We start from the raw sequence: 127,500 nt of genomic DNA on the forward strand, positions 1-127,500 counted from the left end.
ACTACCATGTGTCTTTGTGCCTGCAAGTCGCAAGTCACATCTTCGTCTGGTAACGCTGCTCTTTTGTTCCGCAGGCTCTTCGAGAACCAATTTAAGCTGACCACTTTCTATGATAACTCTACTACCATGTGTCTTTGTTTCTGCAAGTCGCAAGTCACTACTTCGTCTGGTAACGCTGCTCTTTTGTTCCGCAGGCTCTTCGAGAACCAATTTAAGCTGACCACTTTCTATGATAACTCTACTACCATGTGTCTTTGTGCCTGCAAGTCGCAAGTCACTACTTCGTCTGGTAACGCTGCTCTTTTGTTCCGCAGGCTCTTCGAGAACCACTCCGAGCTGATCACGCTGTTCACCAAGTTCCGGCAGCTACGGACGCGGGATGAGCAGGCCGAGTCGCTTGAGCTCGCCGAACACGCCACCATCGTCATGAACTCCATCGACGAGGGGATCAAGGCCATGGATAACGTTGACTTCTTCTTCGACCTCCTCCACCAGATCGGCGCCTCCCACCGCAAGATTCCCGGCTTCAAAAAGGAGTATTTCTGGGTAAGAGTGTGGCGGTGGTGGTGGTGGTGGTGGAGGTGGTGGTGGTGGCGGATTTTTTTTCCGTTTCTGCTTCAATTCTTCCCCATACCCCTTTTTCTCCTCCTCCTCCTCCTCCTCCTCCTCCTCCTCCTCCTCCTCTTTTTCCTGATCATCTTCCTTTTCCTCTTTTTATTCGTTTTGCTCTCTTCTTTTTGTTATCCTTGGTCTTGCTCTTCTTGTTGTTCTTCTTCGTCTTCTTCCTCCTCCTCCTCTTCTTCCTGATCATCTTCCTTCTCTTTTTATTCGTTTTGCTCTCTCTTCTTTTTGTTATCCTTGGTCTTCCTCTTCTTGTTGTTCTTCTTCGTCTTCTTCCTCCTCCTCCTCTTTTCCTGATCATCTTCCTTTTCCTCTTTTTTATTCGTTTTGCTCTCTCTTCTTTTTGTTATCCTTGGTCTTGCTCTTCTTGTTGTTCTTCCTCGTCTTTTTCTTTTTCATCTTCCTCCTCCTCCTCCTCCTCCTCCTCCTCCTCCTCTTTCTAGGTCATGTGTGTGAGGGTCAGACAAGAGCATTATAGGAGTGAGAGGAAGTGCTTGAAAGGGTTCAGTGATGAGGGTGATGAGTGATGATATTATTATTGCTATTATTATTATTATTATTATCGGTAGTAGTAGTAGTAGTAGTAGTAGTAATAGTAGCAGCAATTGTAGTAGTAGTAGTAAAGTAACAGTAATAGCTTCTGCTGTTACCACTGCTAACATTTTCCCCTTGCTTCCCCCCCCCCCTGCAGAAGATCGAGCACCCGTTCCTGGAGGCGGTGCGGCTGACGCTGGGGGACCGCTACACGGACAACATGGACAACATCTACCGCATCACCATCAAGTTCCTCATCGAGACGGTGGTGCGCGGCTACGAGAAGGCCGAGAAGGAGCCCAACGACAACGTGAAGAAGGCGATCAACTCCGAGGAAGGGAACAGCAGCTCTAAGGCGGCCAAGGGGTCTTGAGAGCGGCCGGCAGGGGGAGGAGGCCGGCCGGGGGTCACCACTACACTGCCGCCCGACCACAGCCATGGCACACTCGCGTCATGGCGCGGCTCAACCCAACCAGCGTACCCTTGTCGGGCCTGTGAGACAGTGCAGTGCTGAGCCTTCTGCACGGGGCGTCTTGGTGTACTAGTGATCATGTAGCGTAGCTTTGTAACTGTTTGTAACGTCGGCCATGGAGGGTCGGGCGCGCGAGGCCCAGGGCGCCTTGCCGCAGTGCACGCGCTGGGTGTCGGGCGCCCGACGGACGCACGCAGATTATACGTATAATGTTAGGCAATTACTGGAAAACCTTAATTTTAAGTGACATGTCGGAGCTGAATACGAAGTTTATATTTTATTGTTCTTTTTTACAATAGGAAGTCTTGATGCCTGTCAAGGAAGCCTATTTTCGTAGCAGTACCAATGAGGACGGCGGCCTAGCTGCTCCCGCCACTGTATTACGTGAACATCGATGTCAGTGTCGCTAACATGCAAATAGGATGTCTGTGCTGCAGGTCCTGGAAACATCCCACCTAGCTGTGTGTTGTACTTTGTGGCTCCGCGCCGCCCCGCGCGAGGCACGGCGGCCAGGCGCGGGCTGAGGGGCCGCGGCGCCGGGGTGTGCCGCCGCCCCCAGCCCGGGGCCCGGCGCACCCCGGGATGGGCCGCCACAGTGTTGCCTGTTTGTTGATGTCTCCATGCCTGCAGTGACTTGATCTTTCATGTGACGCCTCGGTGTGTGTGTGTGTGTGTGTGTGTGTGTGTGTTTATGCTGCGTGCATATGATTTGCGTGTGTGTGTGTGTGTGTGTGCTTGCGTGCGTGCATGCGTGCGTATGGTGTTATGTAGTGTGTGTGTGTGTGTGTGTGTGTGTGTGTGCGCGCGCGCGCGTCTCCACAGTCTGAGTGCTGAGGGAAACACGACGTCAGTCAGACGCCCAAGACTGGAACGCAAGAGCTGACGTCACCCCTGGCCCGCGGCGGCGCCCTCAAAGCCGCCACATCCCCAGGCGTGCGGGAGAACGAGCTGGAGGGGAGGGGGGAGGGGCGAGGCTGTCATGTGTGCTTTGGCCGTCACGAAGGGGAGGGCGAGAAGGGGGGGGGGGGGGGGTGAGGGTCGAGGGTAAGCAGCTGAGTCGGGCCGGAATGATTATGTTTGTGAGAATAACCGAGTTTTGATTTAAAATATCAGACATTTTTCCGTGGTAACTCTTTCTCGATGTGTTTGTTTTGAGTCTTATAAAATTACCGTTTTGCAGCGCCTCATGTCACCCCGAAATGAGTTTGTCGGAATGCATTTTCTTATTCATTATATCACCATTATTATTATTATTATTATTATTATTATTATTATTATTATTATTATTATTATTATTATTATTATTATTATTATCATTATTATCGCCGTCATATCAGCCGAGCACTCGTTGAAGAGATAAATGGATGCCGAAGTGTCAAGCCGATTGATAACAACTACCTACTGGCTAAAATAAATAATAAAATAAAGACCGCAAATTACAAGAGGATTCAGAGAGAGAGAGAGAGAGAGAGAGAATGAGAATCCAGTGTTCCCTAGGGAGTTATTTTTTAGCCGTGCGAGGGAGCCGTCGTAAAGTGCCGTGTCCGAGAATGCGAAGCCCCCCGCCGACCCCGCACCTCCCAACTGGAGAGAGGGGGGAGGGGAGGGCCGCCGGGGAGGTGAAAAATAAGTCGCAGCTGAGGAACTTCACACCCGTCAGTTAGTTAGTGTCTTAGGGAGATAAGGAATGCCACAATCTGTTCAATATATCAAGCTCGGATCACTACTACTACTATTACTACTACTACAATTTGGAAACCACATATGCGATAACTATTTCACTATATCTAATTTACTATCTATCAGCGTACAAAATATTACTCCTATATCTATACGTATTATTAACAGTATATGCTACTACTACTACTACTACTACTACTACTACTACTACTACTACTCTATTCGGCACTATTCTGGCATTCATCAGTGTTACTCTTGTACATATTAGCTGGTAAGGCAGAGGCGTTTAAGAAATCCCATCCTCAACTAGTCTCTAAGTTTTCGACGCGATGAAGGAGATTTCGGTGTGTCGCGCGCGTGTTAGCGACCGTTTAGTTGTGTTAGCATAGCGGTGAGTGTGCGTGTGTGTGTGTGTGTGTGTGGCGAGAAGGAGCTGAAGGAGGAGGAGGTGATGGTGAAGTGGTGATGGCGGTGGTGGTGGTGGTGCAGACGAGCCCTCCCCCCCACCGCGACAGCACTGCAGAATGAGCCCAACTCTATAAGTATCACCTTGCACACACGGCTGCTAGGAGACGCGTGTGTGCAGTGACGTTCGTGTCTGTAAAGTGTACTAACGTTAATATCTATCTATCTACCGTGTCCTTTTTTGCTAGCGTTATGTAGGTATGTAAAAAGAGAGAGAATTCGTAACCCCTCCCAAAGAATTACATGGAGGTGCCTGACGCTGGATTGCCGGGGCCGAGTTGTGCTGAACGATTTCAATAACGAACCAACGCTAACTCACATCCAAGAGCTCAAGAACGGAAGGGTAACATGTATCAAGCAACGAGGCGCCTGCACTCCACTGTCACGCCCCGACCTAAAGACCGAAGGAGGCGAAGAAGGAGGAGGAGGAGGATTTAATTCATTGGATGGATTATATCGTTGTCACTTGTTTTCTTAATAGGTAGTCTTACGATAATGTAAAGTACGGTTATATATAATCTTGCTGTAGGGTTAAGGAGAGGCGAGTGTGAAATTCCTCGGTGAACTTACGTAGCAAAAAAAAATAATAATAACGGCGTCGCAGATAAAAAGCATTTCCCATAAAAAAAAAATTAAAAGCAACTCCCGCACTGGTTTGATTTTTCTCTCACTGTCAGACCCGTGAATGTTGAAACCACCATTTTTAAGATCCTTACGGTGTGTGTGTGTGTGTGTGTGTGTGTGTGTGTGTGTGTCAGACGTCCACATCGCCTTCCCTGATAATGAGAGAGCGAGTCGCGGCGGCGGGCGATCACCTAAGTGTGTTGTCGGCCCTCACCTCGGACGCACACACAATCAATGCATCCAATATACCTTCTAAAGCTGTGACGGCGGCGTTTTTCCTTTGTTTCTCGTGTGTTACCGACCCCCAGGCTACCTCCCCTGGCCGTTCCCTCTTTTGGTGAATCGTTCTTTTCTTTTATTAGGGCAGCACCTAGCGGAGGTTTTTTTTTGTTTTTGTTTGTTTTTTGGCCCTCGGACTTGGCGGCGTAGGGTGGGCGAGGCGACGCGCCCCTGATTGATGGCCCGCGGAAAATTAAGTAACAGGATTGATATCGACACACCCAGATTCATAAGCGTCCTGAGAGTAGCAAATTAGGTATTACGATCATTATGCGTTGTAACGTCTCTTCAACGCTAAACACTGTATGGAACTATTCTTCTGTGGACGTCTTTACACTAATTCTCACGCGTTAGAAGAAAAAGTAAGGGGACAAAATGGCATGGCGGTGGCGAATGGTGTGTGAGTGTTACTCCTCCCCTCACTCCCTCATTCACCCGCTCGTCCTTATATGTACTGCTCCGGGTTCGCTGTCTCGAGGCTTCACGGTACAACGAGCAGAGTTAGACCCATATCCTTAAACCTTTCGAGAGACACACACCTACCCACAATTCATAAGGCTTTCGTAGAGGCTGTATTAGTAGTATTTCCATGGGTAGTTTTATGAGCCTGATGATTGTTCGCACCCTGAACGTGAAAAACACCCATGGGAACCTGGCTAATCCCCGTTATGGCCTTTGGAAATGATTGTTGTGGGAGCTAGAGGCGTCTGAGAGCACGGCCCGTAGTCTGGCACTGGGAAGGGAACACCACCAGCATCTGTCAGTGTCCCGCGCGTCATCCCGGCGGAGGAAGGAAGGCAAGGCGGTCACTGATACGGTGAGACGCCTGCTGGACCAGACTTTATTGACGATTTTATTAACTGGGTGGTTGTGTTCAGTCATTCCGCTCCCCCAAGACCACTTTTTTCGCCTTCCCATTATAGCTAAAGGACAAAATGCAGGGCAGTGTTACGGTAAGGCGCCTTCAAGACCAGACTTCCATTGATCATTATTTTATTCATTAGCTGTGTCGAGTCACTCCACGCCTTCGATAACACCTTTTCATAGTACAGTTAAAAGGACGAAATTCATGCTTCCTTAAGTATATATTAGTGAAGGTGCCGATGAGACCAAAACAACTTATCTACCAACAGATCCCCATAAATTAACCTAACGCATAGTAACCCATTAAATCGGTTTCCTATTGCTTTACGTTCTGGGGAAGACATACCTGCCTTCCTAACTTCCTAACTTCCTAACGGTGGTGTGTTGAGATGTGGTGTCGTGCTGTGTCGTTCCTTCAAACCGGGTGTCTTGGGGCAAAATGTTCAGTATTTGGTGGCGGCGGAATGTAACCTAAGGACCTCGTTTGTTGACCAGCTGTTTCCTCTCAGACTCAGATAGATTGCGTCGTTATGTTGGAGAATTGTTTCGTCTCTTTCCTTGCCATTCTGCGGAGGTTGTTAGTTCAGTCGGTTGTTAATGAGGTGGAGACGTGATCACTGCGCCGAGCTGTGTGTGTGTGTGTGTGTGTGTGTGTGTGTGTGAAAGAGAGCGAGAGAATGGGCGTGGGTATGAAAAAAAAGTTTGTCAGAGGAGAACATAGTGTGTGTGTGTGTGTGTGTGTGTGTGTGTGTGTGTGTGTGTGTGTGTGTGTGTGTGTGTGTGTGTGTGTGTGTGTGTGTGTGTGTGTGTGTGTGTGTGTGTGTGTGTGTGTGTGTGTGTCTGTGTGTGTGTGTGTGTGTGTGTGTGTGTGTGTGTGTGTGTGTGAATGCGAAAAAAAAAGTTTGTCAGAGGAGAACGTAGTGTGTCTGTGTGTGTGTGTGTGTGTGTGTGTGTGTCGGTGAAGCACTGCCCGTACAGACTCCATACAGTCGGCCCCTCACGCAGCTTTTTCGGGTTGCAACAAAAATGAAGTTCGACGTCTAGTATTGTAAAGAATTAAAAAAAAACACAAAGCAAAGTATGTCTGAACGGTACCAATGGCTATAGACTAGTTGTAAAATGTATATTACGCTAAGCTGATTACATTGTCTTATATTTTAGATCACATGTTTAGTGTACTTAAGAAGCCAACATATTTTTCTGGATATAGTATCTTGTTTTTACCAATAAGTGCTACAGGTGTAAAGCAAATTCATGTAATGCTCATACTCTCGATGCTGTGCTTTGCTTATTTTTCTTATTTTATTCCCCTTTCCGTTATACTTCAGTTTGTCCCATAATGCAGCCTCTTATCGGGTCTGTTCCGTTTTCTAATTTCAAAAGCCAGTTAACAAGCCACACACACACGTTCCCAGTCTGTATTTGTTAGTAACCTGTTTCTGTTTCTTAAGGTTTCAAGTGTTCATATGAGCCATCACGTTCATGCAGTCCTCGCTATGTACATGATGATTATATGCATGACTCGCTTTTAACCCTGTCCGATCCGAGGGGGTACATATCTGGCCTCCCCTCAGCAGTTTTTATACCGTTGTTTTGTTTTTTTAACCTTTCACTAGCTTCTTTTCACTCATTATTCATTATTGTTTTACACTATTAATTATGTATGAGCGTTATCGTTGTTCAGATCAATGAGTACGATGCTTGGTGTTGCGAGCGCGAAAATTTGAACACGTCGGATCGGATTGGGTTAAGGGAGGACCTCCGAACGTGACCCAACCGCGCTAAACTTAAATTCGGATTGGAAGACTTATTTCGTTATTCATAAAATCATAAGTATTTTTTTAGAACCCAACCTGTACGTATGACAAGGACTGCATGTTCGTGAGTCTCTCAAATTTGATAACTTAGTACTTATTCATTTAGGCGTTTGATCTGCCAGAGTGATTTGGAGAGAGACGAGATTGTTCCCAGGTACAAATAGGTCTGCGAGATGTTTAACAGACAAGAGATGCATCCAAGTGTTGAGTCTGGCTTTTGTTAACACATCTTCCCCCACCACAGCAGCTATCCACTGATCGATATAGGAAACTGAGCCGAACTTTGAATGTTAGAATGATCAAGTGACGAAAAACTGACGTGAAACTCAACTCAGATCTTCAGTAACAGCATAGAAGTACCTAATAGCCTGCCATCCTGTGTTCCATTGCATTGCCGTTTACTACTCTGATAAATTAACGAAGCCTTGATGTAAACCCCCAACTCCGTTAAACCTGCTTAGAATTATAACGAATAAATAATGATAAAATAACGAAATATTCAATGATACACTACCCAACCTTTTAGTCACGTACCATTCCATCAGCCAAGCAGGAGGCGGAGGAGGGGAAGTATCAGGTTAAAACACTCAAGATCATCATTTAAACCTTCATTCACGTCGGTTTGTTTGTATAAAGGAATCGAAGCAAAGGGTCTCAGCCGTGCACCGAAGACGAACTCGTGCGCGCAGCCTTCCAATCAGCCAGTCAGTCAGTCAGTCGGTGCGTTGGGCAGGAGAGCAACTAGTCTTATTTTTAGTTAGATGCGCAGTGACGGATGTTGCATATGGCGGGAGTGTCGTCCAGAGGGAGCCAGTGTAGAGAGAGAGGGTCAGAAAGGGTGTTCGATAGTCCGTTCCTGAGAGCCTGTCAAGATTCTCAACGCTAATTCGGCCACGTCGCTCACTTCGGCAACGTTATAACATGGTCTTGATATTTTTCGCAGACTGGAGAAGATAAAAATGCTATCGAATGCCTTTTTTTTATCTCCTCAACTATATATTACCATTTGATAATTACAGCTGAGTTGATGTTTTTTAATTATCTTCTCTCCCTCCCTCTCAGTTTTTGGTCCCGTCTTCCCTCCTTATATCTGTAGCCTTATTTCCCTTGTTTCTCCATTTTGCATTCTTTATGGTCTTCCCTACCCCTTTTCCTCTTGCTACCCTCCTTCCCCCGTTCCCTTCCCTTTCATTTTCCTCCTCCTTCTCCTCTTTTAATGGCGCAGGACCCTCTTTATGCTGTCACGATATGCAGGTAAGGGGTAGAGGAACGAAGCTGCGTGTTGCCCTGTTGAGTAGTCTTGCCGGGACGGACTGGAGCGCCGAATGTTCAGGCCCTCTCCAGCGTTGCCAAATTATCGTACACACCGTATTGCATTTTCGTAGTTTCTGACTGATATCTATAGCAAAAACAAGCAAACAGACATCAATAAATAACAGTTTTAACGACAATTCTAATATTCTTTCGTTATTTGTGTAGATACGAGAGTTTGAGGCTTAGAAATGATAAATACGATGTGGTGAGTACGATAATCTGGCAACGCTGACCCTCTCGTGCTGAATGCCGGCGGATGAGATGAGCGTTTGGGGTTAAATTTACTGAGGCCACATTTGTTTTATCTTCATTGTATATTTAGTTCCGTGGACATCATGGCGGCATGCTGTGTGTGTCGTGGTGCCAGATGTACTTCCTTGCTTTCAATTGTTCTTATGTACTTCACACATTATACTTATGCATAAACTGTCGAAAGGTTTAAAAATAAAAGATAATATTTGTTGCTGTGTTGATTCATGCTCTTCACACGCCCCTCTGCTCCCGCCCTACAGTGTCGCCGGTGTGAGACATTTGCCAGCTCCTCAGACTTCCACATCGATCGCCATTCATGAAGGTTAAGGGCTATTACACTGGGCAGGTTTTCCGTGATCTTCAGTCAAACCACGATTTTCTCTAGCGTGGTTCTCATTTGTTTCTTGTTATTGCTGCTGCTGATGATGATGAGTAATACCGTCGTCCTTCAGTGAAATCTACCGTAGCTTTGGAAGATCGTGGACACATCAGAAAACCACGGAAATATGAGAACCACGCCAGCGGAAATCGTGGTTTGACTGAAGATCACGGAAAATCTGCCCAGTGTAATAGCCCTTTTACGTATATTCTTGTACCTCAGCAACCATCCACACTGAGTCCATCGTATGTTATGCAATTATTGATGAGCAAAATATTACCCGAGCGCCGTAATAAGGAATAGGCACATTGTTGAAGAAAACCCACAATATATTTTCATCCTCGGGACCCCTGCGCCTTCATAGCCTCGGGAGCCAAGCCACCTGTCCATGTTACCTTTTGGATAATACGGCCGTTATGAAAATCGACTAACTAACTATCTTCGAAAGTATACAGACTTGAGAATTAATATTTTTTCGCGAAGTTTTGATTAAATTTGTTAAGAACTGCAGTACCTTCGAAAATATTGAAAGTAAAGGTAATGTTTTTTAGACGGTATTGCCAGACGCTCCCATCCCTCACATCAGCTATTTCCAAAGGCCTAAAAAGAGGTTAATCGAGTTCTAATGAGTGTTCGCTAAGGTTCACGGTACAGAAGAAGGCTGAGACTACCACCAGGGTCATAAAACTACCCCTGGAAATGCCCGAAACTCCCACGAAAGCCAAGTAAATTACGTGTTCTTGGGCGCCGAAGTGATTAAAAATATGGCCCTTTACCCCTGAACATTCGGGAGCCGTGATCAGGGTGTGTCGGTCGCGTCCAGCCCTTCTCTCCCTGGCCTGACGCTTTCCCTTCACTCTTATATCTGTCCTTTGTTGGCTCCCTGTCTGCTGCCTGGATAGCGTGGAGGAGGAATGACGGTGACTCCATTCACTTTAAATGCTCATCAGTGCCATGGCTTCATAAATGCATAAATGCGTAAAAATTAAAAGATTAACCCCCCTCCCCCTCCCCCGGCAGCTGTGCAGGGCCTCATCAGCGCGCGGGCTGTCACACGTCTCCTGCCGCCTCGCCTCCCGGAGTGATTCTCAGCAGCTCACGCACTAAAGACTTGGCGGGTGAATGTAGAGCGACGAAAAAGCATCCTCCTTCACTGGGCTCACAAGTTAATATTTTCTTTCTCAAGGACCGAGGAGCGGCACGGGAGGGTAACTGAGCGGGATGAGAGTTTTCCCTTCACATGTCTTTTGTAAGATTTAATTAAGTGTTCCTTCCAGAGGGAAACTTTTATTACCCTGGCTCAAAGACGGAAGGCAGCGAGAAATGGCCGTGCAAATTACGCAATACTTCAAGAGCAGTTAGACGAAGTAAGTTGGTCCGCGTCTGCTGGGAATGTCGTTCACGAAGGAAGAAGAGGAGGAGGAAAAGGAAAGAAGGCAGGGAAACAGATGAAGAATGAGAAGATTGATTTGCTCTGTTCATCTCTGCAATGGCCCACGACAGCCCTTCCGAGTACCGTATTTTCCCTTCATCCACGGCTATTTTTTCCCCAATACCTTCCCGTCTATTTCACCATGATGCCACATAAGCTCTGTCCGACACCCTCAGCCTCGTACTTAAAACAGGACACACGCTTTAAGCTCATAATTAAAAGCATGTCATTAACTCATTATAACATCACCGTCTTGCATGTTCTTCCCGGTGCAGTGTTAAGCGCCCCGAACTACGAATCTGTGAGCCATGGTTCGAATCCCTGCCCGAACATTCACCCACCTATTCATCCTTCCTTTCGGGCTGGTCGATAAATGGGTACCTGGGAAAACCTGGGTAAGATAAACTGTGGTAACCCGGATGAGAAACTGGCCCTGTGTTGGGTTACCTGGTCCTGCAGCAGACTCAAAGGGCCAGTGCCTCGGAGATGAGCACCGCCTCCACGCGCAGCTATGGCGTATGCTCCAAATTTTACCTCTGCCACACACTTGATAGGGTCGTTCCTGCTTCTGGCGACAGTGGAATGAGTAATCAGGGGAGGCACTGTAACTCCCTCAAGCAGTGATTAACTTTCCCCGCCAGTATTCCGGAAATTATTAACTCAAGAGCGCGCCAGCAGTGTGAGAGGAGAGAAGAGGCACCATTGCCAGATTGTCGTACTCAGAGCATAGTATTTACCGTTTTCTGACGCCTAACTATTGCCAAGAAACATCAGGATCTAACTCTTTTAACGATAACTATAAATGAGTTTTGTTATTGGAGCCCAGAAGACAGTTTTTTGGTAAGAAGTCGGGAAATATAAGCGGGTGAGTACGACAATCTGGCACGGTTGGGCTGAGGTTGAGGTCACAGGAAACGATGGACTGATGGGACCAACGTTAAGAACCTTTATCGTAATGCTGTTAATATGTACCTACCCCTGACATCAGACACTTGGCATAACAGAATATCTCTAAATTATCCCCAGCGACTAAAATACTGAGGAAAGCATGGGAAGCACACTTGGCCTTGCTCTCTCGTGAAGGACATTCAGGAGGCAGTCATCGGTATTACCCTTGTGGAGTCTGGATCGTGGGATGTCTCACTAATAGGAGAAAAGTATTGATTTCAGTAAGATTTATGAGTCGGTATTATAAGACACTTCGCTTCTCACATCAGCTATTTCTAAAGGTCAAAGAGGGGGTCAGTCGGGTTCCCAGGAGTGTTTCTTCAGGTTCACGGTACAGAGGAAGGGTCAAACTACTACCAGGGTCATTAAACTACCCCTGGAAATGCCCATAACACCCATGCGTCTAGTATTTGTTTAACAGCATTTTTCCACCTTCATGGTACAGGAGAATCCCTAAACTACCACCGGGGTCATCAAACTACCCCTGGAAATGCCCATAAACCCTATAAAACCCTTGTCAAATACGGGTACCGGGGCGCTGCAGTTGACCCTCTGAAGTCTGGCTGAGTCTCCCCGTCGAGGACAAGTTTTCTACGCGTCTAGTATTTGTTAAGCAGCATTTTTCCACGTTCACGGTATAGAATAATCTTCAAACTATCACCAGGGTCATCAAACTACCCCTGGAAATGTCCATAAACCCTATAAAACCCTTGTCAAATACGGGTATCGGGGCGCTGAAGTTGACCCTCAGAAGTCTGGCTGAGTCTCCCCGTCGTGGACAAGTTTTCTACGCATCCAGTATTTGTTTAGCAGCATTTTTCCACCTTCACGATATAGAATAATGTTAAAATTACTACCAGGGTCATCAAACTACCCCTGGAAATGCCCCAAAACCCTATAAAACCCTTGTCAAATACGTGAACCGGGGCGCTGAAGTTGTCCCTCTGAAGTCTGGCTGAGTCTCCCCGTCGTGGACAAGTTTTCTACGCATCCAGTATTTGTTAAGCAATGGTAATAATCCTCAAACTACCACCAGGGTCATCAAACTACCCCTGGAAATGCCCCAAAACCCTATAAAACCCTTGTCAAATACGGGTACCGGGGCGCTGCAGTTGACCCTCTGAAGTCTGGCTGAGTCTCCCCGTCGAGGACAATTTTCTACGCATCCAGTATTTGTTCAGCAGCATTTTTCCACCTTCATGGTACAAAAGAATCCTCAAACTACCCCTGGAAATGTCCCAAAACCCTATAAAACCCTTGTCAAATACGTGTACCGGGGCGCTGAATTTGACCCTCTGAAGTCTGGCTGAGTCTCCCCGTCGAGGACAATTTTCTACGCATCCAGTATTTGTTTAGCAGCATTTTTCCACGTTCACGGTATAGAATAATCCTCAAACTATCACCAGGGTCATCAAACTACCCCTGGAAATGTCCATAAACCCTATAAAACCCTTGTCAAATACGGGTATCGGGGCGCTGAAGTTGACCCTCAGAAGTCTGGCTGAGTCTCCCCGTCGAGGACAAGTTTTCTACGCGTCTAGTATTTGTTCAGCAGCATTTTTCCACCTTCATGGTACAAAAGAATCCCCAAACTACCCCTGGAAATGCCCAAAAACCCTATAAAACCCTTGTCAAATACGGGTACCGGGGCGCTGAATTTGACCCTCTGAAGTCTGGCTGAGTCTCCCCGTCGAGGACAATTTTCTACGCATCCAGTATTTGTTAAGCAATGGTAATAATCCTCAAACTACCAACGGGGTCATCAAACTACCCCTGGAAATGCCCCAAAACCCTATAAAACCCTTGTCAAATACGGGTACCGGGGCGCTGCAGTTGACCCTCTGAAGTCTGGCTGAGTCTCCCCGTCGAGGACAAGTTTTCTACGCGTCTAGTATTTGTTTAGCAGCATTTTTCCACCTTCACGATATAGAATAATGTTAAAATTACTACCAGGGTCATCAAACTACCCCTGGAAATGCCCCAAAACCCTATAAAACCCTTGTCAAATGCGTGAACCGGGGCGCTGAATTTGACCCTCTAAAAGTCTGCGTGAGTCTCCCCGTCCCGGACAATTTTTCTACGCGTCTAGTATTTGTTCAATGGTAATAATCCACCTTCATGGTACAAACGGGGTCATCAAACTACCCCTGGAAATGCCCCAAAACCCTATAAAACCCTTGTCAAATACGGGTACCGGGGCGCTGGAGTTGGCCCTCTGAAGTCTGGCTGAGTCTCCCCGTCGAGGACAATTTTCTACGCATCCAGTATTTGTTTAGCAATGGGAGGCAGCAGGTGACTGACTCTCTTCCTCCTGCTTATTAGTGTTACAAGGACAGTGTGTGACAGGAGACATGTTGATCGAGGAGCTTCAGGCCAACCCGGGGGGCGAGGGGGAGGAGGAGGAGGGCATCGAGAACGGTGTTGCTGGTGGTGGTGATGGAGGTGATGGTGTTGATGGTGTCTCCCAGGAGCCTCCCACCTCCATCATAGTGACCAACCTCACCCTGGACGTCTTTGAGGAGCCTATGGAACGTGTGAGTATGAGGGGTTTTGGGGTCTTCCGGGTATCTTTTGGGGGGGGTTCTTTGGGGTTCCTTGGGGTCTGGCACTTTCTTGGAACTCCCGTATCTTCTTTTGGGGTTTCTTTGGGTTTTCTTGGGGTCTGGAACTTTCTTGGAACTCCCGTATCTATTTGGTGGGTTTCTTTGGGGTTTCTTGGGGTCTGGAACTTTCTTGGAACTCCCGTATCTTTGGGGTTTTCTTGGGGTCTGGAACTTTCTTGGAACTCCCGTATCTTCTTTTGGGGTTTCTTTGGGTTTTCTTGGGGTCTGGAACTTTCTTGGAACTCCCGTATCTTTTGGGTGGGTTTCTTTGGGGTTTTCTTGGGGTCTGGAACTTTCTTGGAACTCCCGTATCTATTTGGTGGGTTTCTTTGGGGTTCCTTGGGGTCTGGAACTTTCTTGGAACTCCCGTATCTATTTGGTGGGTTTCTTTGGGGTTTTCTTGGGGTCTGGAACTTTCTTGGAACTCCCGTATCTATTTGGTGGGTTTCTTTGGGGTTTCCTTGGGGTCTGGAACTTTCTTGGAACTCCCGTATCTATTTGGTGGGTTTCTTGGGGTTTTCTTGGGGTCTGGAACTTTCTTGGAACTCCCGTATCTATTTGGTGGGTTTCTTTGGGGTTCCTCGGGGTCTGGAACTTTCTTGGAACTCCCGTATCTTTTGGGTGGGTTTCTTTGGGTTTTCTTGGGGTCTGGAACTTTCTTGGAACTCCCGTATCTTTTGGGTGGGTTTCTTTGGGGTTCCTTGGGGTCTGGAACTTTCTTGGAACTCCCGTATCTTTTGGGGGGGTTTCTTTGGGTTTTCTTGGGGTCTGGAACTTTCTTAGAACTCCCTCCTTTCCGGGTATCTATTTGGTTGGACTAGGGTGACCAGACGTCCCCGTTTTCAGTGACCTGTCCCCGGCTACTGCTGTCCACAGAAATGTCCCCGGTTTTCACTGTGACTGAAAGATCCAAAATTCGAATAAAGGAAAAAATAAAAAAAAAGAAAAGAAAATGTTGACCAAACTCTACGTATAGTTGCGCACCGTACTACACGCATATAACTAAGGAAATAATAAACAGCTTTGCACGGCATAATTTGCGAGACTGCCTCCCAAGAACATACAAATTGTTAATCAATCGAATTTTTATTCAATTCCTTTGCAGTTTAGGATAAATAGGGTGAGAGAAACTTTTGAACGCTGCTTTATGAATGGTAAGGGCAGTGTCCCCGTATTAGTTTTTCAATGACAAAAACACTACATGTTTTGGAGGTTTTTACGCCTCTGAACCGAAAATGTCCCCGGATTTTGTCTCAGAAATCTGGTCACCTTAGGTTGGACCCACTGGGCCGCTGCCCATCAGGAATGACAACTAACAGCGCATTGCAAAGTGTATCATGTGTTTATCATATCAGTTAAATCTAACATGAACTAAGTAATTAAGTCTATACCTAACCACATGTAACCTGTGCTCTGCTGCAAAAATGTGGTGGAGAAGAAATAAATCCTTTGATAAATCCCCTCCAGACCACATTTAAAGAAATAGATATAATTGATTTGCGATGGCAAAGCAATACGACAGCTGAAAGAGCTCACAGACTACTTCATATAGTGTAAATGTGTCCTTCAGGGAGATGGGTGCACTTCTGGAGTGATACCCAATGATTTACTACATTCAGCGACTGCTGTGGAGGTAAAAACCATTCAGAACAAATAAATATTGGAAAAAAACTTATCTACATGGAGAAATTCTTATTGGTTGTATCAAATCCATAGATTGTGGGGCAGACGCTGCACCCCCAGGTGAACACCTCGCTGCTGCCCCGCTGTGTCTGACACAATGGAACCTGACCTCATCAAACTAAACAGAATGAGAAAAAAGTAACCTATCACATTTTGGACTGATTTTTACAAATATGCAGGCCTGTAATTTTGGTAGATTTTGGTGGGGGGGCTAAAGGGCATCATTGGTTCATGAGGGGGGGAGGGGGGGGAGCAAAGCAAGGGAGTGCAGGTGAAATAAGTTTTATGAAAAATTAGCACTTTTGGGGCTGATGTAGGAAACATATGTCATGGCGGTGGCGAATGGTGTGTGAGTGTCACTCCTTCCCTCACTCCTTCATTCTTTATATGTACTGCTTCGGGTTCGCTGTCTCGAGGCTTCACGGTACAACGAGCAGAGTTAGACCCATATCCTCAAACCTTTCGAGACTCACACACCTACCCACAATTCATAAGGCTTTCGTAGAGGCTGTATTAGTAGTATTTCCATGGGTAGTTTTATGAGGCCCAGAAATTATGCCCTGATATGGGAATGAGACGTGAATGAAACTTGTAAATTAAAGAAAAAAAATTCTGGTTATTATTTATTTCTGGTACCTTCTGATTGTATTCAGAATGCTTAGAATAATACAGATCTAGAGGATGGGAGGGTAAAATAGAGGTATTTTGGAGGGGTAAAAACAGTCTTAGGGAAACTGGTCTGAAACTTCACTAATACCAAATGGTCTCATCCACCAAGGCAGTCTGGGTCTTTGGGGGAAATTTGAACAAACTTATGCACTCTGTTTGCTGGAGTTAAGCATTGGTGTCGAGGCAGTTATCAGTAATAATAATGACGCCGGGTACTCGTCATAAGTGTGCAGCGTCTGCCCCTCACACAACAAACGTACTGATTAATTATTACCCTTATGTGTAGTACAGGTAACTCTCGATTTACGCGAGTTTGTTTTACGCGTTTTTTAAATAACGCGGGTCCAAAATCCATTTGTATGATCTTGATCTTTATGTCACAGGTGGCTTACGATTGTATGACTAAGGAGCAGTACAAGCAACATAAAAGAATCTTATTGGAAAAATATATCCATGTGTTCATTATTAATTATTAATATTAGTGAGAATAATGGGGTAAATATGATATCAGAAACTGTACATGAGTCTTGTACGAGGAGTTATTTCACGCCCGGCCGCCATTTGCGAGGAGATATTTCTCGCAACACCAGCCCGGCTGCCATTTGCATTCTTAGGAAACCACACAACCACACCCAAACAACAAACAGCTGCATGCCGTGTGTCACCAGAACCGTGTGAATTGTGTCTTGCCTAGTTGTCTGTCATAACCTACGAGTGATGGTGGGAATAATATGCTTATGATATCAGAAGCTGTGCATCATCAGTATGTTTACGGGGATGTATTTCTCACAACACCAGCCCGGCCGCCATTTTCATTGCTTTACTCAAGGACACTTGTCAATTCAAGCAGTAAAGATTACACCAAAAATATATAAATTTCGGGAAACCGTACATTGTCAATGTTCTTTAACCCGTACATATTTCTGAGCATTTTAAGAACTTTTTTTTTTTAAATTGTTGTTTTAAAGTTTGGGGTGCGTGTCATACGCCGGTGCGCGTTATACGCCGCAAAATACGGTATTTATTTTTCGACAGAAACCTACCTCTTGTTTGATTTACATTGTTTTTGATTTACGCGACCTCTTCCAGGACGCAATACTCGTGTAAATCAAGAGTTACCTGTGCTTGTTAGAGTGTCCCTGGGACTTCTTTATGGCTTGGAGATGTCAGGGAAGTGAAAGGGTGAGGTTCTTGATGGTGTGGACAGAGTTATCAGCCCAGGACTCTTGATTGGCAGCTTCTAGCTCAGGGTGAGAGCTCACATCCTGTCCCTGGAGAGCCCTCTTGGTGGCAGAGGTTCTCGGTGGAGTTGAGGTCTGGGGTGTTACCTGGTCATTCCCTTATGAAGGGTACCTGGCACTCCTCAAGCCAGGTGGTGATGGATTTATAAGTAGTATGAGCAGAGGAACTTTCATGCTGATATATATTTCCCTATGAGCTCAAAGGACTCAGGCAGATGATCACGGGAGCTCCAGAGGCAAACCGTGATTCACATTTTGGTTCTGAGGAAGGACGGAAAGCTTCCTCAACCCTTTATCAGTAAAAACAAACACCATCGTGGTCTTTTACTGTGGGTTTCATGTAGCCTGGCTGGGAGGATCACTGCCAACCAGCACATTCATTTTTTTGGTTACAGGTCACAGTAGAGGTTGTCACATTTGGCCATAGTGCACCCAGCCAGTCCTCGTCATCCCAGGCCAAATATTTATTGTCATAGATGACCGGATAAGCCTTCCACAGACACGAGGGAAACAGTTTGCTGACTGGCTTTCTCCTGGCTCAAGCTTGTTCACCCGCCAAGACACCATTCACTCCTTTAAACACCTCAGAGCTCACTTCCTTCACTACCACGAAACAAGAGCAAGACATCTTTCGAAAAATTATGCTCCTGTACCAAAGGCGGAAGATGTTAAAACTGTAATATCAGATTTAGCTCAAGGTGTCTTACTGTAAGTGGTTGATATTCACATGTGCTCAATCTTCTCTTGTCTCCTGATTCTCAATGCGCAGGACGTCTGTTAGTGCACCTCTCGCATACTGGATATACTCGGGGAAAAGTCTAGCCTCCTCAGAGCTATAATATGGAGGAGTAAATTGATGTCCATAGAAAGCAGCATCGAGTTAAAGGGAAACTAAAGCAATTGTTCAGAAAACTCCACTTTTACACAATTTTCCTAGTTTATTTATTATTTATTTATTTATTTATTTAATTTTTATCTTACTGCATGTGATCCCTCGTCATTATGTGCTTGGTGGCGGCTGTGTTTGGGGATAGGCAGGTTTTGTCATTGGCCTGGGGGGGTGGGGGGGCGGGGGGGGCATTGTGACAGTGTTGTTAATGAGTGTATCTGGTTACCCTGGGAGGTGTTTGCCCACACTCTTGACCCTTTGGCATTTCCTTGTCACTGTTGAGGTTGGTATCCTTAAACGCTGTCGATTCTCACACCAGTTATTTCTAAAGACTAAAAATGAGGTAAAATGCGTTCTCATGAGTGTTTTCTAAAGTTCATGGTACAGAAGCCTTGTCAAACTCCCACCAGGGTAAAAAAAACTACCCCTGGAAAGTCCCACATCCCCCACGAAAGCCATGTTAAGTGTGTGTGCTTGGCCGATGAAATGTTTTAAAATACAACCCACAGACACATTGTTCTCATCATCCCTAAATGAGATGCAAGCCAGAAAATACTGAACTGCATTTGGTGGATCATTCTTGATAACTCCATGTTGTCATAGTGGTTTGAGTAAAGCATCAACTCGATCTTTAGACAACCTTTTGAGATAGAAGACCACCATCATCATCATCATCATCATTTCGTTTAACGTCCGTTTTCACTCTTCCTGAGCGGTTGGACGCTTCATGGTTCTCCTCCATTCTATGAAATCGAGCTATTTTCCGGTTGCACGCCCTTGCTGACCCAACCACCTATTTTAAGTGGTGGCCCCAGCCTTTGCCTGAACGAAAAAGGCAAACCATACAGGGCAGCAGGGGGCTATGAGGTTTACCACCCACTATTTCACCCACAGCAGGGACTGGATGGTCACTGACTCTGATAAACATAAGTTAATCTGCTCTTAGGATGGTCTTGTTTTTAATCCACCTGGAGGTCCAGCACACCCTCCTCACTGGTCCAGACAAAACCAGAGTGGTCACCGGTTTAGTCGCCAACCACCCGACCAAGAGAGGAATAAAAAGAGGAGTACCAGGATGGCTTGTAGACTATTTATTTACGTGTTTTTCAACTTTTGTCTCTTTGTATACAGAAGGTGTTATTTTTTTCTCATGTATTTGACTTAGTACATGTCTTGTTTTGCCCTCAGTCAGTCTCCTGTACTTAAAGAGGTGGTCAAGAACACCTTATCGTGGCTGTGAGTAGAGTCTGGTGTTGTGGTCTTTCTGCGTTGATAAAGTCTCATTCACACACACATCATTTACGTCACTAATGCTGATAAATTTGGAATGCTATTGAGGTTCGAGTCTGTGATTAGAGATGTAAGGAACCTACAGAGATAACCTATCAGTCAGTAACTAAGGCAAATGGTCACTCACGACAGCAGTGGCGAAGCTAAACAAGCAGTCTCGACCACCTGAGTCAAGGTTCGGTGGTATTAAGATTCATGAGTGTGAGCCTCGGCCCTCCCTTGCCTGTCATCCATGATCTGTGTCCTCCCCCGCATCCATATTTATGTGCAGAAAATTAAACCTATGGGAACAGTCTTCTTACTTCATTAACTTTTTTTTCACACCTTACCATTAACTCTCTTTGTCATCCAGCCTTCTCCAAATGACCCATAGGTTGGTGTTCTTAAATGCTGTCGACTCTCACACCAGTAATTTCTAAAGACTAAAAATGAGGCAAAACGTGTTCTCATGAGTGTTTTCTAAAGTTCATGGTACAGAAGCCTTGCCAAACTCACACCAGGGTAAAAAAACTACCCCTGGAAAGGCCCACATCCCCTACGAAAGCCATGTTAAATGTGTGTGCTTGGGCGACTAAATGTTTTAAAATACAACCCATAATGTCTCTGATGAGGGCCATATTCAAGGGGGTGGTTATGGGAATGAATCCCTCCAATTTATTATGTAGACCAAGGTTGTATATTGCATAGATTTGTGACACTTAGATATTTAACACTGCCCACGGTACACTGAACCAACGCCCAGAGTCTGCCTAAAGACCTAACCCTTCCTTTGATGGCTTCATAATGGTGACGCATGGACGAGCACAACTAGGTAAGTACACACACATTCTCCACCCAGACAGCTGCAAAAAAGGGAAAAAACAAGTGCGCAAAACCAGTCACACGCGAAAGGGCTTTTTTCGTGACTATAATTTCTTGAAGCTAAAATATGACATGTTGTTTTCCGCTCTTCTGTGTTTCTCTGCACTTTGTAGAACTTAAGGAACATGAAAACTTAGTAGTATGTGTTAAGTAAGTAAGCATTTATTGATCACAGTTTACAATTCTATATACACAAGATTCCAAGTAATCATAACTTTAGCATAAAAAATTAGGAAATTAATCATTAAACTTTTATGGTCCATATTAAATAAACATCTTTAAAGGCATACACATTGTTGGTACATATCAATTGTGTTGCATTAGGAGTCAAAAGGCCTGGAGGGGCTTGTACATGTGTGCCTGTGTTATTACCAGCGCCAACAGCTGATAACATGGAGTGGGGTTGATGGGGCCGGGCTGTGACGGGAGCAGCTTTATCATCACTTGAGACACGAGTGCTGCCCCGCCTCAAGATCACGGGTCCGACAAAGCTGATTATTGGGACCTTTTAGCGCGTTATAAACAAAAGAATATATGGAGTAGTTATAAATATACACAAAGATGGATATAGGTATAAATGTGTGTGTGTGTGTGTGTGTGGAGAGAGAGAGAGAGAGAGAGAGAGAGAGAGAGAGAGATAGGTAAATATAGATAGATTTATATATAGACCAATGCTTGAGAAGGGCAATAAAAATTTGTTACAAAAAATTACTTTTCTTTGTTACAGGAGAAATTGGAAGCTCTCTTCTTTGACATCGATGAGACAGTGAGTTTTCAATACTTCAAGAGCTTTAGAAGAGTGAGAGTCAACTTCGCCAGCCACGAGCAGGCCGGCAGGGCCCGGGACAAGGTTCACATGACAGAGTTTGGAGGCGAAGTGATCAAGGGATACTTTACACAGGTAAGAAAATTATGATGTTATACATGAGAATGATCACCTGGATACTGAATATTAAAACTAAGTCAGCTATTGATTCAGCACAGTAGGATCTGGTTGTAATCTTTATACAAAAGAAATATTTGATTTAATTTCTTTTTAGCCCATCACCCTCGGGAGCAGTCGAGGGGGAGACCCACACTTGCAACCACCAGCAAGGGAGAAGCAGTTCCTCATCTCTCCCCCAGCCTCTCCTCCAGTGGGTTGGGAGCCCATCGAGGAGGCCGAGCCCCTTGTCAATTACGATCTCATCTCAGCCGTGGCAAACCTCGCTCCAGGTGGGTTCATGGCAGGCTTGGTGAAGAGGTGTGTGTCGCTGTGGGGCGCAGCACTACCATGAAACTGTGATAAGATTCTACTTTGCCTGCATTAGTAAAGCAGTTATTTATATGGGTCATGAATTCAGGTTGGAAATTGAGTGGAAGGTTTTCAAACTATCAAAACTACCACTTCGATTGGAAATGCACTATTGCTTCATTATATTATGTAGTCTGAGTTTTATTTCTTGTTCTATCTGAGTATTGAAACCGCTCCATTCCACTCCATTTCCATTCCATGGCTTCATATTTCAATGTTGTAACTCCATCCAGGAGCAAACCAAGTAGACTCATTAAGCCCAGTGACTTAACACATCCTCCTGCATGTATTTGAAAGCTGAACCCCAACTCTCCATCCATCTCCACAGACTTCATATCTGTTCCACACTGGCTGCATTGCCTCCCATCAGTCCTGTCAGACGCATCACTTTCAAGATCCATGAATGCAAACACTCTCCTCCTTTTAGCTAATATTTACTTGACTGCCATCGTAAGACTTGGTCCCCACATCCTCTCCCTCTTCCTAACTCTCCATTCTCATCATATTTACCCTGTGTAACTTCCTGCACCCTGCCTATTAAAACTCTTCCATACACTACAGTAGCTATAGAAACTTACCATAACCCTTACTCGGCATTAATCTGCTTTTTATTACATTTATTCAAGGAGGTGTTTAGGAACTTAACTTTTACTTGTCCTTCGGTCGGGCTTTGGAAGGGAACACTTGGGCTGTTTTGTTGGTCGGGCTTTGGAAGGGAACACTTGGGCTGTTTTGTTGGTCGGGCTTTGGAAGGGAACACTTGGGCTGTTTTGTTGGTCGGGCTTTGGAAGGGAACACTTGGGCTGTTTTGGGAAGGGAACACTTGGGCTGTTTTGTTGGTCGGGCTTTGGAAGGGAACACTTGGGCTGTTTTGTTGGTCGGGCTTTGGAAGGGAACACTTGGGCTGTTTTGTTGGTCGGGCTTTGGAAGGGAACACTTGGGCTGTTTTGTTGGTCGGGCTTTGGAAGGGAACACTTAGGCTGTTTTGTTAAAGTAAGAGACTGATCTGTTCCAGGCGAGGCCCATGAGCTGCATCCACCCATTGAAGACAAGCCAGGCATCATCGTTCATGTGTGCGAGGAGTGCCAGATTTATGATGCTGAGGGGGGAGCAAGACCCAGGATTATGCAGACTCGCAGACCCACTCAATGAGCCACCTACGCTATCGCACTAATTGACTAGTATAATTATCTTCACGGGGTAGGTGGGCTCTGTACACGTGTTGGGAGGCTGGTGTGAGGGCGCCCTGAAGGTTTTCCGACCTGAGGTGCCGGACTGGCCTCCCCGTGCTGGTGGCTCATGAAGGGCTGGAGTTGGCTTGTCTTTTCGTCTTTGAGCTTCCCACACGAGGGGTAAGTCTTGCAAACTTTACTCAGAGGCCTATTTTCTCACCGAAGTAGTAATAATTAATGTAAAGTGTATCATGTGCTCTTGTTCACGACTGGATAGTAGTTGTATCTAGTTGCAGCGAGTGTCAAGACAATGCTCACTATGACAGCAATTTCCCGTGACCACTAACCCGCTTGTTAAGGCTGCATGAGGTGAGCAGCTGCAGCATTAGTTTTTGGTAATTACTAACCAGCTATATAACATCTGTAGTTCTTTCTTTTTACTTTGAGCCATGTCTGTCTCCTTAATCAAGTTGTATTGCGAACAAAATCCTCCAGTGTCGCCTGTTGCCGCTGCTCCTCATGTTCTTGCTGATGTTTCATCTCCTCTTAAAGTTTATGAATTGATTTTAAGGATGCAACCTCCTTTTTTTCCCTGCCGGGCCTCCTGAGTCTAGTGGGCCAGGAAGTTCTCATACTCGTAACAGATTTCCCTGGGATGGTGGACATGCTGGGTCAAGTCCAGGGGGGTGACCAAGGCATCCTCCTTCCAGCTAGACATGCCTCCAGCTGGGCAGGAAAGTGTTTTCAAATGGACTTTTATAACTTTGCATCCATCAGTGTGTTGGCCTTCAAGGCCTGTCTCACCCACACACTTCTGGCCCAAACCTTGGCAGGAATCAAATGTTACAGATGCATCAAGTTTTCAAAGAGACAATGTTACAACAGCCCGCGAGGGAACGGTGCGTCTTCAGCCGTTGCTGTATAGTGAGCATTATTTTTTACACTTGCTGGGAGGGAATAGTATGGTAGGGAGCTAATAGTCGGCAGATTCTATTCATGCAGTGTGTAGACACAGTTTAGGCTAACTTTCTGACAATACCAGTGCCTCCACTGTCTCCCAGTTAACAGTAACAGTACTGATGACTGCTGTGGAGCTTGCTTAGCTCCTCAAGATGCCCCTATATTATGAATGGCCAATAATTTGCATAGTACAGAGTAATGCTTGTATGTATGTATATATTTGTTAAATATTAATGAATTTACACCCACAGATAAATAAGAGGGGAGTAGCCAGCAGCAGGGTTAGTTATGTGTTCCCTGTTCATTGGTTAAGCAAAGTTAGTGACAATTTTTTCGTCTTGTTGATCTGTCGTTCTGGTGTTTTGTGCAAGATTTCAAAAGTGCAGCAGCTTTCCTACAGTTGCCTGCATTACCTTTGCCAACAACATTTGTTTTCCAGTATTTTTATTTTGGACGTTGTCAGAATATGGTGTATGTTTTTCAATTATCTTGGTAATTTAACAAGAGGACTCAACAGTTCCCTGAGTGGAGTAGAGAGCACCCATTTTTATGCCATGGTGGGTAACAGCTCTGGCAAGTTTCCTTTTCATCATTCTTTTTAAATCTGGCAAACTCAGCTCCCAACGGTATATAAAATGTTCACCTAAGCCAATGTTGTTTCCAATATTATATTATTATTATAAATAGTTATTAAACAAATGTATTTATTGATTTGAAAAAATGGTTACATTACTTGAAAGAAGGCAGTCATTGTTGTGTATTTGATGCAGGGTCAGACTGGCCTATGTGCCCGTGTGCCAGTGCCACATGGATCCCCCAAGGTACATGGGCCCCTGGACTTAACCCATGCTTGTGATATTTTAGCTTATATGGGCCCGGGCCCCCTCCAGCCTCTAGATGGCACGGCCCCATTTAGCACCCCAGTCCGACTCTGATTTGATGCTAAAATTGGACTAATATAATGCAACTGGAACCCTCCAGTAATGCCAATAATATGATCATTAAAATACCTAGCATTGCATTTGTGTGAAAATACCTTACACAAATAGAATATAATACTGTGTTTTATATTGACAGTAGTGTTGTGTTTGCCTGCATCAATTAAGTATACAAGAACAGGAGCCCATTAATGATATTCTAGCAGCAGGCAGCAAAGACCGTGTAGTGGTAAATCATAGACCTGAAACTGTAATTGTCAGGGTGAAATGAAGAGACAGAGTGTGACATTGGGCCAGTCTTACAGTCCAGTCCAGCACATTTGTAAGCCCCCAAACCAAACACAAAACACGACGAAAATTCCTTGTATAGTGTTTTTTTTTCCACATTTGTTATCTTTTTTTATGTCCTTGAACTGACTCCTCTGCTGTAAAAAAACAAAAACAAAACACTATACAAGGAATTTTCGTCATGTTTTGTGTTTGGTTGGGGAGCTTACAAACGTGCTGGACTGGACTGTAAGACTGGCCCATTGTGTTGGTCCTCAGAAAGGCTCTGGGAAGGAGTGTGCAGCAAAGAAAGGAAAAGAACTATAGAGATATATAAAACCGACTTGAAAACTTGAGGTTGAAAAATGGGTTTAGGCCACTAACAGCCTGTCCCTTGCTTTGGACTCCAGCCCTCATTTTGCAAGGCCCCCATGGCCTAAGCAGGCATGGTATTAGGGGGCATATACCAAGAATAATTCATGGGTAATTTGAGAGAACTACTGCACTGATCATGGCATAAACAGGTACAGCTGCTGAACACACTCCTTCTTTCACGGAATTGTTAGTGCCAGGAATTATCGTATAGCCTGTGCAGTGGAGGCGTGTTTAAAATGCTATAGTAGTCTTATTTTCTGTAAAGTACGTACGACTGTGGAAAACTAGTCTTTTAATTTTAGAAACATGCTTGTGAAAGGTGGTCGGTGGCGAAGGATGGGTGTTGGGCTCACGGTGGTGGTGGTGCAGCCAGGGGTACGTTTGTCCCCCTCGCTCGCCACCTGCCGGCCACTCTGCTTGCCATGTGTTACCCTCGTGCATGTCTATTTTTTCCTTGTAGGACTAACGGTTTAGATGGAAGTGTTTTCTCCTACTCTGCCGTAGCATAATCAAGTCATTTCCATTCACTTTTTTTCTGTTGAGTGCTTCACCTGTCTGTTCTTGTACGAAGCATAGATGCCTCTGCTTTGTTCTAATTCCTTATTCGTGTACGTGCAGTGATATGAAAGTTTATACTTAAGATACAATGTAATGGGGCTCCTTTAAATTGATTAGAACAAGCAGGAGTCACTGTGAGACTTAGGCAGTTCAGTCACTTAATATTAGTGTGAGATGTTCCAGCTTGGGGCATCTATTAGTATATGACCCATTTTGTTGGCGTGGTAACCTGTAGATCAAGACAAAGAAGCAATTTTAGGTGGGTTATAATGCTGGACCTGTTGGGCACTTCTTGGAGGTCATGTGCATGGCAAGTTTCTCTTTGAGGGATGGTATAGTTTGCCATTCAGTTATGGGATTATGCAATATGTATTGTATGATAGGCACTAACACTGGTTGCTTTGTTTTATTCTTTTCTCATGGTTTGTATAGCTATGACTTAAACTCCTGGAAACTGTATTTTCTGTTATTTATACAAATCTGAATGCCCATGGAGTGAATGCCCAAGTAAAACACATGCAGCAATACATTATCAAATTTTGTTTCACTGTTGATTCCATGAGATGTTTGGCAAAGCTACATGTTTCCAGTTTCATTTTCAACCACCGACTGGAACTATTTTTCATATTGGTACAACATAACATATTGCTACAACTACAATACAACTGTTGATCTGACCACAGCCAAGAATGTAAATAATGGATGTAAAAATTACCATAGTTTCAAACATGATCCGTTTTTTGGTGATAAACAAAATCGTATCTGATCATTTTGAACTTGAGTTTGTAGACGTGGGATCTGCTTGAAGTCGCTGCTCTTGTCCTCTGTTGTTTACATTGTACAAGTTTTAAGTATTGTACAAGTATTAAGTACACTTGGGATGCCACTTTGTCACTTGTTTTGGGAAGTTTTATTTTCATAGTTTATCCGTGATCAGGTGAAATTTGTCCCTGTAAGGAGAAACTGACCATTAAGCAGCAGCACTGAACGTAAATCTTGAGTTCTTTGATACATTAGTTTTATCTATGCAAGGTAAATCATTTTTTTTTTTAATGCAGTGCAGGAAGTACACTGAAAACTTGCAATTAGTATCCTCTGCCCAGTGCTGGAACTCAATGCTCCATAGTGGTTTTCTTCCTTTTCTCAACATCTCTCTTGGAAGGCTTGAGAGTAGTGGGATTTTGCCTTAGGAGACCTTGGTTTGTTTTCAGTTGTCTCATATTTTCATCCCAGTGGTTTGCTACATACCCTTGGAGAGCCTTTCCACATTATTTTGCGATCCTTTAGGCATGTGCAAAAAAGATGATATTTGATGAGTATTAATTGGACAGTTAAACTTTTAATCTAACTTACCTTGGTGTACTGATGATTTGTAAGACAACTACAGTGCTCATCATAAGGTGTGCCAGGAACCCAGCGTGCATTAATGACTAGAAACATACCCAGCCCCCCCACACTTCTTTTTTAATGCCAGCCATCAAAGACACCACCATCAGCCACTCACGCCACCATGGGTCGTATTATAAGACATTTCGCTGCTCAAGAACACATATTTGACAAAGCTTTCGTAGGAGTTGTGGGCATTTTCAGTAGTTTTATGACCCTGGTGGTAGAGTGAACCTTCTCCTGTACCATGAACCTGAAGAAACACTCACTAGAACCTGACTGACCCTCTCTTGGGCCTTTAGAAATAGTTGATGCGAGAAGCGAAACTGTCTCATAATACCAACCCATGTGCGGCAAGTTACTCCCGTTGAAGAACAAAATGTGAGTGAGGCTGAAGCACACTCTGGGAGGTGTTCTATGCCAAACTTCACTCTGTATACTTATTATCCAAGAGAAGATGGCGCCACTATAAACACTTGCCTGCGCCATGACGGGCTGGGGGCCGAACACCACCCAGGCCCCTCAAGTAAGCCTACCAGCGTTATAGGCGTAAACGTAAATTAAAAATAAATAAATAAGTAAGTAAACAAATAAAATAAATCCTAGGCAACTTAATTCTACTACTGGCAGTGACAGAGTTAGCTATGAGTTGTGTGTTGGTCTCCATGGTTCTAGTGCCAGGAACACATGCCTATCACCTGTACGAAACTAGGTGAAGCCCTTTCAAGACCATTACATGTAACTACTCCCACAGCCAAACCATTTATTAGTCACCCTAAGAAAACTTCCACAGATGTTGATAAGTCCTCAGGAAAGCTGATTTTCCAACTCTTCCTTGTAAGCCCTTGAGGGAAGTGTTCTGGGGGTAACCAGGAAGTGGTTTGAAGGTAGACATATTTGCATGACCACCATCTCTTAAGCATCTCACTCAGCTCTTTACAGAATTATCACAAACACCAGCTTGTGCAGTGAATTCCCTTGTTCAGTACCCAGCATACACTCATGATGAGCACTGTACCTACTTAATATATTTTACAAGCCAGCACGTCACATTTTCTTCTCTGGGAACCAAAACGACGTGATGTAATAATTCTGTAGCATATTGTAATAGTCCATTACTTTCTTTTTTTACAGGCTGATGGAGAATTAGGGTATGATATTAATAGGTGTTCTTAAAAAGAGAAATGTGGAGGGCATTGATAATATGCAAGCAAAGCCCTGTCGTAAAGGATGCTGGTCCAGTTATATCATTCAGGTGCAGGGCAGTGGAATAGAGAACATACTAATGTTATTTTATTGAGGGGCTCAGAGTAGAAAGCCCCTCCTCCCCCCCCAAAAAAATGCATTAATTTATTTTCTGTCAAAGGATAGAGAATTTGCCTCTTTGTTAGTGCAAAGAGCAAGTGAAGACGACAAGTTTAACTGGCTCCCGGCCCTGGTGCCGGGCAGTGTGTTTAGAAATGGAGTTTTCTCACAACTCACTTTTGGCAAGTTTGGCTTTTCTATTCGACGCCTTGTTTGGTCAACTGCCGCTTTGGATAAAAATATTTTTCACAATATCCTCAGTTACTGTTGAACATATTTAGTTACTTGGTATGTATTTTTTTGCAAGTTCTGACATTGCATATAGTATACAGGGTGTCCTGCGAGTAATGGTACAAACTCAAGGATATGTTACTTCACCTCATTCTAAGACAGAAATACTCTATACACATAAGCTGTTTTTTGCTATAAATTGAGGTGGTTTAAGTGTGTGGCGAGTGTGTTGTGGGAACCACTCCGCCGTAGGGATGCAAGGAGACTATAGGACGATGTGGAGCAGGGTGGAGTGAGGAACGCTTATCTGTACACCATACCACTTCAAAGCTTCTGAAAGGCTAATCCTCAAATGACTGAATAATATATGTGAGCTGGTTATGTGAAAATAATGTATACATGTAGTGAGGTGCGGCAACAGCAGGCAGGTCAGCTGATTGTCACTCTCCTGCCCTTGGAGGAATAATACACGTATTCTTCCTCCAAGCTCCTGCCTGCGGTGAGTTGCTTACAGTACTTATAGTATTTAGTATCGATATGATATTTATCTAGTATGGATTCTGCAGTGGAAATGCCAGTGCTGCAGCAGAAGAATACAGATGTAGATATCAAAACAGACACCCAGCAGTAGATATCAAAACAGACACCCAGCAGTAGATATCAAAACAGACACCCAGCAGTAGATATCAAAACAGACACCCAGCAGTAGATATCAAAACAGACACCCAGCAGTCAATACTGCTGTGGCGGGAGCCTCTGACCAGGCGGAGGGGAGGCTGTCTCTGTGGCGCCAGTTAGCCTACAGTGACAAACTGTTTTTCCGACAACATACGCCTTGAATGTTTTGGAGGAGACACTTTTTAAATGAAAAAACTTTTTGGATCTATTTTTGAGGAAAGAAATTCATTGTAGTTCTCAGCAATACTATCATAGTCAACTACATTTAAGATTACCTGGCAACTCACCGCAGGCAGGAGAGTGACGATCAGCTGATCTGCCTCCCACTGCCCCGCCTCCCTGCTGTACATGTATGCATTATTTTCACATAAAAAGCTCATAAAAATAATTCAGTCATTTGAGGATTAGCCTTCCAGAAGGTGTGAAGTGGTATGGTGCTCTTTACCTTGGTATGGTGCACAAATAAACGTTCCTCACTCCAGGTGTGACATCGCCCTGCTATTGTGAAACAAGATCGTTGAGACTGTTTTTGCAATGGCTCCGCGGATTCTTTCCTCCCCGCCGCACTGCCCCACAGTCCCAACACCTATCTCTTCCTCTCATATGTTAGCTATAGATGCCATAGGAGATGGCAGAGTGGCGGGGAGGAAAGGACCTGTGAAGCCAAAGTCTCGCCAATCTGGTTTTACAAGTCTTCCCTGCATTCCTCCAGCGGGGCGGTTCCCATAACACACTTCCCATACATTTAAACAACCTAAATTTATAGTAAAATAAAGCAAAAAACAGCATATGTGTGTAGAGTATTTCTGTCTTAGAATGAGGTGATGTATCATATCCATGAGTTTGTACCATAACTCGCGGGACAATATATATATATATATATATATATATATATATATATATATATATATATATATATATATATATATATATATATATATATATATATATATATATATATATATATATATATTGCAATTTGTATCTGCACATGTTTCTCCTTGCACCTGCCAGTTCTAGGGCTGGACAAGAATAAAGCCTCCCTGACATGTTCCAACCGAGTCTCCTCCTCCTGTGTGTCGCTGTAAGATGGCACCACAATTCTGTGAATGTACAGTCTGGCCTCTTTTACTGGATGATTTATTTATTTGTTTCTACTTGAATGGAGTGTCAATGACATGGTGAACAACTTTTACATAGTTAAATATATCTACTTATAATGGAATGTACTTATTAACTATATGCCTCAAATGTTGAGAACAAAATTTGCTTGTTAAAAATGTTATATTGACCAGGGACCAGATTCATCATCAAACCATTTATGAGACCTCTCACCAGTAAGTCTTGTGGCAACTCCGTCCACTACTAACGCTCTTGATCTTTAGGCGTCTCTGAAGCCGATGAATGAAGTGACGGCCGGGCCACATTTCCTTCATCGCCATCAGAACCACCTCAACACTCGGAGCGTTGGTAGTGGACAGAATTACCACACGACTTAACAATGAGAGGTATCACCTTAGGTTTTGAAACCAAGACATTGTTGAGAAAACTCTACCTCACCTTTTTGTTTGATTGTTTGCATCAATGCCTTTACTGGTCACTAACCTTCAGTGTTGCCATGTCCTCTAACTCACTCAAAGCATCCACCTTCAGTGCTTCTGTAGTTTGTCTTGGGAGTGGATATGTATCTTTAAATGTTAGTTAGTGCCACTTCCTCTCCTTAGTTGCAGGTTGCTCTGGCTGTGAAACCTGCACCTCACTCACTGTGGCACAACTTAATCTTTGACGTCTAAAACCGCCACAAATTATCATCAGACAACACAAACGTCAGCACCAAAACAAAGGCAATTATTGAGCAAGTTGTTGATGTAAGCATTGTGCGAGCAACTGGGCGAGGTGTAAATATGCCTAAACCCAAGGTGGCTCAGTAAAGGACTCAAACAGTTCTCATGAAAGAGCTTTTTCATCTCTTTCTTGAGAGCCACCTGAATCTTGGAAAAGTCTTCTTGGCTTTTTTTTTTTTTTTTTTTTTTTTTTTTTTTTCAGCTCAAGAAGAAAAAAAAAGAAAAAAAAAAAAGAACCCACTACACCCACAGAGGTTAAGGGAGGTTAAAGGAAAAATGTAAAAAAATTTAGGAGGAGAGGGAGGGTGTCCCCCCTCCCTCCTCTTGAGTTCAAGTCGTAGGCAGGAGGAAATACAGATATTATTATTATTAGCTTATTAGAATATGGTTTTGAGTTGAGGCATAATTACATTGGTACCCTCTCTGAAGCACTTCATTCAGTTCCTCACAAAATGCTCACATACACCTGTTCAAAGATTTTCTTCATCTGGTGCCCATCCTTGTGTAGTCTAAAGACTGACAGTTGCCAATAATGACTGGAAAGGACCTCCAAGCCAGGGCAACTTGTGATCAATGAAAGGAGGCGGCATCAGCTAACAAGCTACAAGAGGACTGCCTGATGTGTGGGGCGAGATGGAGAATCTGACAACACTGAAGGTTGATGACTGACGCATTGAAGTAATGTTCTTCATAATCAATGTCTGCTGGTTTTGGTGCCTAGCATCCTTTCATTTAAACAAACTGCCATGGGTTTCAGAGGCCGTGTTATATAACTTTTCAGGAATAACTATTTTACGAGGCGTCAGATAATGATGATATTTTGGTAAAGCTTGTTTCAGACCTTGCCCTATTTTCATCAATATTACTAATTAGTAAGATGTGGATAATTCATGCACTTACAAGAGGCACTGAAATATAAAACCCAGCAAACGAAGTGCTTCCTGTGCATGGGCAAGTGTTTTGTTGAGACGTCTTTGAGTGCATGCGCTGGGAGGCCAATATCTGCCACAAATGCCAGAGCTCTCCGATTGTAGACACTGCAGCGGAGGTGTTGTCTTTCAGTGGGTGGTAGTTAGGCTGATTCAGTGACTGGAGAGCTATATCAAGGTTCTCTCAACTCTTCCGGTAATGAAAACGAGAAAAATAATCTATTAAAAACTAAAACAGATGTGACAGTGCACTGGACTCGGTGCTGCCACCAGTGGATGAATTGTGCGCCTGACATCTCACTGGCCACCAGCAGAGGTGCACAATGTTGTCACAGTAAACGTCTGCCAGCCTCACAACAGGAAGCACTTCATTTGCCAGGTTTTATCTCTCAGTGCCTATCATAAGTGCATGAATTATCCACATCTTGCTGATGAATCCTACTAACGAGAATAGGGCAAGGTCTGAAACATGCTTTGCCAAGTGATCATCCTCATCCAATGCTTTGATAGAAAGTTATTCCTGAAAACTACATGACACAGCCTCTGAAACCCGTGGTAGATACATTTTTTTCTATAATAATCAAGAGCTGGGAAATCAGGGTGTAGTTTTCTGTTCATGTGACCTCTGGTGGAAGACAAAGGATATGCCGGCCGGCCAGCACTGGTAAAGAACTCTGTCCTGCAGACCCTTCTTGCTCTGGCAGTGCTGCCACGCTGACAGGTCACTCGTACAGTCGGCACTCTCAGGCGGAGGCTGCATCTGGATCCCATTGACGCACCGACGACATTTGAATCTGCAAAAAGAAATTATATCCAACAAAGGCTAAAAATTGCTCAACATACGTGTAATGTGTTTAGGTGAGTTCCAGTCCTGCTTTGTTGAAAATGAGTCAGTGTACGAAGACACATTGTTGTATGCATGGCCTGACAACACTTATTGCAGCAATGACAGAGAGGGGCATCCTGACAGACAATAAGGGTGATCAAGGGTGACTCAATCAATCTTTTCCATTTGCTCAGTATTTTGGTTTGTGAAAATATAAGTTTACCAGTTACCTTATAATGCACAACTCAAGGGCTCTAGTAGTTTGGCTTTAATACTAAACTCGTGGAATGAAGCCACTCAGGTAAGTGTAGGTATCGAGCATTAACCTAAATTAAGTGGGCGAGATTTAAATTTACCTTGCAAGACGTAGAGACCCCAAGCCCCCACCACACACACACACACACACACACACACACACACACACACACACTTACTTGTCATGAGTGTCTGAGGTGGTGTCAGTGTTGAGGATAAAAAGCTCACGCAACTCTGACACGGAGAAGTGCCGCTGGACATCCTCTTCGTAGTCCACAACACAGCTGCTCAGTGCCTTCTTATGGGCCTGTCGCTGGAAGATCTTCTCCTCAATGCTGCCAGTCTGTTAATAATAATAAAAATAGTGCACCTGCTTATATTCCTTAGAGGGAGTGCACGGCAGAAACAAACAAAACAAAAAAAAGAGTGTTTCGCCTAAGGACTACCTCTCCTCAATGCTGCCAGCCTATTCATAAAGAAATAAACTATATCAGATTTACCTTGTGTGAGACAGAAAAAACAGAGAAAACAAGTTATTATATGAAAACATCTGCTCCCCATTAAAGCAAAGGCAACGCATGGTAAGTATACCTTGAGGCGGGAGTAGCTGAGGAAAGAGGGGACACGAGACAACCTTCAGGGATGCAACTAGTCTAACATAAGTGAATAGCTAATATATCTCTCTCTCTCTCTCTCTCTCTCTCTCTCTCTCCTTTTCTTTTCTTTTTTTCTGCCCTTCCTTCTTTCCTTCCTTTGTTCCTTCCTTCTCTCTCTCTCTCTCCTCCTTTCCTTTCTTTTTTTTCCCCTTCTTTCTTTCCTTCCCCCCTTTCCTTCCTTTGTTCCTTTCTTCTCTCTCTCTCTCTCCTCCTTTCCTTTCTTTTTTTTCCCCTTCTTTCTTTCCTTCCCCCCTTTCCTTCCTTTGTTCCTTTCTTCTCTCTCTCTCTCTCTCTCCAGGCATAAATTACGTCTGGTCCTGTCACACTACTGTCAAGGGTTGCTCATCACTAGGCGGGTTCAAGCACTACATAACTGCCTTTCAGCACACTTGGAATACTCACGGCAAGTAAGCGATATATGTAACACTTCTTTTTCTGGCCGTCACGCCACACCCTGGCCATGGCCTGCTCGTCGTTGGCAGGGTTCCAGTCTGGGTCAAACATTACCAAGCGGTTGGCGCCAATGAGGTTGAGGCCACAACCTCCAGCCTTGCTGCTCAACATGAAGATGAAATCACCTCCCGAGGGATCATTAAACTGATCCACAATCTGTAAGAGGAATTATTTATGGCCTCTTTGCTGAGTGGATGTGTTAAGATGTTCTTTTACACTATCAAAATTCAGAACTGCATTGGTTCTAAAAGGTTTGCATGGAAAGGTAAGTTGTTTGGACACGTTATGAATAGGGTTTAGAATTTTACATGCGACACTGTTACTTTGAGACAATCCATTATCTTGAATGACTTGTCTCCTCACAGGAACTACCCCTCAGGTGAGATCAAAGGGAAATGGCGGGTGAGCGTCAGCAAGCAATGAATGACTGGCACGCACATGTTGCCACATCTTAAAAACAATTGTGTATCTCCTCTGGCACTTGTATAATATAAGAGAAATGAAGTGCACAAGTTAATGCAATTCCAACGTAAATACAACTGAGGCCTGTCCCTTCCACCCAACAGTTTCCTCTGGTCTCACTATGAGGGAGTGACCTTGGCAGAAGTCTCCAATTTTCCCTGTTCAGACACTCCCTCTCAGCACATTCAATCCCTTGCCTGTCAATTCTTTCCAATGCTCATCAACTTTTGGTCATTTCAATACTGGTCTCCACACAACAGCCTCTCCCTCAGTCCTGCTTCACACATTCTTCACAAAGTCATGCATGTACACCCATGAAGTGCTGCCACCCAACTTAATATGAACAACAATACAAAGTTTGTCACCAGTGCAATAATAACAGAGTTCCACACAACCGTGCCTGGCATAGTGACCTTAAAGTACTGAAAAGATAACAGCATTGTAAAGATTACCTTTGCCCTCTTCTTGATGGACATGGAGCCGTCTAATCTGACATAAGGATACCTTCTCAGGGCTGCCAGTTGTTGGAACAAATCAAGGGTCTGAGTGTAGTTAGAGATAAGCACAACCTTGTCATCTGAGGAGCTACGAATCAACGCCAAGATTGCATCCAGAACAGCAACCTTCCCGGACAACTCCGGACGCAGGTTCCTGAAACAAATATAAACAATGAGATGCAGATACAGAAACTCCAGTCTATTTATCCATAGCTGTGAGGTCCCTTGCTCCATGGGATAGCAAGGAAAAATGTCTTCACTTCTTACCATTGACACAGACCCTCCCAGCATGATCTGTCAACACCATGACAAGCTGCAATGGCCCAGCGTGTCAAAACAAAGTGCCAGATTGTGTATTGGATTTTACAGTCCCTGGAATGGGCTACAGGCAATTCAACAAAACCTAAGTCTACAAGCTACACAGACCTGGGATCATGGCCTGGTGGGAGGAACTTCTCCAGGCCAGCGTACCCAGGCTCCCGGGCCTTCACCTTCTCCCACAGCAGGTCGGGATGATTACATAACTTCTTCATGCTTGTTATGGCCGCCAGTGCAGTGTTTCCTAGGCGGCCATCACCGTCTCCTAAAAAGAGTCAACCATACTCTACTAAAACACTCTTCTGTAAACATATTCTACATCATCCCTTTCCCTAAAAAATAAAAAAATAAAAAAGTTACCACATTAGTTTCTTAGTAGCTCCTAGAGGCTCCCATAACTCTAAATGAAAATGCCTTCATCAAGATGTATGGGAATTCCAAGTTAGAAAACAGCTGGGGAAACTAATTACAGCTGAATAAATGAGGGTCTACAATTCCACCCTTGGGGATTCATCTCTGCAGGCCCCCTTCCCATCCTGACAACCTCATATTCACTAAAGTTGAAATGCAAAGTCTTGGTGGCATTAAATTCAATAGGATTCCACTTACGTTCAAGGACACACCACCTAGTCTGGACCATAGGATCTGTGTGGTCTGAATATCTTTATAAATCCATGTAAATATCCTTCAGAAAATCTATGATGAAATCCTGTAAAGAGGACTGCCTGTGTGGATGTACCTGAGAGCTGTTTCTTGACGGCTGAGGAGGTGATGAAAGCGTGGTACATGTCTCTCTGCACCGCACTGAGGGGGCAGCACACCACATGTTCCACTTTGACCGGGAGGTACTTGGAGAGAATGTCGTTAGTTCGGCGGATGATACACCTGCAGGAGGGAGACTCATGGGTGATGGAGCTTACGGGTACATAGAACACAGCCCATCCTTGGAAATATTAACCCGGTAGCAGCGACGGGCCAAATTTGTGGCTTTACCGTGTAGCAGCGACGGGCCAAATTTGTGCCGTGATATAAACCCCCCAAAGTAGATGATGCATAAACTGATCACAAATGCGTTGATATATATTATGAAATGGTTTGTGTGAGCGATGATTTTTTCTCATTTTTCTCGCTTAGAGGGACCATTAAGAAACACGATCCCCGCTGCTACCAGGTTAAAGTTAACAATGGGGTATAACAGAAAGACGGAACTGGAACTACATAATGATGGTCCAAAATTCAGTCAGTCAGTTTTGAATGGCAGAAATATAACAACACTTCCAGATTGCGGTAGAATCTATATACAGACAATTGTTAAAACACCTCTTATGCAGCGTAACTATATTTATGCTACGGTCCTAAAAAGTTGGAAAGTTTCATTTAGTCGGCGCAACATCTGTGGTCATATGCCGGAGAGAGACAGAAGGGGAAGGAAACAGATCCCAGGAGACGGGACACAACCCCCGATTAATACCTGGTACCCAATCACTGCTGGGTGGACAGAGGCGTAGGGTATCAGAAAAGCCGCCCAAATTTTTCCACTCTGCCCGGGAATCGAACCTGGGCTCTCTCGGTTGTGAGGCTGCGGTCCTAAGGTCGGCAGTGAGTATATAGACGATTCATTTTGGGGGGAGCTACTCTTCAAATACAGGCGCCATCTAAGGGTCGAACATCCAAACATTTTGATATTTTCATTTTTATGTGATACCTGTTCTGTTAATTGATCTTTTTTTAAACAAAACAATTACCAACTTTTTATTCGACAAAACGATATTAACTTGTGCAGTGTCTTTTGCTTTCATTTGATTGACCTGCGACAACTTGATGGTCTGATTAGTTTGTTAAATGAAGGGTTTTCTATATTAGCGAAAACTTATACAGCACTGCTTTCCTCCCACTAACCTCTTGACTGCGGATTTCCTACAAGAAGACATCACCAAGCTACAGGAATGGAACAATATGTTGCTGCTTCAATTCAATGAAGAGAAATGTAAAGTCCTGTACCTTGGGAGGGGATATACAGACTACCAATACTACATAGGAAACACTCCACTATCCACCAGAGGCAGAGAAAGACCTGGGAGTACATGTTATCAGGCTACCAGTGAAAGCCAAATCCATGCCAATCACAGCGGACAGGTTAACCCGGTAGCAGCGACGGGCCAAATTTGTGGCTTTACCGTGTAGCAGCGACGGGCCAAATTTGTGCCATGATATAAACCCCCCAAAAATAGATGATACATAATCTGATCACAAATGCTTTGATATATATTATGAAATGGTTTGTGTGAGGGGTGGTTTTTTTTCTCATTTTTCTCGCTTGGAGGGACCATTAAGAAACATGATCCCCGCTGCTACCTGGTTAAGCTGAATAAACAAGGTGAACCAAAAATTTGTGGCCCCGGGTCATGGCTGCTGCTTTCATACCTGCTCACGATGGAGATGAGTTCCTTCAGCCTTTCCTTCCCCAGCTCATGATCTTTGTCTGAAGCATCAGCGTCCCGGCTTCTTAATATCGCTCTCTCATACTTTCGTCTGAACTCCTGGGCCGTGCCGAGGATGCCAGCGTTGACAAAGTGGAGGAGGGAAAAGTACTCCAGGAGGTCATTCTGAATGGGCGTCCCTGAGAGCAGGACCCGGCGCCTGGCCTTGAGTCCCATCAGAGCCTGGTACGTCTGGTTCTCACAGTTCTTTAGTCTGTGGCCCTGGAGGTGGTTACAAAGACACAAGGTTAGAAGAAAGTGGTACCGTAAAGTTACACCCACTGGTCCAAACAGCAGCTGAACAATCCAGAATTCAGACATAGTAATTTTGGTGTTATTTAATTATTTCCTGAACTCACAAAATCTAATAATTTTGGACATTCAGTAAAGATATTTCCTTCAGTTTATAAGTTCAGTTACAATGTCTCTGTGTCTATTAATCCCTTGACTGTGGATTTCCTACAAGAAGACATCACCAAGCTACAGGAATGGAACAAAAAGTGGCTGCTACAACTCAATGAAGAAAATGTAAAGTCCTGTACCTTGGGAGGGGATATCCAGCATACCAATACCACATGGGAAACACTCCACTATCCACCACAGAGGCAGGGAAAGACCTGGGAGTATATGTTACCAGGCTACCAGTGAAGGGATATCCAGCACACCAATACCACATGGGAAACACTCCACTATCCACCACAGAGGCAGAGAAAGACCTGGGAGTATATGTTACCAGGCTACCAGTGAAGGGATATCCAGCACACCAATACCACATGGGAAACACTCCACTATCCACCACAGAGGCAGAGAAAGACCTGGGAGTGTATGTTACCAGGCTGCCAGTGAAGGCAAAATCCGTGCCAATTGCAGCAGACGGGTTAATACACCCAATACATCTTATATCTTGTTACCCATACCAGTGTTACGCAGATAACTGTCCTCCCTAAGACTCTAGTACAAGCCTCTCCCCACACACGGCACCCACCTCATCACACAGCACCAGCCCCACCTCGCCCTGGTGCAGCGCGTGGGCGTGGAGGCGGAAGGTCTCGTATGAAATAATCAGCACGGGGTTGACGGGACGGCGCCCAAACGTTGACATAAAGCCTTTCAACTTGCCATCAATTTCAGTCTTTGTTCCTGAGTCAATGGCTAAGGCATTCAGCTTGCCTTTGAGCCACTTATTGATTTCATTATACCAGTTCTGTAAAAAAAACATGTCAACTTGATCTCGGTAAAAGCGAAAGAATTCTCAATATGTAATAATATACAAAAGAGTGCTGGTGATGGTGCCGTATCTACACATAACTGCATGATAAATCTTACGAGTCTGGTGAAGCGTTTCAATGGACAGCACTTACCTTCACTAAACTGGAAGGCGCAACAACCACAGCCTTCTCTATGGCCGGCCGGCAGTCTGGCCCCTGCCTCAGCAGCGTCCACATGAGAGTGATGCACTGCAGGGTTTTGCCCAGACCCATTTCGTCTGCCATGATGCAGCCGTAGTTGTCTTCAATCTGCTTGCCAGTAACACAGTCATACATGAACTTCACTCCCTGTAAAGTAATGTCAGTTGTTAAGCTGCAAAATAACCAATACTGATGTTTGCATGAAGATTCTATTCCATGCAAAGTATATGCAAGTTGTAGCCCAGCAGACTTCACAGGTGTAAATACTTGTCCTTGAATTTAATGACTTGAATGGATTTTAAATTTGTCTCTGCCAAGCATGTTTTTGTGTTCTTCAACAACTGGCAACACCACTTCACCTCGCGCTGGTGAGGCCGGAGGACGACAGACAACATCGGGTCCACCACCACGGCCACCTCAAGCTTCTCTCTGGTGTGAATACAAAGTACATTTTTATGGAGCATTATACCAAACACAGCACAAGGGTGGTGACAAAACAGATTTGTGACTGCCATGCTGTTTATGAGGAACTTGCAAAACCATAATAAGGATATTAGGAGATATCTGGGCAAACTTTAACTCAAGTAGCATTCCCTAATTGACTCAGCCTGTGCGAATGACACAATGTCCACCAAAGCATCCAGTGTAGCTACAAGAGAGCATGGTGATGGCAACACCAGGTTCACCAGACAATACTGGACTGCCCCCTTTCCATGGGCAGTTAGAGAGAGGACTTTGCACTTACAGGTTAGCTGTTAACTTCTCATGGGCAGACAGCTCCTTGGGGCGGTAGACCACCAGGGCGTCCGGCTCATCAGGGTCGTGCAGGGGCTGGCGCACACCGCTCCGCCGCACGCCCAGGCCACGGTTCCCCTGACTCACATAGTTGGCGATGGGTATCTTAAACGGCTTGGCCAAAATTTTCCGTATAAAGTCTTCCTGTTGAGAGAGGTGAAAAATTTTACAATATACACAATGGACACATTTCTAAATCTGTAAACATGAATGTGCAAAACACTAAGGGTCGTATTATAAAACAGAACACCTACTTTTGCAGGCATTTTCATTTGGGTTTTTGATTTATCAGGTAGTGTGTGGTTCCCTTGTACCGAACCTGAACTCTTGAACCTGAAAACTCATCAGAACGATTGACCCTCTTGACCTTTTTAGAAATAGGATGTGAGTGAGAAAAAAAAATCTCTCCTAACACCCTTAGTACACAGACACATAGCCTTTTTGACTTCCCAGCCTACATCTGAGATACAGAGTTAATGATAATGATAACAAATCATCAATACCTACATCAGTGAATGGCACACAAATTCTTTCATGCATGGATACTGACATGTGAAGACCTTGGTGCTCCGGGCGGCAGCGTGTTGCTGATGGGTGACAGTGGAACGCGGTCTTGTGGAGTTGGTTTGCCGTCCTCATCTTGTCTTGTTCTTTTCTTTCTCTTTAATTGAGTAACAGCAGATTCTGAGTTTGGAGGAAGACTTCCCTCAAGCCTCCTTTTGTGCAGCTGGCTGGGGGCAAGGCTGCGCCGCTGCAAGACAAGTCAAACATTTGTAAGGTGTGCCGGGGCTGCTGTCATGTTCTGTGTGGGCGGCACTGAGTGGGGATGAGTAAGGGAGCACCCGTGAATGGGCCAACAAACCACTTAGATTTCTTTTTTCTTATGTCCACAGAAAGGATTTATAAATCTTTAAATTAATTACAACTTACCATTGTAGGATTTATAAGAAAGCAGGTGAAGGACGCTGCAAGTGTACTGTGCGTTCATTGCTCATCTTCCACAGCTGTGTCTTCTCCTGAAACAGAAAACAATTTATGACGCTGGATCGCCAGAATGCACTTCAAGTCAATAAAACGTAACATGATTTAATGATGTTTTTATCTGTGTCTTTGAGGCTGAGCACATCCAACTGTCAAGATATGCAAAATTCACAACTATACAAGGATAGTTTCATGGTCAATGCAGATATCAATTATTTATCATATGCTCTAGTTTACGAAAGTGCACATCACACCAGACATGGGGTAATTGTAATCTGTAATCGTAATCGAATGCATTAAAAATGTAATCGTAATCGTGATTACTTTTGCGATTACATTAGCAAAGTTTTAGTTAATAGTTTCTGGTACAGCAAGTATATACTCTAAATATCTGTAGTAATTCAACCAATTAAATATTTAGTATGGTACATGTGTAGGAAATTTGCAAGTTCACCTTTCAGTCCTTCCTGTAATCACAATTGTAACCACGATTAATACATCATGTAATCGTAATCGTGAAAATCTGAAGTAATCATAATCGATTACATAACATAAGCAATCGCCCCGTGTCTGCATCCCACGGCCCTATTTAGTGTGTGTGATGGTACTGGAGCAGCACCGTGCCCTCGCCAATAAATACTCACTAAAGTCCAACCATTTCAAACAGTCCATTTGGGTGTTAATGGAGAAGCCCCAAAATGTTTCAAATGTGCTGGTGATCATAAATCCAAGGAGTGCTCCATGGCTGAGAAGAAATGCATAAATTGTGTGAGGTACAAGAAGCCTGAAATCAACCACATGGCAAATGACCAGTGTTGTGTAGTTCCCCAGACTGAAATCGAGAGAATCAGTAACATAACCAATCATGGCTATTAGTTAACTGTCTGTACTCAAAGGAAATTGTGTGTGAGAAATGTTCAGTGAGATGGAAATAATTGTTAGATATTTAATTGTGATACTTTAACGAATATATCAGACGGGAAAACCGAACCAATGGATATTTGTGATATTATTCGTGAAAGCAATTAAGACACTCACTCACTGCGATGTTTGATAATAAGTGCATCGAGGATTATTAGTGAGGCTAACATTGTAATTGTTGACGGCCCTCGTACAGCGCTGCACCGGCGACGAAACAGGGCCTGAAACCTCATCAACGGCGTACAGTACTTCTAGGATAACACCAATATCCGCAACCATCTTTAACAAATATCTTAAAAGTGCCAATCCCCAGTGTTAGTCGGGTGTAATCCTAGAGGAACACCAGTCCCCACATCATCTCTACCATAAAAGTGTTAATCCCTAGTGAAGTGTTAGTTGGGTGTAATTCTAGAGTAATATCAATGTCAAATCCCATATTTAACATCTACCAGAAAAGTGCCAACCCCCAGTGAACTAGTTGGGTGTAATTCTAGAGGAACACCACTGTGCCCACATCATCTCTACCATAAAAGTGTCAATCCCAAGTGAAGTGTTAGTTGGGTGTAATTCTAGAGTAATATCAATGTCAAATCCCATATTTAACATCTACCAGAAAAGTGCCAACCCGCAGTGAACTAGTTGGGTGTAATTCTAGAGGAACACCACTGTGCCTACACCATCTCTACCATAAAAGTGTTAATCCCAAGAGAAGTGTTAGTTGGGTGTAATTCTAGAGTAATATCAATGTCAAATCCCATATTTAACATCTACCAGAAAAGTGCCAACCCGCAGTGAACTAGTCGGGTGTAATTCTAGAGTAATACCACTGTGCCCACACCATCTCTACCATAAAAGTGTCAATCCCAAGTGAAGTGTTAGTTGGGTGTAATTCTAGAGTAATATCAATGTCAAATCCCATATTTAACATCTACCAGAAAAGTGCCAACCCGCAGTGAACTAGTTGGGTGCAATTCTACGGTTACCAGTAATGCCATCTTCATCTACCTACCAGATCTACCAGAGAAGTGTCAACCGGGTGCAATTCTAGAGTAACCCCATAACCCAAGCTAATGGCAATCTTATCTATGACACTACTCACGCTACACGAGCAGACCGCCTTACTTAATAATACCGAGAGGCTGGGGTCGAATATCAAAGGGAAATATAGAGGAATAAAGCTTAGGACGAGATAATCAAGAAGTTATGGCATACATGTTAAGTATGTATCTACTTCTTCAGTGTTTCCCTCCTGCGGAATGATGTGGAAGGGAAAACAAGCAAATATAACCTGAAATAAATAGTTTGTCAGTGTGGAGGAAACACGAGGAGGACTTACGTGGAGAATGAAGAGATGAAGACGTGTGTGTGTGTGTGCGTGTCTTCCTCCTCCTCCTCTTTCTCTTCTCTTGGTCCTGTATTCCTTTTTCTCGGGGTTTTATTACTTTTCCTTCAGTCTCGGTCTTGGTGTCCTCGGTTTTATTTCTCCTCAACACATTTCTTTGTCAATGTCAAGTCATGTCTTCTGCTTCATGTCTTTCACAGTTTTGGCGCGGGAGAAGTTGTGTTCGCCGTGCCTAAATGTTTTTTTTTAGTTTTTACAATCAAATTAAACATGAAACAAAGCATTAATAAATACACCTGATAAAACATCTATAGGTTGTCTCTTCACTTCTTTTTCTATAGTACTTCGTAATGCCGCACTTCAATCAGACCTCAATTCCTTTATAACAGTTTTTGGTTTCATTTGTTCATTATTTATTTATTTAGTCATTCAGTCTGTCTAGCCAAAGTTTGTGGACTGGTTGCCTGTTTTAATTATTGGCGGTCAAAAAAAGTGCTTTGCCGGTCCGAGGCAGAGCGGGAAGTTTAAATTTTCGTTAGCGCGGGTCGCCCCACAGCCTGGAAAATCATATTAATCCTACTTGCTGGCACTTTCACTACCACTCCCTGTCCTGTTTGACCCTCACAGACCCGCTCATCAAACTCACCATTCTTCACTCTCACATCAACCCCCTCAGTGTCATGACCATCAGTTTCAGTGCAGACAGCAGTGAGCGAGCACCTCTCTCCTCACTGCTGTTCCTGCCTCCGCCATGGCAGTGTCAAGGAAGTGACCCATGGAGCCCGCTCTAGATGACAGGGATGGCAGTAGCTGGACCTGCGTTCAGAGCAAGCAGGCCCGACGGAGGACGCAGCAAGGAGAAGACGCCGAGGACCAGACCAACAGACCCCTCCCGGGCGGGGGACTTCCTCATCCGTGTGTGGGACTGGGACCACGCCACCACCCAGGAGGAGCTTGCGGCAGGACAGGCCCGCGGAATTACCCACTAGAAGAAAGAGGTGACGGCGAAGGGCGTCCTGCTTGGATACCCCCACGGCAGGAGACAATGCAGGCAGCGACGACCAGCACGGGGCCATCCCCTGCAGTGACTCCCGAAGTCCCTGCTGCAAAGAAGAAGAGGACCAGGGACGAGACGACACCAGAGAGGGGGGACGCAATGGCGGCAGGCGAGGAGGCAACACCCAGCGAGACCCCCAGCAGCTGCCAGGCGACCCAGACCAAGTGGACCTTCAGATCTGGTCAGTCGCTTGATTGGCTATGAGCGCCTCGCTGAACAGGAGGCCAAGGCGAGGTATGAGAGGATCTCACATGAGACAGCCCTTCCCCTTGTGAGGAGGGTACTCAGTGAAGGGAAGCTGCTCCCCACCGTGATCCAGACGACCCGCCCACTCACTCACCCCCCACGCCACAATGACCACAAAGGGGAGCCAGAATGGGTGAACTACAGGAATGCAGAGATTGAGGAATCCAAAGAGGAGATCGACGTGGAAGGCGTGAACGAAGACCTCTTCCTCAATGAAGACAGAGACCTGACGGACGAGGAGCTGGCAAGCAACTACGCCCGTGACATGTGATTGTACTGTCAACATAGTCACCTCTCAATTAACATGAGTTTAAATAACGTTTTTTTGATTTAACACAAGTTGATATTTAAGGAGACACGTTTAACTAATGCGATATGTTCGATTTAACACAAGTTTCATGGATGACGTCATCGATGAAACATTATTAATACATTAGTAGGTCACGGAAACAACAAAAACACACGTTCTCATTTTATTTGAATTTGTTCTTCACCTGCGTCACCCACCGTCCCTCCTCACCCCGCGCTCCCTTCACCTCCACCACTCCGCCTCACTTGCCTCCTTCCTCTACCTTTGACTCCCATGCTATTGGTGACAAAGATGACTCCTTTGGGTTGGAGTTTTCTAAAGAAAGAATTGCTACATTACATTTGTAAGTCATTGACATGACAAAAACACGTCATCACACCCACCATCATCGCCTTGTTGATGCGTCACTGGTGAGGAGGTGGAAGGACGGGGTGAGGAGGGAGGAGGGAGGGTGGGGTGAGGAGGGAGGAGGGAGAGTGGGGTGAGGAGGGAGGAGGGAGAGTGGGGTGAGGAGGGAGGAGGGAGAGTGGGGTGAGGAGGGAGGAGGGAGAGTGGGATGAGGAGGGAGGAGGAGAGTGGGGTGAGGAGGGAGGAGGAGAGTGGGGTGAGGATTCGGCAGACGACAACGATGACCAGTGACGCATCAACAAAGTGATTGTGAGTGTGTAGACGTGTTTCTGCTCTTCAAAAATAATTAGCAAATATAAAAATGCTTGGAGGGCCTTAATGCATATACTTATCTAAAAGTTGATCTCATGTATGGCTCGTCATCCTCCAAGGTTATGTTACAGTATACAGCGCCCAACTGAGGAAGTCATTTAACCCTTGTGAAAAAAGAACTATCCAAATAAAAGCCTTCAAAAGTATAATGCGAAATCTATTGAAAATTTGAATGTTATGAGTACGTATAAACATACACTTGTAATGCTCAAAATTCTCTTCCCATAATCCACGGCATCTCTGTGACATGAAGCACTTGAAAAATGAATCTAATCCAGTTAAAACATTAAACGTCTGGCATGAGTTTCCCGGCACGATATAGTAATGACCTTATTGTTTCCTCATAGTAATAGATCTGCTGCTGTGTACACTCCATAACACTCCATAACAGGTGGTTGCTAAACTTAGATGGGAGAACTGTTCTGACTGAAGGCAGCTGAGAACAATATCAAGTGAATTCTGCATTCCCTGCCATGTCATGATCTTGTTAATATCATAATTATTGGTGACATGGTGTTAGTGTGGTCAGGCCATACACTGAAGTCAGGTGCAAGTCAGGTGAGTCCACAAATATCCATAAGCTGTTGCCACGGATTATGACTGGATGAATTTGAAGTACAGTTTTATATATATTTCAGTGCAGTGGTTTGTTCAGCTTAATCACCAACAGACAAAAAGAAAACTCAATGTTTAGGCAACCAAACTACAAGCCTGAAGAGTTTCATTCCGTCCACTCCCAAAGTTGATTACAGATCCGCAACACCTCCCACCTGTCAGCCGCCTTCTTGCCCAGAACCCAATGGCTGCCAGAGGTGAGTGAGGGCTTCAAGTTAAGCAGCCAAGGCCTCTCCTCCTTGTAAACCTCCTTGGGTTAAACCTCATACAATCATTGGAATATACTGCATATTAATACCTTACAGCAGAACCTCGTTTATCCAACAACCAAAACAACGGCCCGGATCTGATCTGATGTTTACAGTGTTCTGTCAAGCTTAAGCTCAGTAGTGCAGGGAGAAAACTGAAGTAGTAACATCTAATATTATTCATTAACTAAGCCAAGGAACAACTGCCCATATGCTGGGTTCTTTGTTACATCTGCCCTCGATTTCTCATTATAATTTTCTCTCTGGTACACTACAAGCTAACTCAATTCAGTGTAAAAATAACTCATGATAAACACACACAAACAATATATATATACCGCAACAGTACAAAATGTCATTCCACCTTGTTTTTTGTGCCACAGAATATGGAACAAAGAACGATCAATGAACTGCATAGTGGGTTTGAAGGATGACCTCAAGATGAACGTGAAAGCATAGAAGGAAATGTTAATATCTGAGAGGGTGAAGGAGTACAACTATCTTTGACAAATTACACCAATACGAGGCCTTCACTTAGTCATCAGTCCCGAGGCTATTTTCTTCTAGCACTGTCCTTAAATGTGTGTGTTTGAGTGCTGCCAGCGATCACTACCCACCAGTCCCACCAACGCACCGCCAATACCACCACATCCACCAGTACCCAGTAGCTTCCTATCCACTCACCCACCACTTCTACCATACCCAATAATCCAATTAACCCGGTAGCTGTGGGGATCAGGTTCCTTAAAGGTCCCTCTAAGCGAGAAAAATGAGAAAAAATCATCACTCACACAAACCATTTCATAATACTATATATCAATGCATTTGTGATCAGTTTATGCATCATCTGTTTAGGGGGGTTTATATCATGGCAGGCCCGTCGCTGCTACACGGTAAAGCCACAAATTTGGCCTGTCGCTGCTACACGGTAAAGCCACAAATTTGGCCTGTCGCTGCTACACGGTAAAGCCACAAATTTGGCCTGTCGCTGCTACACGGTAAAGCCACAAATTTGGCCTGTCGCTGCTACACGGTAAAGCCACAAATTTGGCCTGTCGCTGCTACACGGTAAAGCCACAAATTTGGCCTGTCGCTGCTACACGGTAAAGCCACAAATTTGGCCCGTCGCTTCTACCAGGTTAAAAACACCCTTTTCTATCCACCATAAATATCATCCAAGTTGATCTGAACTCAGCCCATGGAAAGAAAATCGGGATAAAAATGTGATATGTGATTTTGGTAGACATAATATCATGATTTGAGAAAGGTGGATCCTCGATGTGTCCTGCCATACAGTTCACATACTTGGTGCCTCACAAAATATCGAGAGAGGCTCAGAAGTGTAAAAAGTGGAATGGTAAAGAAATGGAGTAATAGGAAGTGAGCATATTGGATTAGGAGGCCTGGAGGATGTTGGGAAAAGCAGAGTTAATAATGGATAATGATTACAATGATGATGATGATAATATGATATGTTGGAGAAAGCAGAGTTAATAATGGATAATGATTGCAATGATGATGATGATAATATGATATGTTGGAGAAAGCAGAGTTAATAATGGATAATGATTGCAATGATGATGATGATATGATATGTTGGAGAAAGCAGCGTTAATAATGGATAATGATTGCAATGATGATGATGATGATATGATAAGGTACAATATCAGACAGAGGAGGCAGAGGATGTTGGGAAAAGCCTTTGTCCTGTAGTTAATAATGGATGATGATGGTGATAATGATACTATATGATGATGATTTTTAAACCATTTTTTTTAGATGTAAAAAAAAATAGATACACAACATCTTACAAAGGAGGTGGAGAATGTTGGGAAAGTTCTCTGTGTCCTGCATGATGATGTTTTTAATAGAAGACTAAAGAAGCTTGGTCTAAACCTCTGTCTAGACCACTTTTCTTCTCTTCAAAGGAAGCTCCTCGGTGTCTTCCTGTGGTCCCTGGAAGAGGCTCTCTCCTCTGTCTGTGTTGAAGCTATGAATGTCCTCTTCTTTGATATCTATTTCTTCTTTGAGGTAGACTGCATGACTTTCTGCAACAATTTCTTCTTTGAGGTAGACTGCATGACTCCCTGCAACAATAGGCTATGGTCAGGGTCAAGGTGCTGCTCATCTATTCCAAACTTTCCCTGGCCCATCTTTTCACCAATGCATTAATCTTTCTGTACTCTCTAACTTCCTGTGACACACTCCTCTGTAGCAATTCTATTATGCAATACCCTCGCTGACCTCCTATGACACATTGTTAGCCCCAGCTATATAATCCATCACGCTCCCTCTTTCCCCTTGCCCACGTATGCTAGGGGATCAACTTGTGCTGGAAGAAGGTGCTTGGCGTGAACAAACCCCTGCCAGCACAGACATTCACTATGTATTGGCCATTCTCATTTGTTCCACCTTCACCCCACCTCTAAACTACAGCCCCCGACACCATACGTTGAGCTTTTCTTGGCATATTCCCCAACACCAATACTCTTCACAAAGTCCCAAAACTTTTCAAACACTGGAATGGATCCTCCTATAATTTCATCTCAATCTTAACTTGTAGCTAGTGCAAACAGATGGAAGGTGTCAAGAGGTTAGCTGGATTCATGGATGGGGAGTGCAGATAATTAATATCCACCACGGGTGAGCCACCTTGTGAGTCCTTGGGTATAATGCTGGACAGCTGGTGAGGCAAAGAGGAAAACCCTGGCAGCTCTTACCTTGGGGCTGGGGCTCCTCCTGTGAGCCAGAGGGCTGCCAGGGGACAGGCTCAGGATTTATGGCGAGAGGGTCGTGCTCCTGAAGGGGAAGCACTTCCAGGTCCTCCTCTGTGCATGTTGGCTCCTCCTTCACCTCCACAACCTCTATGTCCCGGGGAGGTGAGGCAGGCTGGGGAAGCTTCACGACTTTCACTGGGTGACCTGTGAAAAGTTAACTTTTAAATAACTGGTGAGACATTGCCGAGGGAGCATTTTTCTTTTTTTTTAGGTGCTGCCTGAAGTGCTGGTAGGCTCTCTTGAGGGGCCTCGTGGACAGCACCGGCCTGTTAGTGGTGAGGGCAAGTTTTATTTACAGTGACGTCCGTGATATATGACTGCCTGGCCCGTGCTGCCCCCCGGTGCTCCACTTGACCGAAGTTGCTGAAGTTAGGGTTGACAGAAGATCTGGGCAGCATGTGGGTAATATTCTGACACTTGGTGATGGCTTGAAAAATCAGTGTGTTATGGTGGGACCCACACCCAAGTGGATAGCATGATGGTGCCGCGTCCAGGATGACGTGGGTTTGCGCCCTGCCCGGTGATACAAACCCGGGAGTTTTCAGTCACCAACGAGTGGCCTAAGACTACCCACATGCTGTGCAGAAGACCACCTATCAATCCAGACTCTAGATTCTAGGTTCCAAGATAAGCTCCGGGGGACAGCACGAGCCAATGCAAGATGGCACCACTATAAACACTTGCCTGCACCACAATGGACTGGGCCCAACCATTAGGCTCTACTAAGCAAGCCTACTGGTGCCATGCCTGCACGCTGAACGCTCGGCCAACAACCCAATCATACAATACTTATTCTTTCATCATAGTTCCTACTCTTCTGGCTGCATGATGCCTCCTGCACATCTTCCCATGGCCTCACTGCACAAGACTTTCTGCTTATGCTCATCTCTATGCTATTCATCTTACTAATACAAGAGGTAACCACGGTCTTCACACTCTCTTATCCCTTCCATTGGTTAACTCTGGGCCAGCCATCCATCTGTGTCGTCTCCTGCCTATAATTCAAACTCTCTCAAAAGGGGAGTACCAAAACACCTCATGAACAAAGCCTGATCTCTCTATATGTTAAGCCATGCACATCTACTTGGTGAATTTGAGAAAAAGAGTCACTATTACCAAAGGTTCCGGTAACTGTGAACATATACTAACAGGTACCATAGGAAAGCAAATAGTTTTGTTTGGAGTATTACACAATGCTTCTCAAATAATCTTTTGAATTGTTTTAATAATTGTTTTCCAAAATAAATGAGACGTATTAAATAAAAAAAAAAGGCTTATATGGTTCAACACATCCAGGGTCATTAAGCAAAGGTTTTTCAACAGGTTCAATGTGCTGATATATACAATTTTAACCATAATATAGCAGTCTTGGCTACTTGATAACTGGAATTATATTTTTACCTTTTGCAAGTATTTCAGAGACCACCTTCTGTTTCTCCTGCGCCGGATTCTCTCCACTGGTGCCGGGCTCTGTTGGGGAGGCAGGGAGATTAGTACCTGCTGGGTAAGTTGACCCAGTTCTGACAAACTTTGCTCTAGCCTTCATATTTACTGTAAGAAACAAATAGTAAATATACAGTCAGCGCGGAAAAAATGTCTGTACCTGCTGATAACATAACAACTCTACTCTTCTTAACCCCTTCACTCCAGCGACGCCGGCATCTGACGGGCGTCCGACAGCGTCACTGTATGGAAAGGGTTAGTCCTCTTCTAAACCTCTTAACCTGAGAATGTCGGCAGACCCTTTTTAGGGCTTTCACGAGTCCTGGCTATGGTACAGTGGACCCTAAAAAGGGCTCGCCATAAAACACCTAATTCGAGCTAATTGTAGGCGGTGGTGGCATAGTGCAACCCACCATGAATGCCCGAGGTCATTGTGTTGGGTGAGTGATCTTGAGGTGGGCTTTTTTGTCATAGGTGGTGCTGTAAGGTCATGGCAGACTGAATTAGCTATGCAAAAAGTAATCACTTGTCAAATTCTCTATAGTAGACAACAAGCGACTCTCAGCTTGATGCCACGTGTCACGAGACTGTATATTTTGTAACAAACATCACCCAAAAAGAATGGAGTTTGAGTAAAAGTAAATATTTTCAATGGCTTTATGGTTATGCGAGGAGTACTCTGATGTACGTTCCATGCTCTTTTCTTAGTCTCAAAATGCAGTGTAATTTTGTTGTTTCTCGGCCACTTCTCGGCCGAAGCTCACAGGTTAAGAGGAAATGGAAGAGGAATTTAGAGGAGGCTTGAAAGGTTTAGTAGAGGATTAACCCTCTTCCATTACCTCTTGACCTTTTCCATACTGTGACATGGACATCTGCGTCACGGATGGAAAGGGTTAACCTAATAAGTTTTTTGAAAGAATATAAAACACAAATATTGCTGTCCTATGTGCACACTAGTATTTTGTCATGTCACCTTCTACATTCAGAATTGCATTTATGTGACTTGGCATTCTGTCAGACAATTTTCAGAAACACTCCTCAAGTCTGTTTCATCCCATAGCGCGCAGTTTTTCAGTTAAAGCATCGACACTTGCCACTGGGAATTTGCCAACTTTTTACTTTATTCCACAAATTTTCTATTGGATTTAAGTCTCGACTGTACTTTGGACACTCAGTTAACTCAGCCCTGTTCTCCGCTAACCACTCATTCACACGCTTTGCCTGGTAGCATGGTGCACCGTCCTGAATGAAATAACAGAGGTGGGCAAGTGCGGTGCTTAGTGCAGTAGTACCACATCACAAAAAAAGTACCACATCACAAAAAAGTACATCACAAAAAAGTACCACAAAAAAGTACCACATCACAAAAAAGTACATCACAAAAAAGTACCACACTAGCGCAAAATTTCTGAAAAACCGCACTAAAAAATCCTGCGGTACTTTTAAAACTACCGAAGACAACATTTGCAGCGTGGAATGCTCACCGAAATGTTTTTTTTACAGTGAATCGGACTCAATCAGTCAATCAGTATCAGTCATCAGAATCAGTGATCCAATCATTATGACTTTTCAGTTACTGTTCAAAATTAAATACTAAATAGACAAACTAAACTACTGCACTGCGAGTCTTCTTTAACCCGCGCGGTGCTGGCCATTTCGACCCTGGACCCGTTCGTGGTGCTGGCCGATTTTTCACTGTACAATTTTAAGCATGTTTCCTTTGTTTGGATAGCCAGGATAGGCACTGACATATTTTTTTTAATTTTGTCTACCGTTACCGCAGTACCGCACATCGCGTACCGCACCGGGAAAGAAAAAACTGGGACCGCACTACCGTAACTGCACTACTCAGGAAAAAATACCACACTACCGCAACCTCACTACTTATTTTTCAGTACCGCGCCCACCTCTGGGAAATAAGCATTCTCGTGTGACTCACAGAATGGGAGCATGTGATCTTCCAGCACGTTCACATACAGGGCAGCATTCATGTTTAGATTTTTGTCTAAGAAGTACAATCCACCATTCCTTTCTTACTAGTGAAGCAACCCCACACCATCACACCTGCTGAAAACGTTGCTGTCTTCACCGTGTTCTTGCCGTCATCACGATTGGCACCCAGAGGACATGGCACTATTCTCTGCCCTTTTGAAATAGTTTTGAAGGCAGATTTATCACTGAACACAACTTTACGCCAGTCTGCTGAAGTCCAGTGTTTGTACTTTCTGCAGAAATCACGCCGCTGTTTTCTCCTCCTTTCGGTGAGGAGAGGTTTGTGAGCAGCCTGGTGACATGGCAGCTTGAAGTCTTTCTGTAGCCGCTCTTGAACCGTTCTCACTGCCACATCTCCCAGCACATCTCTATGCATTTCTTTCAATTCCTTGGCAGTGATGAGAGGGTCCTTCAGCACATCCGAAGGCACTGGCTGCTATCATGACGTTACAAACACACTTCTCCGATCTTCCTGTCCTTCTTGATACTCTTTGTTGCTGTGGCCTTCGTGAAGTAAAGCCTAAGACACTTTTTTCCTCCATTTTCAGCTTGGCAGGTCCCATTCTATAGCGAAGGGTGAGCGATATCATGAGAAGAGGCGAGCAATGTCTGAGGAAATGGGAGCAGAAGCAGGAAGCACAGTGGAGACTCAATACCCGAACTTAATTCGTTCCAAATGGCTGTTCGAGTATCAAAAAGTTCGACTACCAATACCTATAAATCAGGTAATTCGTTCAACCTTAGCAAAACCTTAAGTTTACAGAAATTTCAATGTAGATTCTTTTATAATTTTGATTTGTACTTACCGTAAGTGACGTCCGGTGATGGATAATGTAGAAGGGGAGGGGAGGAGGGTGGGGAGGAGGAGGCTCTCTCACCAGATTCCTTTTTCAACAAGAATCTGTCTGATGTGATCTGTCTTTGCCTATCTTTCAAAATGTCTCTGAAATGCTGCATCAAATTTTCATCAAACTGGCTTATGTTTCTGTGTACGGCAGCAATATCAGGGTGGCACCTCTCCAAAAAGTTTCCCAACTCTGTCCACTGCCGCAAATATTTCTTGATCTCTGCAGTGGAGACTCTTTCCTTACTGTTCCCCTCCTCCTCCCCTGAAGACAGCTCCTCAGTTACCTCCTGCAGCTGTTCCTGGTGAAGGTGACGCAGCTCATCAGTGGTGAGGTCTTCAGAGTGTGCCTGCACCAGCTCCTCCACATCATCACTGTCCACCTCAATGCCTATGGCCCTCCCCAGAGACACAATGTCCTCCACCACAGCAGACTCCTGGACTGAAGGCTCGAGTCCCTCAAAATCCTTGGCTGTCACACAGGTCGGCCACAGATTTTTCCAGGCAGACTGCAAGGACCTCACAGAAACTTGACCCCAGGCTTTATCTATAAGCCTTAGGCAGTGGAGGTTATTGAAGTGATTCTTCCAAAACTCCCTCAGAGTGAGCTCTGTTTCAGAAGTCACCTCAAAGCACCTCTCAAAAAGTGCTTTTGTGTACAGCTTCTTAAAGCTGGCGATGACATTCTGGTCCATGGGTTGGATCAGTGGCGTGGTGTTGGGGGGGAGGAACATCACTTCGATGAATTTATACCCCTTACCCAATTCTTCTTCCACGCCTGGAGGGTGTGCAGGGGCATTGTCCATCAACAGGAGGGCCTTGAGTGGTAGATTCTTCTCTATTAGGTATGTCTTCACTGCAGGTGCAAACACCTCCACAAACCACTCCGTGAAGAACTGCCTGGTTGTCCAGGCTTTCTTGTTTGCCCTCCACATCACACTGAGTTTGCTCTCTTGCACATCGTTCTCCTTGAATGGCCTGGTGTTTTCTGAATGGCACACCAGCAGCGGCTTAATTTTGCAGTCGCCGCTAGCATTGGCGCACAGAAGCAGGGTTAGCCTGTCTTTCATGGGCTTGTGTCCTGGCAAACACTTCTCTTCCTTTGTTATATAGGTCCTGTTTGGTAGTTTTTTCCAAAACAGGCCTGTCTCATCACAACTGAAGACCTGTTGTGGGCTCAAGCGCTCCTTATCCACAAATTTTTTAAATTCAGGCACAAACTTCTCGGCGGCAGCTTTGTCAGCACTTGGGGCCTCGCCGTGCCTCACAACAGAGTGAATTCCAGTTCTCTTCTTGAAATTCCCAAACCAGCCCTTACTGGCTTTAAAGTCTTCACTGGAGTCAGAGGTAGCATCACAAATAAGATCACCATGGAGCCGCCTAGCCTTCGCACAAATCATGCCCTCTGACACAGAATCACCAGCCATCTGCCTTTCATTTATCCACACCATCAACAATTTTTCCATTTCTTCCACTGCCGCAGGTCGCTTAAGTTGCTTTTTCACGCCCATCGCCACATCAGCTCCCTTAATGGCCTCCTTGTTCTTCAGTATGGTGGCTACTGTAGATTTCGCCATACAATACTCAGCTGCAAGATCGGTGATTCTTGCTCCTTTCTCGTACTTAACAATAATCTCCTTTTTCCGTTCGATGGTCGTCACTACATTCTTCCTTTTAGGCTTATTTTCACCACTAATAAGCCTCTTTGGTGCCATTGTAAGTTTCTAAATGAAAAACCACAGACAGAACGCAGGAGAATGTTGTTGTCACGACCGCGGCGGACAACTGGCGGCGGGGGGGGAGGGAGAGGCCAGGAGCCTTTGTTTACAACCACGTGTGCGGACGTTCGAGTACTGGATATTTTTTTGAGTACCGAGTCGAACTTTTGCGTTCGAGTATCGAAAAGTTCGACTTCCAAGACGTTTGAGTACTGAGTCCTCACTGTACCTCCCCAGACCACGGGGGAGTGTGCCTGCTCCCACACAGCCTGCCTGGCAGTACCTTGCTAATTTGCTACGCTGAAAACTGAAAGCACGGAGATGCCAGGTGGTCATTATTAGCCCTATCAATAGTGTTTTTGTTGTGTAGGAAAAAAAGTATGTTATCGGCAGGTGTGGACATTTTTTTCGCGCCAACTGTAAATATAAACACAGGAGAATGACACCTATGAACCTATTTATGAGCAATGCACGGAAAGTGTGAATTGCACTGTTAAACAATATATTGGACTACACTCCTGATAAAACATTTCCTTTTCAGACTAAAGACAAACTTTTCCACAAATTGAAACATTACAACATTATGTCATACCATTCCTATAGACCAGAGCAGGGGTCTTTTTTGTTGAGAGATGGTATCTGCGCATAAAATAATACACCCATTCCTCCCCCGGCCTATTGTCCACAAATCTGCAATACTTATTTAGGTATACACCAATTCTACTTTTTTCACACTTTTTTTCCGTCACAATGTCCTTCACATAGTCACAAATCTCCACTGCATTGAGCCGTAGCCCCCATTTCTCCATCAGTCTCAAACGTTCTGCGAGCTGTGCCTCAAGTTCTCTGGGGAGGCTGAAAGGATGACCAACACGTCCAAGCTTTGGCATCAGTTCACAGACTTCACTTGAATCATTAATATCACTGTACTTGAAGAGATTTAGGAGTGTTCTTTTGCTCACTTTGTATATTTTGGCTTTGTTTCCAGAGTGAAGATTGTTTTTCACACCTTCTATTGCATGTTTTAAGGTTTTTTCTTTCTCAAGGTCTATTCCCTTGAAGCGTTTGGCCATTGTTACTTGTTTTGTACGCCAGACCCTGAAAGTCACTCTGTATTAGCATAAAACAACCTGAAATAGGAGGGACATGAGTGAATTACAGTTAATCATCACAGTGTCGCGGCAAGTGAAGTAGATTACACTGGCGAAATTTACCACGCCATTTTTTTGTCGCCAAGTAAATGCAGACCAAAACTGACCATTGATTATAAGAAAATGAAACAATATAGAGCATTTCTGATTTTTGGTTAAAGTATAAGAAAAACAAACACTCTATGCCTGCCAATTTACGAGGAGATATTCTGTCTAGTTTTGTCTTTGTGTCGTATGAATTTTTGTTGAATTAGCTGATTTTGTAAATAAACTTCCAAGTATCATTTTTGTTGGCATTTTATTGATTATAAATTTGGGTTCCCTAATTCTGTCACATATCAATCTTTAATTTATTTTCATACCAGAAATGTTAAAATAGTTTGTTTACTACATGGGATATTCAGAACTGTTAAAACTCTTTATCATGTAGAAACTGTCAAGCTGCTCCGAACAGAACCGGGCCGCTGGATGGTCGGAGTTACCTCGCCCGATGTTTTCAATCAGTTTCTTGGTTTTCCTTCACTTGACTTTCATAATCTTCTGTTTAACATCAGGCAATCCCATAAGGTTTTATGAGGACAGACAGTTGATGATGTTTCCAACTATTTCTGTCCACTGCCTCAGCATCTCCACTGCCCAGTGCTGCTGAATCCTTTCAAGCACACTGCCTCCATGTCTTTGTCCTGCCTGGTGGGGAGTAACCAGGCATTTCCACTCCAACAGATCTCCCCAATGCCTCACCATCTTCCCCTGCCTCTTCATGTCCCCAAACCACCTCAATCTCCACACTCTCAGGACTGTCCTCAGCTCCTTCAAACCACACCTTCCCACCTCCTTACTGGATTTGACTTTACAGTTGAACTTGACCAGCTTTACTACTTCATGGTAAGTCACAGCACCCAGTTCTAACCAATCATATTCTTAAAAAAAAAGTTTGAAATTGGTTAATACTGGTGAGGAGGAAGTGACTAAATTCAAATATGCATTCAGGGACAGTTCAGGGTAACTGTGAAAGCATGGAGGAAAATGCAGTGAAGGGCAGACAGATAATACCCTGACCTAATGCCCCTGTTTGCTGTACTTTCCCAACCACCTGACATCTTCACTACTGAGCGCCAGATGCAAGAGTGAAGGAGCACAATGACCTTATAGGGGAGAGGCCTGAGACCCAGGATCCACAGGGCATGGACTCGTGGGATGAGGCGTCACCTTGGGGAGGCACATCTAAGGAGTAACACTGTAGGAGGGAATGCATCACCTTCACAGCTGGACAACAACCCAATATTTTACAACCACAAGGTGAAGGTGTACAAGGGTGCCCAAAAGAAGCGATGTCTGCTGGAGGAGGAAGCGGAGGAGCTGAACATGGAAGGTGAATCTTGCTTGATAATTTTTGATGTGTTTACCGTTTCCTCTGAATGCATAGGCCAAAAATGTATGCATGTATGTCTCGATATGCTTAATCAAAAGGTGAGCATAGGTCTTGTACAGGTATCCAAATCTACATGATTAACATTACTATTTTCCATGGACTCCCAAGTTCACCAATACCCCTTCATTCTCATTTTACAATTTGCTTACAAAATATTTCTGTGTTAATAACCTTACCTAATGTAGAGCGCCCAACTCTTCTTGTCTTCTTTTCCTGTTGTTTCAGCTTGTGAATCTTGAGGAGAAGGGTATCCAGTCTCGCCTGCTCCACACACATGTCCATAAAAATATCCAGGTAGGCTGCCTTGTCTGCTGATGTTAGGTCTGAAATTCTGTCCAACAACACCTCCATGGTTGAGGTGAAGTAGGAATGCACAATGGGTCTGCGTGGGAACTGTGTTGCGCCTCCTGGGTTCACCTGATAGCTGTAGAGGGATCCTGCAATGGTGTGGTTATATACCTGCAGGAGGGGGACAAATTTGTTCTACATTCATCCAGCCATTGAGCAGCATTCACTTAGCAATTGGGCAGTGTTCTTTCTCATCATTTTGTTGCCGGGCACTAGTTGGGCAGGAATCGTGTTCTGAGAAACCATTAAACTCAAATCTCATTATTGAGCGCCATCAATTGTTCAGGCACTGCAGGCATCATTATGGTTGTGCAACTTACGTCCGGAGTTCAGGCAATATTGGTGCAAGCGTCGTGCCAAAATATTCCACACAAGGGGACAGGTCAAAGTGCACCAATTTCCAACGATACCAGAATGAACTAGGGTTGCACCGATTAATCAGTAAGTAATCGGTAATCAGCCACTTTGCCGATTAATCAATAATTGGCCTTTTGACCGATTAATCGGGGCCTATTAGTATTTTTTTTTTCTCTTTTATAATACAATGTACATAACACAATATTAATAATGTTAATGTAAGGATGATGATGTTACCAAAACTCTGATACATTTCCACAGCATTTATTTCAAACAGGTCCCTATGCAAATGTATATTAGGTAATTCAAATTGATATATAAAATTATGACTTTGAAACTAGAAAAAAATCAACATATTACTTTATATTACAACCAAGAAAAATTATATACCTATTTCAACTTGCTTAGTACAGTAATTGAGAAATGACCACCATGCCTGCCGTGCATAAGGAAACAAGTTATCGTAATATAATGAAAAGTATGGAGCTAGACAAGTGATTTTTCTCAGTACTTTAAGTGTTACGTCCGTATCGCATTGTTGTCACTACTTGGTACTCTCTAGATCATCCCCACAAAACTGATGTGAAGGCACTGTGATTTAGCCTTTCTGTCTTCCACTTCTCACTGGAACACCTTCCATCGCTGTAAGAGTTTTTCCGTTTACCCATCCTGCAAGTGTTAAGTCCATATCGCATTATGTCACTACTCACTAGAACGTACCCACAAAACTTGTATGAATTTTTAGAAGCAATAAGTGGAATGTCACCAGCTTACATAACATAGGCAACATGGTCACTGAGACACACTGGCTGACTGACAGGCAAATGATACCCTGTGGCGTGGGTCTCACGGACTCTCACCGAGTCTCACCGTGCTGGTACTGGCACAGTTGGCATTAGTAGTCGCTGGCGACAGTACGTAGGCTAAGGCTGTGGTCACGTGCAAGCTCCTCTTTATTGGCCGCAACCTTTACTCCAGGCACGTGTTTCCCCCTCTTATCTTTCTCAACCGTGCCAGACGTGTCATTTTGTCTATCGCATTTCTCACTCTTTTCACTGACACTGAATGAATGTTTAAGAATGCACTGCGACACACCTGCAATTCCTTATTATCCTTTATCACAGTGTAACGAAGGGTGCGTGGTACCTTGCTAGGCCTGTCCTTTACTCTGCATCTCTTCACGCCTTGGCCGGTCACACGATTAGCCAAGTATACAGTCTGACGGTCATGACTCGCCAGTTACCAGTATTTATCGAAAATCACCTGAACGTGATCATGACTCACAAGATTGTAACACTTACCCGGGCATGAGCACGGGGGACCCACGTGTCTGCCAGCAACAGTAGCGCCTGTTGTAGCGACGTATTCCTTGCCAGAGTCTTGCTTGGCCAATGTCTATATAGTAACACGACAGGATACTTCTCTGAATAAAACCGTCCCTTCCCGCGCATGACGTACACTGGGGTACACTGAGCTGAGTTGCTCTGAAGTCACGGACGTGTGTGGTGTTGTGGTCGTGTCCGCTCGCCATCGCGATACTTTTCCCCATCGACGCCATGCCCAACACAGATAATATCCTCCGCTGTAATCAGGGGCGATGCTAGACATTGTAGACATCGGGGACTTAAACCCTGTCCGACAAAGGGGAGGGGTCCATGGGTTTGCTCCCCTGGGAAAAAAAATAAAAACAACCCCATAGATAGTGACTTCTGGGGGACTTAAGGGACGATATTAATTTATGATACGTACCACACTAGAATCAACTTACTGTATAATGAATTAATTAAAAAAATATATAGTATATCTTAACACCTTAAAACCTTAAAAAAGATCTGGAGCTCAAGCCCTAAAAGCCACCCTCCCCCGCCGCCTATGGTTGTAATAAATGAGTGGGCCCAAAGTTTTATAATTATAATTGTTGTAGTAGTAGATGTCCTACCTTATCCTCATGTTTACTGAATTATGAAACCCATGTGAAGAACAAGGAAACCATATAAGTCTATCGGTAGACCAGTTTTCCATCCTAACTTTTCATAAACGAATTGTTAAATCGATCGATTCTTGATCGTCATGAAAATTAACCTAATACCAAGTCTTCACCATAAAAAACTCAACCTATAACATTACATTTAGTGTGGTAACAAAAATTTAATGTAAGAACTAAATAAACGTTAAAAGTTGACATTTTACTGTAGTCTCTGCTCAAGTATTACTGCATCCATTTTCTGTCATCGCCACCCCATGATGCGTCACAGCTATACCTCCCATCCCTCCTTCATACTCCCTCCCCCCCGATGCGCGTGTCCCAACATATTACTTATGTATTGACACTGGCCACAGCCTCCCCGCCTGGTTACACACTTGTGCGTTCAAATTTAAATGTCCTGTAGCTTCTAAACTAAGGCGCTAAAATGATTTGTCAACGGAACATTTTTGCCTTATATTAATCAATAATTAATTTCTAAAAATATGTTAACATTCTTAACGGAACACCATGAAATGATGTTGGTAACCTCCGGACCCTAAGCTCACAACTTCACAGTCCAAGCATCTCATAATTATCGTGGATGCAATGAAGTTATGACCCTTACCTGCAGATGCTGGCAATCGTAGTGTTGGTAGGACTCCATCTTTCAGCTTTACTTTATTCTTAGGTACTGGAATCCCCAGCAATTCGTACATCAGATTCCTCTCATAGTCGGAGTCCTTGAAGTGGAGGCTACAAATTCTTGAATAAGCAGAAACAGGCGTCCTTCGATTACATAAATCAGCCCACTTTTGCCTTTGCTGTTCATCTTTGGGAAACCGATGTAAAAGTACACCAGTTTCATTGCCAAAACAACCACTAACTGCACACGTGTTGGGCATGGCGTCGATAGGGGAAGTATCGCGATGGCGAGCGGACACGACCGCAGTCCCACACAACCATGACTCCAGAGCGGCTGAGCTCAGTATACCCCACGATACGTCATAACGGTTGATGCGCGGGAAGGGACGGTTTTATTCATAAGAGTGTCCCAACATGTTACTACATAGACATTGGCTGTGGCGGAGCACGGCCACGCTGTCTTCTTGGTGTATTACGCGTTGTACACTTGTTTCTTTTGGGATATTAATGCGAGATTACACATTCAACTCTTCATATGAAATTAAAATTCAAGAATGGTATGAATAATCAGAATAACTGACACCCAAAACCTGATGAAGTTTTACTTAGGCGGATCTGTTGTCAGTCCACGGGTTCCTTGTGTTTTGGTTTGTTTATAAACCGAGGACGGATTCATGCAGGTGTTCCATTTACCCCGAGCAAACCCAAACACATTTCAGGATTCAACCCGAACCTGGATCCGGGTTTTGTATTTAATATGACAACATGCCAACACCTGATCAGCTAAGCATATAGAGTGTGTGTGTGTGTGTGTGTGTGTGTGTGTGTGTGTGTGTGTGTGTGTGTTCATTTTACGTGCTATATATGTGTGTGTTTGTGTGTGTGTGTGTGTGTGTGTGTGTGTGTGTGGGGGTTAGTGCTGAGTTGTGTTGTCTTACTACACGACCTAGTTAGTAACACTTTAAAGCAAAGGACAAATACTACTGAAAAATCACGAGCTGAAAAAACTGGTTACCAATTTTCCAATTATATCCATTCATTATTAATGATGTTGATTTATTTTCAGCAGATTCTTCTATGCACGACCCACAACCACAACTCTCCAGACCCAAGGAAGACCCACAGGATCCACAGCAGCCCATCATTGCCAGAGCTGACCCACAGCTGCCCTTTGCCAGAGCTGACCCACAACTGCCCTTTGCCAGAGCTGACCCACAACTGCCCTTTGCCAGGGCTGACCCACAACTGCCCTTTGCCAGAGGTGATCCACAACTGCCCTTTGCCAGAGCTGACCCACAACTGCCCTTTGCCAGAGCTGACCCACAACTGTCCATTGCCAGAGCTGACCCACAACTGTCCATTGCCAGAGCTGACCCACAACTGTCCATTGCCAGAGCTGACCCACAACTGTCCATTGCCAGAGGTGATCCACAACTGTCCATTGCCAGAGGTGATCCACAACTGTCCATTGCCAGAGCTGACCCACAACTGTCCATTGCCAGAGGTGATCCACAACTGCCCTTTGCCAGAGGTGATCCACAACTGCCCTTTGCCAGAGCTGACCCACAACTGCCCTTTGCCAGAGGTGAACCACAACTGCCCTTTGCCAGAGGTGAACCACAACTGCCCTTTGCCAGAGGTGATCCACAACTGCCCTTTGCCAGAGCTGACCCACAACTGCCCTTTGCCAGAGGTAAACCACAACTGCCCTTTGCCAGAGGTAAACCACAACTGCCCTTTGCCAGAGGTAAACCACAACTGCCCTTTGCCAGAGGTGAACCACCCCCCAAAAAGAATGGAGTTTGAGTAAAAGTAAATATTTTAAACGGCTTTATGGTTATGAGAGGAGTACTCTGATGTACGTTCCATGCTCTTTTCTTAGTCTCAAAATGCAGTATAATGTTGCCGTTTCTCGGCCAGTTCTCGGCTTTTCCATAGCCGAAGCCCACGGGTTAAACTAACTGGCATACACTAACTTACTGCTCAAATGGACCGCAGTTTCAAAACACCAAACACGATATTTCTCTACAACTACTGCTTCACTCCCACCGCCGCCCCCTACTCCATCCCGCGCTGGGTATGCCAATGGCCCACACTGAATGTCGAATATATTTAAACTACCCCTACCCAACTTTACATAACCTAACCTCTAACTGAGGGCTTGGCCCCCCTCGACCCCCCTCTTAACCAAGAGGGGCTTCGCTCCCACTGGACCCCCCCCTTCCCCCATATAATAACGATCTTGGGGGACCCGTGAGAATTCAAGGGGTTCTGGTGTGGGAGCATATTTAAACTTTTCCAACCGAACTTTATGACCTAACTAACTGAGGGGGGCTTCGCCCACCTCGACCCCTCTCCTAACCAAGGGGGGCTTGGCCCCCCCCTAGACCCCCCTCCCCCTACATAACCGCGAACTGACTGTTACAAACGTAGCGCAGTGCCCGCGATGGTGCGGATGATAAACAATGCCCAGTGACAGTCATGCCAAAAGGGCCGCGGTGGAATTTAGCACCTCGCCGCTACCCCTCCAAGTTCCCCCTTCACACCACCCTCCCTCTCCCTTATGTCTCTATTTTTAGCTCTCCCAAACCACCCCCCACACTCTCCCTCCCTCTAGTGTAGCCTATTTACTATTAGTTTCTTGTATTTTTAATTTAATTTGTATATTTTCAGCCTGACGGCTGCCTTACATTAATAAACCTATTATTATTATTACTATTATTATTATTATTATTATAACGATCTTGGGGGACCCATGAGAATTCGGGGAGTTCTGTTATGGGAGCATATTTAAATTATTACAACCTAGCTAACTGAGGGGGTCGCCCCCCTCGACCCCCCTCCTAACCAAGGGGGGCTTCCCCCCATCTGGACCCCCCCCCTTCCCCCACATATCAATCTTGGGGGACCCGTGAGAATTTGGGGGGTTCTAGTGGGGGAGCATATTTAAATTATTCCAAATGAACTTTACGTCCTAGCTAACTGAGGTCGCCCCCGTCGACCCCCCTCCTAACCAAGGCCCTGGAACCCCCCCCCCCCTTAAACGATATATAATCCCTTACCTTTACTGGACAGAATATATATTGCAGCCGCTGGCCAGTCTTTTGAACCCTTTTTATAGAAGTAGTGATTAGCGGTATTTTTTAAATGATTGTTTCCCTTTTTTTGCCTCTGAGCTGTTTCCTTTGCTATAAAAAAAGAAATGGCGATCCTGCTCACCTCCCCGTGGCCGCAAGTATTTTTGCTAAATGTAGCGGATCGTTGGCAACACTGTTCACTTTCTTATGCTCACTTTTGCAGCGCATCATTGGCAACACTGATCACCCATAGCAGATCGTTGGCAACACTGCTTACATCACAATGGCCGCTTCCCCCTCTCCAACCAAAACAAATATAGGCTATGCCTTTTCATTGGTGTTCTAATGCGATTCTGTTGATTTCTTGACCTCATTTGAAATGCATATTAGTCAATTTCATGCTCCCCCACTCAAAAACCCCGTGTTCCCACAAGTCCCCCAAGATCGTTTAGGGAAGGGGATAGGCATAACTTGAAAAGAGGCATAACTCAAAAAGTAGACATTTGTGATGGAAATGAGGTACAGAATTGCACACATCTATCACCAGAAAAACATGAACCACATAAGAAAATCGTTGGTTGGGTGAAACTGTAAATTGTCCTGCGATCCTTCAATACACTTTCCTTCACTCTGCAATCCTTCAATACACTTTCCTTCACTCTGCAATCCTTCAATACACTTTCCTGTCACTCTGCAATCCTTCAATACACTTTCCTGTCACTCTGGAATCCTCCAATACACTTTCCTTCACTCTACAATCCTTCAATACACTTTCCTTCACTCTGCAATCCTTCAACACACTTTCCTTCACTCTGCAATCCCTTAATACACTTTCCTTCACTCTGCAATCCTTCAATACACTTTCCTTCACTCTGCAATCCTTCAATACACTTTCCTTCACTCTGCAATCCTTCAATACACTTTCCTTCACTCTGCAATCCTTCAATACACTTTCCTTCACTCTGCAATCCTCCAATACACTTTCCTTCACTCTGCAATCCTTCAATACAAATTCCTGTCACTCTGCAATCCTTCAATACAAATTCCTGTCACTCTGCAATCCTTCAATACACTTTCCTTCACTCTGCAATCCTTCAATACAAATTCCTGTCACTCTGCAATCCTTCAATACACTTTCCTTCACTCTGCAATCCTTCAATACACTTTCCTTCACTCTGCAATCCTCCAATACACTTTCCTTCACTCTGCAATCCTTCAATACACTTTCCTTCACTCTGCAATCCTTCAATACAAATTCCTGTCACTCTGCAATCCTCCAATACACTTTCCTTCACTCTGCAATCCTTTAATACACTTTCCTTCACTCTGCAATCCTTCAATACAAATTCCTGTCACTCTGCAATCCTTCAATACACTTTCCTTCACCCAGCAATCCTTCAATATACACGCATGCACAACCTTCCAGCCCCCACAGCTACACATGGCTTTCCAAATAGTATGATTTATCAAGTGCCACAAGTTTTCTAGACCAGCCATTTTTTTGTAGAACATTTCCTTGTGCTACAGAGAACGGCCGGCCAGCAGGAGTAAGCAGGGTGAGCCGCGTCCTTTGGGGTCAGCACCGCGGCCACTCCTCACTTCACTGCCACTTCTCTGCACTCCTACCACTCCCGCCGCAGTGAACAGTGCCTGCCGCCGTGCACTGGGGCCGGAATTACAGTAGGAAAGGCTGACAGTTTCCCGCTCACCCGTTTGCACCTTGGAGGAGGACAACATGGGGTGTACGTCTTTGCAACGGCGCCTCAAGAATTAACCCCCCAATGAAATACGTCTCTCTGCTTTCAGCCATGCAGTGAATTTGGGATTACACAGCAGAAAAACACATTAATTAACCAGGATTTGTTCTCAGTCCAGTAGTAGGCGTGGGATTGCCTCTGTAATGGCTCCCACTTATATGTCTCATTCTTGATTGGCGTTGTTCAGTTTTCTGTTTTCTTCTGTTCCATATTGTTGCGATATAGTTTTTTTCTGTCTTCAAGTTATTTCAGAGTTTTAGTTAGTGATCTTTGTGATGGTTGATATTGCCAGCAGGTAATGTTGGGTAGTTCCTTCCAAAATCGGCCCTGTTCGTTTTTTTTTTTTTTTTTTACAACAAAGAAGACAGCTCAAGGGCACAAAAAAAAAAGAAAACAAATAATAAAAAAAAGCCCGCTACTCGCTGCTCCCAAAAAAGAGTCAAACGAGGCGGCCGAAAGAAAGGTCAATAGCTCTGTTCGTTTGTTATAAATCATTCTCTGGATTAAAAGTATTTCTCTGATGTTTGCGCCATGTATCAGACCAAATCATTCTCTGGATTAAAAGTATTTCTCTGATGTTTGCGCCATGTATCAGACCAAATCATTCTCTGGATTAAAAGTATTTCTCTGATGTTTGCGCCATGTATCAGAGCAAATCATTCTCTGGATTAAAAGTATTTCTCTGATGTTTGCGCCATGTATCAGACCAAATCATTCTCTGGATTAAAAGTATTTCTCTGATGTTTGCGCCATGTATCAGAGCAAATCATTCTCTGGAATAAAAGTATTTCTCTGATGTTTGCGCCATGTATCAGAGCTCAACAGGACAAGAAAACGGTAGTCTATCAAGAAAAAACTGCACTGAGCGATGTGGATCATATTCCTTACCTGGATCATTTGTCTGTTTTGGGAGAAAAAGGGAAGGTACAGCATCGGCCTTTAGTGATCTTGTGGCCTGTGGAGACTTGTTGATCAGCTTCCTCATGATTATGTAGTGCTGTGTGTAGTCTGTCGCCTTGAAATGTACTGAACAAACTCTGGCAGTATCTGGATTTAACTTATCTTGACGACCACACGCATGAATCCACTGCCTAACCAAGGGCTTTGTCTTTGGAAAACGATAAAAATGAAGCTTTTCTAGCCTCTTGCACCTGTTATTGTTATTACAGCCGTAAATAGCACACCTTGTCATTGTTCACAACAAGAAACTTCCATCCACTGGCGCCGCGGCCACACGTGTGGGGCTCCAGTGACGTCAGGCTGTTTACATGTGACGTCACGAGCGCGGTGCTTTGTGGGAAAACAAGTGCTTCACGATTTATCATTTCATTACATTTCTAGTGCTGGGTTCACACATTCACGGTTTATGGTCCACGATGGCCCCCCAGAGGACAGGTGGTAAAACCGTGACCTCTGCGATCTGACTGCCGGATTACCCATGTGGCGGTTGTACAACGGTGTACAAGGGTAGTACGCCGGAACGAGAACGACGTTCCCGGACCATTCCCGATCCCACCCCGGAGCCCTCCCGACCCACTTATACTTACACCTACGCGGCTCCAGTCAAAATGACTATGTACTATGCTGGTGACACTATGATCCCTTTAAGTTGGTGGGGGTGTTGGTGGTGGGTGGTGGCGGTCATATTTAATAATCTCTTCCAATGGTTATCCAGACGATTTTTGAAAAGAAATGAAAGATCTGGCCTCCTGGCCCTCCTCAGATAGCTGGGAGATTAGGACTGTTCTGTGTAAAACTGTTTCTCCCACTCCATAGACACCCCATAGACACCATCAAGGTGATTTTTTGTTGTTTGATTTATGGCTGGGTCTGTCCAGGGTCTCTGAGGGTGTTTGAGTAAGAGTAACCTTTTTTATTGAGATGAGATGTTTCACAGTTTCATCATGTCTCCCTACAGCGTCTGTATTTCAATGTTGGCATGTCCAGCCACGGAAAATGACAATATCACCACGGTTACAGCCGGTAACCCACGACCCGCCCATGACGACCACGATGAAGTTACGGAGTTGCCTAGGTGCCTTCCCGGTGTTTCACGGTCATCGCCGCCTAACCGTTGTAGCATCTTGGTATTTCTGCCAATGTATAAAAAGGGGGCGTTGCTTGGAACTAGCACCAGTCCATAAGGGTCCCTCGTGAATGCAACATGGAAGAGAGCGACCTAGCCAGACTGAGGATATTGATGCTACACAAACACAACATGAATTGTCTCGCCATAGAGATTGAATTGATTGAAGAATTGATACAGCTGACAAAAAAAAGTCGAAAAGGAAGAGGATTTGGGTGAAGCCCTACCTGACGAGACGGCCTATCTTGGGTCATTATGTACCACTCATGAAAGAACTGGCAGAGGAAAATCCAGAGCTGTACAAAAACTTCCTCAGGATTGATGAAGACCTGTTCAACGAGACTTGCACGTGTTGGCCCACACATTGAGAAGCACACAACATTCTGGAGATCGCCCATTGAACCAGGACTACGTATTGCGATCACACTTCGTTTCTTCATAACAGGTGGCTCCTACAAAAGCCTTTCGTATGCCTTCCGCGTTGCTGTGAACACTATTCACCATATTGTGCCAGAAACCTGTGAAACTATTGCGGCAGTGTATGGAGACGAGGTGATGCAGTTCCCTACGTGTGTGTGTGTGTGTGTGTAGAAGAACGATTTACTACAAGTTTATTGTGCAGGTAGGGTATGTTTATGTAGCGCCCAAGGATCTGAGGGGGGGGGAGTTGCACTTACTTTTTTTTTTTTTTTTAACTGAATTATAGACTGAATCTTACTGCATGTACATTAACTTACTGAGCATAGAACAAATTAAAGACTTGAATAAACTCCCGTGTAATTGAATGCGAACGACTATAGAAGGCAGGCTGCCACCACCCCACGATGAGGGTCGGAACCCCCTGCTCAATGGGGAGAAAACAAGACTGATTGACTACACTCAACTACGCCGGATGAGAGACGGGAGAAAACACTTGAGGTGATAGCGTAGACACTGAAGAGGGAGGGAGACGTGAAGAACGCGACTACATATTACTAATACTTGGGTGAGACGTTTGGGGAAATGGGACGATGCTCCCTTCCGTGTGTGTGTGTGTGTGTGTGTGTGTGTGTGTGTGTGTGTGTGTGTGTGTGTGAAACTGAGTGGATGAGACGTGCTGATTGGTCACCAACAGGGCCTATAGGGTGGATGAACGGAGACTCACTTAACTACTTAACACACTGGATATGTAGGTATATATTAATATATTAACACAAGGGAAAGAATGAGAATTTACTGATATTTGAGTTGATTCAACCCACGGGCACTCATTTGCCTGACAACGTTGATTCTCATTCTCTAATTATCATTATCTCTCTCTTTCTCATTCTCATCATCATTCCCCCTCATTTTCAATCTCTCTCTCTCTCTCTCATAACGATCGAGTCTCCCTCATTATCTCTCTCATTCTCATTCTCATTGTCAATCTCTCTAGCTCTCATTATCATTCTCATTCATCTTCATCATTTTCAATCTCATTCTCTCTCTCTCTCTCTTTCTGTGTGTGTGTGTGTGTGTGTGTGTGTGTGTGTATATACAGTAGAGCCCCACTTAGCGCGAGATCAATTAGCACGAATCGCAATTAGCGTGAGCCACCATCTACCAAGAAAAGAATAATTAGCACGAAAGCCTCAGTTAGCGCGAGCAGCCACCACGACTGAATTTTGAAAATTGCACCAAGCTGCCATGATGCGCAGCACAAGCCGCCATGATGCGCGACACAAGCTGCCATGATGCACAGCACAAGCCGCCATATGCGCAACAGCGTCGATCCAGGGCAAGTGCGTTGTTTACGTTGTGGATGTGGATATGGGCAACTGACCTTGGCCGTGTTTGCCGCACACCCGGAAAATTTGGATTTGCCGGTTGTCTAAGTGTGATACTGCCTTAAGGCAGCGAGGCCGCTGACCGGGTGAGCGCCGGCGATGACGTTCACAAGCGTGTTTTCAGAGCTCAGCCAATCAGTTTTTTTTTTTGTTTTTTTGGTGAGTGATTATTTTGAGTAAGTATCAAACCCAAAAGTCAGACCCACGTGTGCACCAAATATTTTTTTTCATATTGGTTACTTTATTCAATTAGCACGAATTCAGTTAGCGCGACCACATTCATCCACCTAATTCTTGCGCTAAATGGTGCTCTACTGTATATATATAGATATAGATACATGTGTGTGTGTGATATTTCTTCATAATCAGGTAGTTTATGTAAATATCATAATCAAGTGCATCCTCATAAAAATCATCACGTGACTGCCTGAGATCCCTGCCATCATCCTGACTCACGGCATTGCGCTCCAGAGTGCGCTGTATGCAGTAGATTCGAATGGAATCCAACTTTGCCTAACATGTATGTATGTATGTAAAAAGTTACGTTTGAATAGGTAACCTAAATGCGACTTTAGAAATGCGAATGATTTACTGCTTTTATTTCTTTATTTTCACTAAAGATTTGGCAGCTACGACAAATTAATTGAAGGAAAATACTTCCCAGTGAGTGAGAGAAATGTAAGAAATAATCTGCACAGATGTGCACGCATCGACACATCACCCCTTTCAGACAAAGAGTAACTTGAGATGCCAAATACCACTTATAAACTGCGTTGCCAGTGACAGGAGCACTCAGTAGAGCGTGACGATCCCGCAGCACCTGGAGATGAGTTGTCCGGGTCTTCGGTCTTAACATGCCATCCATTTACTTTAAACTTAACAAAATCGTTACCGTTGTCGCTTTAGGGTTAATCATGGATGATGATGATGATAATATGATAAGGTACAACAATATCTGACAGAGGAGGCAGAGGATGTTGGGAAAAGCCTTTGTCCTGTAGTTAATAATAGATGATGCTGATGATTATAATGATACTATATGATGATTTTTTTAAACCATTTTTTGTTGCCCTTGAGCTGTTTTTTTTAGATGTAAAAAAATAAATAGGTACACAACATCTTACAAAGGAGGTGGAAAATGTTGGGAAAGTTCTCTGTGTCCTGCATGATGATGATTTTTTTAATAGAAGACTAAAGAAGCTTGGTCTAAGCCTCTGCCTGGACCACTTTTCTTCTCTTCAAAGGAAGCTCCTCAGTGTCTTCTTGTGGCCCCTGGAAGAGGCTCTCTCCTCTGTCTGTGACACATTCAGCCAGTTCTTCAGTGTTGAAGCTAAGAATGTCCTCTTCTTTGATATCAATTTCTTCTTTGAGGTAGAATGCATGACTCTCTGCAACAATTTCTTCTTTGAGGTAGACTGCATCACTCTCTGCAACAATAGGCTATGGTCAGGGTCAAGGTGCTCCTCATCTACTCCACACTTTCCCTGGCTCATCTTTTCACCAATGCAATAATCTCTCTGTACTCTCTAATTCAATTATCAATTCTATTATGTAATACCCTCCCTGACTTTCTCAACATCATCATAATTTCATCGACGCCTGCTCCCAGGAGCTCCCACCAGGGTATGGCCACGGCAGAAGAGTTTCCAACTTTCTCTTTCCAGACACTCCCTCCTTGCCTGCTTAAAGTTTCTCAATGATCTTTCCCCCCTCTCCCTAACATACTCTTACACCCTATCTCTCCATTTCACTGGAGGTCGTCCTCTAGCATTCCCTCCGTCTGTCTCACTCACATACACCCTTCTGGTCATCTAACTCTCCTCCATTCGCTCCATGTGGCCAAACCACTTTAAAGTCTGTTGCTTCACTTCTTCCACCACTCCACACTTCTTCCCTTCACCCCCGTGACACATTCCAAAATGCTCGTACACACTTTCATTACTCATTCCATCCATTCTACTCACACCACAAGCACTCCTCAAATAACTCATTTCCACTGCCTGCACTCTAGACCTCTGACTGGATTGGATCCTCCTATAATTTCATCTCAATCTTAACTTGTAGCTAGTGCAAATAGATGGAAGGTGTCAAGAGGTTAGCTGGATTCATGGATGGGGAGTGCGGATAATTAATATCCACCACAGGTGAGCCACCTTGTGAGTCCTTGGGTATAATGCTGGACAGCTGGTGAGGCAGAGAGGAAAACTCTGGCAGCTCTTACCTTGGGGCTGGGGCTCCTCCTGTGAGCCAGAGGGCTGCCAGGGGACAGGCTCAGGCTTTATGGCGAGAGGGTCATGCTCCTGAAGGGGAAGCACTGCCGCGTCCTCCTCTGTACATGTTGGCTCCTCCTTCACCTCCACAACCTTTATGTCCCGGGGAGGTGAGGCAGGCTGGGGAAGCTTCATGACTTTCACTGGATGACCTGTGAAAAGTTAACTTTTAAATAACTGGTGATATATAAAGAAGGAAGTATAACATATGAAGAAGTAAATCAAGCAATAAAAAGATTAAAAAATGAAAAGGCAGCAGGAATTGATGGAATTACAGCAGAAATGTTGAAGTGTGGAGATGTAGTTACTAAATGGATGGTCAAGATATGTGAAGTAGCATGGGAGGTGGGGGGGGTGCCAGCAGACTGGACAAAAGCCATCATTGTCCCAGTTTACAAGGGGAAGGGCAGGAGAGGGGAGTGTGGGAGCTATAGAGGTATAAGTCTGCTTAGTATACCCAGAAAGGTATATGAAAAAGTCATTATAGAGAGGGTGCAAAGATTTAGAGGAGAAAATCAGTGAAGAACAAGGAAGCTTCTGGAAGGGAAGGGGATGTGTGGGTCAGATATTTTCCTTGAGGATGGTAGTAGAAAAAATATTAGCAAAAGGAAAAAAAATGATACGCGCCTTTATGGATCAAGAAACAGGATTAACAGGACGGTAACCAACAGGAGTGCAGAGGTCATCCTCAGACTCTATTTAGCGTTAGTTAGGCCACACTTAGATTATGCTGTCCAGTTTTGGTGCCCAAACTACAAAATAGACATCAACTTGATAGAATCAGTTCAGAGTAATAGGGTGGTGGGGGAATGGAATAGACTCAGCAATCACATAGTTAGTGCAGGGACGATAGCTTGTTTTAAGAGTAGACTGGATAGCAACATGGATGAGGATAACAGGTGGCAGTGAGGTGTGGGTGCAGTAAGGTGACAGGATACTGGTGCATGCATAGTACCGCCTGTATAATGAGGATCAAGCCTCTACCTGTAACCCCTGAAACTACACCTCACCCATTGTAAGTGGGGGGGAATCTGGAGCTGCCAGTGTAGGCCACCCGACCTCTTGCAGTCTCCCTGTGTTCTTATGTTCTACTGAAAATCACACACACACACACACACACACGCACACAAATCAACGCTAAAGTGCACTTGCTCATGTCGGGAGGGTACCTGCTGGTGATTACGAGTGCAACACTTGATCAGTCCGTGGTGAATTACACACATTCTCTCTCAATGTTTCTCAATTATTTCCTGAATGTATCCAAGTTGTTTTGTCAAGTGCTTCCCGAAACACTTTGGAAACGTCTGGGATACATTGTTGTCAGGAGAGCGAGGAGGAGGCCGACTCAGGTATGGAGGCACCTCTTACTTAGCTTACTTATGTCTGTCTACCGAGTGTCAAAAATCTGAGTAAGATTGAACCAGTACTTTTTGAGATATGGGAGTACAAAGTTTTTGCGCAGAGTTCATCCCTGTTCACTAAATCAAGATTGGACTATTTGGGCTTAAGATAACACGGCATGGCAGAGCACAGGCTTGGTGGTGTCTCCCAAATTATCAAAATACTTGCAGATTAATATTTTTTCTCCTACTTTTCCCTCTTATCCTTTATGGCACAAATTTTTACCAAATTAAATTTTCTACTTACGTCACCCTTCAGCACTTCATGGAAAGTCTGTAGTAGAGGTTCATGTCATTTCAGGTCATGTTTATGTCACCTGTATACCCCCAAGTGAAGGAGAGTTCTTGGCCTTGTACAGCTTTTCATTAGCCAGGCTCCTGGTCCCCTGTTATTTATATATAGGTGCATATAATATATTATAAGCATATTACAGACTCCCTACCATGCACCATATATACCATACCTACCATACCCTTCACACAGAGAATGGTACACATGCACACCATTGCCTTCACCATAACCACTGTTCTTACACTTCTTGGGCTCAGAGTGGTGCACAGTCACTTCACACTCCTCACATCTGAGGCTAACTGTACAGTCAAAACACTTAGTAGTAATTTTTGACACGCATTTGTTGCCACACTCATTACACCTTGCCAACTCCAACAATGCTGATAATCTTTGCACCGAAATGTTTACTAAGGCACTATCATCACACGCTTCTTTGATCTCTTGTTCTTCTTCTGGCAATAAACTGTGTCGAAAGCTTGCCGTAGACGTGTGTGTATGTAGTGGAGGATGGAGGGGTGGAGCGGCAGCGTGTCCAGTAGGGGTTGGCTCGGCCTCAGTCACTTTCTTTCTCCGTCTTTTCATCACTTTTTGACGATTCAATTCACTGAGTGCCTTTCTCTTTGCACTCACGCGCGGCATTTTTACGTTATGGGATATGTAATAGCTCCCACAACGAGCCAAACACGGAATGGTTAACAGGTGATCAGCGCGCGCTCCTTCCCTTGCCTGTTCTGTTGTGTTGTGTTGATGTTCGGGGGAGGGGGGGAGGGGGGGTACGTGTTAGCCTTTGCAACGGCACCCCCTGGGCCCGTATTCTACATATAGTGCTTATGGTCGACCATAACTAACCGTCATAGCTAACAGAATTTATGACCGTCAGTATAATGACCGTCAGAAGTCTTCTTCTTCTTCTTCTTGTCGTCGGCCATAGCGCAGTAAATCAACAACACCGTGACAGGGTTAAGAGAATAATTGTACCTGTTGCTCCCTGAGCTAGCTTCGGCTAAGGCTTTAGGCTTATCAAATAGCCTTGGGCTATTTCAGAGGCATTGTCGAAACCTCCACAAAGTGTGAGAGTTAGTCTCATCTCAAAGGCCAAAGTGTACTCATCTCCTGAGGGTTCGGCTAGCAGCAACAACAACTCTCACGTCATCAGCCGAGTCAGTGAGTCGGTAACCACTTACAAAGTGACCAGTGAACTATAGGAGGTGAACAATACTATTTTTCTCATATCTCATCATTTCTGTGTCCATCTTATCTTTTCATTCATCCATTCATCAGTGATTATCATCCATTTATTCATTGGTGGTGGTTATTATTATCTATTATTATTGTGTGTCATTGTGTGGGTTTCTTGTGTTTTCTTTTTCTCATTGTTATCTGTGTGTCATTTTGTCTTTGGTTTAATCTTCGTTTTGGTATATTATCTTGTTATTTTCCATACTCGTATTGAACTATTTTGTGCTTAATGACCTTCACACCATTTACTTGATTTAAACGACCATAAGGTCTTAAGAGCAAGTAACGTAATTACTCCCACTTGCTACAGGTGTTGTTAATATTGTTGTTTCTTACTTATACATTAAATTTATGTTAAGGACTATCTTCGTATTTTCATCACCTCATTTAATGTTCGGGTAACCAGTTTCTTAAATTATCACCCTAGACAAAACTACTGTGTCGCTCGTAACATTATAATAATAATAATAAAAAAAATAATAATAATGCTATTAAAACAAGAATACTATAATTATTTTTACTTAATATCAATAATAATAATAATACTGATAAGAACATAAGAACATAAGAAAGCGAGGAACTGCAAGAGGCTGGCAAAAGGCCTACACAAGGCATTTCCAGAGCCCCCTCCCACCTACCACCTGTCATCCTCGTCCATGTAACTATCAAGTCTACTCTTAAAAGAAGCTATTGTCCTTGCACTCACTAAGTGGTTTCTGAGTCTATTCCATTCCCCGCAGCACCACCCTATTGCTATACCAGTGTCTGCCTATTTCCCTCCTAAACCTAGACTTTTCTAATTTAAATCCATTAGTGCGTGTTCTCTCCTGCTGGCTAATTCTTCATACAATCTAACAATATACATAATAACAACAATAATGATAAGCTTTAATAAGTAAAAGATAATAATTATAACAATAACAATATAACTCCTATATTTTAAGCTCACCTTGCAATGTTGACACTGCAATGGATTGGTGTGCAACAATTTCTTGCAAGGCCTCCCTCCTCTTCGTTGCTTCAGTTTCCTTCTCCTGTCTACCAGTATCAGCGTTCTCTGGAAAAGAGGTTATATTGTTATACATTAAAAATTATAAGAATGAATGATGATCCGTAAAATACAGTATTACCTAAAACATTAAGTGCGCGCACACACACGCACACACACACACACACACACACACACACACACACACACACACACACACACGGAGAGAGAGAGAGAGAGAGAGACCGTTTAACCGTTAAGGGGGGGGGTAACCGGCTACGTAAAAAATATTCATAAAAAAAAAGTTTTTAATATTTTTCCTTGAAATTTTTGTTTTGTATAGAATATAGGTACAGATATTATGTTAAAGTTAGAACGCGCTAGTTATTATTTATGACGTCATACCGAATATGACTTCATAAATGACATCATAAATTAATGGAAATTTTAATAATTCTCTGATCGATCTCAGACTGTACCTGGTATTACTTAGATACCATATAAACACACCCACATTTCGTTTTTATTAATATTATCCACACATGTTAAGAAATTGCCGTCGTAATTTGGTACAAATTTTGACCACAATTTTTCATCATATTTACATTAATTAAATTCTCCCGTGGCTATAATTTCCATTGTTTCTAAAAAAACAAACTGTGCAGATGTAGACACTCACTAAATGATTATCCATGAGAATTTTGAAATAGCTGCAATTGTTTTTCTAATTGTTATTAATTTTTAATGTCGTAAATTTAACTTTTCGAGATAATTGCGTTTAAAGTCATCTTTATCCCATATCTCTGATAATTGCTGGACGATTTTAATTATTTTCACACACATACATGCCTCAACTGTACTGAATAAAACTACAACGAAAAAACTAGAATCGACCTTATATACAGCTTATACAATAACAAAATTCTTCCATAACTTACTTTGTATCCTGTTTTGTTGTTTTCTTCTTGTGCTTTTCCCTCACTGCTGGGGTGTCATAACTGTGCCATATCATAGCAGAGGGGTTTTGCTTAGACAGCAATGAGCACACTGCTCACCAAACAGGTGCCACACCTGACTAAACAGGTGCTATACCTGCACCGTAGGTGTCACCCTCAGCTTCTATCTTCTCTTCTTCCTCTTGTATTTTCCTTATTTTCCTCTCTCTTATCTCCTCCTTCTGCCTGATTCTCTTGATAGCACTTTGTACTCTCTTCTTATCTCTGAAGTCACTTGGTGCTAAGCAGGTGTCTCCTGTTGCCTTCGCAAGTGTACTGGCTCCATGATTAAATTTTACTACACTTCTGTAGATAGAGTACATCATTCTTCTCAAAGAAAAGAACTTTGTTTTGGGGAGATTACTCCAAATTACATTATGCAGGCTCTCATTTGCATTTTGTGTTTCATTTTTACACTTCTCCAACAGTTCTGAAGTAGCAACTCTTTGATATGCAGGTAGGATTGCCTTTACCACATCTGGTCTTAGATATGTTGTCATTTTCTTTTTGTGTGATGGTATTCTTTTATTTAGAGCTATGGCTCTTTTATAGAAGCACCAGGATCTTGTTCCATCTGGACACTGATTATGCTGAGGTTGTATGTCAGTGCTCATGCAATGCTTGAGCGTGGCATATATGCTTCTTTTCATATCTTCTACAGTTGTCTCTTCCCTTATTGACTTCCCGAAATAGTGTGCCAGCCTCTTTACTTTGGGTACTGTTAGTGACCCTTCTTTTTTTCCTCCCAGCTTACTAACTTTTTTTGCATTTAGGAGAGCCGTGCCAATCCTCTTTGAAACGTGATTTATGCACTCAAACTTCTTTACTGTGTACATGTTTAAATTCTGCACGGCTTTTATTCCTTTGGAGTCACCATCTGGAATTACTTCTTCATACATGAATTTGCACTTTGTCACAGATCGCTCCCACAGCTTCCTCCACCCCTCCATCTCCATAGCTGGTGAGCTGCCATCATAGTTCTTAGTACACTCATGATCCCTCTTTTCCTCTCCTCTTTCACATATCTTGCACCACTTACTCAAAAGGACAAAATCTACCACCCAGCCAGTCTCCATTTCTATTACAGATACAAATCCATACATGGAAGTGAACCCTCTCTTAGACCAAGATCCATCACATGACACTCGTATTTTCTTTACTTCATTCTTATCTCCATTCTCTTCTAATTTCTGGTGTAATGCAGCACGTGTCTTCTCCATCACTTCTTCTAATCTTTTAATTGTGTCCTCCTCTATCTCAATAGCAATTTTGTGGTAGGTTTTCTTCGAAAATATATCTAAATTCAAACAGGCTTGTAATTCTGTAATTTGATTGTATCCAGATGATGACTGTAATGTAGCCTTTACTAATTTATTATGTATATCATAGTGGCTTGGCATTTGACCTTCACTTGGTGAGGCTTTTGTTACCCCACCTTCTGAACTGCACATCCTAAAATTTGTACCACAGTCAGTGCACTTAGCAACAAAGTAATATATACTCCCACAAACATTATCTTCATTGACACACATTTTTTTCCCACACCGACAATAAGCGAAACTTCTAATCCACTGTAGCATGTTGGAATTGTCTACAACTATATATTTTCTGTTTTCTATTTCTCTCTCATCAATAGTTGGTGTATTGCTTAGTTTTATACTTGGGATAATATTCAGGAGGTATGGGCTCTCTCTACCGCCGTTAATACTCACGTTTTCTGCATTATTTCTGTATCAGTATATAGTGTAGACCCTGTTCACTTCCGGAAACCATAAAAAATAAAAAAATAAAAATACATAAAAAAAAAAATTATTCCTGGACCCCGAGAGACATACACCCTCCCTTTATCACATACCGCGCATGACTGATTGTCGCAGAAGCAGTGCCACGGCCTCGGGCTGGTTTGCCGTTAAGCAGCACGTAAGTAGTGTTCAACGGTTAGGTTAGGTTAGGATAGGTTAGGATGGGTTAGGTTAGGATAGGTTAGGTTAGGATAGGTTAGGTTAGGTTAGGTTAGGATAGGTTAGGTTAGGTTAGGATAGGATAGGTTAGGTTAGGTTAGGTTTGGCACAAACTATTTTTTTCTGGGTAATTTGTGGTGTTTTTTTCATGTGGAGATGGTTTTTTTCCGGAAATATTAGGATTGTGACTTGATCAAGAAAATTGAAATAGCCCCTTTCCTAATAGTTCCCGGAAAAAAAGACTATCTCCACTTGAAAAAGCACCACATTTTACCTAGAAAAAAATAGTTTGTGCCTGGAAATTCGTGAGCCCACATCTCCTGAATTATTACCTATACTTGACCTGGATGTTGTTGGTGGTGGTGGATGTTGTGAGGTCCCTGGTTGTGGTGGAGAGGGTTGTGGTGGTGATGGCGGAGTGGGTTGTTCTCGTGGTGGTGTTGGTGGCGGCGAGGATGACGCTACACCCTCTCTTCTTTCTCTTGCCTTATTAGCTCTTGATTTTTGAAGTTTTACATATCTCTGCTTTCTCAAAGGCATTGCTATTCTTTTTTCAGAAAAAGAACACACAAAAAAATAATCCAAACACGATTGCAAGGCACAAGAAGCGCGGTGAAACGTGTAGAATGACAGCGACGGCCTTCACCTCCTCAAGGTCACTGGCTGGCTCCCTCTCAGTCTCTCCCCTATAACAGTCCGTGGGCCACCCTGGAATATCATACACTTTCGTCGGGCATCATTCCGCAGCGCTCGTTTTCTTCAGGATATAATAGGTTTTATTACATAGAAGCTAGTTTCGAGGAGCTTAACTAGTTTTACTTGCACGTTTACGAAATAATAGCATATTAAAATCTATTTTTTTTATATGAATAGGATAGTATTCCACAAAAACTTGTGGTATTCTCTAATGCTTAAAAGCGCCAAAGAAAATGTACTTTTATGGCTGACTAACTTAAATTCAATATTTTTTTATTTTTTTAATGCTTTAATGAATATTGAATTGAATAAAAAAGCACAAATAAAGTATGTCAAATATATGTAGTTTTATTTATACAAAAAAATATTTACGTACCTATTCTAATAAGGTTTTAATATTAACTGTAAACAAACGCCTTGCCTGTTCGTTCTGATGCATATTTCGACTCACGGGACTATTCTCGTTTTTTAAGAAGACAGAAGACCGTAATGTTAGTAAATATAATCCATATAATTTTGAAATGGCCTTGCGACTTTGGGAATTTGTTAGAACAAATTACTTGTATGTTTATTTTTACATTTGTTGTACTTGACATGAGACCGAATGTGCATCAGGCACCTGCCCACCTTGCTGGCGGCGGCGGGAGTCAACCAAGACACTCACCTGTGCCTTCCTGAGGAAGACGGGCCAGCTACAACGTCTGTGAGCACCTCACAGGACTTCACCAGGGTGAATAAGGTCTAACAGACCTTTACAGCCCTCACAACCACCAAGAAGAAGACGACTTGTCAAGGTGCAAGCTCCCACCCATGGGTCACCTCAGCGCTCACCAGACCAGATCTTCAGCAAACTGTACTTCTTGGGCTCCAGAGGCCATGGTTTCATGGCCTGACTAGTTCCTAGACACTGAAGAAGAAGAGGCAAGCTGCAGCAGTGCAGCTGGACTTACGTTAAGCTGGCCCGTCTTCCTCAGGAAGGCACAGGTGAGTGTCTTGGTTGACTCCCGCCGCCGCCAGCAAGGTGGGCAGGTGCCTGATGCACATTCGGTCTCATGTCAAGTACAACAAATGTAAAAATAAACATACAAGCTAAGCATGTAAATGTCAACAGAGTAGATGTTGTTTGGGATTCATATCCAGAGATCTCAATAAAAAGTCTTGAACAGGTCCGCCGTATGAAGAGTGTTGGAGTGCAGACATTCCATCTTAGAAGCGCCAAGCAGAAAGTCCCCAAGAACTGGAATCAGTATCTAGCCTCAGGAAAGAACAAAGAGGCATTCATTAAATATCTGCTTCAGCAGTGGCAAGACATGGAATTTCAGTTAGGAAATTTAACACTTATTTTTGCACATGGTACTGATTGTCATATAATCAAGGAAGACAGTGGAAAACTTAGTACACATCCACTAACAGATCTTCAGTGTGACCACCAGGAGGCAGATACCAGACTGCTGCTACATGCAAAACATGCCACTGAGTCCTGTCATAACACACCAGTAGTTATCCTTAGCCCAGATACAGATGTTTTTGTGCTTGCCATTGCCTGTGCTTATAACATTGCTGCCAGTGTTTTTATTCAAACTTCCAGTCAAAGTGGTTTTATGTACAATATTGATAAAGTAAAAGCAGTTTACAGTAGAGATATATGTGATGCCCTTCTTGGATTCCACTGCTTCACTGGGTGTGATAGTGTCAGCTCTTTTAAAGGAAAGGGAAAAGCATCAGCCTTGACTGTTCAGAAAAAATCCAGCATTCAGGTCATCCTTCTCAAAACTTGGTTTGGATTGGTTACCATCGGAAGAGCTACAAAATGACTTTGAACACTTCACATGCCATCTATATGGATTTCACTCAGAAAAAAACATTGATAAGGTCAGGCTACAAGTCTATCAGAAGAAAATATGTGGTACAGTTTCTCTCCCTCCTACTCAAGACAGTCTTCATTGTCACTGTTTGCGAGCATGTTATCAAGCAGCACTATATCGACGTTGTCTTCAGAAATGCATAAATGCTCCAACACCTGAACATCATGGCTGGCTATTAGAGAACGGCAAGCTTAAGATCAAGTGGATGACTTTGACAGCTATGCCAAGAGAGGTAACTGAATTTGTACAGTGCAAGTGTAAAACTGGCTGCACTGTACAGAGATGTACTTGTAAAAAGAACTCTCTCCACTGTACTAGTCTCTGTGGTTGCTGTAACTGCCTGAACATGTTCAAAGAAATAACATCAGAGAGCGGGGAGGAAGAAATTCAACAGCTAGATGATGGGGATGGAATGTAGAGCACAGAAGATTGCTTAAATATGGAGAAGACCAATATGATACTAAGAGGAACGGCCAGCAGACTGGACAAAAGCCATCATTGTTCCAGTTTACAAAGGGAAGGACAGGAGAGGGGACTGTGGGATCTATAGAGGTATAAGTCTGTTGAGTGTACCCGGAAAGGTAAACGGAAAAGTCATAACAGAGGGTTCAACGACTTACAGAGGAGAAAATCAGTGAAGAACAAGGTGGCTTCAGAAAGGGAAAAGGATGTTTGGAAAAAATATTTTCCTTCAGGATGGTAATAGAAAAAAATTAAAAAGAAAAAAAATATACGCTGCCTTCATGGATTTGGATAAAGCTTATGACACAGTCGGTTGGGAAGTCTTAAGGTATATGATGTGGGAGGAAAACTGTTTAGTGCAATAGTCATTCTATGAGGCGGCATCTGCATGTGTCAGAATTAATGAAGAAACAAGTGAACATTTTGAGATAAAATTGTTTTTGAGGTAGGGGTGCAATGTCTCCATGGTTGTTCAATATTTATATGGATGGTGTTATGAGAGAAGTGAAGGGCAAAGTTGGGGAAGTTGGAGTAAAATGTACAATGAGGGAAGGAAGTGGTGCTGAATTCTATTTTATTTGCTGATGACACAGTGCTCATTGCAGAAAACGAGAGTGACTTATCAAAATTGGTTAGTGTCTTTGATAGTGTATGTAAAAAGAGAAAATTGAAAGTAAATGTCAACAAAAGTAAAGTGATGGTTTGTGAGTGGAGTAGAAGTGAGGGTGTGGATTTTGTATGCCCATATAGAGTGGGTATTGAATGTGAAAAAGAATGTAAAATAACTTTGAATGATGAGGAAATGGAGGAGGTTAATGAATTTAAGTACCTGGGATCAGTTATGTGTAAGCATGGTGGTACAGAAGGAGAGACAAGAGAAAGGGCACTGCAAGGAAGGAAGGTGGTAGGGTCTTTGGAGCGTATCATGAAGGGTAGAAGTGTGAGCATGGCGGTAAAGAGGGACTTGAGAAATACAGTAAAAGTACCAACCCTCACATATGCAAGCGAAACATGGGCCTGGAATGAAAGTCAGAGGTCCAGAGTGCAGGCAGTGGAAATGGATTATTTGATGAGTGCATGTGGTGTAAGTAGAATGGATGAAGTGTATAATGAGAGTGTGTATGAGCGTTTTGGAATGTGTCGTGAGGGTGTGGGGAAGAAGTGTGGAGTGGTAGAAGAAGTGAAATGACAGACTTTGAAGTGGTTTGGCCACATGGAGTGAATGGAAGAGGGTTAAATGACCAGGAGGGTTATATGAGTGAGATAGAGGGAGAGAATTTTAGAGGAAAACCGCCAGTGAAATGGAGGGATAGGGTGCAGGAGTATGTCAGAGAGAGAGGTGAAGGATCCTTGAGAAACCTTGAGCAGGCAAGAAGGGAGTGTCAAGATAGTGAGAGATGGAAGCTCCTCTGCCGTGGCCATCCCCTGGTGGGAGCTTCAAGGAGCAGGTATCGAAATGAATTGAATAGAAACTGTCCCTAAAGTGAGGTGAGATACTGGAATACACCTACAGTAGCTATATAGCTGCTGCAGTGGAGGTTTGGGTGCTGATTATCCTGTGCATGGGAAGTTGGAAGTGGTGCCACAGCAGTAGCTTAAGTTTGAATACATTTATGAAGCATATATAAGAAATACAGTATGCAGATGTCCATTTTCGAATATATGCAAGATAATTTCTAACAGATGGAAGAAATAATGACAATAACAGTAGTGTACCATCCAGAAAGTGGACCGACTCTGCTATTTAGTATAGGCCTAGGTATTTACATGTGACAAGGAGGAGGGACATGGACTTACAAGAGCATGGAAACTGGAGGCTGTTGTAAGAAGACCAGTTGAAAAACCAGTGAAGAGTGAGATAATTTGGAATGGTATGTTGCCAAATGGGCATGTTTATCCAAGGTATGTTGACTTTATTATTATGTGCAATACATTGGCAGGGTTTCTGTACTGTCAACTGTAATGTCAAAAGGAGATAATACAGGATAAATTTTTGTAGTAAATCTTTTCTTAGGATCACATTGACGTAATGTTACCTATTAGTCCGTGGGCCACCATCAGATATCGTACACTTTCGTAATATTGCATAGAAGCTAGTCTCAAGGAGCTTAACCAGTTATATGTGCATGTTTACGAAATAATAATATAAAAAAAAGGCTTTGGTATGTATAAAATAGTATTCCCTACGTTAAGTGATAGGAAAAGCAACTCTAAGCACTTTTTCATCTATGGCAATTTGTGTTTAACGCCTTCGTTTTAAAGTTACAGGATGCTTAAATACGAAAATTGATCCAGCCTTTGGTCCTGATCTGAAAATAAAGGTAGAGACATCAGGATGGTTGCAAATTACTCTAAAATACAAGACAAACAATTTATATTCAGACAACATTGGGCTAATGTTAACTATTTGACCTATAAAAACAGTCAGTTATGCATGCTGTCATGAAAATACCATTTGCATCGTATTTTTGCTTAAACAAGTTGTACAGCCTAAACAGTTGCCATTAGACAAAGACTGTCTTAATGTAATTTGTTTGTCTTGTAAAGTAGAGGCGGTGGCCGAGTCGTCAAAGTAACGGCCTCGTGTTCAGGAGGACGCGAGTTCAATCCCCGCCCGGTGCCACCAAGCTGGGATTTTTCAGCCGCCGCCGAGTGGCTTAAAACTACCCACATGCTGTCCAGAAGACCACCTATCAACCCGGACTCTAGATTCAAGGATCAAAGATGAGCTCTGGGAGGGCAGCATGAGCCAATGCAAGATGGCGCCACTATAAACACTCGCCTGCGCCAGAACGGGCTGGGCCGACCATCAGGACCTACCGGAAAGAAGCCTTGGACCGACCATCAGGATCCACCGGAAGAAGCCTACCGGCGCAATAGGCTGCAATGTAAAAAAAAAAAAAAAAAAGAGTAATTTGCAACCATCCCGAAGTCCCTACCATGATATTCAGATTAGGAACAATGACTGGATTCCAATGAATTTTTCTTATTTAAACATCCTGTAATTAACTGGAATCCAACCTTTGTTCCTGATCTGAATATCATGGTAGAGACTTCAGGATGGTTGCAAATTACTCTACTTTACAAGACAAACAAATTACATTAAGACAGTCTTTGTCTAATGGCAACTGTTTAGGCTGTACAACTTGTTTAAGCAAAAATACGATGCAAATGGTATTTTTATGACAGCATGCATAACTATGACTGTTTTTATAGGTCAAATAGTTAACATTAGCCCAATGTTGTCTGAATATAAATTGTTTGGCTTATATTTTAGAGTAATTTGCAACCATCCTGATGTCTCTACCGTTATTTTCAGATCAGGACCAAAGGCTGGAAATTGATCAATTTTCGTATTTAAACATCCTGTAACTTTAAAACGAAGGCGTTAAACACAAATTGCCATAGATGAAAAAGTGTTTAGAGTTGCTTTTCCTATCACTTAACGTGTGGGGAATACTATTTTATACATACCAAGAAGCCGATGTATGAATTTTCACTGTATGTTAATGTGCAAGTATTTTTGGTTACGCTCTACGGATAAAGTGTTGAGAACATTGCTGCAACCTATTACAAGTGAAAAATTTCAATGCGGACATATGCCCGACGAAACTTGTTTTCTAGAGCTATTTTGTGAGGGTGGCCCACGGACTATAAACACCCATTGTTGCCAAGTAGCATATAAACATACGTCTGGCAGCTTTGTACTCTCTCTCGATGATATGTAGCTAGCAGAAAGGCTTATACAACACGAATAAAACAAGCGAAAATGAACCAAACTCTGCATACACTAGGGTTTAAAGTCCCTCGGCGCCCTTTACATAGACACGCCCTGCGGCCATTTAAACCATCGAATAACATTTTTTGACGCTTCCTCACTATTCATTTTCTTTCTTAGATATTTATAGTACCTAAATTTGCAAAAAAAAAAAAAATATATTATTTTTGACCATATTTTACGTTCTCAGCTGGTTACCCCCCCCCTTAACCGTTTCTCTGTCATCCCCTACACACACACACACACACACACACACACACACACACACACACGGAGAGAGAGAGAGAGAGAGAGAGAGAGAGAGAGAGAGAGAGACAGACTCCAAGCTGAGGGTAGCCTTGCCATGTAAAAAACCACATTCCATATTCCACATTCCCCCTACTCTGCTCCATTTTATCACACATTCACGCATTCTTATTCCACTTTCCACCACATTCCACTACACTTTCCCACATTACCTACATATTTAATTAACCACGTGTTGCAACTTCACCGTACCTTCCCGTAATACATTAACCCTAACAGTATAAAAATATAACTTCACTAGATTTTAGGCTTACCTTGCAATGTTGTTAGATTGAGTGTAGGGACTGCATCATTCTTCAATACGCATAGGTGTTTTGGAACTGGCAGATCCAGGAGGTCGTACATAAGTTGTCTCTTATAAGCAGTGGGCTCAAAATGCAGGCTGCAGATTCTTGCATTTTTAATGTTCACTGGAGTTTCGCGGCTGCACAAATCAATCCACTTTTGTTGCACTTCTTTATCTTTAGGGAAATGATGAAACTTTATAGTCATATTTTCTTTTTGTCTTTGATTAGAGCTACATCTATTCACTGCACAATACGCCATTGTCGCGCTGGGAGGTGCAGCCAGGGTGCGGCTACCCTGACCTCTGGACTCCGCTGAGGTTAAGGATAGACTGATCTCATAAGGAGCCCCCCCCACCCCCGCCCTAAGACAGCTGCGTGACGTCATGCGCCAACCCTGTTCGTTTTTACTCAGAAATGAGCCGCTAGAACGCACGGCTCACAATTTGTTAACTCTAAATTTATGGAATATAATATATTATTGACATCATTTTCTTTGATTTAAATTATTTTGACTTCATATTACGACTTTTGGGGAAGTTAGAAATAGGAAAATAGAAATTCGTTACGAGAAAATGCGCTGAAACGTATTCCCGTTGAAAAGTGTGTAAACAAATGTACCGCCCTCTCAGCTGTTCGGTAGTGTTTACCATGGGTTTACTCACGGCATGGATCCTCAACCTAAACGTCAAAGGAAGGCTAACTGGGGAGACGACGAGTCTCTCCAGCTGGCTATGTTATACAGGGACGAAGTCCACGTATTGAAGAGGAACTTCAAGACGGTTGGTGTTTCCAACCAAAAGAAACACGATGTCTGGACGAAGATTACGGCCGACTTGAATGGACAGTTCCACCATGAGAGGACGGCCGTTGAGGTTCACCATCACTTCTAAGTCAAGGATGAAGCTGAAGAACTTTCGAGATCATCGGAATGGAACTGGTAAGTAAGTTTTCATATATTAGCTTTAACTGATAAACACCCATTACACATTTTTGTCTCATTCTGAGCACTTTGAATATCATGTATATATATATATATATATATATATATATATATATATATATATATATATATATATATATATATATATATATATATATATATATATATATATATATATGGGGTAAAGATCATTTTAGTACCATGCCAGTATGTATGGGTAGGACACGAAGTAATGGGTTTAAACTGGATAAATTCAGATTCAACAGGGACATAGGCAAAAATTGGTTTACCAACAGGGTTGTGGATGAGTGCAATAGGCTTAGCAGTCATGTGGTGAGTGCCAATACAATTGTCACATTAAAAAATAGATTAAATAAGTTCATGGACAGCGATACCAGGTGGGGTTAGATACACGGGAGCTTAGGGTCAAAGGAGTTGCCTTGTATAGGCCTACTGTCCTCTTGCAGACTCCAACATTCTTATGTTCTTATGTTCATTACCTACCTTATGAAACATCACTAGCTCTTCATAAATCTTTTCTTCAAATGTTCAACAATAATGGAAATGCTTTCAAAATCCAATTCAAGGACTATTTATTATTGAAAATAGGGGATAATATTGACGAAAGAGTAGCCTCCTTTGGCGTGTCATGCAACGGTGCAGCTGCAAAATATCTCGCAGAGGGTTTAGGGTGGGAGAGCATATTTAAATTTCTCCAACCGAACTTTACGACCTGCTAACGGGGGGGCATCACCCCCCTCGAAGCCCCCTTTTAACCAGGGGGGGCTGCACCACCCCATGGACCCTCCCCACATATATATGTCTTATTTCATGAGGAGGTATTTCTCACAGCACCAGCTGCACTGTCGCCATGTCACGCCATAGGGGGCTACGCTTTCGTGAATATTATCCCTATTTTCAACAATAAATAGTCCTTGAATTGATTTTGAAAGCATTTCCATGATTGTTGAACATTTGTAGAAAAGATATATGAAGAGCTAGTGATGTTTCATAAGGTAATGAAATACTGGCACGGTACTAAAATGAGTCTTGTGTGTGTGTATATATATATATATATATATATATATATATATATATATATATATATATATATATATATATATATATATATATATATATATATATATATATATATATATATATATATATATATATATATATATACACAAACATGGATATTTATAGAAGTATGTTGCAATACCCATACTTGTTGCCATCAACAGACAACTGCTTGATGGAAATCAATCACATTGAAATAGTTTTGTATTGAAAGAAACAGGATGCTATTTGCCATAAATTTGCCAGTTTAGTTTATATATATGGGTAAATCAGTTTAAGTTTGTAATGAATATTATGTAGAGTCCATTCTTACCCTTATTACTCGTACTTTCTTTCATCAGAGATGCCTGCAAGATAAAGTATGAAAGAGGAAGAAATGCTCCTTTCTAACACACACAACCTTGAATAGTGGTGGGAGTGCAGCAGTTATTTTTTTTTATATATAATTTTGTTTTACAACAAAAGAGTTGGCTCAATGGCAACAAAAAGTGTAGAAAAAAAGCCCACTAATTGCCGCTCTCACAACAGAAGATAGTATAGAGTAGTCAAAAGAGAGGTCAATTCCGGGTGGAGAGGTGTCTTGATACACTCTCGTTGAGAGAGGTCAAGTTACAGGCAGGAGAAAAAAAAAAGTTTTATAACATCTCAGTAAAGTACCTGTCATAATCCACTTTAGCATTACATTCTGAGAAGACACTAATGTAGTGCTTTAGTAGTAGGGGAAAAAGCAAAAAATACATGAATTTTTATTTTTTCCCAGGTGGCGGCCCTCCACCCCCTCCCCTTGACCCCATTGATGAGCTTGTAGGGGACATTTTGGGGCAAGGTCATCATGGGGTTTGAGGAGATTGATGACCTTGGACATCAAAGGACTGTCGACATGTATGTATCTATTTGTTTAATTTGTGAAGTACACTCTTTAGTTCTATTCTTCTCATTTTTAAATATGTTCAGTTCTGCTTAGCAAAAGTAATAAAAGCCTGTCATTTGCTTCAACCAGTATGTTACAAAACACTAGAAACATAACTCATCACTTGGAAAGAACATATGAGAGAGATATCTTTACTGTTGGAATAGATTGTTTAATTAAAGGCTTTAGTTCAAGTTAACTATACCTGCAGGTAACGTCAAAGCTACAGCAACTTCTATCAATTGATGCAATCCTACCTTGGTTCATAGTACTTCTCAATTAAGGTGTATTCAATGAGTTCTTGGCCTACCTCAGAATGAGGAAAAATAGAGCAAAGGTTCACTCCACTTCTTTTTTTTATGTTTTAACGTAACCACCTTTGAATGTGATGCACTTCTCCAATCTCGTCTTCAATTATGAAATTCCGTCCCTGAAGAATGGTGGGTGAATCACTTATGAAAAGTCACCGTAACTCAATAGAAAATGCTGAAAGGATGCCAGCCCATGCATTACTTGTTGGAACCTATACCAACATGTTACAGCATTGGCGGGCTCCTGTCTCCACTCCTTCTTTGTTAGGCCGAGAACTCCTTGAATCCTCCTCTTAATATCAATCCCCGCAAAGATATGCAACTCTTCTAGACCTTATTGATTGTCATTAATTTAGTATGAGTATGCCTTCCATTTCCATAACACTATGCCATATTTACTCCCTAGTATATGAAAGGAAAAAGATACCCTATGGCAGATCTGCATTAGTTTATAACTGCTCATTTGTACACTCATTCCATGACTTTTTACATTACTTGCAGTGAAGACGCAGCAGAGCCAGCGAGCCAGCTCATTGTAGGTCAGGGAGGTGCTGAGGCACCAACAGTAATAATTGTGCCTGAGCCCACCCTGCAGCCACAGACTGAGGGGGGTGCCCGGGGGAAGGTGCCAACTGAGGATGATGCAGCAGCTGCTCAAGCAAAGGTGGCAGCTGTTGAGGAGGAAGCTGTAGCTTCAAGAGCTACAGCAGCAGCTGCACAGGCTGGGGAGGAGGCTGCACGGGCCATGAAGGCAGCCGCAGAGGAGGTGGCGGCTTGTGCTCGGGCCTTCACAGGAGCTGCAAGGGCGCAGGAGGCAGCTGCAAGGGCGCAGGAGGCAGCTGAAAGGGCACGGGAGGCAGCTGCCAAAGAAAAGCGTAAGCCATGCGTCTTAAACAAATTTTGCTGAAGTTACAAATTGAAAAGGAAAGGAAAAACAAATAATATACCTAATAAAAGTAGACAAGGATGCACATAGTTCTATGATTGTGAAACCTTAGTTGTACTAATTTAATTATGCTTATGCAGGAATGATACAGTGTACAAATGCACTGGAAAAAGAGATTAAAATGAATGTGTAAAAAAAATGCAAAAAGAACACTAATGGAGAATAAAAAGGCAATGTGTGAAGAGCTAGGAAGGAAGGTGAGAAATGACTTTCGGAATATTAGGAGATGTTCTTGAAGGAAGTGAAGGGAGCATGAGAAAAGAATGAAAAGGTGTGTATGAACTATGAATGTAAAGGGTGTGAATAGGAATGTAATTGTAAGTGTATAAGAAGATTGAAGGAGTACTATGAGTGTTTTTAGAGTATTGACAACAAAGAGAGGAATGTTAATTTGCAAATGTTTACAAAAGGAATATGGGTTATAATTGATTGATAGATTGATTACTTTATTAATGCAAGTGGAACATTACCTTGGCATGTACTTGTCCAGTCGTGCTGAGGAACGGGTTTCAGTCTCCATTGCTAGAACGAAAAACAAATTAACTAGTAGGTAGTTTCATAATAATAATGATACAGAATAATGCAGATTCTTAAGAAATGAGTGTTTCCCAGATTCAATTCGAAAAACATATATGTATAAAATATCCAACTTACTGGAAATGCAAGTTGCAGAATTCATCTCGATACAGGCGACCTTCATTCCGCTGACCAGCTGGAAGTGGCGGCACAACTTGCACACCTTCAGGTTGTGCCATGGCAAGATCCACTTCTTCAGCGTTAGGTTGAGCCGCATCGAGAGGAATGGGAATATTCCTGTCCTTGCAGATGTTGTGGAGCATGCCACATACATGTATCAGCTTGCACACCTTCACCGGGGGAGTTACTCGGACCTCGCTGTGTAGGACATGAAAGCGGCGCTTGAACTGTCCTATTCCCCGTTCCACAACACTCCGTGTCCGTTTGTGGGCCCTAAAAGAAAATACAAATGATAATGGCAGTCAATATTAAGTACTTATGTTCCATTAACTATGGGTAAATTCACTACTTGCCATACCTAGCTTGACTAAATTTGATTTTGCTTGACTAAATTTGACTGTCCTTGACAATTTTTTTTCAGTTTAACCCGGTAGCAGCGGGGATCATGTTTCTTAACCCGAGAACGTCGACAGACCCTTTTTAGGGCTTTGATGAGTCGTGGCTGTGGTTATGAGAGGAGTACTCTGATGTACATTCCATGCTCTTTTTTTAGTCTCAAAATGTAGAGTAATTTTGTCATTTCTCAGGCACTTCTCGGCTTTCCCATAGCCAAAGCCCACGGGTTAATGGTCCCTCCAAGCGAGAAAAATGAGAAAAAATCACCCCTCACACAAACCATTTCATAATATATATCAGAGCATTTGTGATCAGATTATGTATCATCTATTTTGAGGGGTTTATATCATGGCACAAATTTGGCCTGTCGCTGCTACACGGTAAAGCCACAAATTTGGCCCGTCGCTGTTACCGGGTTAATTACATTTTTAAATTGAAATCTATTTTTAAAATTTGAGTCAACTTTTGTAATTTGAAAGTCAAGTGTTTTAATTTAAAAGTCAACTTTTTAACTTTGGTCAACTTTTTTACTAGGAAAATCAACTCTTTAAAATTCTGACATTTTTTTTATTTAAAGATATTTTTCTTTAAATTTGAAGTTGAAAAGGTGTATTATTTCCTTTAAATTTGATGTACTTATTATTAACGTCATTAATTATTATTTAAGCTGATATAATATGTGTATTATTTGTTGCCAGTTAATCTAGATTAGGTTGAGTTTTTTCCTGATTTATTTGCTATTTTCATTTTTTTTATTATTCTAAAATGAACTTAAATAATTAAGTTTTTTTCGATCAGTCGAAACTTAGCCTAACCTATTATCCGAACTCTGTATATAATAGGTAGCTGTTGTGATTGGCTCAGTTTGCTAATTGCACCTGGTAGTGCGTGGCATGTCAACTCTTACAAAATTTTAGCGGATCTCACATTCAACATGTTTATTGTAAGAAACTATACTGATACCCAAAAGAAAATAAGGACAATCTACTCACCTATTATAGCGTGACTGAGGTCCAGGCAGAGGTCGCAGGTAAGGTGTCAGGAGCCATGGCTTGCTGGGATAGCCACTGTCTCCCAACAAGTGACTACCTGGTGGCACATGCCCTCTCTGGAACAATTCTGCCACTCCACAGCCATTCAAAATACGTGCATCATGCACTGAGCCAGGCCACTTCGCTAGGATATCCAGTATTCGATAGTTGGCATCAAATATGACCTGCACATTAATACTGTGATATCCCTTGCGGTTGACAAACACGTCTTCCTCCTCCTTTGGTGCCACAATCCTTACGTGTGTCCCATCAACGACACCAATAACCCCGGGAAAATTTGCAATGGTGAGGAAGTCTGCCTTGTTCGCCTCAGTAACGTCTTGGGTGGTGGGGAAGCTGATGAACTGCTTGAGAATATTGACGTTTGCAAGGGCGTCAATGGTCTGGGTGATGGCTCTGCTGATGCTGGGCTGTGATGGGCCGAGGTCGTCGCTGCTACACATTTGCATTTTTCCCGTGGCAAGATACCGTAGTGCAGGGCTACTCAACCATTATGAGCAAAGGTCCAGTTAGACAAGTACAAATGTATGCAGAGATCCGATTAAATATTGTAGCTGGACCCCAGCTCCAGGAGTAGCAAAATATAATTTTACATTATGAAAGTCCTAGCGATGGATTCTTGCAAGTGTATTTCCTTGACTGATTGTAGGGCCTACAGTCAGGCAAGGAAATATACTTGCAAGAATCTATCACTACCAGGACCATGTAAATCAGTTATATTTTTCTACTGCTGGAACTTGGGGTCCAGTTACAACACTCATAAGGTCCGGATTCGGACCGCGGGCCGCCAGTTGAGTAGCCCTGCCGTAGTGCGATGATCACCTTCATCTCCGGGGTGAGTGGGTTTCTCCTCTTGGTGTCACTTGACAAGGCTTCCCTCACAAGATTAGTGACGTACAAAATACCTTCCTTGTCAAATCTGTATCTTCTGATAAGCTCAGCATCGCTGAGCTCGTTCAGTACGTCTCTTCTTCGAAAAGGCTGGGGAGCGTGTTGACGTGGGGCTGCCATGTTGACGCGCTTCTGACGGTCATAAGCAGAGTTATGACAGGGTGAACCCGACCTCAGCGTCCCGCGCAATTTTATGGTCGTCCATAAGAGTTTATGGTCGACCATAAGAGTTTCTGACGGAGTTATGTCTGAAATGCGCCATTTTGTTCCGCTATGACCGTCAGAAGAAGTTATGACGGTATGTAGAATACGGGCCCTGGGACGCCTCATATGCAGTCGGTTCAAAATGGAGGCTGCAGACTCTTGCATTTCTAATATTTGTAGGAGGTTTCCGGCAGCACAAATCAATCCACTTCTGTTGCAAGTCTTTGTCTTTATAAGGGAAACGATGGAACTTTATCTTCTGGTCTTTCATGTGTCTTTGATGTGACCTGCATCCCTGTACCGAACAACAAATCATTGCTGCGTGGAGTGACCTGCTGCGGGAAGGTCAAGGTCGGACTGACTACGTTTCTGACCCCGGCCACTGGGTACCAATCACCGTTGCCAGATTATCGTACTCAGAGCCTCATATTTACCGGTTTCCGAGCCTTAGCTATTGCCAGAAAACACCAATAATAAACCATTTTAACGCTAACTATATATGAAGGTAGTTATCGGGGTCTAGGAGTCAGTTTTGGGGTCGGAAATCGGCAAACATAGGAGGCTGAGTACGACAATCTGGCAACGTTGAGTACCAATATACGTCATGCGCGGGGCGAGCTACTTTTAACTCGCTATCATAAGATATTTTCGTTTCTCACATCAACTATTTTCAAAGGCCAAAAAAGGAGATCAGTCGGGTTCTAATACGTGTTTTTTTAGCTTCATGGTACGGAAGAGGGGTCAAACTACCATCAGGGTCATAAAACTACTCCTGGAAATGCCCACAACTCCCAGGAAAGCCTTGTCAAATATGTGACCTTGGGAGATGAAATGTCTTAAAATTTGACCCTACGGCGCCGCGAGAAATACCTCCCCGGAGAAATACGTCGCTCTGCTGTCCGCCACGCAGCGAACTTGGAAATACACAGCAGGAAAACACATTAATTGACCTGCTTTTCTTCTAGTTAGTGATCTTTGTGATGGTTGATGTTGCCGGCAAGTCAACAACACGCCAGACAACAGACCAAACAAGCAACAACTGAGTGAACATCAACGTGGGGTAATTCCTTCCAAAATCGGCCCTGTTCGTTTGTTATAAATCATTCTCTGGATTAAAAGTATTTCTCTGATGTTTCCGCCATGTATCAGAGCTCAACAGGACAAGAAAACGGTAGCCTAGCAGTGAGTGAAATATAGGAAAAGTAGCAAGGTGGACCTCTCCTGCGAGCTATTTTGCAGCTGCGAGCTAATTCCTACATTCATTTCTTTCTTTAATTCCTCCTTCCTTCTCTCTTTTCCATATTTCCCTTTTTTTATCATCGTTATGCCTCTCCCAAAATTTTGTTATCCCAAAATTTTGTTATCCCAATATTTTGTTATCCCGAAATATTGTTATCCCGAAATTTTGTTATCCCAAAATTTTGTCATCCCAATATTTTGTTATCCCGAAATATTGTTATCCCGAAATTTTGTTATCCCAAAATTTTGTTATCCCACAATTTTGTTATCCCACAATTTTGTTATCCCACAATTTTGTTATCCCGAAATTTTGTTATCCCAATATTTTGTTATCCCAAAATTTTGTTATCCCAAAATTTTGTTATCTCTCTCATGTTTGTTTACCTGTTCATGAGATATTGATAACATTTTCATCTCTTCCTCCTTTTCCTTTTTTTTTTTTTATCCGCCTCCTCCTCCTCCTCCTTCCTAGATCTTCTCCTCCTCCTCTCCCTACTCTTCTTCTTCTCCTCCTCCTCGTTCCTCTATTTCAGCTTATTGTTATCTCATTCTCCTCTCTTTCCTCCTCCTCCTCCTCCTCCTCCTCCTCCTCTTCCTCTTCCTCTTCCTCTTCCTCCTCCTCCTTGGTCATCTCGTCCAGTTCTTTTATATTATCTTTAAGGGGCGACTCAAAGCTATCTACATTATTATTATTATTATTATTATTATTATTATTATTATTATTATTATTATTATCGTTGTTGTAGTTTTTGTTGAGAAGGAAAAGAATAAGAAGGGAAAAAATAAGTAAACAGAAAAATAAGAAAAAAAAGGAAATTATGAAGAAGAAGAAGAAAAAAGAAGAACAACAACAACATAAAAAAAAAGAAAACCAACATCAGAACACTCCATCACCTCTTCCCCTTCTTCTTCTTCTTCTTCTTCTTAACACTCTTCCTTCTTCGTTCCTTCATCTTCCTCCTCTTCCTCTTCCTCTTAAACCCACCCACCTCTTCCACCTTCTTCCTTACTTCATTCTCCTCCTCTTCCTCTTAATCTTCTTCCTTCACCTTCCCAAAAGAACCTTCGAACAAGTAACACGCACCCTTCCCTTCTTCTCTTCTTCCTTACTTCATCCTCCTCCTCTTCCTCCAACTCCCCCAAAAGAACCCGAAGACCTCCCCAAAAGGACCCACCCACGCCCCTTCTCCCTTCCCCCCCATACACTGGACCCTCCCACGCCCTTCTCCCCTTCCCCCCACCACACACGAACAGGACCCATCTACCCACCTACCCACCTACCTACCTACCCTTGGACTGGACACACACACCGTACGACACAAGGGAGGCGATGAAGTGTCCAACGGAGACCCAACAAAAGAAGGTCAGCTCTCGGGTTAAAAGTTCATCCGTCTATTTCTTAAGGAGGGACTCACGGGTATATATATATGGAGAGAGAGAGAGAGAGAGAGAGAGAGAGAGAGAGAGAGAGAGAGAGAGAGAGAGAGAGAGAGAGAGTCCAGAAAAGGTTTGAAGGAGGGAAAAAGAGAACAATGCCCCATATGTGTGTGTGTGTGTGTGTGTGTGTGTGTGTGTGTGTCGGCGAGGCTTTGTAAAGGTGAGTGAAGGCTTTCTCGACACCGGAAACCGCTAACTGAAGGTGTTATGTGATAGTCTGCTGAGAGAGAGAGAGAGAGAGAGAGAGAGAGAGAGAGAGAGAGAGAGAGAGAATGTTAAATTTAAGCCTTCAACGTCAAAGTGAAGACAACAACGTATAAGGAAACAGAGAAATAACGATACACCAAATTTAAGAATAAAAAGATCGGAAAATGTAAAAAAAAAAAAAAGATTGCATAAAAATGAGAAGTATTTATTGATTATATTACATTCTCGTACACACACACACACACACACACACACACACACACACACACACACACACACACACACACACACATCTGCAATACGATACTTTATAACTGAAAACAAAAAATACAATAAAAAAATAAATAAATAAAAAACAGGAAAATGAAGACGATACAAAAAAAGAAAAAAGAAAACAGAAACAATTGAAGAAAATCACACACACACACACACACACACACACACACACACACACACTCCTCTTTGCCATTCTCGTTTCCCCCCTTAAAAAAATCTTTCAACACTTCTTTCGACATTTCTCCTCCCGTTGAGTGGTGGCGGTGGGTGGGTGGAGGGGGGGGAAGAGGGGGCGAGGTGTGGTGGTAGGGGGGGGGCGCACAGCAGGGGGCGGCATTGGTTTGTAAGGCGGCGGAAGTTGAGATGAGACGCCGTTGGTTACCTCATGCTCAGCCCCTCCTCCTCCTCCTCCTCCTCCTTCTTCTTCTTCTCTTTCCTCCACAATATTTTCTCTTCTTCTTCCTCTTCTCCTCCTCCTTCACTTTTCTCTTCTTCCCTTCTTCAGCATCCTAACCCCTCCTCTTCCTCCTCCTCCTCCTTTTTTTTCCTCTTCTTCGTCTCTTTCCTCCAAAATGTTTTCTCTTCTTCCTCCTCTCCTCCTCCTCCTCTTTCCTCCTTCATTTTTCTCTTCTTCCTTCCTTCTTCAGCATCCTATCGCCTCCTCCTCCTCCTCCTTCTTCTTCTTCTCTTTCCTCCACAATGTTTTCTCTTCTTCTTCCTCTTCTCCTCCTCCTTCACTTTTTCTCCTTCCTTCTTCAGCATCCTATCACCTCCTCCTCCTCCTCCTCCTCCTTCTTCTTCTTCTTCTCTTTCCTCCTCCATGTTTTATCTTCTTCTTCCTCCTCTCCTCCTCCTCCATATTTTCTCTTCTTTATCTAGTTTCTTCTTTTCTCCTCTTTTTTTTCCCCTTGTTTTTTTCATACTAAGCTCCTCTTCACCTCTCCTCTTCCTCCTCCTCTTCCCTTTTCTAGTTTCTCTTCTTCCTTTCTTTCTTTTTTGTTCTTCGCGTCCTCATTCTAGGCCTATCCTCAGCCTCCTAACCTCTCCTCCTCCTCCTTCATTCTTTCTCTTCTTCCATTTTTCTTTTCACTCTTTTACTAATTTTTTACATTTTCTTTCATGGCTTGTTGATTGTTTTTATTTATTTCATCATATTCTAAGTTATTGTTTTTCTTATTACTATTGATGTGACTTTCCCCACCTCCTCCTCCTCCTCTTCCTCTTCTTCGTGCTAAACCTCATCTTTCAACACTACACTCTTCAAAAATAACACACACACACACACACACTGCAAAGGAAAAGAAGAAAAACGGCAGAGCTATGGACGGACAGACAGACAGAGAACGCAAGAGAACGGGAGAACACAAAACAGAACACAGCACAACAGGACGAGGAAGGAAACCAAAGACCAGAGACCGCAAGGAGCAGTTAGCGGCGCCGTGGTCTGCATGGGCGGCGGGAACGACCAACCGCACCCTATTAACCCGAGCCTCAAAGGACTGGCCACCGCCTCTAATGAACTGGGAACAAAAGAGCATCAACCTGTGAGAACCTTCGCCCCCGTCCACCGCCCCTTCCGAAGCCCTGGCGAAGGCGAAGGAGTAGAGGAAGAGGAGAAGGGGGAGGAAAGGAGAGAAGGAGGAAGTAAAGTATATAGGAATAGGCTTCTGGAAAGGGTTAATGGATGAGAGAGAGAGAGAGAGAGAGAGAGAGAGAGAGAGAGAGAGAGAGAGAGAGAGAGAGAGAGAGAGAGAGAGAGAGAGAGAGAGATTTCTGTTCACATGATTTCTTGAACTAATATGACCTGTCTCCTTTTCCCTCTCCTCCTCCTCCACCTCATGTTAATCCTTCTCCCTTCCAAATTTCAAGCTTTTCTTCATGCCCTCCAAAAGCCCTTTCAGCCCAAGCCTCTCGTCAGGAAGCAGGAAGGTGAGATTTATACCACACACACACACACACACACACACACACACACACACACACACACACACACAGACGAGACGAACCAGAGCAAACGTTCCAATTCCGGTTCGTTATATTAGAAGCTAACTCGTTATCGACCATTGACTGATGACCTATTGTGTGCCTGCCCTTCCTTCTTCCCTCCTCCCCTTCCTTCCTTCATTGCTCCGTCTTATATGGCTCCTCTGACGGGCTTCCTTCCTTCCTTCGTTCCATTTTGACCCCCTCCTGTTCCTTTCCCTCATCCTTCTCTCTCTCTCTTTTCTCCCCTTTCCTCCGTTCTTCCTTAACTGGGTGTCCTAATGACCTTTTATATTTTCCTGACCCTTTCTTTCTTTCTTTCTTTAAAACGATAATATGCTTGCAACCACACCCATCCTCTCTCTCTCTCTCTCTCTCTCTCTCTCTCTCTCTCTCTCTCTCTCTCTCTCTCTCTCTCTTACTCAACGAACGCACGCAGAAGACAAAAAGGTTTAGTATTTATTTTAAGAGGAAAGTATATGAAGAAAAGAGAGAGAGGAAAGACAACGAAATAATCTGAGTATAAAACAACAACAACAACAACAACAACAACAACAACGAGGAGCGAGAGAGGATGTTCCAAACGTTTGAGATCTATTTTTTATACTTTTTCCTCGGTCCTTCTCAAAATTACAAAGAAAGACTTGCAGCATGACGCACTCCTGTAGAGAAAGTTGATGTGTTCTTAATAACCGTGAATCACAAGAAGGGGAAATGTGAATGGGGGAGTGCAGGAAGAGTTATGGTATTCTTTGCGACCTTAACCGTTTGCGATCCTAGGGGGTACATATCTGGCCCCCCCTCTGGCACGTCGATCAAAACATACACTATTTTATTTTTATTTTTACTTTTCACTAGCATCTTTTCACTCATTATTCATTATTGTTTTACACTATTGATGAGGTACCGGTACTTGGTGTTCATGAGCGTTATCGTTGTTCAGATAAATGAGTACGATGCTAGGGTCGTATTTCAAGACATTTCGCCGCCCAAGAACACCTATTTGACAAGGCTTTCGTAGGAGTTGTGGGCATTTCCAGGAGTAGTTTCATGACCCTGGTGGTAGTGTGACCCTTCTGCTGTACCGTGAACCTTAAGAAACACTCATTAGAAACCGACTGGCCCCCTCGTTGGCATTTATAAATAGCTGATGTGAGTAGCGGAGGTGTCTTATAATACCGACCTTGATGTTACGAGCGCGAAAATTTGAAAATGTCAGATCGGATTGAGTTAACTTAATCACTAACAGGAGAAAATCTGGAGAAAAAAAAATGAAATCGACCTCTTCTTTGGTCACTCTTCTCTACTCTCTCTTATAGGAGCAGTGCAAGAGGGCTTTTTGGTTGTTTATATTTCCCCTTGAGCTGCTTTGTTTACCCTAAAAATAAGTTAGAAGCCAAAGAAAGAGTTTTGATTTCCAGAGGTGCGTTAATACCTACACATCGCCCTTAACTTTTCATTTATTGTTATTCTTTTATTTATTATTATTATTTTTTTTATAGCAGAGGAAGCAGCTCAAGGGACAACATAGAGAAGGTGTAGAAAAAAGCCCGCTAATCGCTACTCCTATAAAAGAAAAAAGCAAAGATTATTTAAAAGAAAGGTCAAGTTCAGTCGATTATTTAACTCTCTCTCTCTCTCTCTCTCTCTCTCTCTCTCTCTCTCTCTCTCTCTCTCTCTCTTTAAGGGTTCATAGCTTTAACGCTCGAAGCTTAAGAAATAAAATCGACGAATTGCATTGCCTTTGATGTATAATTCCCGTAACTGAGACATTTATTGACACCGCTAATAAAGACTTAATTTCTGAATATAATAAAGAGATAACTTTACGTGACAAAATGACCATCGGGGTGTGGCGATGACGACAATGGGAAAGCTTATGGAAGGAAGGAAGCCTCATGACACAAGCCTCCCGGATTGGACGTGTGTTTCAGCCCTTTACGAAGCGTCACGCGGAAAGCAAAACATAAACAAAGGAAATCCTGCCAAAGAAATGTTCAGCCGGGAAAGTTTATCGTACGTGAGAACTGACACTGTTTTCGAAAGAGGGAGTATTAGTCCATTCTCTCTCTCTCTCTCTCTCTCTCTCTCTCTCTCTCTCTCTCTCTCTCTCTCTACCATGGGGTCTGTGTGGTCTGATGTTCTATGTAAATCTATGTAAATCTCTCTCTCTTATCGTATACGTCATTGGCCCTTAAGGAAAACGTAGCGATTTAGGGGTAACAAAGACGTATTCACCGACACGTTGTTTACAGTTTATATCCCCTCCCAGCATCCACATCTCCCCTCACAGCATCCACATCTCCCCTCACAGCATCAATACACTCCGTACTTAACTTCTACTCTAATGTCTCATCCATCAAAGGTCGGTAATATTAGACGGCAAACTGAGGTGCTGATACAATTAAGAATATGAGTTTTTTTCTCCTCTAACCCCAAAGCATATACGATCCAATCCTCTTCTTCCTACTTAATGTCACACCCTTTTAATCAACATGCATTTCCTGTCGCGTATACTCCCTCGAGGTCGGTGACGGAGTTTTCCTGGTCTTGCCCTTCCCTTGAACCATCCTTTGCCCTATATATATCCTCCATGAAGTGACGTCTTGCTCTTGTATCCTCAACCCGCGACCCGGTAAAGTCTGCTTTGGAAACTAGAAAATAAAGGAGGATTGAAAGGGAAAATGAAGAGCTGGATGGAAAGCTACCTAAGGGGAAGAGAGATGAGAACAGTGGTTAAGGACATAAAATTGGAATGGAGAACTGTAGAGAGTGGAGTGCTCCCTTCAGCTGCGATTGGCCCTTCACGCGTCTTGGGTTCAGCGAGGGGAAGCAAGCAGGATCGAGCGCCTCACACCAAGCCGAGAGCGACGACACTAAAGCTCGTATTCTTAAACATATCGCTGCCCAAGTACATGTATCGGACAAGGCTTTCGTAGGAGTTTGGGGTGTTTCCTGGGGTAGTTATATAGCCCTGGTGGTAGTCTTCCTTTGTACCGGGAACCTGAGAAAACACTCACGAGAACCCGATTATCTCCTTTTCGACGTAAAGAAAGCGTTGATGTGAGAAGAGAGTGTTTAAGAATACATATAAAACACACACACACACACACACACACACACATCCGCCCGCCCGCCCGCCCGTCCCTGCGTCTTCTCAGAACTGTTGTTGCCGGTGATAAGAGTTTATAACGTTCCCCTACAGGAGTGGTGGTGATGGTGATGAGGTGATAGTGATGAGGATAGCGATTTGTAATAACGACAACAACAGCAGTATCATCCGTGGGGGGGCAGCCTTGATTACACAGTACGAGTCAAGGGCCGATATCATCAAGCTCTTCATAACATTAGTAGGCATCTATATTTATAAAGGCTCCCGCGGAAGTTGTAGGGGTATAATTGGGTAGTTTCTTGACCCTGGCGCAACGCTACCCCCTACCCCCTCCTACCCCCTTTCACCCTTACCACCTCCCCCCTCTCCCCCCACACTAACCGGTAAGCAGCCCTTCTATACCTTATCCTTACCATCTCGGTCTCCTCCTCAGCACACTCCATGCACCCCCCCCCCCCCCAGCATCACTCCGCGTCCCATCACTCACACGCAAACACCTCCTCATCTTCTTCCTTCGGTTACTTCTTCATTTTCTTCTTTTCCTTTTCCTCGTCTCTCTCGTCTGATCACTCCTCCTCGTCCTCCTTCCTACGCTCCTGCTCTTCCTTTTCCTCTTCCTTCTCCTCCTCCTTTACGCCCTCCTCCTCCTTCTCCTCCTCCAGAGACATTCCGGGAGGGTGACGTGATGGGGTGCGCGTGAAGCTTCGTAAAACATGACATAATCTTACGTGGATAAAAACATTCGGCTTCCGGTTTCCAAGTCGCTCGAGGGCGTAGCATCAAAGCCAAACCTGTTGCCGTCGAGACTTAATAAAAGCTGTGTCGCCTACGAATTTGGGAACCCTGAAGCCACTTAGGGTTGGGCGAGCAGGATTGATGGGCGCGTAATTAAATTTTCCGGGCGTTAATGATGGGTGGGGCTGTATTTTTTTTGTCCTCTTATTCCAGTTATTGAAACGATTTATTAGACCAAAGCAATCGAAGAAAAAATGGTTTGGGATGGTACACACACACACACACACACACACACACACACGGGACCACTCTCATCGGGGAGGGGGGGAACTCTGCCGGAAAAATTTTCTCTCTCTCTCTCTCTCTCTCTCTCTCTCTCTCTCTCTCTCTCTCTCTCTCTCTCTCTCTCTCTCTCTCTCTCTCTCTCTAACATTCTCTCGTTCTTCTCTCACTTTCTCTCAATCTCATTCTGTCTCTCATTCTCTCTCAATCTCATTCTCCTTTCCTCTCTCATTCTCATTTTCTCTCGATCTCTCATTCTTCTTCTTATTCCCTCTCTCTCATTCTGTCATTCTCATTCTCTCTCTCTCTCTCTCTCTCTCTCTCTCTCTCTCTCTCTCTCTCTCTCTCTCTCTCTCTCTCTCTCTCTCTCTCTCTCTCTCTTATCGGAGTTATCTTCTATTATTTATCACACTCTTGTAAGTCTCTTTTTTTCATCTCTCGTGATCCAGCCATCTCCACCACTCCACAATCATTTCTCTCCCTAAAAACATGTAAGCAACCCCTCTCAGTAACTGGTGCCTGATCCGTATGTTCCATTCTCCATTTACTGGCTAATATACCTCTAACAATGACATGCTTGATAGACTAATATTTGCGTATGGGTAAGTAATTTTCCTTCCTGCCCCAATACTTCCTTCTGTTTACTCGTAGTGAGTTTTGATCACATCTGAGACGCTCTACATAGAAGGCTGTGCATCCTTCTACATTAAAAGTAAGGCCATGCTCAATATATAATGAATGCTATACAGAGGATGTGTGAGGGATTAAGGCGGGTGTGGACATTTCATCTCAGCTTCTACGGAATAAAGACAAGGAAATGCTGGTGTTTTTCTATTAAAACCTGTACATACATCCATAGTGCATATACTACAGCAGTTGAATAACTAAAAACATATGATAAGTGGAAGATATAAGGCAGACAAGCTCATTTACACCGACGATCTGGGAGCGAGAAATGCAATGTTTTGGGTGGAATTGCTGGCTCCTCCCACCGGCTACGCTCCGCCCCATACCCCCTTTGCTTCACCTCAGAGTGAAGAGCAACCCGCTGACTCGCTGAGGGCCACTCATGTATTATTCCTCCACGGTGTGTGTCTCCCATCGACTTTTGGCTGTCTGCTGCGGAGGCTGTGACCGACGTGAGGCGGCGGGGGAGTGCACGCAAAGAAAATGGTGTCGAGAATGGGTAACCAAGCCATAACACCTCTCTCTCTCTCTCTCTCTCTCCATGTTATATATACCATTTTATTTGTAGCTACAGAATGATCTCTCTCTCTCTCTCTCTCTCTCTCTCTCTCTCTCTCTCTCTCTCTCTCTCTCTCTCTCTCACACACACACACACACACACACACACTGACCCCCCCCCCCAACCACCTCCTCCGATGACACAAAGCAACACCCGCCTCGTCAGGATGAATGCCTCTCGTCAGGTGCCGAGTACGTACTGTTGAGCCACACGCGCGCCACCAGCAGCAGGGCCTCGGGCGGGGGACGGGTTGTTGGGGCACGCCTTGCACGAGTGACCTTCGTGGGGTTAGTTATAAAGTTTTTTAATTGTGCGTCGGATGATGAAACCCTCGCCCGTGATGCCGCACAGCCTGGCACGAGGAGGAGGATGTGGCGGGTTGACGAGGTGGAGGATGTGACGGGTTGACGAGGAGGAGGATGTGACGGGTTGACGAGGAGGAGGATGTGACGGGATGACGAGGAGGAAGATGTGACGGGTTGACGAGGAGGAAGATGTGACGGGTTGACGAGGAGGAAGATGTGACGGGTTGACGAGGAGGAGGATGTGACGGGTTGACGAGGAGGAGGATGTGACGGGTTGACGAGGAGGAAGATGTGACGGGTTGACGAGGAGGAGGATGTGACGGGTTGACGAGGAGGAGAATGTGGCGGGTTGACGAGGAGGAGGATGTGACGGGTTGACGAGGAGGAGGATGTGACGGGTTGACGAGGAGGAGGATGTGACGGGTTGACGAGGAGGAGGATGTGGCGGGTTGAGGAGGAGGATGAGTAGTCTGGATGAGGAGGAGGATGTGACGGGTTGACGAGGAGGAGGATGTGACGGGTTGACGAGGAGGAGGATGTGACGGGTTGACGAGGAGGAGGATGTGACGGGTTGACGAGGAGGAGGATGTGACGGGTTGACGAGGAGGAGGATGTGACGGGTTGACGAGGAGGAGGATGTGACGGGTTGACGAGGAGGAGGATGTGACGGGTTGACGAGGAGGAGGATGTGACGGGTTGACGAGGAGGAGGATGTGACGGGTTGAATCTTATAATTTAGCGGATAAACTACTTTTTAGAAAAGCACAAGCTACTGTCAAGATATAGATGCGAAAATAAGTTTTGAAGAAAAAAATACGGTATCATCAGACCAACTACTGTATTGCCGGGATGTGAAGGGAGGAGGAAAAACTTAGAAATATAAGGAGAAAAGAAGGTAGGTTAAGTAATTATAAGTGATTATAAGTAATTGTAAGTAGTTATAATGTTTTAACCTACGTTTTCTCCTTATATTTCTAAGTTTTTCCTCCTCCCTACACATCCCGGCATTACACTACTTCTGGACACCTACTGGGCAAGCCTCGTGTCTGCTACTCCGGCTCCGTGCGCACTGACCCTGCAGCCTGTGGTGGGAGGAACCCTTCACACGAGCCAGTGACGTCCGGGATTGTAAGTTTACCTTCCCCAGATTTCCTCAGGTACCCAATTTTCGACCAGCCTGAAAGGAAGGACGGAGAGTTGTGTGAGCTGCACGCCGAATACCAGGAACGGGATTCGAACCCGCGTCTGTGGATTCGTAGCTAGGCACGCTAACCACTGCTCCAGGAGACTCCATGTTCATCTCTAATTATGAAAGGCATTGTCAAAGAACACTGATACCTTACCAACCCCTAAATAAGACAAGAGGAAATATCTCTTCCCACCCTTCAAGACACCATGCACGTGTGACCAGTTCAGGAATACAAAACAAGAGAGTCCCATCAATGTAAGTCTTTTATTTCCATCACAGAGTCAGCGGAGTCGCGGCGGGCGGGGCGCCGCCACGCCAGCGAGCCTAAACCAAGTAAGTAGTGATGCAGGTAACAACGACGACGACGACGAAGCATCAGCAGCGTCGTCATGGAAGTGAGAGATTGTGACACGAGCGGGCAATTCGGATTACCTCTTCGCAGAGTCCGAGAAAAAAAAACAGGTCTTGTAAACCTACAAGAATTCATATAATAATAATAATAATAATAATAATAATAATAATAATAATAACAATAATAATAATGATAATAATAATCGTTGACACGTCTACGGCCGACTACAAGTGTGAGCGCCCGGGCCGTGGCGGCGCTACACCTGCTACTCGTCTTTGTACAGGTGAAAGACAGGCGGCGGAGGACTTCCTTCCGTCATGCACAGGACCGAGGGGCGTCTACCTCTAGGGCGGCTTTATCACAGAGTCAAGTAGGTGCATAAAAAACCGATATATGTACAAAAATATCTATGCTCTATCACATCCACTATCACAATGTACACTGGAGACGCGGGGTTCAGGGGGGCTGGGGTGCCACCGTCCGTGCCTCGCGCCTGGCGGTGTGGCACTCAGGTGCGGCGGCACGGCGGGCGTTTGGCACATTGAATCCACACACCGAGAGGTCATCTCCCGCAGCGGCAGCGGCGAGGAGACTGCCGCCGGTGGCTCCTGCCGCGGGGCTGACGCGGGCCTGCACAGCCTTGAGCCGTCACTTCACACCAGGACAACGGGAAGGGTCGCCCGAGGGTCACCAGGGCCGCCACGACGACCTTCCCTCCGGCGGCTGCTCGCCCTGCTCCCTGGAGGGCGGTCGCCGCATGGACAGGTCCTGCGGCATGTTGACCTCCCTGATGGGCGTCGGGACCACCAGCTTGGGGGGGGCGGGCTTCATGCTCAGGTCCATAAGGGGCGGTGGCGACATGGGCGGCGAGGAGGAGGGGACCATCACGTGGCGAGAGGGAGCCGGGGCGGTAATGGGGCGGGGACCGGGCACTCCCATGGGCGGCGCCGAAGGACTCGCTGCCGGGGACGTGGGCGCGCTGGTCTGTGAGGGGGCGGGGGAGCTGACGCCGGTCATGGCAGAGGCGCAGGAGGAGAGGTGTGTGATGAGGCGGGAGGACACCGAGGGCTCCAGCGCGGGCGAGGAGATAAGGAAGGACTGCACCTGCTGCGCCGCCGCCACGAAGCCCTGCTGGAACTTGATGGCGTCGTGGCGGGGGTCGTGGCCGGCGGGCGGCAGCGTTAGGGCGCGGCGCTGGTTGAGGCGCCGCACGTGCCGCACCGTCAGTTCCAGGATGTCAGCCTTCTCCAGCCGCGTCACCGTCTCTCCCTCGGCCTGCAGCGCCGCCACCAGCAGGTCACGCAGCTCGTCGAGGCAGCGGTTGATGCGCGCCCGTCGCTTGCGCTCCAGCATGGGCTTCATGACCCGCTTGTACTGGTCGGTGCGGGACACCGGCTCCACGTGCACCGAGGACACCATGATTCCTGGGGGCGGAGGGCGCGGAGTTCACTACCAGACACCTGTGGCGCGCAAGGCGTCAAGCGAAGCACCACCGAGCGAGTGTGCGTAAGATCTAAATGTTGACAGGACGCGGGTGGTATATATAGCCTGGCAAGGTCCCGCCTGAGTTGCCAGGCTCCGCCCCCCGCCTGCAGCCGCCCCTTCACAGCCCATACAGGCCGTCTGCAGCTTCTCCCGCGTGCTACACACGGTCGTAGTCTTCTAAGGAACATACAAACAATGCACCCAACTTAGAGAAAAGCAAAACAAAACATTGCTAAGCAAAGCGATAGCTGACGGCTTATGGCAGTCCTGCGTCCGGCCGCGTCGTGGGAACCTCGCGCTGTGCGTCGTCCCAGCCGGTAGCGGGTGCCCAACTTGCACGCCCGCACACTCCCACCTTCTCACGCCCGCCCCATGCCCGCCCAGCGGCCTCATGGCCTCACTCCGGGTGTCCTCATGACTGTATTCCTTCAAAAGACAGACAGACACGCTGAAAACTGACCCAGACCCCCTGGGATGACCCGGGCATGGGGGCAGTATCGGGGTCGGGGCACCTCCCTCAAACATCGCCCCGGGCCTTTTCCCGCGGGCGACGCCACATCTACTGCGAGTCACTCATTAATGTTTTATTTATACTCTTCCGTTCTTTATATGGAAAACTTCTGGACGCCGCTGTGAGAGGCTGAAGCGGCGACTCGGCCTGTCATTGGAACCTGCATGAGACTCGGCGGCCCGCGAGACGAGGGGACAAAAACGGAAATTTTGGAATTATTTGGTCAAGCCGGCCATAAGGTGGGTCCGTAGCCCGCGCACCTGTTGTCTGAGGGCGAGATGAGACGGGGATGTGGGAAGGGGCGGGACCGGCTAAGAGGGGGGGGGGGGGGGCGAGGGGCGGGGACGGGCAGGAGAAAGATGGGAAAGTGATGGAGGAAAGGGAGGAAGGGAGAGGCACAGGAAACAACGGCGTGTGATCTGAGAATGGCCAGGTGGGACAGGTGAGGCGGGGCAGGTGAGTTGATGACGGGAGGCGGGATGCAGGCAAAGGGGGCTCGACAGAAGGAAACAGAATGAACAACAACGCCGAAGTGAAACTCGAACGTAATGAAACAGTGAAGGGAAGAATAGGAAGGCGTACGAAGGAGGAAAAAAGAATACAAGCACACGAGGCAGCAAGAAATAGATGCTAGTAAATTAATTAATCACTATGACGGGAACACTGAGACGCTCGATAAGACTTCAAAATATATTAAGACAAAATACTAACCTCACCTTTCTCTCTCTCTCACACACACACACACACACACACACACACACACACCTGTAAGATGACCCCTCGGGACCCACACCAGGTAATGATGTTTCTATAATCTTTTTTTTTTATATATACCTTGCTCTCACGCGGCCCGGCAGGTGTCCTCGGAGGAGATCTACAACACGGTACATCCTCGCTCCCGCTCCTCCATCCTCCTCTTTTTTGTGTCTCAGCATATCAATGGAACCTTATTTAGCAAGTGATGGCGGTGGGTGGCGGTGGGTGATGAGGGGGTGGTGAGGGGGTTGTGTTTTTTTTTATTTTTGTGGGGTCGTTGAAGTAGTGGTGGTGGTGGTGAGTAGTAGTAGTAGTAGTAGTAGTAGTAGTAGTAGTAGTAGTAGTAGTAGTAGTCAGGGAACCACATTTAATATACGCCTGTTGTAATTATGATCATTATGTCGGATCCTGCCTCCCACTCTTCTTCTTCTTCTTTTTCTTCTTCTTCTTCCCCTTCTTCTTCTTTTGGTTTTTGCTCTTGTTTTTCTTGTTATTGTTTTGCTCATTTCTTTATCACCTCCTCTTCTTCCTCCTCCTCCTTCTTCTCTTTCTTCCTCTTCTTCTTCTTCTTCTTCTTCTTCTTTTACTTCTCCTCCTCAGAACTACATCCTTTTCTCACCGCCTATCTTTTCTCTCCTCCTTCTGTTCCTTCTTCTTCTTCTTCTTTTTCTTCTTCTACTTCTTCTCCTCCTCAGAACTACATCCTTGTCTCACCGCCTATCTTTTCCCTCCTCCTTCTGCTCCTTCTTCTTCTTCTTCTTCTTCTTCTTCTCCTTCTCAGAACTACATCCCGTTTCACACCGCCTCTCCCTTTTCCCTCTAATTCCTGTCGTTCACCGAAGTGTTTGTCGCCTAAAAACATGAAGGAGTTAAAAAAAAAAGTAAAATTCTGAGGTTAGGTTCGTGTGATTTCCGGTGACACACACACACACACACACACACACACACACACACACACACAAACGGACGCCTTGCCAGAAGTAGAACAAGAATAGCCAGAACAAGAAGAACATGAACAAGAACGGAACAGATTAAGAACAAACAATTAGAAAGAAAGAATGTAAAAAAAGAAAACAAGGAAGGACATGCAGAAAAAAAGAACGAAGGAAGGAAAAAGAAAGAGAAAAATACCAAAGCGATGCGTTTAAAGAAATAAAAAAATAACTGTTTCGAAAAAAATAACCAAAGAAGAAAGAAAAAAGTTAAGGACATGCCCGAGAGAGAGAGAGAGAGAGAGAGAGAGAGAGAGAGAGAGAGAGAGAGAGAGACGGCAGGAGTGACAGCAACAACTTTTACCAGTGATTGTGTGTGTGTGTGTGTGTGTGTGTGTGTGACGCAACGAGGAGCCTTCACACCGCCCCCCGCCCCCCTCTGGCTGTCACGTCCTCGGGGAAAGAGAAGGGGGAGGGGGGGAGGGATGCTGAAGGAGGGAAGGAGAGGAGACAAGAGAGGAGAGGATGGTGGTAAGGAGATATGGAGGTAAGGAGAGAGGAGAGAGGAGAGAGAGGGAGGGAAATGATACGGGCAAACGGTGTGGTCCCACGAAGAGTATCCCCACAGCCTCACTCTCCCCTCCTCCCCTTCTCCCCCTCTTCTCCCCAGGTCTCCTCTCACCCTAATTTCGCGCGGCAGGTGCTCTTGGCTCCCCATCTTCACATCTCTCCCTCCAGGCCCGCGTGAGAGAGGCAGGGAGTGCTGTGTTCCGTTCTCACACCGGCGTAACAGCTCGGCAGATGGAGGTCACCCCACCTTGGAGGAGTCAACACCAGCCTTCAGCTTGTCCCGTGCAGAAGAGCTTGTGAGGCACGGGTGTTGATGTGCGTGGGAGGAAAAGGAGAAGGAGAGGAGGAGGAGGAAGCTGTGAGAGAGGGAGGGGGAAGAGTGGAGCGTGGGAGATGTGAAGGAAGCTGAGAGGATGTGAGATGGAAGCAGGGAAGGATGTGTGATGGTTTGAAGGATGTAGGGAAGGATGCTGAAGGATGGCGTGAATTTAGAAGCAGATAAGGAGAAGCATAAGAAAGAAATTTAAAGACAAATGGAAGAAAATTAAGGGAAGAGAAGGAGATGGAAAGGGGAGAGAGGAGGAAGAAGGGGAACAATGAGGGTAAGAGAAGAAAGGGGAAGATAGAAGGAAAGAAAGAAGATGAAGGAAACAGAAAGCAGAAACAAGCAAAATAAAGGAAGTTAAAGATATATAGAAGATAATTAAAGGGATGAGGCAGAGATGGAAAAGGGAAAGAAAGGAAAAAAGGAAAGAAGAGGAAGAAAAGTGATAATTTACAAGAAGAAAACAAGAAACGAAGAAAAGGAAGACGGAAAATATAATACAAAAAAAAGATAGAGAAGAAAAAAAGATGAAAAAGGAAGAAAAGAAGAACGATAAAGGAAGGTTCAAAGAGGAATGAAGGAGGAGGAGGTGGAGGAGGGAAGCAGAGAAGTGGAAGGGATGTAAGAAGTAAGGAAGAGAAGATAGGGAAGGTGGAGAGATGTGGAAGAGATGGAGGAAAAATAGTGGAGAGAAGGGAGGGAAGTTGAGGAGATAAAGTTAGGTGGGATGGAGGCAAACTCTCTCTCTCTCTCTCTCTCTCTCTCTCTCTCTCTCTCTCTCTCTCTCTCCCTCCCTGTACGTGCTTTCATCTCATGTCTGACACAAAGAGAGAGAGAGAGAGAGAGAGAGAGAGAGAGAGAGAGAGAGAGAGAGAGAGAGAGAGAGAGAGAGAGAGAGAGAGAGAGAGAGAGAGAGAGAGAGAGAGAGAGAGAGAGAGAGAGAGAGAGAGAGAGAGAGAATCTATGACACCAGAAACAAATTAAAGAAAAAGAAATAAAACGAAAGAAGAAGAAGAAGAAGAAGAAGAAGAAGAAGAAGAAGAAGAAGAAGATATGTGACCTCAAGATCCTTCAGGAGTCAATGTTATCCTTTCCCTCCTTTCCTCCCTCCCTCCTTCTCTCCTTCTCTCTCTCTCCCTCCATTCTTCCTCCATCCACCTTGCGCAAACAACAACATTTCTCCATTATCTCCTTTCTCTCTCTTTCCCTTCTAGTTCTTCTCCTATAAAATTCTACTTCTTCTATAAAAACGAGAGGAGGAGGAGGAGGAGGAGGAAGAAGAAGCGAAGGAAAGGAAAAAAGAAGAAGTGAAGAGGAGGTGGAAGAGGAAGAAGGAAGAAGAGGAGGAGGAGGAGGAGGAGGGAAGGAAGAAAGTGTATGTTTTTTTTCACCTCCACCTCCTCCTCCACCTCCTCCTCCTCCTCCACCTCCTCCTCCTCCTCAGTTCCTAATGCCCGCTGCCTGTCATCCGCGCACGCCCATATCGAAGCGCCCGCCACGCCTTGATGGGATCTGGACGCCACATGACACGCCCACGCCCACACGCCCCCACGCCCCCTTCGTCCCCCCTCCCCACCCACACCTTCTTCCACTTCCCTTCCTCTTCCTCTTCATTCTGACTTTCCTTCCTTCTCGCCTAATCGTTTTTTTTCTTCTTTTCTTCTTCCTCTTTCTTTCTTCCTTTTCTAACTCATTTTAATTCTTTTTTTTTTGTTTTATAGTTCATTTGTAGACCTCCAGTGCTCTCTCTCTCTCTCTCTCTGGCTCACTCGCTCACTCACTCACTCATTCTTTCGTCCACTTACAAAAACAGCTCTGCACTTAAAATCCTCGTTCCTCTTCACTCACTCACTCACTCACTCACTCTATCGCCTCCTCGCAGACACTCACAAGGGCTTAAAATAGACAAAACCTGACTTCGCTTTATAATAACCACTGTTCTGCTCATGGACTGAATTCACTACGCCGACTTGAAGGTGAATTATGTAAACACACACACACACACACACACACACACACACACACACACACACACACACACACACACACACACACACACACACACACACACACACACACACACACACACACACACACACACACACATCTTACAAAATCAATCGTAAGAAGGAAGAGGAAGAGGAGAAGATAGAAAAGGAGGAGGAGGAGGAGGAGGAGGAGGAGGAGGAAGAGGAGGAAGAGGAGGAGGAGGAGGAGGAGGAGGATACATCACCGTTACACTCATTGCCACAAAAGAGAGAGAGAGAGAGAGAGAGAGAGAGAGAGAGAGAGAGAGAGAGAGAGAGAGAGAGAGAGAGAGAGAGAGAGAGAGAGAGAGAGAGAGAGAGAGAGAGAGAGAGAGAGTAACAACAACAACAACACATACATATAAACAAAACCCATCAATAACCTAAACCAAGCCTTACAAACCCAACACGCCCCTTCCTTAAATAAATTCACGAGGACGAGACGAGACGAGACCAGACGAGACGATGCTTCTTCGGGAACTCGTTTAGCAAGGTGAGAAGTGTGTCGGGGAGAGAGAGAGAGAGAAGGAGGGAGGGAGAGGAGGAAGAGAGAGGATGGGGAGGGAGAGGAGGAAGAGAGAGGGTGGGAGAGAAGGAGAGGAGGGACACGCAGCCTTGACAATCGACGCTGCCCACATCTGGCGCCCTGGGAAAAACGTGGGAGGGAACAAGTGGAGAGACAACGGAGAGGGAGGGAGAGAAGGGAGGGAAGGGAGAGGTGGTTGGTCACATGCGGGTCACGCGAGCACCTCAGTTAGCCTTTCTCCACCCCGACCGCCTTCCCTTCCCTTCCCTTGCCCCTCCCGACACAAAAAATTCAAAGTGGGATGAAAAACCAAAAGTCGGCCCCCTGACGTTCTGGCTTTGTGGACAGGAATGCCGCGAGGTGGGGCCATGAAGGAGGGGTTTGGAGGGGCATAGGAGGAGGCATGTGGAGGCTGGGAGTGTGTGGGAGGCGAGGCAGGGAAATGGAGGGACGAGGAGGGGCAGACGAGGCACAGAAAAGGGCTACAGAAGGAGGAGACTAAAAGGAGACAGCTGCGGCGAAGAGGAGGAGGATTAGACAGCAGAGAGAATGTAATAAGCTCGGAAAAAGACATAGAAGAAAATACAGAATATTGAACAGGAAGGCAACGAGAGAATGCATAGAAAAAAGACTTCAGAAGGAGGAGGAGGAGACTAAATAAAAAAAACAGAGCTAGGGCGAAGAGGAAGAGGAAGAAAGGGATAGAAAAGGGACATAGAGGAGAATGTAAAGAATAGGGACAAGACGGCAAGGAGAAGGGATGATGCAGGGAAGAGGAAAGAGAGGAAATAGGGAGAACGGATAGAGAGAGAAATGGACAAGGAACAGAGAGAGAGAGAGAAAGAAGGAAGATGCATAAGAGGAAGAATGAAGGAATGAAGGAGGCGAAGAAGGGGTATCTGAGAGGGGGTTTAGAATGGGGAGGAGGAGGAGGAGGAGGGAGGGACTGAAGGGGGAAGAGGGGAAGAAGGGGGAGGGTAGGGGGACGCCCACTCCTCCCCAGTAACACCCCCACGGAGCCTATCACGAAAGGGATCTGATCGCCTATAGAGGGTGTGGATTCTCCTAACCCGCTCCTTGATTCCCTCTTGTTCCTTGAGTTTATAGCGTGTGTGTGTGTGTGTGTGTGTGTGTGTGTGTGTGTGTGTGTGTGTGTGTGTGTGTGTGTGTGTGTGTTAGTCCAAAAAATATACACTTCATTCCTTTTTATTTTTTTCATCATCATCATCATCATTCTTTTCAACATCCTATTTTTTTTCCTCCTCCTCCTCTTCCTCCTCCTCCTCCTCCTCCTCCTCTTCCTCCTGCCAGATAATGCACACGGGGGTTCTTGTAATCTGAATTTATTTACCTGGAAAACCTGAATACAAGGAGGAGGAGGAGGAGGAGGAGGAGGAGGAGGTCTATAAAATGGCCCGGTTCTCCATAAAAGGGCGCATCTTGGCCTCTTAAAATGCTCCCCTTGTGAGATTTTAAGGGACTGAAGGGGAAGGTCAGAAGTCGGCATCTCTCTCTCTCTCTCTCTCTCTCTCTCTCTCTCTCTCTCTCTCTCTCTCTCTCTCTCTCTCTCTCTCTCTCTCTCCCAAAAATATCACGCAGGCATCTTCAACGAGTCGTATAGAAAAATGTCTTTAAACAATAAAAAAAAAACCTTGTAAATTCCTTACATAAAATTTCTCTCTTTAGTGATGCGAATTTTACAAGCTTTAATTACATGTGTTTTTTGGGCCACCGCCACCACCACCACCAACCAGACCCACACGCGAGGTATAGACGATCCCATCCCATCCCATCCCTTCCCATCCTCCTCTCCTTCCTTCTCCTCCCCTTGCAGCATCTCGGTCCTATCCCATCCCTTACTATCCCATCCTCCTCTCCTTCCTTCTCCTCCCCTTGCAGCATCTCGGTCCTATCCCATCCCTTCTCATCTCATCCTCCTCTCCTTCCTTCTCTTCCCCTTGCAGCATCTCGGTCCTATCCCATCCCTTACTATCCCATCCTCCTCTCCTTCCTTCTCTTCCCTTCGCAGCATCCCAAGGCTATTTAGCATCCCCTCTCGGTAGTATTAATTATCTCAGCCTTGGGAGCGCGTTACCTTAGCTTGTGGCGTAAGGCGAACTGGGGTGATGGGGAGGAAAAAAAGCTGCAAGGACGGGGAGTGGGTGGGGCGAGGATGTAAGCTTGTAGAAGGATGAGAATGGGGAGAAGGATGGACTGGTGATGGTTGTAAGGATGGGGAGGGGCGGGGAGAAGGATGCAAGCTTTTAGAAGAACAGGAAGAGGAAATACAAGGATGGGAAGGGACGGGAAGAGGACGCAAGCTTTTAGAAGACTGGAAATGGGAAGTAAGATGCAAAGAGAGATAGGGAAAGGTATGGAAGATATGGAAGAGGTGCAGAGAGAGAGAGAGAGAGAGAGAGAGAGAGAGAGAGAGAGAGAGAGAGAGAGAGAGAGAGAGAGAGAGAGAGAGAGGGATAAGAAGGGAACATATAGGAAGGTTGAGGTTACAGAGGAAACGAGTGTAGAGAAGGGAAGGGAAGGGAAGGGGGGGGGGGAGGAAGGGACGAGGAACGGAGATGAGAGAGAAATGTAAGTTGGGGGTGAGGGGGGGTGAGGGGGGGGGGCGAAGGAGCGTGGGAGAGAGGCTGAGGCGGAGGTGTGCGCAAGTGTTGAGCTTCCGTTGTGTGTAAAACCTCCCTTGTCCTCCCCGCACCTGCCTCTCTCCCTCTCTATCTCCCTTCTCTTCCTTCTCTCCCTTCCTCCAATGTTACCTGTATCTCCCTGTTTTCTCCTTTCCTAAATTTTTGTGTCTCTTTCCTTAATTTTTCTCCCTTTCCGTTCTTTCGTATCTCTCTCTCTCTCTCTCTCTCTCTCTCTCTCTCTCTCTCTCTCTCTCTCTAGTGTGTCTTTCCTCCCTTTTTCTCCCTTTCCGTTCTTCCCTATTCTCTCTTCTCCCTTCTCTCCCTCCCTCCATGTTGTCTGTCTTTCCTGTTTTCTCCCTTCCTCCATTTCTGTGCCTCCCTTCCTTCCTTTTCTCCCTTTTCGTTTTTTCCCATTCTCTCTCTTCTTCCTTCTCTTCCCTTTTCTTCTTTCTCTCCCTTCAATTTTATCTGTTCCTTCCTTCATTCCTGGGTCTCCTTCCTTCCTTTTCTCTCTTTTCGTTCTTTTCTATTCCCTCTTCTTCCTCTTCTTCCAGCCAGCCGCCGCCCACTACAACACACCTGCTGACCACACCCACTGAAATATACACCTGCTTATCCCACACCTGCTAACATACCACTACCACCACCACCACCACTACCAGGAACACTAGCAATAAGTCTACGTTCTATAATCCAGTATTTAAACCTATTAGCATTTCGACTCAAGCTCCTTCCTACGCTGTCCAAATCCTTTATGCAAGAGTTTACCTGTTCTATAATTTCATCTTTTTTTTCCCCTAAGTCTACGTTGAATCAAGTACTTAAACCTATTAGTATTTCGACTCAAGCTCCTTCCTACGCTGTCCAAATCCTTTATGCAAGAGTTTACCAGTTCAATAATTTCATCAAACGTAAGTAGAACACATCGAAACTTTACTCCCTGGATGAAAGAAAACACCCCCATCACCACCACCACCACCACCAAGCCATCACCCATTTTTGTTGTTTTGTGTTTGTTTTGTTTTCACCCGATAAGAGACAGCGGCCGTGTTCGTCAAGCCAAAACATAATGGTCGAGTTTGTTTACGTAAAATCCTGCAACCACTCATCCAGGACAGGTTTTTCCGGGGCGACGCACAAGCAAAATGATGCAGCCTTCAGGGGAGTTAATGAGCGAGGCTTTTTAACAGGATCACTAAGCGGTGGGAAAATTCTCCAGAGCGAGTAATCAGCGTTGGCAAATTATCGTATTAACCACATATCGTATCTATCATTTTTATGCCTCAAGCTCTCGTACCTACACAAGTAACGTGAGACAATCAAAATTAGTGCTAAAACTGTTGGATATTGGTGTTTTTCGTTTTGTTGTCATCGTTATCGGTCAGCAACGACGAAAATGAAGTGCGGTTTTTGAGTACGATAATTTGACAACGCTGGGTGGGTTGGTGGGTGAGTGCATGGTAGGTGGGGGACAGAGGGAGGGTTCGCCGGGATACAGACATGAGTGGTACGTGTTCTTACCTCCATGAACAGCTAATCAGGACTCGTTGTGTTGCTGCTCCTCCGGCTGTGACCTCACCTGTGGACATAATGACATTAATAATAAGAAAAAACAACAAGAAAAAAAATAAGAAGAACAAGAACAAGAAGTTAATTAAAATGCGTCAGTTGTTAAGGTAAAAAAAATATACGAAAAATCTTTGAGCTGATGGAAAAAAAAAGAAAGAAAGAAAACGAGTTGGAAGATGCTCTGTGTGTGCGTGTGTGTGAGAGAGAGAGAGAGAGAGAGAGAGAGAGAGAGAGAGAGAGAGAGAGAGAGAGAGAGAGAGAGAGAGAGAGAGAGAGAGAGAGAGAGAGAGAGAGAGAGAGAGAGAGAGAGAGAGAGACTAGGTAACAGGTCCGTTTCAAAGGGAATCCCACATCTTTCGTCTTAACAAACATCACCTCCGTCCACCGTTTGAGCCACATCCCTTCCCACACCCTGACCCCTCCTGACCACCCTGGCCACACCTACACCCCCCCCCCACCCCTGACATCATCACCTCAGCTATCTGAAAGTAACTTCCCAAAACACACTTACAATCTTCCCTTCACAATTCTTCCCAACCATACACCTCCCCTCCCCTCTGCATTTAACTCCCCCATTCCCTTATAATCTTCCCTTCACCCCAACCACACGTCAGTTACCCTCCCCATCTCCCCCACGCGACTATACCCCCCCCCCATCCCTCACATTACTCCACCGCTTCCCATACCTCGTTTTACCTGCCCCCCCTACACCCCATCACCCCTTCGCTCCTATTTCTCCCTCCATCACCTTACCCAGCCTCTCCTTCCACTTCAAAACCCACATAACACGCCTTTTCATTTGTCCTAAACACACACGCCTTCCCGCCTCGCCTCCTCCTCTTCCTCGTCCTCTCTCTCTCTCTCTCTCTCCCGCCCTTCCGTCCGTCTACTACTACTACTACTACTACTACTACTACTACTACTACTACTACTACTACAATCATGATAATAATGCTGTGGGTTAATTAAAACACAACACGAGCTTTTGAGAGAGAGAGAGAGAGAGAGAGAGAGAGAGAGAGAGAGAGAGAGAGAGAGAGAGAGAGAGAGAGAGAGAGAGAGAGAGAGAGAGGAGAGCGTGCCAGGTCGAGGGTGGATGCAGGATGTGGCCTAAATTAAAGACGTGAGAGAAGGCGTAAACACAATGAGCGGGCCAGTCAGCCAGTCAGCCAGTCAGTCAGTCAGTCAGTCAATTCTACCACCCAATTTGTCAGTCACGCAGCTTCTACAAGTCAGTCAGTAAGTCCAAGAGTCGGTTCACCAGCCAGTCAGTCAGTCAGTCAGTCAGTCCAAATGTCGGTTTACCATTCACTCAGTCGGTCAGTCAGTCAGTCAGTCAATTCTACCGCCCAGTTTGTCAGTCACTCAGTTTCTACAAGTCATTTAGTCAGTCCACAAGTCGGTTTACCAGTCACTCAGTCAGTCAGTCAGTGTGTTTGTCAGTCACCCAACTTCCACTCAGTCAGTCAGCTCAGTTTATCAGTTAATTTACCACTCAGTCAGTCAGTCTGCCATTTAGCTAACCAGTCAATATGTCGGTCATTTCGTTAGACAGTTACTCAGTCAAGTCAGTCAGTCCATTGGTTGAGCAGTCGATGGTCGGTCTTTCAGCCACTCATTAAGTTGTCAGTCAATCAGTCAACCAGTCGGTTTGTCAGTCAGCCGGGCAAAGAACATAAAACATAAGGTACAGACGGAGGGAGGCGGTTTGGAAGCCCACTAGTTAAGGGATGAGAGCGTGAGGAAAGCGTGTTAACTCTTGACTGGGAAAGTTGGACCCACCGAGGATGAGCTTTGGTGGACAGTCTTGGGCAGAGAGTTCACAGTGCCGGGGAGGGTGAAGGGGTGTTTGGGGGGCATAAGACATAACAAGAAAGGATATGCGTTTGTCAGTGAGGAAAGCAAACAGGAAGAGGCAGAAAAAGGTCAACAAAACACGCACACAAGAAGGAAGCTGCACAGGCCCGAGGCAAACACAGGAGGCAAACAAAATAACGGATGGAAAGGGAAGCAAGACACGAACAGGGAAAATATAAAGGAAAAAACAGGAAAGGCGGATTAACACAAAAACAAATATATAAGGAGAGATTTTCAGTCAGCCATGCAAGGAGAGACAGACAGACAGAAAGACTTACACGAGAATAGTGATTAGGGAGGAGAAGGAGGAAGATAAGTAGTGTTTAGAAAATTAGTAACTCAATTATTTAGCTTTTCATTTACTTTCTTCCTCCATTCGTTACTTATATGAATAAATAACGTCACTTAATATTAAATTTTCCCCTCCCTTGGTCAAACTTTTTTTCATCTTTTTTATGTTGCAAGCTCTTTTTTTTTCGCTTTTGTGTCAAGAAGCAGAAAAAAGAGAAGAAAAATAAGAAGATGAAGAGAGAGAGAGAGAGAGAGAGAGAGAGAGAGAGAGAGAGAGAGAGAGAGAGAGAGAGAGAGAGAGAGAGAGAGAGAGAGAGAGAGAGAGAGAGATAATAACAGGGAGGAGGAGGAGGACGTCAGAAGGGAGGGTGCGCAATAGAGACAGGGAGATAAAGGGAGGGAGAGGGAGGGAAGAGAGGAAGGGAGGGAAAGAGAAGGAGGGGAAACAGTGGATGATTAGGGAAAGATCACCCCTCAGATAACACCCGGATTCTCTCACTCCCCTCTTCTTCCTCCTCCTTTCCTCTCTTCTCCCCTCTCTCCCACTCCTATCCTTCCTCTTCTTTTCTCTCCTCTCTCTTTCTTTCCCCTCTCCCGTCATCCTTCTCTCTCTCTCTCTCTCTCTCTCTCTCTCTCTCTCTCTCTCTCTTCTCCCTATTTTTTCCCTTCTCTCCCTTTTCTTTCTCTCTCCCACTCCTCTCCTTCCTCCTCCTCCTCCTCTTCTCTCCTCTCCTTTATAGAAATCACGAATAAAACATTAATAATTAGTATATTGAATTGGCTATTTGTCTATTTTCCAACTCTATTTTTCTATTCGTCTTTTCTATTTATTTCCTTTATTTATTTATTTTATTTATTCATCTGTGCATTCTCTCCCATCCTCATTTCTCGTCTTCTTTTCTCAGTTTATTCATCGATGCATTTAAAAAAAGTCACTGAATATAAACAGATTGATTATACATATTTTTTTTCCCTCCTGCCTCCGTTTCCAGCTTCCAACACATATATTATCTGTCTTGCCCGCCGCCCCCCGCACACCTGTCTCACCACGTTAATGATCGGGCAGGTGTCTTGTGTTTAACTTCGGCGCCTTGATCAGGGTATTTAAACTTATGAACGTGTTTGCCTGTAAATCCGAAGAGAGAGAGAGAGAGAGAGAGAGAGAGAGAGAGAGAGAGAGAGAGAGAGAGAGAGAGAGAGAGAGAGAAAGGATGCAGGGTAATGAATAGTAACCAAACACAAGGAAAGATAATATATAGTTAACAAATTAGAGTTTATATATGACTTAATGTAGAAAAGACATAGTAGTAGTAGTAGTAGTAGTAGTAGTAGTAGTAGTAGTAGTAGTAGTAACTATTCTAACTACACTTCTGAACTCACTAACTTCAATCCCCCCTCCCCCACCCACCCCGAAACACCCCTCCTCAGCCCTCCCCTCCCCCCAAAAAATCCACCTCCCCCTCTTACACCCCTTCCCCCTCCCCCTACAGTGAACTCTCTGCCCAAGACTGTTCCCCAAAGCTCATTCCACGCTGTGTCCAACTTTCCCAATCAAGAGTTAACACGCCCTCTTCACTCTCTCATCCCTTTAACTAGCGAGCTTCCAAACCGCCTCCCTCCGACTGTACTTCCTCCTGCCCGCAACTTAACTCTGCCCAGAAAATTTCCAACCATGTTTATTGATAACTTTTTTGGATGTTTTTCTTTGGTATTTAATTAAGGGAAAGCAGCGTGTGGCGAGGTGTGTTAATATCTTGTTTTGCTCTAGGTTTTAATAATAATAGTAATGATGATGATGATAATAATAATAATAATAATAATAATAATAATAATAATAATAATAATAATAATAATAAGAATGATGATGATGATGATAGTTAATAATTCAGTCACTATGAGGGTACAAGGGACAATGAGGAAATGAGTAGGAGGAGGAGGAGGAGGAGGAGGAGGAGGAGGAAGGGAAGGATGTCTCATTTCAAACAATGGCAGGATATAAGTTCAGTTTCCTCTCTCTCTCTCTCTCTCTCTCTCTCTCTCTCTCTCTCTCTCTCTCTGAGAGAGAGAGAGAGAGAGAGAGAGAGAGAGAGAGAGAGAGAGAGAGAGAGAGAGAGAGAGAGAGAGAGAGAGAGACGAGATAATCGGGCGAAGGAAAACATATAAGGTGAAACTTGATGGAGAGGAAAATGCGGAAAGAGAGAGAGAGAGAGAGAGAGAGAGAGAGAGAGAGAGAGAGAGAGAGAGAGAGAGAATTCAATGGGAAAACCGAGAAAAGGGAAAGGAAAGGAAGAAAGAAAGGGAGGAAAGGGACGTCTAGGAGAACGCGACTCCGATGGTTTGCAAGACGCGCCAAATATTTCAGGACGAGACACAACGAGCCTAAGGAAAATACAATAGCTCGATACAATAAAATGCGATACAACACAATAATACAATAATAAATACAAGAAAAATCATGCAATCCAATAAAGTGTAGTAAAATAAATTCATAAATGGTAACAATAAAAAAAACAAATCGAGTCAACTTTTATTATATATGTTAACTTTTGGATTTTATATTCTTGGAAAGTTTAAGATTTATTATTATTATTATTATTATTATTATTATTATTATTATTATTATTATTATTACTATACAAGCAACAGCAACAACAACAGTAGTAGTAGTAGTAATAGTAGTAGTAGTAGTAGTAGTAGTAGTAGTAGTAGTAATAGTAGTAGTAGTAGTAGTATTTTCATTGACCATTCTTCTTTAACACCTTTTTATTCATAGTCAAAAATATCACAACAAACACTCTCTCTCTCTCTCTCTCTCTCTCTCTCTCTCTCTCTCTCTCTCTCCGCATTTTCCTCTCCATCAAATTTCACCTTATATGTTTTCCTTCGCCCGATTTTCTCTCTCTCTCTCTCTCTCTCCCCACGAGAATGTGATCCCAATCCAGACGTCAAGTGCGACTCATCATTTTTTTTTTTTTTTTTTTTTTGCTAGAAGGGAGGAGTCAGTCACATGCCTGGGAGCGAGCACGCACCCATCCACACACACACACACACACACACACACAGTTCAAACCATTAGTAAAATTACCAAAATTTATTATTCACCGTCTTATGAAAGAACACACACACACACACACACACACACACACACACACACAGTTCAAAGCATTAGTAATATTAACAAAGTTTATTTTTGACACACTTATAGCGAAAGAACAAAACAAAAACTCTCTCTGATGTCCTAATTTCTTCCCAACACACACACACACACACACACACACACACACACACGCAGTTCAAAGCATTAGTAATATTATCAAAGTTTATTCTTCACAGTCTCACAGCGAAAGAACAAAACGCGAAAACTCTCTCTCATGTCCTAATTTCTTCCCAACACACACACACACACACACACACACACACACACACACAGTTCAAAGCATTAGTAATATTACCAAAGTTTATTCTTCACAGTCTTACAGCGAAAGAACAAAACGCGAAAACACTCTCTCATGTGCTAATTTCTTCCCAACACACACACACACACACACACACACACACACACACACACACAGTTCAAAGCATTAGTAATATTATCAAAGTTTATTTTTCACACACTTATAGCGAAAGAACAAAACAAAAACTCTCTCTGATGTCCTAATTTCTTCCCAACACACACACACACACACACACACACACACACACACAGTTCAAAGCATTACTAGTAATATTATCAAAGTTTATTCTTCGCACTCTTACAGCGAAAGAACAAAACGCGAAAACACTCTCTCATGTGCTAATTTCTTCCCAACACACACACACACACACACACACACGCACACACACACACGAACAAACACGCGCGCACAGAAGGTGGCTACCCACATTATAACACATGGTTTAACTTCTGCCGCGGCGATCTTGCCAACTCGGCCTGACATGACGCCCAAGAAAACCGGCCTCAGAACTCTACCCTGAGGAACACCACCACGCCGAGCCTTCCCCGGGGCGGCAGCGGTGTCCTGGAGGCGTTGGCGGGCCCTTGAGAATCCCGGGGAAGGCGGCGAAGGCGGGGATATAAGAAGCAGGAAGCGAGACCCGGCTACCCTTCAGATCACAGGGCAGCGGTCGTGGGAACGGCTTGTGCCTTCTCTTCCCAAAACATCGTACAGCGCAAGATGCCGGCCACTGCCAGCCCACGAGTTTGTTTATAATCTGCCACCGCCACCCACGCCACGCCCATCCGCGCCCGCCCGCCCGCCTGCCCTGTGGAATCGTTATGGTGTTAATGGTGATGGTGGTAATGGTGGTTAGGTTTTCCGCTTTCTTCCACCTCTCTCTCTCCTTCCACCAATGGCTTTCTCTCTCTTCACTCCTCCTTCAACACTTCCGCGTCACCCTTCTATATTTCTCTCCGTTCTTCCACCTCCTCTTCCATTTTTCCTTCTCCACATCTTCCTTTCTTCCATCTTCTTATTCCTTCCACTTCTTCATCCTCCATCTTCCCCTCTTTCTTTTTTCTCTTTCTCTACATCTTCCACCTCCTCTTCGTTTCCACCTCTGCCTCTTCTTCCACCTATAACCTCTCCCTTTTCCACATCTCCATCCATCTTCCACTTCTCCACATCTCCATCCCTCCATCTGTACCTTCTTCCTCATATCTCTCTCTCTCCACACGTATTTCCATCCCTGCGCATCTCAATCTCTTTCTTCCAAGTTTTACCCTCGTTCATGTCTGTCCCTGCCCCCGCTGACACCCTTAATCGCCGCCTTCCTCCCAGCTAACGAAGGGAAGGACCGAGAGAGAGAGAGAGACGTCAGGGAGGAGGAGGAAGAGGAGGAGGAGGCGCGTAAGGAGAGAAGGAGAGCCTAAGGGCGTAGAGTGATCTGTTCCTGTTTTGGCCTAATAATCACCGCTTCGTCTTCCGTGTCCCGCTGTTTTGTCACGCTCGGAGGGGAAAAGAGGAACAGAAGAAGATTGGTTCCTATCCATTCACGTCAAAACAGTAGTGAGTGATTGAATATGGGAAAAATGAAAAGAAAAAGTTGATTCATACTTATTCACGTGCAAAAAGTAGTGAGTGAACGCATGAATAAGGACAAAGGAGAAAGAAAAAGGTTGATTCATACTTATTCACGTACAAAAAGTAGACTGCATGAGTGAATATGGAAAAAGAGAAAAGAAAAAGGTTGATTCATACTTATTCACGTACAAAAAGTAGACTGCATGAGTGAATATGGAAAAAGAGAAAAGAAAAAGGTTGATTCATACTTATTCACGTACAAAAAGTAGTGAGTGAACGCATGAATAAGGAGAAAGGAGAGAGAAAAAGGTTGATTCATACTTATTCACGTAAAATAGTAGTGAGTGAACGCATGAATAAGGAGAAAGGAGAGAGAAAAAGGTTGATTCATACTTATTCACGTACAAAAAGTAGTGAGTGAACGCATGAATAAGGAGAAAGGAGAGAGAAAAAGGTTGATTCATACTTATTCACGTAAAATAGAAATGAGTAAATGAATAAGAGGAAAGAGGAAAGGATAAAGTCTGATTCATACTTATTCACGTAAAATAGAAATGAGTGCATGAATTAATAAGGGAAACATAGGAAAGCAAAATTTTGATTCATACTTATTCACGTAAATGAGTGATGAGTAAATGAATGAATAGACAGATAACCGAACGTGAAAGTGAGAAAAAGAACGTAAAATGCCAAAATGAACCAAAGAATAAACAAAATAACAAACGCGAGGAGGAGGAAAGAAGGAAAAACAAACGAAATATACTAGCAATCTCTCTCTCTCTCTCTCTCTCTCTCTCTCTCTCTCTCTCTCTCTCTCTCACGAGCTCGAGACGGCCCACAACCACAAAATAACAGAACACTTAATATCACTTGACCCCGCTGCTGGCTAAGACTTCTGCTGAGCTAAACTATCCAGCCATGCTCTCTCTTTCCCCCTGTCCCTGCCCTCCCTCCCTCTCCCTCTTCTTCCCCTTCCTCCGCGTGCCAGGGCCGTGATGTGGGATGGGGGAAGAGAAGGGGCAGCAGGGAAGTCACGTGAGGGCTGGTGGATGAGGATGAGGATGGGGGAGTGAGGCAGAGAGATGGTGGATTGAAAAATGGAAGGGAGGGAGAGTTCGCGGTGAGAGGGAAGGAGGAAGGAGGTGGAGTAAGGGACTGTGGGAAGCTGGGAGGATGTGGATGAGGATGGGAGTGAGGGGGAGATCGCGGTGGAGGGGACGGAGGAAGGAAGTGGAATAACGGAGTGTGGGATGGTGGAAGGATGAGGATGAGGGGAAGGAGAGGAAAACAAATTGAATGGAAGGATTGGAGAAGGAAAAGGAGGGAAATAAGGATGTGAGGGAAGCTGACGAGGACGTAGATGAGCAAAATACGGACAAAAAACGAACTGGAGATAAGAAATGATATGACTTTTCACACTGACACGAGCGCAGAGAAAGTGGACGAGGGATGCGAGGGAGGCTGAGAGGACACGGATGGGAAACGCGAGGACGAGGAGAACTACAGATGAGAGAGTTAAGAGAGAGACGAAATAGGAACGAGAAGAAGATTGAGAGGATGAGAGAAGTGAGGATGAGGAGGACTAGAGATGAGAGATCTTAAGAGAGAGACGAAATAGGAACGTGAGAGAGATTGAGAGAATGAGAGAAGTGAGGATGAGGAGAACTAGAAATGAGAGATCTTAAGAGAGACAGACGAATTAGGAACGAGAAAGAGGTTGAGAGGATGAGGAGACCTAGAAATGAGAGATCTTAAGAGAGACAGACGAAATAGGAACTTGAGAGAGATTGAAAGGATAAACAAAAATGAAAACGAGGAGA

The 127,500-nt window shown here is 44.3% G+C and overlaps 7 protein-coding genes and 1 long non-coding RNA gene across 23 annotated transcripts; 4 read left to right on the forward strand and 4 right to left on the reverse strand.

Annotated features, from left to right (window-relative positions):
• The first annotated feature begins 231 nt into the window (after positions 1-231).
• On the forward strand, positions 232-9,132 carry LOC126987575 (neuroglobin-like). Of its 2 annotated transcripts, XR_007741027.1 has the most exons (3): positions 232-546; positions 1,313-6,239; positions 6,441-9,132. XR_007741027.1 is itself a non-coding variant. In XM_050844667.1 (2 exons), exons 1-2 carry the CDS (start codon positions 247-249, stop codon positions 1,526-1,528), a joined length of 516 nt encoding a protein of 171 aa, XP_050700624.1. In that variant the 5' UTR covers positions 232-246; the 3' UTR covers positions 1,529-9,132. The 2 variants fall into 2 exon arrangements, 1 of the variants encoding a protein (XP_050700624.1); XM_050844667.1 differs by having other exon boundaries at positions 1,313-9,132.
• Positions 9,133-13,944: 4,812 nt separating this feature from the next.
• LOC126987577 (calcipressin-1-like) lies at positions 13,945-25,728 on the forward strand. The gene is made up of 4 exons (XM_050844668.1): positions 13,945-14,215; positions 21,645-21,818; positions 21,958-22,132; positions 23,227-25,728. Exons 1-4 carry the CDS (start codon positions 14,033-14,035, stop codon positions 23,361-23,363), a joined length of 669 nt encoding a protein of 222 aa, XP_050700625.1. The 5' UTR covers positions 13,945-14,032; the 3' UTR covers positions 23,364-25,728.
• A 6,962-nt stretch (positions 25,729-32,690) lies between these two features.
• Positions 32,691-44,492, reverse strand: LOC126987578 (DNA repair and recombination protein RAD54-like). Of its 2 annotated transcripts, XM_050844670.1 has the most exons (15): positions 44,244-44,492; positions 42,631-42,731; positions 41,936-42,021; positions 41,556-41,756; positions 40,956-41,149; positions 40,570-40,639; positions 40,163-40,357; positions 39,787-40,005; positions 38,746-39,023; positions 37,061-37,206; positions 36,430-36,586; positions 35,959-36,157; positions 34,994-35,200; positions 34,115-34,278; positions 32,691-33,648 (listed from the first exon to the last, which is right to left on the reverse strand). In XM_050844670.1, exons 3-15 carry the CDS (start codon positions 41,936-41,938, stop codon positions 33,450-33,452), a joined length of 2,232 nt encoding a protein of 743 aa, XP_050700627.1. In that variant the 5' UTR covers positions 41,939-42,021; positions 42,631-42,731; positions 44,244-44,492; the 3' UTR covers positions 32,691-33,449. The 2 variants fall into 2 exon arrangements, with proteins under 2 accessions (XP_050700627.1, XP_050700626.1); XM_050844669.1 differs by lacking the exon at positions 42,631-42,731.
• A 1,519-nt stretch (positions 44,493-46,011) lies between these two features.
• Positions 46,012-67,262, reverse strand: LOC126987579 (tigger transposable element-derived protein 1-like). 6 transcript variants are annotated; one of them, XM_050844674.1, is made up of 7 exons: positions 66,902-67,262; positions 58,979-59,239; positions 57,182-57,349; positions 54,464-56,526; positions 51,624-51,692; positions 50,166-50,366; positions 46,012-49,532 (listed from the first exon to the last, which is right to left on the reverse strand). In XM_050844674.1, exons 4-7 carry the CDS (start codon positions 56,214-56,216, stop codon positions 49,348-49,350), a joined length of 2,208 nt encoding a protein of 735 aa, XP_050700631.1. In that variant the 5' UTR covers positions 56,217-56,526; positions 57,182-57,349; positions 58,979-59,239; positions 66,902-67,262; the 3' UTR covers positions 46,012-49,347. The 6 variants fall into 6 exon arrangements, with proteins under 6 accessions (XP_050700631.1, XP_050700629.1, XP_050700632.1 ...); XM_050844672.1 differs by having other exon boundaries at positions 58,979-59,261; XM_050844675.1 differs by lacking the exon at positions 58,979-59,239 and having other exon boundaries at positions 66,912-67,262.
• Positions 50,166-80,691, reverse strand: LOC126987581 (proteoglycan 4-like). 9 transcript variants are annotated; one of them, XR_007741030.1, is made up of 4 exons: positions 77,968-79,730; positions 76,991-77,098; positions 73,195-73,262; positions 50,166-50,298 (listed from the first exon to the last, which is right to left on the reverse strand). XR_007741030.1 is itself a non-coding variant. In XM_050844680.1 (4 exons), exons 1-4 carry the CDS (start codon positions 80,523-80,525, stop codon positions 72,047-72,049), a joined length of 738 nt encoding a protein of 245 aa, XP_050700637.1. In that variant the 5' UTR covers positions 80,526-80,691; the 3' UTR covers positions 71,428-72,046. The 9 variants fall into 9 exon arrangements, 6 of the variants coding, with proteins under 6 accessions (XP_050700637.1, XP_050700636.1, XP_050700635.1 ...); XR_007741029.1 differs by lacking the exon at positions 50,166-50,298 and adding an exon at positions 71,428-72,267 and having other exon boundaries at positions 73,062-73,262; XM_050844680.1 differs by lacking the exons at positions 50,166-50,298; positions 77,968-79,730 and adding exons at positions 71,428-72,267; positions 80,318-80,691 and having other exon boundaries at positions 73,062-73,262.
• On the forward strand, positions 62,100-64,648 carry LOC126987583 (uncharacterized). Its single transcript, XR_007741034.1, has 3 exons — positions 62,100-63,376; positions 63,674-63,754; positions 63,890-64,648. It is a non-coding gene; the product is annotated as an uncharacterized LOC126987583 (long non-coding RNA).
• Positions 80,692-88,028: 7,337 nt separating the features above from the next.
• LOC126987485 (tol-Pal system protein TolA-like) lies at positions 88,029-91,527 on the forward strand. Its single transcript, XM_050844452.1, has 3 exons — positions 88,029-88,316; positions 90,160-90,281; positions 91,122-91,527. The coding sequence occupies exons 2-3, from the start codon at positions 90,232-90,234 to the stop codon at positions 91,525-91,527; spliced, it is 456 nt and encodes a 151-aa protein (XP_050700409.1). The 5' UTR covers positions 88,029-88,316; positions 90,160-90,231.
• Positions 91,528-107,061: 15,534 nt separating this feature from the next.
• On the reverse strand, positions 107,062-108,689 carry LOC126987582 (enhancer of split mbeta protein-like). Its single transcript, XM_050844683.1, has one exon. It carries the CDS (start codon positions 108,585-108,587, stop codon positions 107,856-107,858), a length of 732 nt encoding a protein of 243 aa, XP_050700640.1. The 5' UTR covers positions 108,588-108,689; the 3' UTR covers positions 107,062-107,855.
• Positions 108,690-127,500: the final 18,811 nt, after the last annotated feature.

Source organism: Eriocheir sinensis, chromosome 65, assembly GCF_024679095.1.
Source record: "Eriocheir sinensis breed Jianghai 21 chromosome 65, ASM2467909v1, whole genome shotgun sequence".
Lineage (NCBI taxonomy): Eukaryota > Metazoa > Arthropoda > Malacostraca > Decapoda > Varunidae > Eriocheir > Eriocheir sinensis.

Bases quoted from the DNA above. Each gene is read 5' to 3' on its own strand.
- LOC126987582 (XM_050844683.1), bottom strand. From the start codon at position 108,587: ATGGTGTCCTCGGTGCACGTGGAGCCGGTGTCCCGCACCGACCAGTAC.
- LOC126987579 (XM_050844675.1), bottom strand. From the start codon at position 56,216: ATGGCACCAAAGAGGCTTATTAGTGGTGAAAATAAGCCTAAAAGGAAG. The intron at 50,367-51,623 runs GTAAAAATATAA...AACTTTTCACAG, and splicing joins CTCTGAAATACTTGCAAAAG to GTCACCCAGTGAAAGTCGTG. The intron at 49,533-50,165 runs GTAAGAGCTGCC...CTATTGTTGCAG, and splicing joins GGAGGAGCCCCAGCCCCAAG to GGAGTCATGCAGTCTACCTC.
- LOC126987577 (XM_050844668.1), top strand. From the start codon at position 14,033: ATGTTGATCGAGGAGCTTCAGGCCAACCCGGGGGGCGAGGGGGAGGAG. The intron at 14,216-21,644 runs GTGAGTATGAGG...TCTTTGTTACAG, and splicing joins TTGAGGAGCCTATGGAACGT to GAGAAATTGGAAGCTCTCTT. The intron at 21,819-21,957 runs GTAAGAAAATTA...ATTTCTTTTTAG, and splicing joins TCAAGGGATACTTTACACAG to CCCATCACCCTCGGGAGCAG.
- LOC126987485 (XM_050844452.1), top strand. From the start codon at position 90,232: ATGGGGTTTGAGGAGATTGATGACCTTGGACATCAAAGGACTGTCGAC. The intron at 90,282-91,121 runs GTATGTATCTAT...CATTACTTGCAG, and splicing joins CATCAAAGGACTGTCGACAT to TGAAGACGCAGCAGAGCCAG.
- LOC126987578 (XM_050844669.1), bottom strand. The intron at 39,024-39,786 runs GTGGGTGCCGTG...AACCACCTCCAG, and splicing joins GGCTGGTGCTGTGTGATGAG to GGCCACAGACTAAAGAACTG. The intron at 35,201-35,958 runs GTAATCTTTACA...TTCCTCTTACAG, and splicing joins CCATCAAGAAGAGGGCAAAG to ATTGTGGATCAGTTTAATGA.
- LOC126987581 (XM_050844677.1), bottom strand. From the start codon at position 75,441: ATGCCGCGCGTGAGTGCAAAGAGAAAGGCACTCAGTGAATTGAATCGT. The intron at 73,263-74,978 runs GTAGGTATGGTA...AACTTTTCACAG, and splicing joins TTCTCTGTGTGAAGGGTATG to GTCATCCAGTGAAAGTCATG. The intron at 72,268-73,061 runs GTAAGAGCTGCC...CTATTGTTGCAG, and splicing joins GGAGGAGCCCCAGCCCCAAG to AGAGTGATGCAGTCTACCTC.
- LOC126987575 (XM_050844667.1), top strand. From the start codon at position 247: ATGTGTCTTTGTGCCTGCAAGTCGCAAGTCACTACTTCGTCTGGTAAC. The intron at 547-1,312 runs GTAAGAGTGTGG...CCCCCCCTGCAG, and splicing joins TCAAAAAGGAGTATTTCTGG to AAGATCGAGCACCCGTTCCT.